At 27.4% G+C, this 144,179-nt stretch overlaps 4 protein-coding genes, 1 long non-coding RNA gene and 1 other non-coding gene across 6 annotated transcripts in view; 2 read left to right on the top strand and 4 right to left on the bottom strand.

The window, feature by feature from the left end:
• Positions 1-19,647, bottom strand: part of LOC113370082 (protein Lilipod) — a 38,122-nt gene extending 18,475 nt beyond the window's left edge. The window contains exon 1 of the mRNA XM_026610744.1: positions 19,268-19,647. Coding sequence (XP_026466529.1) covers positions 19,268-19,327 — 60 coding nt within the window. The 5' untranslated portion in view covers positions 19,328-19,647. The remainder of the gene's footprint in view (positions 1-19,267) is intronic.
• Positions 19,648-21,327: 1,680 nt separating this feature from the next.
• LOC113370737 lies at positions 21,328-21,821 on the top strand. Its single transcript, XR_003366613.1, has 3 exons — positions 21,328-21,355; positions 21,496-21,680; positions 21,751-21,821. It is a non-coding gene; the product is annotated as an uncharacterized LOC113370737 (long non-coding RNA).
• Positions 21,822-33,028: 11,207 nt separating this feature from the next.
• LOC113370058 (mismatch repair endonuclease PMS2-like) lies at positions 33,029-36,131 on the top strand. Its single transcript, XM_026610718.1, has 2 exons — positions 33,029-33,359; positions 33,603-36,131. The coding sequence occupies exons 1-2, from the start codon at positions 33,128-33,130 to the stop codon at positions 36,050-36,052; spliced, it is 2,682 nt and encodes an 893-aa protein (XP_026466503.1). The 5' UTR covers positions 33,029-33,127; the 3' UTR covers positions 36,053-36,131.
• Positions 36,132-36,533: 402 nt separating this feature from the next.
• On the bottom strand, positions 36,534-37,448 carry LOC113370686 (enhancer of yellow 2 transcription factor-like). The gene is made up of 2 exons (XM_026611380.1): positions 37,284-37,448; positions 36,534-36,871 (listed from the first exon to the last, which is right to left on the bottom strand). Exons 1-2 carry the CDS (start codon positions 37,337-37,339, stop codon positions 36,640-36,642), a joined length of 288 nt encoding a protein of 95 aa, XP_026467165.1. The 5' UTR covers positions 37,340-37,448; the 3' UTR covers positions 36,534-36,639.
• A 5,741-nt stretch (positions 37,449-43,189) lies between these two features.
• LOC113370372 (scavenger receptor class B member 1-like) lies at positions 43,190-105,973 on the bottom strand. Its single transcript, XM_026611038.1, has 10 exons — positions 105,850-105,973; positions 79,147-79,238; positions 64,544-64,701; positions 54,885-55,023; positions 53,310-53,513; positions 48,283-48,538; positions 46,320-46,460; positions 46,114-46,232; positions 45,322-45,447; positions 43,190-43,968 (listed from the first exon to the last, which is right to left on the bottom strand). The coding sequence occupies exons 1-10, from the start codon at positions 105,971-105,973 to the stop codon at positions 43,639-43,641; spliced, it is 1,689 nt and encodes a 562-aa protein (XP_026466823.1). The 3' UTR covers positions 43,190-43,638.
• Positions 59,490-59,610, bottom strand: LOC113371728. Its single transcript, XR_003366667.1, has one exon. It is a non-coding gene; the product is annotated as a U5 spliceosomal RNA (small nuclear RNA).
• Positions 105,974-144,179: the final 38,206 nt, after the last annotated feature.

The following is a 144,179-nucleotide window of genomic DNA, read 5'->3' on the forward strand; positions in this document are numbered from 1 at the left end:
GTTGCTTTTCTTATTGAGAATTGAATTGAAATGCAGTTGAACTAATTGACAGAAAATTTTGAATTATTTTGTATTTAATTTGTCATTTTGACAAAACATTTGTCAAAAATAAAGTGTGTTTGATAATACTTTAGAACCGATTATCCCATAAATTCCTAGCAGAAAAACCAAAATGCGAACAAAATTTAAAGAGAAATTATGTGTACAATTAAAGTAATACTCCCAGTCAACAAGAAATAGTAGAAATATCATTTGTATATCAATTTTTCTGGACTAATTTCTTTACCGTACTTTATACCATTATACCATTGAATCTTAATAAATAATTATCTTCTATATATATAAAAATAAGTCGTGTTTTCCATCCTGACGAAATAACTCCAGAACGCACGAACCGATTTCGACAATTTTGCATTCGTTGGAAAGGTCTCGGGCTCCGCAAGGTTTATAGCTAAGAAAATAAAAGCACCGTAATTAAAAATTCGAGTAATAAAAATAATCAACAATTATTTTAAATAATTTCAAATAGATTATCTTCTTCTTCTATATATATAAAAATAAGTCGGGTTTTCTTTCCTGATCAAATTTTTCCTTTTCAAATATAAAACAAACAAAAAATTTCTTCATCTTTCTCACGAAACCATCTGGTGGCGAAACGGAGTTCGTCGGGTTTGCTAGTCTATATATAACATTCATTAGTTTTTTAATTATTAATAATTCGTATTTGTGTTCTAATTTTGATGAGATAATAAAGCTTTCACGGTTTATAACTAAGGAACAGATTCTGTCGCATAACAGAAACATTTTATGGCAAGGTCTTGCTACGCTCCAACTCCCATACATTATGCTACTGAATCATACTGAATACCGTCGAAATGTCATGTATTTGCTGTGCATTCAGGCATTTTACACATAAACTGCAACGCCACTCGTATGTTATGGAGCTGAGTCAGAAAGACCCTGTTATCTAAGATCATTTTTTGGACATTTGTGCGACTTCTAGGTTAGTTTTCCTATCTGACAACCTAAGAAATATGCCTGACTGCACAGTAACCACATGGCTTTTGTCAATATTTTGTATGAAAAGTTCTTCATAACACGGCCTTGCCATAACATTTTTCTGTTATGCGACAGAATCGGTCTCTTAGTCTTTAGAATAGCACACAATTCAATTTAATAGAAATGCGACAGAATTGATTCCTTAGTCTTTAGAATAACATCCAATTCAATTTAATAGAAATCCTGGAACATTCGTATCCTAATCATACACGGTTTATGGCAATAAGTTGTAACAATTGGTTTTTAATTGATGATCACATTAAAATATTAGTATTACAAAATTCTAATAATAAAAATATATCAAATATAGATAGGCTAACTATTGCACGGCTTTCTAAAGAACCACACATTTAAGAAGTATTATGAAAAGCTCACAGAACTTTCAAATTCTGATAGTTGTTCAAAGAAAAATATAATGATGTAATAAATAAAGTATTTCCTTAAAATTATTAAATTAATATTGTTGGAGTATTTTGTCTGTATTTAAATCACATTGTTTAATATGGATAAAAAATAATATAATAAGAATTCGGTCGTTTTAATTCGAAACAGAAGTCAGACGGTTTTCTTCATTTTAATGTGGTTCAGAAAATCGAATAACTCGCATGATTCAAACAAAAAATTCGCATTCAATAACAAATCGACTTAATAAATAGAAAATTCATATAAATAATAGCCATTATTTAAAATTTCAATATTCGGATGATTAGTTTCATTTTAATATGAATCAGAAATCGAATGACTCGCATGATTCAAATAACATTTGCATTCAATAACAAATCACTTAAAATATGCAACAAAAAGCAAATAACGACATAGGAAAAATTCTTATAAATATCAATATAAATTAAAATTTTGAATATTATTTCAAATTTCAACTTTTAATGATAAAACTGAAGTAGTATGTGACTCGAAACTAATACAATTTAATAAGACCAATTTTATTCTCATATTGTAACATCAAATAGTAAAAACATGCGTAATAGTATTTCGGTTCTATCAATATTCATAAAAAATAAACCATACAAATAACAAATTGATTTCTTATCAAGATCGGCAAAATTTACATGCATAATATACGAATTAATGGTATAACTAAGTTGACGTGATTGGATTATTTGATAAGAAATAAAGCATAAAAACATAACAAACGTATAATAAAAATATTCATATCGTTCGTTGATAAATTAAACAAACAAGCCATCTATTGTTTTAATACGCAAGTCCATTGTTTTATTCAAAAGCCAAAATGCACGTGACGAAATAAGAAATTGCTAAACTAATTGAAATTATAAAAGATTAGGCCATACATTATGAATATAATGAATACATTTATTTAATAGATACTACTCGTCTTTTAAATGCGATTTTTCAAAAATCATTATCTAGCTATTTATCATAAAACATGGTTAGGATGACTACATGTCATTTAAATTGGGATAACATGATCAAAGAGAACACAATATAAATTACTGATTTTAAATCAATATGTAACATACTTATAAAAAATTAATAGTTTTCTAACTTTTTAAACTATCTCAAAAAATCATACCATCAATCTCAGTGTCGCACATTTGACCTCTCAAAATATGCAATCTACTTTACCATGTTAAGTTTGTCTAAATCATTATCTTGAAGAAAAAAGTATAAAATTCTTACTTTCCAAATGAAGTCAATTAAATATTAACATATTTAGAAACTTATTGACAATTGCCATATAACTTCAGCATATAGATGACCAATAATTCAGTATATACAAGGTACGTCTGTATGCAGTAGGATTTTGTTGAAAGAAGTACCAAACCTGAGTGTTTAATTTAAGCAATTACCAGTTTTTATAGAACTTTAAAAAAATAAAATTTGGTGATAAACAATAATGAATAAAAAAAACAATTTACAGAAAAAAAATTACATTTTACGACCATTTAGTACTATATACAGTACTAAAGCATATTTTCTACAGCGGTAATATTCTGTATGAATGAAAAAACAATCACGATCATTAAATCCATGTTTTTGATTCAACATAATTGCATTTGCTTTTATATACGCATTTGCTCTTTATTTTGCTGGTATCACCAAGTCTCTATCATAAGGAATTGGATGTTTTTTGAATCATTCAAATCGGATGCACTGTTTTCTCAAAAACTTAATTTCCATTTCCAGCACTCTTTGCTTCATATCTCCGAAACGGCTGAACCAACTTTTGCCAAAAACTAATCAGCACGCCTCCTTATGAGTAGGAATTGAATATTTTAAATACATATACACACTATACACACATATACACATAAAAAAATCAAGTTAAGAATGATAACATTCTAGATCCTCCCCCCACAAAGTAATGCCTAAGGCGGTTTCCGTGGGGATCAGAGGCAAGGGCAAAGCGAAGGTTAGAGTCGGTATTATACCAGGGCGGTATTGAGTCCGACATACCCAGACAAAACACCAGTCTGGGGTGCATAAAAGCATTTCCTTCGCTATACCAAAAAAAAACACATACACATCCATTTTTTGTAAGGTAAGACAAAATGTTCAGAAAACTCTCAAACGTGAAGATATGCACAAATTTTCATGTATGATTTTTAATATAACTTACACTACGGAAAGTTAAAAAATTATTATTTAATTAATAAAGCTTATTTATATTGCATTATTCTAAATCATTATACACACACTTGTATACATATATGCATATTAAACATATGCATACTATCGCACATAGAGGCATGAAATTAGTTTAAAATTGATTGATTATAGATAGACTTTAAAAATTTCTACACTATCGATTAACGATACTTGATTACATATATGATTTCAAACAAAGTCAAAAAATACCAATAATTAACCAACGCACACATAATTCAACAAAAAAATACAAATTAAACTCTTGTTTACTTTATATTTACTACGACCGTGGCCGAGTTTGAAATTTAATTTTTGCTTTGTTTTAAATACGAATATTTTCATTAAAACAACAATGAGCAAAAATCAGGCCAACACTTTGTCATTTCATAACGCTGGATGAACAATGATTACAAAGAGGAAGTATGCAAATAGTTTAACAAATAAAATATAGACGTATGAAAAGTATGTAAATATAAATAAATTGAAAGATATGATGACAATAATTTGAATGAGACTTATATTTTCATTAAAGCGTTTATAGTATTATATCAAAGATTTCAAATGAAATCTATATATCAAACGCAATATTTTCATTGTCAGTAACTTCTAAATATTTCAACTTATATAATTAATTTTCAATAATGCGCCGCAATCAAGGTATACTAATTATAAGAAATAATAAATATTAAGAAATAATTAAATCAGGTATAAACTGTTATTATGAATTTTCAAGAAAGCATCCAAACATTATTTGATTTTATTTTTATACTGATAAATTTTATGGAATTGAACGAATTTAGATATATCTTAAAACTATGAGTTGTATTTATCTTCCCGTAGAGTAAATTATAGTTATCGCAAAAAAATCGAAAATATTTTTTTTTATATAACTTTACGAGTCAAAACATTTCTGAATATTTTGTTATACATTAAAAAAAAGATGTATATATGTGTGTGTGTGTGTTTATGTATGTGCGGATACAATTTTTCGTCGATGATTTCGAGAACACTGATTCCAGAAACATTCAATTCCTATTGATAAGAAGACGTGCTAATTAGTCTTTGGCCAAGGCAGGTCCAACCGTTTCAAAGATACGAAGCAAAACACAATTCAATAATTCAAAAGACTTTTTACTTGTGTTGACAAAATAAAACACTGATTAAATTTTTAAGAAGTCAGATGTAGAGATTTCATAGACTTAACATTTTGGCATACCTAATAATTAGAAAAAATAGATGTATGTGTGTGTGTGTGTATCGGGATACAAATTTTCGTCGACGATTTCGGGAACACGGTTCAACCAATTTCAATTATTCAAAAAACATTCGATTCCTATTGATAAGGAAACGTGCTGATTAATTTTTGGCAAAGGCAGGTCTAGCCGTTTCCAAAATACGATGCATAAAGTGCCAAAAACGGTAATACAATTTTTAAGAAAACGAAGCGTTCAATTTTAATAATTCAAGAATCATTTTACTTGTATTGACTTGATGAAGAACTGATTAAATTTTTGGGAAGGCAGTTTTAGCGATTTTGGAGATCTAGCAAAAAAAGTAAAAAAAGCCATTTGGCGGCCAAAATGATCATTAGACATATGAACATCAAATTCTCAAATATTTTATAGAGATTTTAATAATACCTACAATTTTTGGTTACATTTCTATGGGTTCCGTAACTCTCTATGCAGCTAAAGCAGTGCGATCGCTTTGAAAAAAAAGTTCAAAATTTCGAAAATATTTCAAAATAAAGAAAACATTTTTTTTCAAAAAGTCTTTTTCCAAAAAAGTCAATTTTTTCCAAAAATTTAAAATTTCTCAAGAATCTAATTTTTCAAAACTTAAAAAAAATATTCTTTTTCAAGAAAATATTTTTTAGTACGCGAAGTTCCAGCAATATGCTTTAAGGCACAATGCCATACATCACTAGTTTTAATTTTGAATTCACGTTTTCGCAAAACCTCTCTGCAATTTATATGACAGTTTCTGTGATTCTGTCCTATCTTATTATTCTCAGAATATCCAGGTGCAATACTACAAAAGCCGAGTTTTAAACATAACATTTCTTCGAACATCTGCCTTACAACCGCTACCGTTACATCAATGTATCTGTAAGAAACCTAATAAAAATACCAATTGGCACATCATATGATCACTGCGTTCCAGCTAAATTTAAAAAAATAAACTCGCAGTTTATTTATCCATCTCTGTCATGGTTTCAATCAATGCCGAATGGCCACGTACTTTAATATGTCTAATGTAATTACGAGGTTGCGGCTCTATACGCGAAATAAACAAAACGGCAGTTGCGCAAATACGTAAAACGTGCGAATTTTTAATGCGAAACGCAAAATGTGTGATACAAAGAATAAGAATCTTAACACTTGACATAAGGCACCATAGCCTAATAATAAAAACTAACAGAAATGAGATATTTGCGCTATTCTGTACTAACACAGTAACTAAATGTGATTTTGAGAACAGTCTATTTAAAATACCTGATAATTACAAAAAAAAAAAATTCAACTTCCCGTAGGGTAAGTTATAGTAATCGCAAAAAAATCGATATTCAAAATTTTTATATATTTTTACGTTTCAAAGGTTTTCGAACATTTTGGCATACCTTAGAAAAAATGGATGTGCCAAAAACGGTAAGTCAGTTTTTAAGAGTACGAAGCGTCCGATTTTAATAATTCAAAAAACTTTTCACTTATATTGACAAAATGAAGAACTGATTAAGTTTTTGGGAAGGCAGGTCCAGCGGTTATGGACTCTCAATAAAAATAAGTTAAATAACGCCATTTGGCGGTCAAAAATATTTATTAGACATATGTATATCAAATTATCAGATATTTTCTAGAGAATTTAATAATGTGTACAAATTTTGTGTAAATTTTTTTGGGTTCCGGCAATTTGCCTTAAGGCACGATGTCATGCACCCCACTAGTTTTATGTCTTTTTCATGTGCAATCTGATGATGACTGAAATTAAGAATTTGTTAATTCCCGAATGTTTTCGTCAAAAAATCCGATTCGCTAAATTTATGATTACTCGATGTTTCTAATCATTCTGCAGCGATTGACACCCAATTTCGAAAAAGAATATGTAGATGTGTAAACGGCCGGGCCGTTTCTTCGTAATTAAATATTGAAAACAAACTTGGATAATTTTAACGAAATATTTTATGATGATTGAGATCATGGTCATACTAAACATACGATAAGCGATTTAATTTTGAAAATTCATCAAAGTTTCCTGAAATATGATAGCCCAAATTTGTGTCAAAAGGCGCTTTTGTAATGTGATGAATCAAAATTCCAATTTCGTCGATAAATTTAAATTTTGAGCTCTTGGATTAAACTCGTTAAGGTTTGTGAGAAGATCGGCCAAGCCATTTCTTTGGAATCAGCAAAATAGTGCTTTTGTAATTTTAATGAATAAACAGTTAAAAATTTGATCTAAATAGTTAAATCTCATATTCGGTTGATTATGCTAAATGCCTATTATATCAAGTTGAATTTGTTTTGTTGGATTGTTAAGTAGGTAGGATCAAAGGAAATGATTGTTCAATAAGTTAATTAATCAATGTTAATCGATGTAATATTATATTATATTATATTATATTATATTATATATATTTTATATATTATATTATATTATATTATATATATATATATATATATATATATATGTATGTATATTCATGCTATATAACACCTTTATTAATCAGATACATTTATGATACGATTGTAATTAGGCAATTTCTGACGTAATCTTGTGCTATTTTACCATCATTTCTTAAAACAAATATTTTTATAAAAAAATATTCAAATACACTAATGTAATGCAATGTCAATATCAAGATAATTATATTCTAAATATTAAACTGGATATTTTGACAAATTATCATTAATATTTTAAGTTTCAACTATGATTTATGGCCTTGTAAAATGTATGACGAAAATTCCTACGTAGCATTTAGTACAATTATAAGTAAGCAAGATTGGAAGTTGTGTTAAAAGTATTCAAATAATCTAATAAAATTCAATATCAACATCCTGTTAATCATATTCATACTATTGAACTGGATATACAAATATTTTTAAAAATTATCAATGCTTTATTAACTTCTCTATGGTAAGTTATTATAATCGTCCAAAAATAAAAATTGAAATTTTTTGCATATTTTCACGATTTGAAGATTTCTGAACTTTTTGGCATGCCTGATTAATTTTTGGCATAAGTCGGTCCAGCCATTTTGGAGTTACGGAGCAAAGTATGCAGAAAATAAAAATCGAGTTTTTAAGAGAACAGAGCATCCGATTCGAATGATTCAAAGAACATTCAATTCGTAATGATGGGGATAAGTGGTTTTTGTCAAAGGCAGGTCCAGCCGTTTCGCAGATACGGAGTAAAATGTGCAACAAATGGCAGTTTTTTAGAGAAATAAGCATCCGAAGAAGCATTTGAATGATTCAAATACTTTCTGCTTATATTGGCGAAGCGATTGCATTTGGGAAAAGAAATATAAATTATTGTTTTGTTTTAATATCAAAAATGATTCAGATTTTCAAAATTTTAACTCGGTACGGGAATTGCAATTTTCCTCAAAGCACGATGCCATACACCACTAGTTTTTTTTATTTTCGACGATGATTTGTGGCCTTGTAAAATGTAAGGTGGATATTCCTAGATAACTCAATGTTATTATTATAATTATCCATGTGTCTGAAATATTTTCTGTTTTTATAATCGCTTGGAACAAAATAAAAATGAAAGAAGTCTATTTCAATGTAATTAGTTCTTTTTTTGACGACTTTATAAACATAAACAAGCACTTAGAGGTTGTGGGGCCTAGACAATATAATGGTCATGGTTTAAATACTGGTCAAGGTTACCGACAAACAAAGTATGTTACATATATAAAATCATTAATGATAAAATTTAAGTAATACATATATAGAAAATAGCATTTTGACCATTGCACGAAATATTTAAAAACTGTGAAAAACATTTGAAAAATGCAAAAAATATTTAAATTGATACATTAGAAGCGAAATATGTTGAGGACCTGGTAAGTAATATAAAACGTTGTTCAGTAGTTATAATAGTTTAAAAGTTAGTGCTTTTTTAATTACATACTCATTTACTTATGCTAGTTCAAGACAAGTTAATTGCTTGCAGTATAACTCTACTATCCCGTTGATAGTAATTATTAGTCATGTTCTGTTTGTCCATGTATTTACGTAGAAAGTGGTAACGAAGAAAATAAATATAGACACATGTACTTGTGTTTTTTTAAAAAAGTAATTGCGATGCAACAATAACATGGGTTCATTATGCTTGAAATGATAATAAGCGTGTGATAAATTTAAAACATTCACTTACGAATTTACATATGCAGACGCTTGTAGAATGTGTACTAGAATTTCAATGCAATTCAACGAAGTTGCACTTCGATGTATTATTATTCTCAGGCATGATTTTTTATTATCATTTGTATGCCATCAACAACATTTCAAACATTCTTTAAAAATATATTGAGCAACATGACGATGAGAAAAAAATTAATATGAAAACCATATAAAGATTTCGCGTTTTTGAAATCCACTTGAACATTTATTGCATACAATTAAATAATAATCTCGCGCAAAGCAAATACCGATAAAAAAATGATGTAATTTAAATGGCAAATATAATTTTTATTCAATTGTATTGAGCTCTGAAGTAAGGTTTTTGGCCTTGCAATCACCAGGTTCTAAGTTAAATTCACCCTGATAAAAAGCAGTAGCTGTATCAATTTTCATTTCAAAATATATCGATATAAATTTTGAAAGAAAATAGTCTTATGGAGCATAGCTGCGTATAAATTCGAAATTTATTCAATTGAGCAAATCATAGAGAGCAAATAAATTCTAGTCTCTCATTATTAAGCATAACACTGGTACTTCATGTTAGATTATTTTAATTTAATTTTTCATTATTTAAAATATCTAAAATTGCATCGTGAGGGCCATAGTGCATGAGTTCATCTATAATTTCCCATCGTGTATCAGATCGTCGTTTTAAAGTTAAATTTAAAACATATTGTCCAAGATTAGTAAAGTATGCAAAGAAATTATATATTTTTTGAATGGTATTGAAAAAACTGAATTATATATTGTATAATTCTGAGCTTGATGTCAATATATGTATTAAAAAAGTCTAATAATCGGGAATTTAAAACTATGCTTACCGAACATATTAATACTTTAAAGCACAATATAGACTTTTTTCCCAAATATGCTACATTTTGAAGAAAATTCATACAAAAGAGGAATTTGTGATTAATCTTACTTAACCATTCATAATGATAGGATAATTAATAAAAGGAATGAACTCAACATGCTGTGCGACACAAATATCCTTTATTTAGATAGTATTTGCAAATTTCTTACAATAAAAATGGATATACTCACAACTAACTAGTTCCATATATGTTACAATCCTGGTAAAAATATATTTTTTTAATCTTTTCTTTATTATGTCTCCAACTATAGTGTACAGATCACACATATATTTCACACTTACTCTTGTAAAGTATTGTTATAATTACTCTAGTTTAATGTTTAAATTAGTGTTTAGTGTAGTGCACTACCGTATCCTTCATTCCACGGATTATTGTATTTCCATTTTTAACACTTAAGATTAGCAAATTTTTACTAAAAATTACTTTTCAATCTCAATTGTTTTAGTTTTTAAATTTGACTAAAATTAAAACTATAGCCAAAACGTATGGGTTTTAAAAAAAATTATTAAAAAAATGTTTTTTTTTATTGTTTTGCCCTATTATTAAACTTTGTTAATTTATATATATATATATATATATATATATATGTGTGTGTGTATGAGTAAATATACAAATAGCAAAGAGAACAAAACCTTGGGTTACCTTCTACTATCGAATAACATCACAAGAGCTCATACAACACATGAGCATAGTTTTAATTGCTGTACAAAATGAATAAATAATTAATTAAATAAATAGTTCTTTGCTCTGTTATATCATTATATTGAACAAATCTTATATCGGTAATAACAAAATTTCAATAGATAATATAAGTCATCTTTGGAAATAACCAATGTGCATTTCTAGTTTACTGTTTGAATAGTTACAGTTATACCACGCTCACCGCACATAATCGAATCTATAAATTTACCGTATTGTTTCAAAGCTAATTAACTAATCATTACAAACCAACGAAAACGTTACAAATAGTAATATATTAGTAAAAAACTTTAAAACTAAGTTTTGCCGTATTTTGATTCATCTTCCACGGCTTAGTTGTTAGAACATTAACCTTCCAACCAAAAGGTTCCAGTTTTGATACCCGCCTCGGATAGTCTGATGTCAAGTAGTAGTGACATTGGTTTTTACTTTAAAATATAGTTAGCAATATGTTTCCAAGTAAAAATAGCCCGTCCTCAGCAATAGTGCGCCCAATTAAAAGTCTTGAGTATTACAAAATTCTAGCAATAATTTATATAAAATAGCGATAAGCGAACCATTGGGATGCTTTCTAATAAGCATCCTAGTTAAGCAGCATTATCACAACAGTTCTAGTAGTTGTCCAAACAAATAAGTAAAACGGCTTTCCAAGGTTCCCGACGTTCTTGTTTCTATGTAATTAATTTTAGATCATTATTTCAAAAGAGTAAAAAAAAATTGCAAAATAATATTGTTCTTCAAAATTTTACTGAATCATTAGAAATTAAACATCAGTATAAAGTAGTAACATTGTATACTTATATGATTGTGAATTGGATGTAACTGGCGGCTCCATGATTTTTGAGACCAATAAAATAATAAAAAAATATTAAGTCAATTTTTAATTGTATCACCATTTAATAAGTTTACGCATTCATGTCTGATTAGTGTCTTGTCTAGAAAGTTCATTGGTCTCTGCACGCACAGGAAGATATTCTGGTTTCACTGCATGCACAAGAGCAATAAATATAGTATGGAATGAAAGACACGAAATTACACCTCGCACAGCAAGTTGAAAATTCTTCAAATACTCGGAAGAAAATGGCAAACCTCGACTTCAATAAGACAGAATACAGACAAACTTGATATACTAGATTGGTAGAATTAATAGATACAGCTACCTGATATGTAATCGATATCCCCATATAATGTTATATATGTATATATATATATATATATATATATATATATATATATATATATATATATATACTATACATATGAGATGTGCGTCAAAATTCTATCTTCATATGAAGGTTTTTATATAGGCTATTTTTACAGCAACTTAAAACTGCGGTCTATTTTAAAATACCAACGTGAAATTGAGCAATGAAAATTGTGTGCAAAAACCAAAAACTGATTCTCTCGACAAACTTCAAACTTCTGTAATCACATATATCTTACAATCTACGATTCCATAATTATAAGATGAGACTCTATATAGATTATATTTGCATCATTCGGTTTCAAATTATGGTAGATACCAATCTTCAAATATAACCTATAATAGTTTATTTGGGGAGCGTCCATTAATCACGTGATCGATTTTTAGAGGATTTTTGGACCCCTCTCTCCTCGGTAATAAGTGTGGTATTCAAAATTATCTCCCCTGTCCCATCAAACATAATGTGTATTTTTTATAAGCCCCAGAAAAAAATATAATTATTTTTATTTTTATTTTTTGAAAATGTTTGAATTTTTTTGAAAAAATTCAGATAAAAATAAATACACGTGATATCTTACCATACACCTCTCCCACATTATATTTCGTAATTTTTTGTCAAGCCTACTCTCCCCCTAAAAACCTCATGTGATTAATGGACGCCCCCTTGAATAAACAATTTTTTTTCATTTTTTTAATTTTATTTTCATTCTGCAATCTATAAAAATAATTACATTTATCAGAGAATGCTGACAAGTTGTTTACAATTGATTATCTACAAATTAGTAGAGTTAATATAAAAAAAACTAAAGACAAATACGGAGAAAAAAAATAATTATAATAATATTGGATAAACAATATTAACCTTACATCATTTATAATTTAAATTTAATATATGTATATACATCTGATTTTGATAGCTACATCTTATTATAAATTATCTGTTAAACCATTTAAATCGATAATTCGTTTTATATTGAGCAAATATGTTGAAATCGTAAAATCCATTTAAAAATAAACAAAAAACCACTTGGAAACAGCTCATAAAGTGTATGTGATGTAAATATATTAGATGTATTGCTTTTCCAAAATTAATCTAAGAAGGAGGTGTCCATTAATCTCGTGATCGATTTTTCGAGGATTTTTGGACCTCCCTCCCCCTTGGTGATACGTGTGGTAATCAAAATTGCCCCCCCCTCTGCCCCAACACACATTACGTGTATTTATAGATACGAGAAAAAATTATAAAATTTTTGATATTTTTTGAAAATGTTTGATTTTTTTTAATTCAGGTAAAAATAAACACATGTGATATCTTACCATACACCTCCCCCCACATTATATTTCGTAATTTTTTGTCAAACCCACCCTCCCCCTAAAAACCTCATGTGATTAATGGACGCTCTTCTTGAATAAACAATGTTAACCTTACATTATTTGTAATTTAAATTTAATATATGTATATAGATATATCTGCTTTGATATTGATAGAGATTGAAAGATCTTATTTTAAATCGTCATCTGGATCTGTTAAACCATTTAAATCGATAATTCGTTTTAGATTGAGCAAATATTTTTAAACCGTTAAATCCATTTAAAAATAAACAAAAAAAACACTAGAAGACAGCTCAAAAAGTGTATGTGATGTAATTATACTCGGTGTATTGCATTTCCAAATAAATCTAATAATCGTAAATAAAAGATTAGGTTTTTAATAGATATAAAAATATCGAAATAAATAATGGCTTTTTCAACGACTTCTCAACAAATGAATCTAATATTTCTCAGTAAGTAACTACAATTAGGTAGCATGATTTGTACAGTATTTGATTTTAATCATTTTGCACAATATAATATGAAAAACGATATTTTAATGATTAAATGATTTATGTGATATTGGTGTTTCACAAAAAAGATGACAACTGTGCATATGGGGATTGTGGAGTTAAATTATTTACCAACAACAAGTAAGCTCGCTGACTTTTATAACAATATAGTAAACTGTTGTAAAAGAGTTTAATCTATTCATACACGCATATTATCATAAAGTTACAAAGTTCTTTATCAGAAAACAAAGACCTTTAGTTGGTGAATAAAACACAAAAAAATGTCATTGTCCCATAAGTATAAGTGAGTTATATTTTCATTAAAGATATCACCTTTGTTAAAAAGGATTAAAAATATCAGAATAATCAATATCAATAACTTATCATCACAGACTTTTTAGATACTCAAACAATATGTGTTATCAGCTGTTCACGTCATAGGCACGCTTGAACTTTGGCCATGCTTATCAGATACGCTAAATGGCTGACATAAATATCTAAATAAATCAACAAAATGTTAAATATGTTACTATATGGTAAAAATATACATTTTTACCTTCGTTTAATTTTTAATTTCTAAACTAATTTTTTATAAATTTCCTTTCGTTGCAAATGTGTAAGTAAAATGAATAGTAAAATACCGCGTAGAGTTATATTTTGGTAAACGTGTACGGACATCGAAAACAGGCCTAAAACGTGAATTAAGCCTTAAGGGGTTAGGGGTACTTAGGGAAAAAATGACAATTTGCAGATTTTTTTTTTATTATTAAATGGCACTGGCGGTCACTAAATTTTTGCAAAAATAAAAGTCCTTCGATCAGGCCCAAGTTTATTATGTATTCTAAAAGCTGTATAAATTTCATTAAACACTACCGAGCGGTTTTAGAGTTACAGTTGTCACCAGTTCAAAAAAACATAGTTTTGAGAAAAACGCGTTTAAAGGTTCACATTGGATTTACGTACAGAAATACAAATTATTGAATTACTTAAACCGAGTCATCTATTTCTGGGCCATATAATAGTTCATCAGTCAATGTGGAAGTTTCCAAAATTTCCATTTGCTGTTGCCTGGCGTCCTGAGTGTTCTCGTTGGCGCGTTGACCTGCCACTATCAAAGGTGCAGCATCCAATTTTTCAGCATGGGAATTATACCCACAATTAAGTCCCAGTGTATCCATAATCAATAATAATGATTATTTATTAGTAGAAATAGTATTCGCTGGTTTTGTGCATATTTTTCACACTAGTTGGTTGAAACTGTCAACTTTTTTCTGATTATGGATTCAATCTTGAACTAGATATCTTGAAAGTAAACTATCATTGCTGAGATCGTCGTAAATCCGTTTAATAGCTTCTAAAACATCAGGAGGTAAGAGAGAAGAATCTTGAGCGCTGGTAAGAGTCCAATAACTCAAAAAGTAATCATCGGATCAACTTGATCAAATTTTCAGAGAATATTTTCAAGATATGTATTACACTTCACGAAAATGCAAAAAAAAAAAAACAAAAATCGATTTTTCAAAAATTTAATTTCAAACCCCTTAATATCAATAGGGGCATTTTACGTGTGTGTTTGAACAATAGTCCTCACATTGTTCGAACCGTCTCTTCTAATTGAAGACATATCATAATAAATGTTAACTTAATTTATTATGCAAATTAAAATAGCACTATTACTTTTTATGTTTTAGATTCAAATATGCTAATTGCCACATATAGATTTTTTCATTCTTTTTACCACACTATTATATGTTATAACACAAATAACGTGTACTTATAAAGGGGCGTCTATTGGCCACGTGATCGGTTTTTTAAGGATTTTTGACCCCCCTCTCCTCCTCGGTGATACGTGGTAATATTCAAAATTACCTCCCTCCCCTACCAAACATCACGTGCATTTTTAGTTACGAGAAAAAATTGTGAAATTTTTTATTTTTCTTGAAAATGATTAGATTTAAAAAAAAAATCCGGTAAAAAATTAATACACGTGATATCTCCCACGTAATACTTTTTCAAACCCGCCCTCCCCCTAAAAACCTCACGTGATTCATGCAATCTGAATTATTATTTAAGGCATTTATTTAGTAAAAGTTTTATTAGTTCTTATAGACTATCTGCTATTTGTAGGTAATCCAACGCTTGTAGTTTTCTAATTGTGATTAAATTTCACAAACTTTAAAGTTTGTATATTTGAACTTCAGTATTAACCTACAATTAACCTACTCAGCCCGCCAGAGGTATTTACACTTCGAAATATATTTATTATCTACATTTTCAAGTGAAAATGAATATCACTGATGCTTGAGGTTGCAGGCAACGCAGAACTTGAACTATGAAACGTGGTTTGCAAGGCCGAGGTATATATATGTACAAAATAGAATAAATTTAATTTATTTATGAACGAAAAAACCAATGTTATATACATATATGATGTATTATTCAATCTCATCATAAAATCATAACCATAAGGGGGCGTCCATTAATCACGTGAGCAAGTTTTTAAGGATTTTTAGACCCCCCCTCCCTCTTGGTGATATTTGGTGATATTCAAAATTACCCCCCCTCCCCCACCAAACATCACGTGTATTTTTAGTTACGTGAAAAAACTGTAAAATTTTTGATTTTTTTTGAAAATGTTTGAACTTTTTTATAAAAAATAGTTTACAAAAATACACGTGATATCTTGCTATACCCCTCCCTCCCCCACGTGATATTTCGTGATTTTTTGACAACCCCCCCCTCCCCCTAAAAACCTCACGTGATTAATGGACGCCCCCTAACATCATGTTTACAATTTATTTTAAGCGGGTTGTCGCGGTTCAGTGAAATAATTTTTGGCCATGCGACCATAGGGTTTTGGGTTCAATACTTACTTCAGCCTGATATCAAGCTGTTCTGATATACGTTTTCACTTCAAAGTATAATCTAAATATGTTTCCAAGTGAAAATAGTAGACATTGCTACAAAAAAATAAAATCATATCATAAGTATTAAATAAATTCTAATGAGCAAAATGATCAACCATTGGGTTGTATTCTAAAAAGCGACGATGTTAACAAGTATATTTATCATAGCAGCTCATAAACGTGTTAAGTTTTGCAGCTAAAAAAATAAGAGAGAAAGGAAATCTTTAAAGTTATAATCGAATAACTCTTCTCGTGTATAATAGCAATTAAATATAACGGTGGCTTATCGATGGAATTATAGAAATTGAAAAAAAATATGGATCAAGCATGCGTGAATTGTTTGTTTGTTTGAAACGATTTATTTATTCAACAATGTGATACATAAGAGTGAGTGAGGAAAAGCTTTGTTTAAGAATAAGATAAGCCAAATGGATTCAGTAATTGATATGTATTTTATCTTTCAACACGAAGCATCCAATACAATCACAAGATGTATAAATTCAAACGACAGTATTATTTGACTGAATATTTCATTATCATTGACTTTCTTTTGAATATTTTACTTAATTTGCGAATCTAAACCAGTTATTGTTTGCACGACAATTAATGCCATAATTTAATTATAATACTTTTAATACATCTATGCCATCAGCTCATATATATTTGTCGTGGCAACTTGACTTCCACTGAATGTATCAGCATCAGAAATTAAGCTGCTTATAATAATACACTCAAAGCCTTAAAAATGCTGAACGCCGCCTATTGCAGTACTCTCTAATTGCATTAATTAGTATTAATGTGATTAAATTAGTGAATTTTTCTTAACCAAGAGTTCAAAAGTTGAAAAACGTTTGACGTCCCACTTTCTTGAAAGTGTTAAGTGGGTTATGACGCATCAATAACATTCTTGTTCTAATGATTGTCAGGAGTTGATTACATAGAACCGGACGTTTACAGATATTATACAAAACAAACTTATACGAATATTTATAAAGAAATAAAATTAAAGACATTTTTAAAATATGTTTGAATGACAAAAAGATGTAGGGGAGACTGGGTACGGTTGTGCCTATACTGGTTTGGAGATAGGGTTCGAAGGGAGAAATATGAAGTATGTTTGTTTGAACAAGTTTCCATTATTGCATTGAGTCAGCGCCCTACATTAACATGATCTGTAGACCGAATTGCTTTTAAAGAGTGAGTTTTTCCGTTAAAATTATTTAAATAATAACTGTAAATTTTGTTTATAGATAGATTACTCTGTTATTTTGCTATAACTTGAACATTAATATAGTAAATTACCAGCAATTAGTTTTTGTTTTATGTGACATGTATATATTGTGGTCCTTTTTGGGTCAAATAATAAATTAATAATAAGTTAATATTTATTAACTAATAAATAGGGCTTGCCCGTAGGTAAGCGGTTAAGAGCGACGGGACTTGTTTTCAGAGGTCCCGGGTTCGATACCCACTTCGAGCAGCCTGTTGTCAGGCAGCAGGGACAACGATTTTCACTTGGAAATATAGATAGCAATATGTTTCCAAGTAAAAATAGCCCTTGCCCGGCATTGCTGCACCAATAAAAAAGTCAGCCCTATTAGATTAATTCTAATAACAAAATCATCAAATATGGATAGATCAGCCAATGGGTTACCATCTAATAAACTAATAAATAAAATACGGAAGAGTAAAAAAAAGAAAATTCAATACAAGAAAACAGGAGATTTCTTGTTTACAAATTATGTTTTGTTATATATCATTATATTATATTTCTAAGCTTTGTTTAAATAATTACATTGTGTTGTATTGCATATTTCTGACAATAAAAGACGTTGTAAAGCATTTTGACGCTCATATCTATTTTTTTATGCCTGTCACAACCGTCCTGGGGGTGTCTTTTGTCTTGTTTGATTTTATGACTAATTCATCGTATTTAAGGACTGAATTCCAGTATTTCCTCGTAGACAAATGTTCAAGTTACCATTTAATTGACTTTTTACTGCGTTATTTCTATTTTAAAGTCTATTTTAAAATTCGATGCATGTTTCAATTCAAAGTTTGGATGTAAACAATTTGTAAATTGTAACAAATTATTTGAACAGTTTAAACAGCATCTGTTTTGAAGCTAACAAACGTAAACAAATCGAAAGAAATAATATAAACAAATTATAATATCAAACCAAAATAAATAAAAAATGTTCACCTAAAACTGATAATATATTTGTTTTATTACTATTAAAGAACATTACTAGAAAAGGATAGTGAATGTGACGTGAAAATTTATTTAAGAGCGAGATAAAAACTATATTAAAAACATTTCATCAATTATTTTCGTTTGTATGTAATAAAATACAAAATATACAATAAATTAATAAACAATTAATTTAGGTATTAAGCGTGTAAACATTCATTAAACGATTATGTAAACAAAAATAAGAAACAAATAGCTGTCATTCGTAAACGTCAAATTATATTTTTAATTTAGAAATTTTGCCATAATATTGTTATTATAATTATAACGATGAGATTTAATTTGGTTTTACACAATTGAATATATTGAAGAATAATAAATCGTTTATAGGTAGAAAATAAATCGTTTATAGGTAGAAAATTATAACAAAAAAATACGAATATGTGTAGTCAAATAAAATCTATTACTTACAATCTGCTCTCTGACATTGTTGTGAAAAATTTGTTCTCTTATATCGGCATCATCTTCCATTTTTGTGTATTCCCCAAATTACTTCTCTTCTGTATGCATATAACATGAACACCAGGGCCAGTTTTAAAATAAAAATGCATTTTTAGTTTCTTCAATAAAACATTTTAACACACACACAATATAAATCTCACTTATTCATATCACAGACATTAATTTTCATTTTGTTTGTACAATTGGCAATAGACATAACTCCATGACGGAGCACAAGCGACTGATTAAATTGATCTGTTTTGCACAAGCAGCATGGGGAAGACGTAAATTATACTTGTATTGTGTACGTTCTATGCATCGATTGCGGTTAGTGTTGGTTTGTGTCTACACAAGCCAAGCGAACGCAACGAACGTCAGATGCTACCACATAGTAGTTGTATATTCGCAAGACCGGGATGAGAGACTCATCAATACGCATTGCCAACATAACATTAATATGGTAACTGGCCATAGAGAGCTTTACAAAGATGGAAGAACAAACGGAAGCAGTTTTGGAAAATTTATACTGTGTAAAGTTCATATTGTTTATATAATTGTATTGAAACCAAGACAATATAAAAATATAATTTATTCATAAATAATAATAATAACAATTATCTCATAAAAAAGCTTTACAACTTTAATTTTCATGACGGGCAAGCTCTCCTCTAGCGGATTTTAAGTGAAACTTGACGACCAACAAATATGGCGGATGACACATTTATGAGTTGAATTTGCTGTCAACCATGGCCGGTAATCTCCGAACAAATGAAGATTACCGTGTTTTGAAATGGATTGGTATTTGAATAGTTCGAAGGATGGCGCTACGATTTCCAATTTCATTGATTCAACAAGCAGCTGGCTTGTTGATCTACATTGATTTGATCGGCCATCTTCTATAAGTTGTCAAGTTGTCATCGCGTATTGTAGTTGAGATTTTCCGTGATTGTTTATATATAATTATGTTTTGACTACTTATTGGGTGCATTCGACTTGGACGCTTACGCGCTGTGAGCGCGCTTTCATCGTTCGACTTGGCGCTGTAAGTGTCACATAAGTACGCTCGTAGCACCATCGTAGGATGCTCGTAGCACATATTTTGCGCTCACATACGCTCACGCCACAGAGGTAGGGCAGCGTGAGCGTGAGCGTCAGTTGTTTTTACTATCTGTCATTTCATTTGTTTATTAATTGTCAAATTCTTTATAATTCCGCAAAAATGGCAAGCTGTAGATCACAATTATTTTTTAATATTAATATTGATATTAATTAATTTTAAATTTAATTAATTTTAAATAATTTTAAATTTCAATTTTAATATTACTATTAATTAAGCATAAGCTGATCAAATTTCATTTATTTATTAATTGTTAAATTCTATATAATCCCGCAAAAATGCCAAGTTGTATATCACATTTATTTTTTAATATTAATATTAATATTAAATAATTTTAAATTTTAATTTTAATATTACTATTAATTAAGCATAAGCTAACCAAATTTCATTTATTCATTAATTGTTACATTTTTTATAATCCCGCAAAAATGCCAAGTTGTATATCATATTTATTTTTTAATATTAATATTAATATTAATATTAATTAATTTTAAATTTAATTAATTTTAAATAATTTAAAATTTCAATTTTAATATTAATATGAATTAAGCATAAGCAAACCAAATTTCATTTATTAATTGTTAATTGTTAAATTGTTTATAATCCCGCTGAATGATCCAGAAAGTAATAAAATTTACACAATTACCGTTACCGCCAGTTGCCGCCATTTTGATGCTTATTGACGCTCACAGTTTCCAAAACGAACGGAATTTAGTTATCGATTCTGAGCGCTTATCGGCCAAGTCGAACGCTAAAAATTCGTGCTTATAAGCGTGAGCGCTCACAGCGCGTAAGCGTCCAAGTCGAACGCACCCATTGGGTGAATATGAATACTTTTTTCATTTATTATTAAGTTAAAATGATAAAGTGTTGTGTGCCAAATTGTTATAACCCCAAATATAATAAAAAAAATGCATGTCTTTCCGGCATCTAATTATCAGGTATGTATATAATGATGTATTATGCATATAATGAATATGTATCATCACAATACTATTAAAATGTTATATATATATATATATATATATATATTTGTGTGTAAAAATTTGTGTGTAAAAAGATGCTTTCAATTTGGATGCAGAGGGCGAATAATCTTTTAATGGATGACCTAACTCTTCGGTTTGTGGCACAAATCAACGATAATTTGAAATCGAAACCAAATAGAAGTGTCTCCTTTACGGCAATAACAAAATAGTTTTCAAGTCACTGGAGAATGCTCTGATACAGAACCAGAAGAACAATCTGCAACTCTAAGGACAAGGACAAGTAATTATAACTCTAAATACTTCAATAACATTTGCAAAAAAATATTAATAAATGAATCTTATGTTCTTAGGAGATGGAAGCCTAAACACCTTGAAAAAGATTTTTGCAGCACCTCTAAGATTGTGAAGTGCAGGTTAAAAGTCACCAATTCTGACACCAGTTTTCCGAAAAGGTATTTTTTCATACTAATTGCAGCAAAAATATTTAATATGATAATTACAATATCTTCAATTGATATGATACAACAATATATTCAATAGAAGTCCTTGATGGTAGCTGCAAATTGCCGCAGAATGCAATGATAAGGCGTAGGAGTGCCTTAACACCCAGAAGATGTATGATACATCAAATTTTGTTTCGGGATTAAAATGCAATGCAATAATTTAAAGGATAAATTCCAACAGAGTATACAATGTTCTGAGAAGTTTTCAAATATTCCGGAAACTTAAAATGTAAGGGCAAGAATTTTGATAATGTCTCAATTAAGAGAGCATACTCAAAGACCAGACAGTTTATAAAGCGCAAGGGTTTAGTTATAGTTTTAACTAAACCTCCTTGCAATAAAAACTGGATTAAAACGATAGATAGATTTGAGCTACAATTGGTATAAATTAATAGTAGTTCAGGGTTTTGGTTACTTACGTTTAAAAAAACCCTTATACAGAAACTATTCAATGATTTCGTCAAATATAACTTTATTAATGATTGATTAGATAGCAAAATAACTATTAAATGGAGAGATAACAAACAAGAATGTCTCGTAAATAAATTTTAATCCTAGGAATTTAGTTTTATCTCAATTTGGATATCAATATATATATATTTTGTTTTTAGGATTATTTTGTTTGGAAAGTATTCATTCTTTTTTAAGAATGTGCTGTTCTTTTTATCCTTTTAAATTATTGCATTACTTGTCATTCTTCTAAATTTGTCATTCCATCATCAATACTCCTGTGCTTTTTACTTCTTAGTTTTTAAGTTTTTAATATATTATTATTAGTCATTAAGTAATTAATATGAATAAGTTATTTCTAGAATATTAATAGAATAAGTACTTTAAAAATATGTCTGTAATATACTTTAATTAATAGTAGTCAGTTATTTCTGTTTAGTTTATAATTCTTCAAAAATATGTCTGTGATATATTTGAAAATATATTTTGTATTTCGTATGTTTTGTTCTTATTTCAAATAATAATTTTTTTCAGATTTTTGGGCTGTATTGATTTTATGTACAAATGTAGAAGATGTGTAGAAGTAATACCAGGGGTTAATTTACATACTGTATGTACATGTGCTGCCATGTAGTGATCTATTCGTAAATTAAAATGAGTGTAACGTCAAATGGCCCGAGATAGCGATCTATTTATGCTTATTTATCTATGGATGACACATTTATAAGTTGAATTTGCTTTCAACTAATATTTTTTTGATGCAAAACGTGCATTTTTAGGTTAGACATTTGCTGTAATTCATATTTCCCATATTTCTTACATATTCTCATCATTCATCTTTTATGATTTTAAGGCAGTGTGTATCGTGTGTATAGTCTTTGGATATGTGATATGAATATAAACGATAAAATGCAAAGTATATAAGTATATATATATTTCAAATCTACATTTTTTTATATAAAAATTTATCTATTACATATCTAAAGACTTTGTTTTTTTTACAGTTCAATCACATATCCAAAGACTATACACATTTTCTTCTACCGTATATATTCAAATAGGTAAATTTCACAATTTGAATTTCTATTTGAATTTCGCGCTTTAAATTGAACAAGTGGCACATGTTGCTAACTTTAATTGCTTCGATTGTCAAAGAATTTTTCGTGAATTAACATGTCCTCGCGTTAATTAAGACTTTTCAATTAAATCTTTGATTAGTTTTAATTAATTTATGCATCAAAACGTGTAATTAATTTAGTAGATCAATTTGATATAATAAATTTATCGTGAAACGTTAATTAAAAGGCAAAAAATGGGTATGTTTGGAAGTGCCTAGATGTATCTTGAATAGTTGATAAGTATCTCTTTCAGGGTCTCCATTTTAAATCAGTTTTATAATTAAACAATGTATTTACAGTGCCAATGTATCCTTTAATTATATACTTGAGTAGTACTTTGTATAGTATACTACCTTGAATAGTTTGATAAGTATCTCTTTCAGGATCTCCATTTTGAATCAATTTTATAATTAAACAATGTATTTACAGTGCCAATGTATCCTTTAATTATATACATGCAATTATCAATAGTATAATTTATATATGTGCTTTTGTAGGTTACATTTGAGTACTTCCAACACATATCTGTTATTATCGAATTCTAAATTCACGAAAGTCTCTAATATAAGTCGTGTGTCGTGTATTGTGTAAAGACTTTACTCGGACAATTGCAACAGGTCAAATATACTTATAAAAGAGTAAAGTAATGTAGTGTTCTAAAGTAGTGATTTTGTGTCGACTACTTGAGATGCTCCAGAGGTGGTTTGAGTAATGACTTATTGTTTTGGGAGCTGCTGCAGAGGATATCTAACAATGTAAGTGTAAAGCATGTTTTATACATAGAGAGTCAAAGAATATTTTTCTGGATTTATATACAGATATTTATCGTACTATATCTGTTGCACCTATAGTGTTTTAAAAATTCAATATTTAACTTATATATGTATATTGATTGTTTCTTTTCCGAACAGTAACACTAATAATAAAAAACAATTTGTTTTTTGAAGATGTTTAATAACAACGTTTCGGAACTAGATACGTTCCATCATCAGATTTATTCTGTCAAAGACTATGTTTTTTTAACTATTAAACATTAATTAATGTTAATTTAACTATTAATTAATTAATGTTAATTTAACTTCTAACATTAATTAATGATGGTTATTACATATTATTCAGAAAAATTATGAAGAAATGGATTATGTACTAGTCTGAAGAGTAAAGAAAAGTATCTAAAAAAGGTTTAGCGGTACCGTTTACCTGTAATAATTTATATATCCATATCAGTAATTTTTTATCAAAAGCACTCGTTTTTTGGAGAATATTTGTAAATTTTGAATTTAAAGCAGTCAAATGATTTTGAAAATCTTTACTTCAACACAATATTGGTTGTCATCTTTAGTGAAACTATAATTTCAATAAAAACAAGTAAAAAGATATTACTTATAATTTGTTTGCTGAAAGGAGTTTACAATTATTGACCGAGTTTGTGTTACATGTTACCTTTTATGTTTGTAACAATAATATTTCTTATTAATTATGTATTTAATGCTTGTTTTTCATATTAAATGAAATTAATAAATGAAAATTATTTTAAAGGTGCCTTGAGAACTTGTCACTTTGTTATTCAATATCATTTATAAAGCAGTCTGTATATATTTTAGTGGAATATTTTCTGGCTCGTGCATTATTAATATAATTATATACATATATCTGCTGAAAATATTGTTTATATCATAATATTTGAGTCAATATCATTTTTTACATAATATACTTATATAATCTATTTTTTGTTTTTTCAACAACAACTATTATGCGTATAAAAGATTTTAAATTAATTTGGCAGACATATGTGTAAAAGACTTAAGTTCTTATTTAATTTGTTATGGGGAAAACATGTTGATTCAGTCTTTTTTTATTTATTGATACAAGTGCCTTTTATACATGTTTTAAATCAATATTAAACAATAAAGTTTGTACTTCTCGTATGTATCAAAGATATTGAAAGTTACATTATTATTATTCCATAAATAGTCAATCTGAATTTTTTTTGTTCTATAATAACACTATGAGCTTACTTTGTGTTGAATTCAGAATTTTTATATAGTAAATTTCTGTTACTAAATTATTAGTTAACCAATACAGCTTTTTGTATGCATCGATTACTTATTTGTTGAAGGGGTCCTAGCACTTCACCTTAGGTAACACCTAAATTGATGGTATTTTGTTACAAATTACAAATTTACTTTGTTGCTTTTCTATTACACCTCTTGTTTATTATTCCACGGAAACAATTTTTAAATTACATTTTCAGTATCAAGAATCATGTGTTTTCCCTGTAGCGATATTGACAGCATGTACATTCTTATTTATGGATAACACAATTGCTGGTTTTGATCAAAATATTTCCAATACTCAATATGACTTACCAAATTGTTAAATAATGCAGGTTTTAAAAGTTTTTCATTATAATTTTATTTTAAATTTATTCAATTATATTGCTGCATAGCTAAATGATAGATTTTTATTCTTTTATTGATAAAAACAATTTTGATCAAGACATGCAATCAAAGTTTCGAAGAGTTGACTTGAATGATTAGACAAAACATAATTTTGTTAACAAGTTTATTATTCGATTCAAATTGTAAAAATTATTTAACTCAATTTCTAAAGGATAGCAATCAGCTTTAAACAGTTTTGAAGTTTTTAATGACCCAGTTTTTAAACATTTTTGTTTATTTCATTTTACAAGTTTTATTGAATTTCTTTTATGGCTTTTTCCAATAATTTGTTTATTATTCAAGTCAACCACACTTGTTTTGGTCTCGATTAATTGCAAAGGTTTCACATGTTTTATCAAGTCTTATAAATAATTTTGATTCGATTAATATCATTTCATTTCATCGATTAATTAAATAATTCTCTCAAAGAATTTTTTTTTTTCAAGTCCAAATTTTCTGATTATAATTCTTTCGAATAATTTTTTTTTTTTTTTTTCTAAGTCCTTTCAGATTTTTTTTTTTCTAAGTCCAAATTTTCTGATTATAATTCTTTCGAATATTTTTTTTTTTTCGAAGTCCTTTCAGATATTTTTTTTTCTAAGTCCAAATTTTCTGAAACCTTTTCAATTAAGACAGACGAGTTATTTATGCATGCTGTATTATCCCAAAGCCAACATTCGAATGAATGAGGCTCACATTGAATATTTCACAACGAGAAAATTTTATTGGGGCAAAGTTAAAAATTTTAACTAAGTCCCAGTAATTTTTTCTCGTTGTGAAAATTTCAACGTGGACTTCATTTCATTCGAGTGTTGGTTTTGGGAATTGGTGTGAGGGAACACTAAAAAACATAAAAAAGTTTCAACGCTGAACAGAAAAGAGAAAAATTGATCTGGGACTTAGGGGGTTTTTTTTTAGGTCCTCCACCTCCCCTTCTCCCTCCTCCTCCTTCTTTTTCCCTTGTTTTCGCTTTTTTTCACATTTTTTTTCCTTTTTTGGTGGTGTTTTTTTCGCATGTTGTCGTTTTTGGGTAGATTTTCGGGTTCGGCATGGATCTTCCGCAACTTGTCCTTCTGCGTGTGACCTGTCGCATCATGAACCTCAGGTTGACCACCACTTCGTGTGTTCGTTTCAGGACCCACCGCGCCTGCCAACAGCCAGTCACCAGCACTGCTCCATTTTTTCTGCTTCAGAGTTCGTCCTCGTTGCCTTCAGTTGGACTCGATCCGTCTTACCTTGTGCCTCCAGAGTGATTTCACCGAGTATGCGGTCTCTTAAACCACTCGGCTATCTGAGTTATTGATGATAAAAGTTATTTTTATTCCTATATTGTATTAATATTGAATTTTAATAAAGAATATGTATCATACACATCTCTCTTATTCATCATCTGCCTCTACCCCTCTCTTTCCCCAGTTATTTCCTCCCTCTATTTTCGTCATCTCTCTCTTTACGTATTTCTCTTACAGTCAAGTGCGAAACTTGAGTTTTTTGTTTTTCAGAAATATACTAAGTGTCAAGGTCGAAATGCGACACCTGAATTTAATATTTTGAACTAATATTTGATATTTATGAAAAACTATACATTTAATTTTTGATGCCTCTTCGGGATTTGAACCGAGAAACAATGAGCAACCGTAGTGGTAACTTAACGATCTCGGCCAATTAGTTATAGAGAACTCTACGCTATTTGTAAAAATATAAATTCTTATTTTGATAATGAAAGATATAAGTTTCCTAAAAACATGTAACTTCGTGTGAGCAAGTGGCCGAGGTCGTAAGGATACGGTTTAGGCCTTAATAGCGATTCGAGGTTCGTCAGATCGAACCCTTAATTTATCTGAAAAAAATATGAATTCAATAATTTTTCTTACGGTGTAAATGAATAAGATATATAGATAAATAATTAAATTTATTGAATGTCAGTATTACAAAAATCGATATATATATATATATATATATATATATATGCATATATATACAGTATATATATATATATAAATATAAATGTATGTGTGTGTGTGTATATATATATATATATATATATATATAAATATATATAAAAGATAAGAAATAGTAGGAGAATAATTTTCAATAAATTCATATTTACGCCTGGTTAGCAGTAACCCAAACCTACTTTGGTGTAATTTATAAATTTTACAACTTTTACTAATTTTCCCATACAAAATCGGTTTTTCAGGGGCAGCCAAAATTGGCCAAAATCGTGACATTCAAATGCAATTTTAAGGCCCTTAATGAATGAAATTAATAATTTTAATGAATGCATTGTGTAGAATAAAGTACAAGCTTTATACCAAAGCAAAAAAATTACAAATTTATCATCGTCTTCATAGTTAAAATTAGCTTCAAAGTTGGCAATTTTTCAAACTTCAAGTTGGTCGTAGGGGTGGGAGGATTTTTTTTCCCAAAAACTGATTTTATATTCGGAATCAGCGCCTCGAAAACCATCAGAATCGGTCAAAACATTTCAAAAATTGCGAAAAAAATGTTTATTTCATTAGTAAAATTTTGATTTTGCAACCAAAATTTTTCATTTTTTGCAGGGTGTATGTGGATTTGTCCAAAAACGGATAGCATTTTTGAAATCAGTGTTTTAAAAACTTTTGGAATCAGTCAAAATATTTCAAAAATTGCGAAAACAAATCCATTTTTTTGATAAAATTCCGATGTTGCAACTAAAGATTTCGTTGTTTTGCAATGTAAAGTTGTTTTGAAAGGTCATCAAACAGGATAATTTCGTCCTTTTCATCAAAAAGACTTTGTCCAATTAGTTTTTAATTACATTTTCCCTTTATTGTAACGAAGACCCAGGTTGTAAAGTTCCTATTGAGGCTTTCTTAGAAGTCATAAGCACCTGTAATAAAAATAAAAATTTATTCCAAGACCATACATCTAAAATAGTATTTAATGTTTCTTAATACTAGTCTAGTGACTAGATATGTGTAAGTACTGCCTAATAATAGATCATTTATATTAATCTAATAACTTGAGTCTATAAATAGTAGTGTAAAAAACGTGAATAGCAGTCTATGGTTTTAATATGGTTTATGATTTATAAATCTAAATTTTATCTATTTTTCACTAATATGAATAAGTAATAATTTCCAAGTAATTTGACAAAATGTAAAAAAATGTTCTAACTCCACATATTGATACTTATCCGCATTCAAAATTTTGATATCCAAGTGTATAGAACAATGTAAAGTAAATTCTAACTAGTGGTGTATGGCATCGTGCCTTAATCTAAATTGCTGGAACGTACCGTAACGAAATGTTCGAGGGATATTAAATGTTTTCAAATAGATTATTATAAATACTGTAACATTGTATAATATTTATAAGAATTGTATAAACTGAATCACAAAGTCCGTTTTTTTCCAAAAGCAATTGTTTTGTCAGCACAAGCAGAAAGTTTTTTAAATCATTCAATTCGGATGCTTATCCCAAAAACTGCAATTTTTTGTATATTTAGCCCTGTATCTTCGAAATGGCTAGGCCTGCTTTTGCCAAAAACTAATAGCCATTTCTCCCAATCATTACTAATTGAATGTTCTGCACTCTTTGCTCTTTATCTCCGTATCGGCTGGACCTGCCTTTGCCAAAAACAGCATATCTCTCTATCAATTGGATTCGAATGTTTTTTGAACCGTTCAAATCGGTTGATCCATTTGCCAGAAAACGAGAACGAAAAAAAACACACACACATCCATTTTTTCTGAGGTGTGCCAAAATGTACAAAAATCTTCAAAACGTCGGAAAATGCAAAAATTTTCATTTTCGATTTTCGACCCATTACTATAACTACCCTACGGGAAGTTAATAAATTTTATTTAGTTTATACTAAAATAAACAAATAAAAGTGTCCGAAACTAAATTTCCAAGATATTTGACAAAATGTAAAAAATGTCCCAAACACTCATATTGCTAATTACTAAAAATTAATCAAAATATGCAAAAGAACTTCAAATTTAGTTAAATGCGTTTAAAAAAACATAAATAAAACATTCCATAGTAGACTATAGTATATGGTTTTAATAATTTTAATATAAAATTTATAAATCATATAGATAATAACTGTACTGTTAGCTCGCTAAGAATGACATTTTAAAGTATCAAATGTTAAAAAACATTATAGGTAATTTAATTTTGTGCAAACTTCCTAAATATTTCAGTAACATTAGACAAACAAATAATTTTTATTTGATCAATTAAATTTAATTAATGGCCCTTATGATTCAAATGAGCAAAAGAGCATATATATTTTTTGCCCCATTTATGATAAATATTGAGAATAACAACTTATATTAAATATTCTTAACATAAAAATTATTATACCAATATTTGTTTTCAGAAAAAATATTCAAAAACTTATTTCCTTGTTACCTCTTTTGAAATATTTCTGATTTTGAATAGTTTTAAAAAAGTAAGAAAAATTGTACTAAATCTGAGCTATTCCACTTAATTATTAAACATTTATTTAATTAATTAACAATTTTAAAACACATTTGAAAATAAACCTGTCACAACAGACATTTTTAACCTGAAAACAGCCGTCGTCAATTTTGACGTTTGATGTTTGACGTTTTATGTTTGACGTTTGACATTTCTAACCTCAAACAATATAATTCAATTTTGACGTTTAAAGCAACAAATGTATGTATTAAAAATTGTTTTGGACTTATTTCAAAATCACAACTTATTTTTATACAAATATTTGTTTAGAATTATGCCTAACACTTTGCCTTAAAATAAAAATAATTATTTTGTACTTACCTAAATCACAAAAAACACACTTTTACTTTAAATCTATTTAAATTTATGATATGGATAATTATTATTACAATTCATTACAATTATACAAGAAACTTGTTCAACCAAGTCTCAGACAACACAGACTGTTGGTTTATTTTAAAAATAGTTACAACCGAAATTAAACATAGAGCATAGAACATATATTTATATAGACTGGTAACATAGCTTTTAGTATAAACATACAGCAGTTAAGTTTAGTTTAGTTTAGTTTTCTTTTTATTTCTATAATCTTGATTGTTTTTATCAATTACATAAAGTTTTATTACGTATTTATTTATTATTAATTAATTTTATAAAGATTAATAGAATTATAATAAGAATTTTAATTTATGGAGGAATAATTGCATAGATAAAACAAGGGTAACTTATATTCTTTTCATAAAAAACTGCTGTAAACGTTCTGGTGGGAAGGTATCATGTTATAACTTGCTTATTCAATGCTGTAAATTTATTTTTTGCAAACTGTTCAGTTGAAATCTTTCATTTTGACTTATGGCACCGGAGAAACCTTTGGCTAAAACATGACAGTCGATGAAAATTATTCTCAAGTCAAGCAAGGTGCCCATTCATTTAGTACATTGCCAAATAACCGAAGTAAATTTGAAATCAAACTTTAGTCAGATTTGGTTGCAATCACGGCTTGAGCCATATATAAAGATGTGACTGAAAAACGAGTGTCAAGAAAAGAATTTCTTTTGCAACTGGCAGAAGACTTAAGTGGTATCTACGAAAATAAAGCCAAGAGTACTTCGACTTTATCTAATATAAAAAATATTGAAAACAGTGTAAATTGCCAGGTACAAGTATCATGCATCAGAAACGGAAGCAATGGCATTTGTAGCAAATGCAAAAAAATGTATTTCAAAAATTAAATATGTTTGAAAAAAGTGATTGGAAAATGGTTTATTTGTTATAAAAATTTATCACTTTAAAAAGCCTGCATTTTCAGTGATTGAGTCAAATTGACTGAATCAGGCAAAATAGATATACAATCAACCTCCGTTATTCTAGTGTAAACTATTAACTTTATTTGTTTATATAATGATATAATGAATGGGTATATATATATATATATATATATTCTAGATATAATTTGAATATTTACTTAATTATTTAAATCAATTCAACAGCCAATCGAACGTCGAGTTATCAAAAATAATAAATATAGACAATTATTCAGGCTTCATTTTGCTAAAATAATACCAAAAAAAAATTAGTTATATAATAATGAATAATGCATATCAATCAATATATTATTATTATTTATCAATAATAAATAATGTATATAAATCAGTTATATAAATATATTCAAATTTAACATATATTTTCAAAAGTGCACAAATCGCATTTGTAGTAAATATTACATTTGAAACTAATTATTCAGTATCAAATTGAAATATGATCAAAGAAAATTAACTGATGAGCTTGAGGCGACATTTCAATGAGCTCTACGTCTCAGTCCAATAGCCGGCAAATTTTTTTGTGTTTTTTGACTTGCTTTGCGTAACCTAAAACTTGGTGCAACCCTCTTGGCAGATCTATTTCGTTTAGCAATATTTCTATACATTGTTGGTACAGTAACCTGCTTGCTACTTTCTATTATCTGCGACTGGATTCTTTTTGATAATTTATTGTTAACCGACTCTACAGGCTGTTGAGGCTGTTCGTGAGTTTTGTTCAGCAATGCGTCATAGCTTCTTCCAGGGAATGGACTTATGTCAATATTTTGAAAACTTAATGTCGAGTTTATGCATGTAATAGTTTGCATTTGAAGTATTGTAATAATAAAAAAATAATATATTCCATGCATTTTTCAAATATATTTCGTTTGTTTCGATGCAAAAATCAAACGTTATTCTTCTTCATTTGCAACTACAACTACAATTAGAAATATTATTGCAATTTTATTTATATATATTTTGCCGATAATAGAGCATCAATGGAGATTTTAATTAATAAGATTAGTAAGTAAATTGCAATTAGTAATTAATAAGATTACTAATTAATAAGATTAGTAAGTAAATTTGGTACCTCTGGATTGGAAATGAGGTTTGACAATCAAAAGCTTGACAACTGTCAGTTTTTGTCTGTTAGTAAATTGTTTGGTACCTCTGGATTAGAAATATGGTTTGACAATCAAAAGCTTGTCAGCTGTCAGTTTTTGACATTTCAAATGGCGCCAAATAAAAATGAACCGATACAAATAAATAAATTCACTTAAATAATGAGAGAGTTTCTCTTAACAAAATATTAATGTACATCGTTAATATGATATGGCATCATATGATAACTTTATTTTGTGACAAAAATAATGTAAACCTTTAGAGCATAGTAGTTTTATCTCTATATGTCTGTTTATCGTTTTTTGAATAATTTTTGAAAATGATGGCAGAAAACAATGTCGAAGAAGAAGTATTACCGACAACAGAAAAGTCAAAATCTATTCAAGCTATAAATAAACAAATTGTTCATCAAATATGTTCCGGTCAAGTTGTATTAAATCTAGGAACAGCTGTTAAAGAACTAGTTGAAAATGCCTTGGATGCTGGGGCAACCTGTGTGGAAATAAAGTTAAAAGAACATGGCAAAGAATCTATAGAAGTTTGTGACAATGGTACATTTCGATTGCTTTATATGTGACAATTCTCCTATTTATATTATGAAACAATTATGCTACATGATCAGTGCAATAAATATTTCTAAATCATTTAATTTATCTACATATTATATACCAGTTCGAATTTATAATCTTATTTTTCAATATGCTACTCTTAAATATATCTAGAATAAAAAATATATACTTTAAATATCATCTTATTGCAAATTAATTACTTTTTAAATTCTTTTTTATTTGTAGGAACTGGTGTGGAAGAAGAAAATTTTCAAGCATTAACTTTAAAACATCATACATCAAAGCTCCGAGATTATAGTGATTTAATAGGTGTTAGTACATTTGGTTTCAGAGGAGAAGCTTTAAGTTCGCTATGTGCTCTTTCTAAAGTAACTATTACAACACGCCACAAAAATGATGAATTAGGTACCAAAATTGAATTTGACCACAATGGTTTGATCATAAAGAAAACACCCTGCTCTAGGCAAGTTGGAACAACGGTTCTATTAGTCAACATATTTTATACATTACCTGTTCGCCAGAAAGAGTTTCATAAAAATATTAAAAGAGAGTTTAATAAAATGACCCAACTTTTGTATGCTTATTGTTTAATCTCCACTCATGCAAAAATTATGTGCACAAATCAGAACAAAGGTTATGGTAGAACAATTATTGTATCAACACAAGCAAATAGTACACTCAGGGATAATATAGTAAATATTTTTGGGTCTCAGCAGAATCAAAATTTATTAGAAATTAAACCATTGAATACTTATATAGCAGAATCAGCTGATGTTATGGATATAGAAAATGGAAAATGCCAAAAATCTCCCTTTCAAATTGAAGGTGTAATCTCTAGTTGTGCCCATGGTGCTGGCAGATCAGCACCAGATCGGCAGTTTTATTATATTAATTCAAGGCCATGTGAGCCTACAAAAATAATGAAAGTTGTAAATGAAGTTTATAAGCAATTTAATGGAAATCAGAATCCATTTGTGTTTTTAAATATTAAAATGGAGAACCAAGATGTTGATGTGAATGTTACACCAGACAAACGTCAGATATTTTTAAATCATGAAAAAGTACTCACCACGCTTCTGAAACAAGCTTTAATGAAACTGTTTGAAAATATTCCTGGCACTATGAAATTGCAAAATAAATCATTGGATGCAAGCAATTTCAATCAATCAACTTTCACCAAAAATGCTTTGCATAACTTAGGAAAGCCTAATGAAACAGGTAAATGTGAAAACTCAAGTTTAAAAAGAAAAATGAGTTTTTTAGAACGATTTGCTAATGATACAAAACAAATTAAATTATCTTCAGAAAATGACAATAGTACTATAATTAATACCGCAATTACTGATATTAAAACTCCCAATTTAAGTTCAGATTCTGAGGATGAAGCTAAGGGTTCTCCCACACCAAATTTTAAGCCCATGGATAAAATAGCAGAAGAAACAACTGATTATGAAGATAAGAGCAATATACAAGATTTTAAAGTATCACTGAAAAATAATCCTATTTTCATGCCTAAGAATATTAATGTTTTTCATGAGAAGGATGAAATTGATGAAGGGTCATATAACGAAAAAAAATTTAATGTTACATCAAAAATTAATCCAATTGATGTGTCAAAGGAAACCAATGAAAGCAAGGAGAAATCCTTGATTGAAAAAGTAAAAAATGAACCCAAATTGAATCTTGTTTTTAATCCCAAAATTATAAATGAGTTTTCAGAGGATGATTTAAATAAAGCACAAGATTTTAAAGATAGTGATGCTGAATACTCTCTAGATCAAGATGAGAGTTCATGTGAGTTAAATATTGAAGAAAAAAGTAACACGTCTGATGAATCAATACAGTGTAAGAACAAAACTAAAGTCTCACAAGTTAAGAAAGACAATGATCTTGCATATAACAAGAACAGGCCAAAAGTTGAAATGAAATGCTCATTAGAAGATATTAAGCAAAGAATGCAGATGCAGGAAAAATCTAAAGAAGTACAAGAATCAAAACTAAATCGAATCAAATTTAGGTCAGAGATCACACCATCTTCTAATGAATCTGCTGAGAAAGAACTTGAGCGTGAAATATCAAAAGAAATGTTTTCAAAAATGACAATTATTGGCCAATTCAATTTGGGTTTCATCATAGTCCAATTAGAAGATGATTTATTTATAATAGATCAGCATGCATCTGATGAAAAGTACAACTTTGAAAACCTTGAGAAAACTACAACATTGGTAAACCAAAAATTAGTTGTTCCCCAAACATTAGAGTTGACTGCAATGAATGAAAGTATTTTATTAGACAACTTAGAGGTCTTTGAAAGAAATGGTTTTAAATTTGAAATAGATAAAGATGCTGTAACAACTAAAAGGGTAAAATTATCTGCAATACCAATGAGTAAGAATTTTGAGTTTGGCAAAGAAGACATTGATGAATTGTTATTTATGCTACAAGATAGTTCCGGCGATAATTCTACATGTAGACCAAGTCGTGTTAGAAGTATGTTAGCTTCTAGAGCATGTCGAAAATCTGTTATGGTTGGGTCCCCAATGACAAGAGCTGATATGAGAAAACTTGTTGATAATATGGGAACAATGGAACAACCTTGGAATTGTCCCCACGGTAGACCCACAATGCGCCATTTAGTTAATTTGTTTTTATTAAAGAAGGGTTCAGAACAATAAATATTTTTATAAAATGTTTTATACAAAGTATGCTTTAAAATTGTTAATAAAATATTGTTTTATGAATTGTTTGAATACAATTTGTAGTAACTATCAATCAAATGTTTTGGAGTCAGATAAAACTTTGGAATTGCATTATCAATAGAAACAGTGAAAAAGTACATAATTGTTCAAGAGATTTCAAATTAATAACTTAATGTAATGTATATGTATAATGTAAGATAAGATTAAACTATATATATATATATATATATATATATATATATATATAGGTATAAGTATATAGATTGCAGAACATGTTAATTATATATTAAATAGAAGTGTTTACAATCAATCGATTTTGTTTCAAATTATAGCCACTAATGAAATAAATCTCATGAAATAATAGCACCAATTAAAAAGGAATCAATATTATTGATTAGGTAAATTATAATATTGACACAGTATTCATAGCAATATTTGTATTCAAATTATACCCGAACATCCACAACAAAAATACTTACAAATTACTTTGAAATATAGATTTAGCATATAGTATCATAATTCATAAAAGACTTCACAAATATTCTACAAATAGACATAAGTTTTTACTCCATATCCAGTTTTTCATTTTTTAGCAATTGCTTTTTAATTTTATGCAAAAGTTCCTTTTTCACAGTATCGGGAACCATTGATCTGGCTTTTGGTGTTACTTCATTTACTAACATATCTACAGTGATATTTGTATCTGCTTTTTCTTTAACGATTTGGCGACAAAGTAATTTCACTTGATCTCGCCAACCACATTCTATAAGTCGCAACTGCAAAAGTTCCTTAAATCTGTAAGTGATATAAAATAAAACCCATTAATTTCGTTCGTTGAATTTAAAATAAATAACCGGGTAAATGGAGATGATATTATTCAATTGAAATTACTTTGTCTTAATAGTGAGAACGTCATGTAAACATAATATAGCACAAATTGAATAGATATTTATTTGTTGTATAAAGTCACTAAATTTATAGTATTCTACAAAAAAAAAAGATGCAAATTTCGTTTTAACTGCTCAAAAGATAATATTTATAAAAAGGTAAAACCAATCAAATTAGCAATGAATAGTATTTTAATAAATAGAAATAAAAATACAATTAATATACTAATTGATAGAATCCGAATTGATTCTATGCGAAAATTTCCTCGCAAAATCATGTTACAGATGTAATTATTATTTCTATTTCTATTTCTATTTACCTTTCTTTGTCACCTGTTAAAATTAAATGTTGATTTGCAATTGTTCCTATACTCATATTTGTTGTATTTTTTATTAATAATTTTAAAACTACTTTGTTTATGAGTTTATTTTTATCAATCACTAGTCACTTGACGTTTAAAAGCATTTGAGGTTATAATATTATAAATAGCAGATGTTTCAAGCAACTTCAAGTGGAAGGTTCAATTGTGAAAAAATCATTTCGAAGTGAAGTTGGCGGCGCTCAACGACGATGCTAAAATGGAACAAGGCCGGCCAACTGTGAAAAAATTATAAACTTAAATAAAAACGGATGCGGTGTATGCGTATGGATCGTGCCTTAAGGCAAATTGCTGGAACTTCCCGTGACAAAAACTAAATTAATATAATAATTAATTAAAAAAAACTTCGCAAAACTTAAAAAAAAAATGAAAAATTTTGACTTTTTTGAAAAATTAGATTTTTTAGATTTTTTGTATTTTGACTTTTCTTGAAAATTTTGAACATTTTTTTAAGCAATTGCGCTGCATAGCTTATTTATTTAGACTTGGATTTGCCAAAAACTAATCAGCACGTCTCCTTATCAGTAGTGATCGAATGATTTTGAATTATTCAAATCGGTTGATTCGCGTTCGTAAAATCGTCTACGAAAACTTGTATCATGTAAATGTTCAAAAACCTCTGAAACGTAAAGATATATCAAATTTTCATTTTCAATTTTTTTGCGATTACTATAATATAACTTACCCTACGGGAAGTTAATTATAAACAAATTGTTTCTAATAGTTTATTTGCTTGGTACGGTCTTTTTATTTGTTATTATTATTTGAATCAGCACAATTCTGAGTATTCCATAAAAGGTTCTGATAAAATTGCAGCTTTATATAAGTAAACACCCAAATGTTTTCTTTTCTCTTTGTGGTGTTGACATTTTTATATGCTTTTAATTGTAATGTTGCTCCAATACTTGCAATTCAAAATATACTTAGGTTTATATTTTCTAGTAAAAATGGATATTACCACTGCTTGATACTAGGTTGTACTTAAACTCGAAACCTTGTTGATTGGAAGGCCGAAGCTTTCACCCATTTATCATTCCATTGCTTCGGTCTCGTAAGATCTGAACCATGGATATATATTGATTGATTCAAATTTGACAAAATTCAACACATTTTACCAAATTTTGAATTCAACACATTAAATATTATATTACGTATTATGTATAGGTATTATCTATACTTTTCACAGTGATTAAATAGTACCTAATATTTTTTTCGAGAAACCTTAATACGTATAAGATTACACAAATATTCAAAAACTGTTTCAGTTTTAATAATATATCACTTATTTAAATAGTTATCAAGGTTTAGAAGTTGTAAGCACATGTTTTATATAAATAATTTATTTATAATATAAATTCAACTTTCAACTGTAATTTGAAACGTTGGTTAATCACTAACATTGTATATTATATCATTAATATAATAATTTGGTTCTTTTCTACTATTTTTTTTTAATAATTCAAAAGCAATTGCAAACCGCTTTCTAAGAAGTTTACCGGATTTAGTAATAATCCGGTAAAAACGGCAATAGATATAGATTCAGGAATAAACTATTACGCATTTCCATATTAATATTTGCAAGTATAATAATGAGCATTAAACCGTTGTATGAGTTTAACATTATGCAACATAAATATTTATAAAAAAATATTAAATTTCCACAGTATTTTCAATGCCCTTTTAACTAAGTACCGAAATCAATTTAAATCTGATAATGAAACAAATCTATATGAATACATATGTTTTTTTATTTAAAAATAATTTTAAATAATACGTATATTAATTACATTTTTTCTATAAGTAATATAGCCATATCCAAAGATTAAATAGATTATAAATATTCTTCAAAACTGGGTTTCTCATCTAATTTTTTGATATATAATCATATTTAAACATCACTAACCTTAAGAAACATTTTCTAATTCAAAATAATAATATTTAATTTAATTTGATATGTATCAATTTTACTCACTAATATTAAGAATAGATATTACAACAATTTTATATTTACATTAGAGATTCCCAAAGATATTATATATGAATATCATGAACAGGATCAAATATTTTGAATAGTAGATATTTCAATATCTGAATTTAAAACATTTACAAGTATTGTCAAAAATAGAAGGCTCTAAATTGCAATATATTGCAAAATATAAGAATTGTCGAAAAACCTAAATAAATCCTGAACAAAAGGCAAGATTAGCATGCAATTGGTATTTGCTAACAATTCCATTTAACGAATTTTAATTCAGAGCTATGATTTTATAAAAAACAATTAGGGTAAAAAAGTATTATAAAATAATCCTGTGACAGATTAATATATATATATATATATATATATATATATATATATAATATCGATATAAATAGACACACATATAAAACACAACCATATAGTAAACTTATGAATATAAAATAATATAATTTTTAATTTTTATGCTACTTAGTTTAATTTATTTTACAAACGTGTTTCAGCGTGAATAGGGAACTAAAATGTAAATTAAAACTTTTTCCAATTTATTTTAAATTTATTTTGAAGAATATTTGTCAGTATTTTATGGTAACGCTTCAACTCAATGCTTTTAACTATGGCTGTAACCCTTTAGTCCATTTATATACAAATAAATACTACTGATTGTAGTAAAATATTGCACTAACTATTAGATGAGAAATATTGCACGCCATTAAAAGCAAAAATAGTAATCTTTGGTAATTCGGCAAGAGTATTTTATCTCTTCAATAAATTCACATAATTTAAAACTTTTGATTACAAAACAACATTTGCATAAAATTAAATCTAGCGAAATAAATTTATATGCCAGGGCTATAAGTATTAAAACTTTTATGCAATTCAACAACCGAAATGCCCAAACCGATTTCAGCTTTTAATTATTTATTGTCACAATTTAATTATTATAGTAAAATTACAAAATTTTGTATATTTCAACATTATTGTTATATCACATATGATGATTATTAAGTATGCTAAAATATTTATTCAAAAAATGTAAAAAAATTATATAAAAATACAATATGCTATCCTATGTTTTAAAAAAATTTGAGTATATATCCAACACACTCTTAAATTAAAATAAATTGCTCAAATCTATATTATATTTACACATTGTAACTTTAGGCACATTAATTACTTGTTAAGGCAATTTGGAATAACACGAATCTTCTTAGGTCTAAAGAAAATTCAACATTCACATTTAGTTAGTTAATTTAAACAATTTTATTCAAACTATTGTGAATATTATATGTTTAACCTTATTTAGACCTATTCGTGCAACATCTCGGTAAATATTTTTTTTTATTTCAATATTTGTTAGTTGCTTATACATTTACTTCTATCCAATTACTATTTCGGTCGAATTAGGTAACTAGCCTCGGACAGACCTTGATGGGTCTGAATTAACTTCTAAAACTAAATTTAAAATTTATTTAAAAATATCGAGATTAAAATTTGGCAAGACGTGTGAATTATCCTAGCCCAATCTAATATAATGAATTATTATTATTATTAAATATATGTCACATTTCAATATTGTCTTACTAGCATTATTAATCCTAATGTTTTGAGAAACCAGCTCACGTACAACCAAACTAAATTTTACTTATTATCTAGTATGTCTAAATATAATATATATGATAATATGATTTTGGTTCTTTTATGATTTTAACTAATTTTCAATGCAGGAATTCTAATTGATCATTTAATGAGGTAATTTTATATTAGAAATTCTTTACCTGAAAGCCTTTATTAAATAAAAAAATCATCATATAACTTTCTTTAAACGTTAGCAACAAATTAAAATTTTATGGAATGGCAATTAATTCGAATTATATATTAAATGCGGGTTATAAATATAATTATCATTGCTGATGATAGAAAAATTAAATCTACAAATATTATGTGACCATTAAAAAAAGTGTGAAAAAATAAATATGCGTTATCTAATATTTTAAAATATAAATTCACATATTGTATGTATAGAATAAATTGCACATATTTTCGTCTGTTATTCAAGTTGAATTATTGATAGTAAAATTTAGCATTGCAACTTTTTGTTGTTTCTTGAATTATTGGTAAAAAATATTTTCTTTATGAAATATATAGCTAAAAATTCACTTAATAGACTACCAAATATTATCCCATAGTATCGTGTATCCAAGTTTACCGAAAAGTAACTCCTAAAATATTACTTCTTTCTAATTTTATGAGAGTATTTGTATTTATTTAAGTCAAAAAAATCAAATTGTAGTTATTAGATTTATAATTTTACGATTACAATAATAATATAAGTAAAAATATTAATTGTTTACGAAGATAAAAAAAAACAATAATAGATAGGCTTTAAAAAATAATAAAAAAAAATTGTTCTGCATTAAAAATCATTAACTTCTTCTATTGCAACTGTCGATTTGTATTGTATAAATTAATATAAAATATTTATTTGTTTTTATGTTATACTACTATCTTCCAAATAAGTTTACTATTATTAATAAGGTGACCATACGTCCCGGATTGGCCGGGACAGTCCCGCATTTCACCTTATGTCCCGGGTTTTTTTAAAGCAATATTTGTCCAGGATTTTGATTTTTTGTCCCGGATGTCCCGGTTTTACGAAAATTAACAGTTAAATTAACAAAAATTAGGGAAACAAACTAACAGGTACTATTTTTTTCAAATTAATTATGAAGAAAATTGAATAGATCATATAGATCGAAAATTATAAGATATAATATCATAGATAAAGAAGTATTGCATATAATAGTCAAAGTATAATGCTCTTACTAGAAGTCCGCAATTATGATAAAAAATAAATCATCTAAAAAAACTGTTTTTTATTGTATCCTTGGATAGCATTTGTTATATAAACGGCTAACACCGACCCCCCCGCCCCGCCCGAGGTCACAAATTTGACTTAAAAAAATATGGTCACCTTATTAATAACCAAGAAACAAATAAGAGCAAATAAGTGCTTGACGTAATACAAAATCACTTTTTGGTAAATAATTTCTAGAAACCAAATATTGCATAAAGTAATGTGAAGTACATATGGTAAAGCGTTTAAATTACAATGTTATTCATAATAATAATGATTTTAAATTAATAATTTATGTTATCTGCAATTACTAAAACGAATATTGTTTGTCTTGTGTAATAATTTAGATGCCAATTTTTAAATCTAATTGATTCAAATAGCTAACAAGCGCATGTCAATGCGCATTGATAAGTCATAGTCAGTTCTACTTTTAATTTTGTTAATTTTATGTTTCCTCGATGTTTCAAGTTATTCTGAATCGTTTGACACCAACATTATATGTGCATATTGACTATTTCATATCTTGAAATCATTCCTAATAATAAGGTGACTATAATTTTTTAAGTTAAAACCGGGACGGTAATTTTTGGTTATGCTAATCCAGGACGAGTAGGGCGGGTGAATGCTAAAAAATTGCTAAAAAATAATACGATTTTAATATAGCAAATACTATTTAAGAATGCAATAAAAATCTGTCTTTTTAAATAGTATTTTTTTTAAATTAGTATTACTGGCTAAGAACTTTATTATTCGGTTATATGTTATAATTTATCTTCTTTTTTTGGATCTATATGTTTTTTCAGCTTTCAAACTTATTATAAAATTTTGTTAAATGTTCTTCATAACTATTTAAAAATAATTAGCAATTATTCCAGGCAGTCAAGAAGTTCATTTTCATAATTTTTGTTGATTTTCGTAAAATTGAAAATAGAAGTTCGTGAGAGGCTATTTTAACCTGTCTTTTTATATAAGCATACTAGTTGTAAATAACATTTTCAAATATTTGATGGGTAGTTGCAATTTTATTATCAAGTAAGAAAAATATTCATTTTAGACCTATACTTTTCGAAAATCTGGGACAATCCGCGACAAAAGATCTAAATCCAGGACAAATATTGCTTTTAGAAAAACCCGGGACACAAGGTGGAAATCCGGGACTGTCCCGGCCAAACCGGGACGTATGGTCACCTTACTAATAATCATATTGCTTCATTCTCTCTGCATTTTATGTCTAGATACGATTTGCTGCATTGAAAAAAAAGTTAAAATCCGGATACGTATTGTCAAGTAAATTACACTAAACCTGATTAGTTTGTTTGAATTACTCAAATTTTACTACGCAATTTGATAATCTATTAATATTATACTAAATTCATTTTTAAACCTATCTGTATACGAATAATTCTGTAAAGTCAATCTTTTACCCTATAATACAATCATTCCATCATTCCATCATTCAACCTTCAATTATCATCGTCACCATTTATTCCTCCATTGGAACTGAGCAATGTGTAGCTGTCGCCTCTGTTTAGAGATGAAGCGATCTTATGTTGACTATTCTCTATGAATTTAGAACCTCGTCTTAAACTTCTTCTTCCCATCTCTACGATTTCTAATGGGTCTACGGCGATTGTTTCGACGACAACTCCTCGATAGGTGACCACAAAAACGTAGATCAGACAGAAGCAACCGGTGATGATTAAGGAGTAGTTCAGTAAGGGACCTGCCACGTCTGCCACATCTGTAGCTAGTAGAATCCAACGCCGAATGCCGGGAGTTAGTTCGCCTACACCCTGGGAAGAAAAAAAAATATATTTAAAAAAAACATTTACTTTTGCTATCATTGCTTTTATTACCCCTAGGGTAAGTTATAGTAATCGGCCAAAAATCGAAAATGAAATTTTTTTGCATTTCTTCACGTTTCAGAAGTTTCTGAGCATTTTGGCATACCTCAGAAAAATGAATGTGTGTATGTGTGTGTGTGTATGTGTGGAGACAATTTTTGGATTATCAGATTTGACTGGTTCAAAAAGCATTCGATTCCTATTGATGAGGAGACGTGTTGATTAGTTTTTGAAGAAGACAGGTCCAACGGCTTCAGAGATATAGAGCAAAAAGTGCTAAAAATGTCAGTTTTTAAGATAACGGATCAACCAATTTGGATGATCAAAAAAACATTCGATTCGTAATGATGGGGAGAGGTGGTGATTAGTTTTAATAATTGAATGTGCAAAAAATGGCAGCTTTTGAGAAAAATAAGCATCTGATTTGAATGATTCGAAGAACTTTATGCTTGTATTGTCGCAACAATTGTTTTTGAAAAAAGAAAAAAAAAAGTTAAATTTTTTTTTCGATATTTGATAAGCCGATCAGCCGGAATCGTGGAGGAAGTGGGAGCTCTTTTTTTCGAGGCGGGGGTGTTCAGAGCGCTGTAACTCTAGTTTGACTGAATATTTTTAGCTGAAATTTTATATTTATACTGTCCAAATATGTGTTAATAAATGATAAAAAACTTGAAGCTCTAAATATTTACTGGTCGTAGAAAAAAAATCCTAAAATATCCCTAAAAAACAGGCCGTCACATAGGTAGACCCCCTTAAGGTATGTATGTATGTAACCAATTGAGAAAACTCGATGAGGTTTTGTAATGATTATTTTCGTGCTACGATCGGCCGAATCGTTTCTTATGATTAGCAAAATTTTTCAACTAGTTTACACCAAAAATCCTGAACCGACTTGAAAAGTTCATAGATTATTAAAAGTCACCCGTGCCTTTTATTTGTAATAAATAGTTGAAACTTTCTTCACAGTTTTAATGAAACTTTGCAAAGTGATAGAATTCACGTTCTTAATAAACTTTCCAAATATTACAGGCCTCGAAAAAGTGATTCAATTATGAAAATTCTTAAAGTTTTTAATGGAAAGTTCAGGCAACTTACCTTATGAAAAAGACACTAATTTTAATATCTGATGATAAAACCTACTTTAATTGGGAATGTTTGGCAACTTTGCGTGAGCGCGAGTAATATAATGCAGAATGCTTAGTGTTAGAGGAGGGAACAGATATAAGGCAAATATGATTTGTTAAGATATTTATAAACTATCATATAAAAAAATTCATCAGTTTATATTACTATTAAGCTTACCTCTTCTAACCACATGACTGGGAACATAATACTTCGAAATTTATGAACCGATGCTACATTTTTAGCTTGTTCGACTCGCAAATTTAGTTGCACCCGAACTTTTCCTTCGACTGGCACTCCAAGTTTCTGCATAGTTCAAATACAAACATTAATTATTATATTATTTAAATAAATTTTAATTATTATATTATTTAAATAAATTTCATATATAGATACAATATCTAGTTTTAGAATGGTTCCAAAAGCCTGTAGTGGTTTTATGCATGGGAATGATTCAGATTTACAATTTCAATAAAGTATTAAATAAATCTTTATTGAATTAGTGAGTTGAACAATTCCATTTACACAATTATTAAAAATTCAAAATTTTACACAATTTTTAATGGAAACACAAAATATTTATGGTTGAATAAAAAAATTGGTTTTTGGTGTAACGTTTTCATAAGACATACACAAACATATATCTGCCATCCTGTGAATAAGTGATTAATTCGAATTTCGGCAAAAATGTTTTAAATCGCGGTATTAACTATTTCTCTGAAAATAATCATTAAATTAAAAAACTTTTGGTTAAGAACTGAAGTTAATGAAACATTTTATATAAAATTTAAACCATTAATTTCAAATAAGCGATATTACAATGAGAAATAAAGCTTTGAAATCAAGCTTTGCAAAATAGTGAAAATTGACAACCACTTATTCACCGGGATGGCATATACATATATATATATATATATATATATATACACATATATATTTAAAAACTAAATTATATTTATATTTTGAACATACCGGTTGAATTTTGAAAAAAGTTTCATGTTTTTCTTGCACGGGCTTTAAACCCTCAACGTCATTGAGAAAAGTTTCATCAGCCTGATAGAAATGAGGGAACGATATATAGACAGGTGCATCTAAAGTGTAGAACAAAAACATATTAAATAATATATCTAAAATATTTTAATATTTAATGAAATGAGATAACTATGAAATAAACTTACCATACTGGCAAGGACTAATGTTCTGCAAACCCTTAGGCGGACAATAGTGCTTTGAATCGCAAAAACATTGATTATCTGGAGCACTTGTTTCATTTCCACCAAAGACATTATCTGGAGGCGTGTAGAGATCAGCAGTCAAACCTAAAATTTTGGGTTTGTTAATTAATTAATTACAAGAATATCCTACTCCATGCCTCATTATATTTTAAAAACGGAGAACGCCTCAAATTAAATGGTTTTGACTGTTGGTTGATATATTAAATACAATTTTAAAAAGCAATTTTTCTAAATTCTCAAAAAGATCTTTTTTGAGAAAAAGTAAGAGTGAGAGTGAAATAATGTAAGTGCTACACTCATGAACCTTTAACAATATTGGATATTTTAATATTCATCGCAAAAAATAAATTTTAAATGAAATTGAATTAAAGAATAGTTTAGTTTTATAATATTATTGAAATTTTCTCAAAATCATATGAATAGGGTAGAGCGGGGCTAGTCGAGCATAGGGGCAAGTTGAGCAATCGAAATATCTCGAAAACTATTCACCGTTCGTTTAGGCATCATATGGCGGAAATATAGAGGTTTTGGAGAAATAAACATCCCGCGATCGTTAGTGGCCGCTGGACAAATGAGTGAGGCTCACGGGCGTTTTGTTTATTTTGAGACCAAAAAGTAAAAACGTAATTCATCACGAGTTTTCATCTGGTTTAGTCAAATATTATTTATTTTTAATCAGGTAAATGTTATTCTTCAATATAATTATAGTACTTTTAATATGCACAGAGATTCTGGCTATATTTTTCACGGTTTTTTTTATAAACTCACTTTTATTTTGAAATTCCGAGTTGGGGTTAGTTGGGCATAGTTGCTAAACTTGTTCTATATAAGACAATTATCATTAACTTCCAGAAATTGATTATTATTTTTAAGATTTAGGCTAAGTCTATGAGTAATAATATAAAGAAATAATGATTTTAAACAAAAATACTAAATATAATGGTAAAATAATTCCTACGATACGATATTGTTCTGTTGATTCTACTTTTCGTTAATTATTCAAAGCAAATTACTATAAGTTTTGTTTTTTCTGTCAATAAAGACTATAAATATAGAACTGGTTATTAAAAACTTACTTTATTTCATCACTAATCGACATTGAACCTATGATTTTATTATACTTTCTTAGTGCTCAACTTGCCTCACCTATGGGGTACATTGAGCATACTTGACTTTTTGCATTTAAACAGCTGTAGCTTTTAAATTTTACTTCACCAAAAAATAGTATTAACACTTTTGTTAAGCGATAAATAACAAATCCTCGTATAGCAATTTATTGAGACTTTTCATTGAGGTGCTACATCCGTTTAAGTAAAAATTTGCTCAACTAGCCCCGCCCTTACCTACTACTGCATTTATTAAGGATTTACTTGCAATTGATTTTATCAACAACTCAATGCATAATGATTAATAGTTAGTAATTACATTCGAAAAATATAAAATAGGTTAGAAAAATATAGAATTCATTTAAACATTTATTTTAAAAAATATAAAAATAGCTATAAAATTCATATTACTACTTAGGGGCGCCCATTAATCACGTGGGGTTTTTAGGGGGAGGGACATTTTGACAAAAAATCACGTGGGGGTTAAAGGGGTATAGTAATATATTACGTGTATTTATTCTTTACCTAATTTTTTTTAAATCTATACATATTTAAAAAAAAAAACAATATTTCTTCGTAACTAAAAATGCACGTGATGTTTGATGGGCAAGGAGGGGTAATTTTGAATATCACCACGTGAATATCACATCAAGAAGGAAGAGGGGTCCAAAAATCCTCATCGACTTTTTATTTTTGTATGCTATTAGTTGATAAGAGAGTTGATAAAATCTCATAAACTAATTAAAATGATATAATGACGAAAGACTAATAGTTATAATAATGAATAATATCCTACTCACCATCTTTTACCACTGGTCCTCTGTATTGCAGAGGTAATATACGACAAAGATCTTTGTCATAAACATGAACAATATCGGCCCCAGTATAAACTCTTGGAGGAAAAAATGATCCCTCAGAAGCCCTGACATCACTACAAGGAGATGAGTCCCAGTAAGGCAGGTGGTCCAAACCATTTAAACGGTTTAACAAGCCAAATTCTTTCATATCGGAATGGCCTGTGTGAATTGTCGAAACTTCGTTTAGGGTACCATTACGCTGGAAAGAAGAAAATTCCAATTTAATATTAATAATAGTCACAAACAGAAACTAGTGGGGTGTATGTCATCGTGACTTAAGGCAAATTGCTGGATCTTCCCGTACCAAAAATTATTGTTTTTTTAAAGTGATTAACATTGTTGAAAAAAATTTACTTCGAACAAATTAGATTTTTGAGAAATTATAAATTTGACAAAAAATTACTTTTTTTTGAAAAAAATTTTTTTTTGAAAGAAAAAATGTTTTTTTTATTTTGACATATTTTGGAAATTTTGCACTTTTTTTTCAAAGCAATCTTGCTGCTTTAACTGCACAGAGACAAATAGTCAAAGCGCGTAAGCGCTGCGTCGCCGTCTAACGGATAAATATTGGTATGCAACCCATAGGAATGTAAACAAAATTTATACTTATTATTAAAATCTCTGTATAATATCTGATAATTTGATGTGAATATGTCTAATGATCATTTTTGACCATTTTTTTACTAGATCTCCGAAACCGCTAGACATACCGTCATGAAAATTTGATCAGTTTTTTTATTTACTAATACAAGTAAAATGTGTTTTGAATTAGTAAAATCGGACGCTCCGTTCTCTTAAAAACCGAGTTATCATTTTTGGCACTGTTTACCCCGTATCTTCGAAATGGCTAGACCTGCCTTCGCCATAAACTAATCAGCACGCCTCCTTATCAATACGAATCGAATGTTTTTTGAATTATTCAAATCGCTTCATCCGTGTTCCCGCACACACATACATACACACGCACACACACACATACATCCATTTTTTCTAAGGTATGCCAAAATGTTCAGGAGGTTTTGAAACGTAAAGATATATAAAAAATTTCATTTTCGATTTTTTTGCGATGTCCTACGGGATGTTAATTATGACTTTTTTATGACTTATATTATTATTTTCGATACAGGATTATTGCAATTGCATTTAATATTATTTATTTAAATTTATGCAAAATCTTCGTTATTATAAGTGTTGGTGAAATTTAAATTAGGTTCTAGCGTTTAATTAAATAGAAATTAAAAGTTAACTTATGTAAATAAAACAAAATTTTAAGTGAACTGAATTTTTTTCGAATATCATTAAAACAACTAAATGAAAATAATAAATCCAGTTATGATTTTAAATTCATTTTGATTCTAATAAAATTATTAAACTACCGCAATTAAATGCCGGTGTATTTTATTTTAATCACTAGTCTCAAGCTCAAAACTTTGTTTCAAAAAAAGCAGTATTGATTATTATAGATAAGTATAGCATGTTTCCTAGAGAAAATAGCCCTTCCAAAAATTATTGCAATGAATAAAAATTTATCAGCCTTCCAATATACAATTCATTAAAATAGATAGGACAACCATAGGGTTGTATTCTGAAAAAGCGACGATGAAGAGAGGCGTCATCACATTATAGAATTCTTGCAGTCGAAAAAAATTAATAAAAAATGTAAATTTAAATTAAAAAGTTATTTGCCTTATTTATGTAATTTACATTACATTTAGTAAGTAAAACTGATATTTCAGAATATAAATCTCTTGAGAGCACCGATTTATTATTTGCTGAATTTGCTAATGATGTTCTGATTTTTGCTTTCATGAAGACATTTTTCATATCAATTATTATCATATTTAGATTTTGCTGACATAACTATGGCGAACCTGCCTTAAAATAGACCAATATTATGACAAGTATATGTCATAAAATGGTACTGAAAAATGCCAAAATGCTATGTGGTTGCTTTGCAGTCAAGCGTTTTAGATAAGAAACCTAACCTAGAAACGCACAAAAGAATATTATCATAACTCCATCTTTATGATGTGCTATAATATATTAATAAAGTTGCGTTTTATGCATAAAACACCTGATTGCACAGCAAATACTTAGCATTTTGACAGTTTTTAGTACCATTTTATATGAAAAACGCTACGCAACATAGCCTTGCCATTGGCCTATTTCATAATCCGCCCACATAATCTTTACTTTACATATAAGAATTTATCGAAACCGGAACAGTTATATAATAATACACTTATTGTTAATAGCTAAATAATACATTGAAATATAATTATGACGTTTCTTGGACTATGTACTTAAGACAGAATTTATAAAAAATGTTTTTTTTTCTCTTTTACTAGGAATATATATTATTTGTCGTTATAATTCCAGCATAAATAAATCGCGTAAACGATGATGTTGATAAAAAGTTTGCTCTTATATCGCGATGACATTGTAATTATTTAGCGATTCGTAATTACGTGGCTAATTGTTTTATTATCATCTATTTTATGACCGATCAATGATGTTAATGTCACGTAATTGTTGTTTGTCAACGCAGTTCTGTCAATAAATATATTCTTTGAGAAGCGCCTTATATCAATAAATTAATTATTAAACGCAATGGATTTAGATATATATATATATATATATATATATATATATATATATATATATCAATAGTGGTTATATTTATTTATTCGTTAAGTTATATGCATAATAACTAGGTAAACATTATAATTAAATTTTATTTGTTTTATTGAAATTTAATGTTTGAATTAATTAAATTTTTTAAGATATTTCAATATTTTATCAAACAGGTATTTAATTATTTATTGCAATAATCAATGTATATAAAATTAATTATTGAAATAATATTTCCTTCGTTTTTGTTGTTTGTCCTCATTAACTCATTAACTTGTCCTCATTAACTTCCAAAAAAAAGGTTTGTTTCCGCCAGAAAATCAGATTTACTAATTTAATGTTTTCGCAACGCATCGACAAGTCATTCTGAATCGTTTGATAACAAAATCAGTAACAGTACGTTTATGCATGTACGTGAGCCAAAAATTGAAATTTTGTCAATGTTTTGTCAAACACGGTTGCACCGATTGCGAAAATTTTAATGCAATTTGATGATACTCGATAAGGATTCAAGCAACTGAGCCGTTTCTTTATAATTAGTAATTTTTTTTTCTTTATAAATGATTAGCAATCAGAATATATAAATAATGAAGCAGTAGATAAGTGCAAAAAATTTATCAAACATTTTCTCCAAAAATCGTCAACTGATTTTGAAAATTTAAAAACTATCCAAATATCAGTATCGAATTATGCTGATTAACTTTTGGTAAATTTGCCCACATTTCCGTATTTAATTGTTCGATCATTTGCTTGCCGATAGATAGAGTTAGTCATGATCTAAAGGAAATCCCGAAACTAGAAAAATCGTTCAATCATCGATTCATTAAAGTTCGTAATACTTAAAAATAAACAAAATATTAACGTAGATACTTATAGAAAAGGCATCACACTCCGTGTATGTTCGCAAGTTGTTCCTGCATAGCCAAGTTGCTAAATATCGATTCTTATTAATTAAGTCGATTATTTTCACACACCAGGAAGTTCATGCAACTTGCCTTCAGCAAATTGACATCTAATTTATTAATTTATGTACCAATTGAGCCACACAACTTATATAATTATTTAAAACACTGACAAAACATTCACGATAATGTGATAAAAAACTGTTAGAATTAACTAAAATAAATTTAAAATTATTTCATCATTATTAAGTAGTAAATGAAAAATTATGCCTATTTCAAAATAACATTTTAAGAACAATCAAATTATTAACTATCCGCATCGTGAAAAAACATTACATGAAACTATTTGTAAGTATCGATCAGTTTATACAACTCGCCTTAAGGCTTAAGTGAGAATAAGTATTAGAATTAGGTATTTAGATAAAATTAAACTTTTTTTGAATAGATTTATAAAAATTTCACATTCTTTAAAAACTAGTTTCAATTGATATCTTTAAAACATACTTTCATAATATACTTCATTTAATATTTAACACAATTTATTTCATCCATTTCGGGTACATATAATGTATTTAATTTATGTGAGGTCATCGACTGTAATCAGTAGCTACTTACAAAACGAAACACATACAGATGCTTCGGCATAGATTCTGATTAAAATCTCTTACACAGTTAGGCACAAACTTCTAAACTTAGATATGTGTTTATTATAAAGCATCCGCTTATTAAAAACGCAATTCCCAACCAATATTCTTTAAACTGTTTTTGAATTATTGATTTGAGATTGTACACTAACAAACTTGGAGAAAAAAAAAATCACACATTTCCACTAATTACAAATTAACCGACTTGATAGTTCCTAACGAGATACATCGTATGGCTTTTAATTTTTTGAAACCGGTTCAGCCGTTTTTAAGAAAACGTCGACGAAAAGTCAAAAATCGGCTGACACATACGCGCATACACATACTGTTTTCAAATTTGGTCCCATACATGAAACGTCGAGAAAACAGAGCAAATAGAATTTAATCCCAAAAACATAAAATTTCTCCTTCGAGAAGTAAAAAATTTAATGTTTATTATAAGTTGTAAAAAATTGATATGTTTTTAAGTAGATAAATTTTAAAATATTATCATTGATCAGTTATTCACTCTATTGTAATTTGAAACAAAGGCTTTATTTACTATCGGTCAAGATTTGGCCAGGGTTTTTTCAATTTAACCGGGGACCCTTTGGGGTAGGGGGTATAAATGAATAAATATAAATACCTGTAACTAAGAGACTAGCATAAGTAACGAGAGAAGAAGATTGTATAGTGATGTTCAATATATATATCATAGACTAAATAGTGGTTTTATTCACATAGTTTTATTCGCTTAATATCTAATTAATCACAATGATCCTCACCAACTATTTTCTATGTATTATTTACTTACCCCAATGAGGAGGCCCATCTTGCTCATGGGCCTTTTGTGTTTCGGATAAAATCGATGGGCCAACGTGACCAACGTGTCGTCATATCCGAAAACCAACTCGTCTGCCGTCACGCTGACAAACGGTTCCGATTTCGCAAGAAGTAACGCGAGCGATATCGCTTTCTGCAGGAAATAACCGAGGTAGTTGCTCTGCGTGGTTAACGTCTGATGGAAAATAAACATATAATAAACATCATCATAATTATTAAAACGACATATATATTTGTTGATTTGATAAAAATATCATAAAAAACAAAAATTTCGGTCACTAAAGCAGTTTTCTAACACAACTGCAGAGTCGGTTCAATACTAAAGGCTTTGGTTTCATGTCACTAATCAGTCATATGAAACTGTAAGAGAAACAAGAAAAAACTTAGCATTCTTTTTTTATTACTGAGTAATATATTTTTTGGCAAAATTATTTAGTTAATTAGGAATTTATTCATCATATAAAATGAATTTATTATTAACAGGACCGGTTCTACCTTGAATGCGATGCACGCAAAAAATGCGGGTGCACGCCTTAGGGGGCGCCAACACGAGATTCGGATATGAAATTTATAATATAGTTATTTTAATATCATTTAAGAAATATATGATTTCTTTGACTCACATACTAATCTTTGAACAATGCTTTTAAAATACGTCATAAATTTAACTTTAAAACAACAGTCTACTCTGATACATGATGTGAAGTAAAATGCGTACAATTGGACTCTTACGATATCAATTTTGAGAAGTTTCCGATAAAATTTTGGATATTTTAAATAATGAAAAATTAAATTGAAATAATCCAACATGAAGTACAAGTGTTAAATAATGAAAGGCTAGAAAAAAATGGCATGTGGGCGCTGAGGACTCCAGGACCGGCCCTGGTTATAAATATGTATTATATATATATATATATATATATATATATATATATATATGGTCTAAATTTGTTTTTTAACATCATATTGTGGTGCCATATAACTTGAAGGTTAGTTAACCCTGGCAGTAGAGCATCATCTATGACACCCAGTGTTTTCTATTCTATCAAAATTCCTATTTGTCATTGTGTTTATAGTTTCTTAAAAGTGTGAATTTCAATTCTTAAATACATTTTTTTAATAATAATTACAGAAAGTTATATTTTGTGTAACAAATACTTGGGCGGCTTGCTGGCTGAAAGAGCTAATCCCAGTAATATAAATATATAATTATAATTATAAATGAATACAATATTAAATTTTAAAATGAATAAATAATTATTTTTAACAAAAAATAATGAATATTGAAATTGCTACCATAACATGAACAAAAATTGACAAAAAATATTTTATAAAAACATAACAAATTTATTATTATTACTCGTGAATTGCATTAAAAAAAATCTTCAGAGAAATTACATTACTATGAATTATGATACATTTTTGAAACCAAAAATTAAATATCTAACTCTTTAATGTCAATCCAAGAAAAAATATATAACTAAAACTAGATTTTTACAATAATTTTTTAAATGAAATGTTAATTGTTAATTAATATGTTTCTTACCAGCAGAGGAATATTTGGCACTAGGACCCTCGTGTTGGGGTCTATCGACAGTTCTGGCACGAATTTCAAAATTTTATTATGTTGATAAGTTACAGTATAGTTGTCATGGAATTTAATGTTAACTTTCTCCATATCCTCCCTGAAAATAATAATAAAGCAATTAATTACATATTCATCACTTATTTAGAAATTATGTTCTTTTTTAACAGTTTAGACAGGAGTTTCAAAAATAATGAATATAAAACTTCAATAATTATTATCTTTGAACCTAATAAGATAATAAATCAAAAACTTTGATTACATTTTAGTAAATATGATTTTACAATTTTATTCTACAATAATTGATAGAAAAATAGGTGAAGTTATATTAAAATGGCAGAACGAAAGCGTCTTCGAGAAGTAAAGCCGTTTAAAATCGTTTAGGTAAACAATTCGGAAATTAATAATATTTAAATTTTCACAGTATTTTGTAATTATCCAAAATAAATTAATCTAAGTGCATATTTCAATTGTTTTATATTTCAAGCTATTATCTAATAGAAACATTTTACCAACATTTAATATTCCACTTCTAGGATTACTATAGTTGGAAGCCAATAAATCAATTCGGTTGTTTAATTGATTATATTATACAAAGCCTTGGGATGAATGATTATTATTGAAATAATTATTTAATCATGTAAATTTCTATTTCTTTGGCTTTAAGGATAGCTAGGTTGTTTATTCAATGTTAGCACATTATTGATAATGATTAATATCATAGTCACATATTGCACATCCTATTTACTTCACTTGCAGCGTTTATGCAAATTTATCGAATATTTATAGAAAATTATTGTTTAAATTAGATGTTGTTACCTTTATGTTTAATTAATAGATAAATCAAATTCATACTTGAAAGACAGGTGAACACTTGATCAAAGAATTTGTAATATGCTTGGAAAAGTACTACATATTGTTGTTTTTATTGAAATGATATCGTTTCTGGGAAATAAAATGTAAATTAAATTTGTACTGTAATGAATATGTACTCCGAAATACAAGGCTATAGTATAGATCTTTATGGTCGGTTTTGTGTAAGGTCATCAAATCAGTAACAAATTACATTGAAACGAAAGTTTTGTCATTCTCTTTATAATCGAAATAGATTTTTATATTCAAGATTTTTCAGGCAGAAATAGATAGAAATTTTTAGAAATTGTACTCATAGATAAAATAACAAAAGAAGTGCATTTTTAGGACCGGGCAATACCAAGTTCCTGACTTTTAACAGTAAGGAACTTATTAAAAGTCTCAGTAGATAGTATAGTAGTATCATTACAATAGCTGATGATATTACTCAACTACATAGCTTTTTAGAAGTAAATCTATCCATATTTGATATATTTTATTATTAGAATGTTCGATATAATACATATACCATTGTATATAAAATCATTTGTAACAGCATATATAATTCATGGGGTAAAAAATATGTACTTAATTATATTATATCATACCCTACATAATGTAATAAAATATATTTGAATTGAATTTAATCATCTAATTTACAAAAAAGTGTAATACCTGAGGCTACAAAACTCTTCTAACATCCTTAACATGCTATTTTATATAGTGAAACACCCTTAAAGTGCTAATATAGTGAAAAATATGCGTTTAAAACTCGATGTAACATTATATAGGGAAATACATGTTTTTAAATTAAATGAAATTTTATGTATAATGATGATATATATTTCATATTATCATAATGCCGAAGAAAGATTATTTTCACTTGTAAACTTATTTTAGATCTATATTTTCAAGTAAAATCCCTTACTACTACTACTTGATATCCGGTAGTCAGAAGTGGGTATTGAACCAAGAACTCTCGTTGCATGATCAGAGCTCTTAACACCAAACCACGGAGAGGCAAGCAAGTAATCAAAGTAAACAAAGAAATTTGGAATACTTATATATATACCTATATAAATATAATGCTTAACTAAAATTAGAAGATAATGAATGTTGTACAGATCTTATAATTAATTTATTTTGAAAAATTGAATGAAACAAAAATAGATAGACATTTTTAGTAATTGAATTTGAATAAATTGAAGAGAGTGACTAATTAACTATTTAATCAACTTATAAGTAGAAAGTTAAATAATATCTACTACTATATTAGCATAATTTATATATTTAAAATATTCCAGCTCAATTATAATTAAGATGAAATTAAACTCGAAATACGAATATTGATTAGAATGTAAAGTGCCGAAACGCGATTTCTAGATGCATCCGGATTAAACATCTGAATAGAATTTTGAAAGTAATTGGAAGAATTAGATATATAAATGATCTGATATCGTTAACATTTTAATTCAAAAACATATATTTCAATAAATATGTATACATAACATTTTGTCAACTTTTCGTTTGAACATTTTACCCGTAGGTATTGCGATTCAATTCAAATCAAAAATATATATTTAATATATAAAATGTATAATACATAATGGAGAATTCATACATAAATCTACCCTTGGGTATTATTCTTCATTACATATTTTATTATACATCAGTACATTTATAGTGACACATTTAATGTAATGTAATTAATAAATGAACTAGTGCGGCGCATGGCATCGTGCCTTAAGACAAATTGCTGGAACTTCCTGTACCAAAAATTATAATTTTTTTAAAAAACGATTAACATTTTTGAAAAAAAATTACTTCGAAAAAATTAGATTTTTGAGAAACTATAAATTCGACAAAAAATTACTTTTTTTTAAAAAAAATGTTTTCTTTATTTTGACATATTTTGGAAATTTTGAACTTTTTTTCGTACTGCTTTGACTGCATAGAGACGAAACGTCGTAACGCGTAAGCGCCGCGTCGCCCTAAAACGGATAAACATTGGTACGGAACCCATAGGAATGTAAACAAAATTTATACTTATTGTTAAAATCTTTATAAAATATCTGATAATTTGATGTGCATATGTCTAATGATCATTTTTGACCGCCAAATGGCATTGTTTAAAATTTTTTATTAGATCTCCGAAACCGCTAAACCTGCCTTCATCTGCTTAATACAATACAATTCTTCATCTTGTTAATACAAGTAAAATGTTTTTTGAATTATTAAAATCGGACGCTCCGTTCTCTTAAAAACTGAGGTTACCATTTTTGGCACTTTTTGCCCCGTATCTTCGGAACGGCTAGACCCGCCTTTGCCAACTAATCAGCACGTCTCCTTATCAATACGAATCGAATGTTTTTTGAATTATTTAAATCGGTGTTCCCGAAATCGTCGACGAAAATTTGTATACATCCATTTTTTCTAATTGTAAAGGTATGCCAAAATGTTCAGAAACCTCTAAAATGTAAAGATATATAAAAAATTTCATTTTCGATTTTTTTGCGATTACTAAAACTTGCCCTACGGGAAATTAATAATAGTCTAAGAGCCAGTGAACTATTTGACTAACCTGTTTTCTCAAAGCTAGAAATTTTTTTAATGATATTTTATTATCGGTACATTAAGAAAGTGCCGGTCTGGCAAGCATTTAGCGATTGCGTCATCATCCCTCGAGTTTTTGAAAATGTAAAAAAACTCATTTTTTTAACTTGCTTTCACAAGGCTCAAATTTTGAGGGAGTATTCTTGTAACTGTTCAGAAAGCATATGTAGAAAGCCAGACCATTCTGACGATTGCAAGGGTCTGCCAGACGAGTACATAATAGTCACGACGCGCAAGGGTGTGGGCGCATTGCCATACATGATCGACTAATACCCTTGTATTTGAATAATTTATACGCCATTTTGAAGGTCATTTTGAAAACATCCGATATACTAAACTTCAACTTTGTATCTCACCTTATGGCCGAGATATCATTGAAAATATGCCAAAGTGGCCCCTTTTTCAAATTCAATTTTTGGCGTAACCATAAAAGATATCGAAAAAAAATTACGTGATTCTACTCATATTGGCTTAGGCCGCTTAATGTATAGTAATATATGCTAAATAATCCTTTATTATTAGCTAAAAAGGATAAAATAATTTTTCAATTAATGTTTTCGGATAGTGCGTTTTGTTCAATTACTTTCTTATTAGCGTTATTCGAAAGCCTATTGTTTTTTCTTTTAGTACTGCAAAAATTGTTCAAATCAAATTTGTGGAACACATTGAAAAATTGAAGAAACCAGAGTTTGTATACCCGCGCGTAACGCATCGCGCACTGCTATCCGATCGAACGAGTTCTATGCACAGTACACCGCGCGTAACGCTAATAGTAGCCCGTATAGAATTCGTTCTATCGGATAGCAGTGCGCAATGCGCGGGTATACAAACTCTGGTTTCTTCAATTTTTCAATCGTTAAATCGTTAAATGCTTGCCAGACCGGCACTTTCTTAATGTACCGATAATAAAATATCATTAAAAAAAATTCTAGCTTTGAGAAAACAGGTTAGTCAAATAGTTCACTGGCTCTTAGACTATAATAATTACACGAAACACAAGGGAAAGAGAAAGATTGACAAGCCACGCTTCAATTGGTGGATGCCGCTAAGAATTGGACACGACCAATAAATTATTTCTAATTTTATTATACAGATTATTGGCCCAGCAAATAAATGCCGGGCTCACAAAAAATTCAGTTTAGACTCATTTGAGTGCTCCCCTCCACGGAAATCTTTAGTAAAAGGCGAAAGATTTATTCGCTCTGAAGGGAAACCAGAGTTAACGAAACCGACAACACTGCCGTTTTATATCCTAGAGCTCGCCGAAGGTTTCTGAACGTTTTGGCATACCTCAGAAAAAATGGATGTGTGTGTGTGTGTGTGTGTGTGTGTGTGTGTGTGTATGTATGTATGGATACAAATTTTCGCCCACGTTTTCGGGCGTACGGATTAACCGATTTGAATAATTTAAAAAACATTCGATTCCTATTGATAAGAAGAAGAGCTGATTAGTTTTTGGCAAAGGCAGGTCCAGCAGTTACGGAGATAAGGAGCAAAGAGTGCAGAAAATAGAAATCGAGTTTTTGAGAGAACGGAGCATCCGATTTGAATGATCTAAAAAACATTCAATTAGTAATGATTGGGAGAAGGGGTTATTAGTTTTTCGCAAAGGCAGGTCCAGCCATTTCGGAGATACAGAGCTAAATGTACAAAAAATGGCAGTTTTTGAGAGAATTAAGCGTCCGATTCAATTGATTCAAAGAACTTTCTGCTTGTCTTAACAAAATAATTGATTTTGGAAAAAAAAATGTTGTACCAATTTTTTTTTTTTTTTTTTTTTTAAATTTTTTAAATTTTTTGTATATCGAAAATAATTCAGATTTTATTTTTAATTCTGACTATAGTTCTAATATACTTTAAACAAATAATTTCAACTCTGCAATTCAGTTTATATAATTCTTATAAATATTAGACAATGTTACAATATTTATAATAATCTATTTGAAAACATTCAATATTCCTCGAACATTTCGTTACGGTACGGGAAGTTCCAGCAATTTGCCTTAAGGCACGATGCCACCCACCCCACTAGTTTATTATTTTAAATTATAAAATTATGAAATTTTAAATTATACTAATTATGAAAAATGTAAAAATATGTTAAAAATTTAATTGACCCAGATTCGAGTCTTTTGAATCACCTTTAGTGCAACAAATGCAAAATATTTCAATAGAAATCTAAAATTTGCAATATATTGTAGGGTACAAATTTTGTGATTTTCCTCATTATTATAGTACAATTATTTTGGTAAATTTATCATTATAGCTTGTTGTAATGAGATTTGTAAATTTTTATGTCCACTTTATTCATAAATTATTTCAATAATATATTTTATAAACTAGAAATTTAAATAATTAAACGCATGAATAAGTTTTTATTTTAGTTTAGTAAACCTAAGAGCACTAAAGAGTAAAATCTACCTGAAGATTTTACCTATTTTAATGAAACGTGGTCATGCATCTGCGTGGTGTCCTAAAAGGCAAAAGATTTATTTGGTCTGAAAGGAAATCAGAGTTCTGTGTCCTAATTTTTACTATAATTTTTAGTAGGTGGGTAATATTTTATAGAAAATGTATAATATATTGAATAATATAAATGGACAAAAAAAATCCATAATTCTTTTTAAATAACTACAAACTGAACGTTTAAATCAGTCTATAGGTATATAGAGACATCCCTTTTTCTAAGGAATCATAATAATCAAGGGATCTTAAAACGCAAAAGACACATTTTGCCTTTTATCATCCGCCATATCATAATAACATATCCTATCACATACATTAGTTTTTAAATTCAATTATCAAATTGAAATTTGTTGATCATTGTGCTATATGAGGGATGCATTCATAGCGTCACAGATCTCGATCTCGACTGCATATATTAACATTTGCATATGTAAGTTCATAGAATAAGTTCGTGAAAAAACATGACGCAAATCTGTTCTATCTTATCTAGACAATAACCAGCATTATAATTTCCATACATCTTCATCTTTTTCAAACCTTTTTTTATTGATTGACTGCACTCGATAATATGAAACTATTATCCACACGTGCATAGCTTTTTTTGAAATTTCTAATTGCGTATTAAACGTCGCATCTTCGACATAAACATGTGAAGAATTTCATATTTTGTATTGTATGACACGTGGAAAATTTGATTTGTTGTAAATAAGGTATTTTTAAAATAGTGCTAATTACTATTTGCAGCTTAAGATTTTATGATTTAATTGTTTTATACACACAGTGCGTGTGGGACGACTATTGGAATTCCATCAGTTTATTATTCACACCATGTTATAAAAATAGTTTATACGTATAATTATAAATAATTGAAATATTATGTATTTATCACTTACTCATAATTTCCGACAATAAAATTAAGAAAAGTAAGTAAAACGATATCTCATCTCATTTAGAGCAATTACCAGATTGTTTTTGAATTTATAGCTATATCATTAGAAGATACTTTTCTTCCGAACGCACATATTTTGTGAATTTCAGGTATCCTTATCTTTTATCCTTTTCATTTATACTTTATTATTTTTTGACCATCAAAAATTCGCCATTTGAAAAAAACTTTGAAAATATTTATCGAATTATAAGATATCATAATTAATCGATTCATAGCTAAACGCTACCTCTTCTTATAAATTATTGATTTGAAATTATTTGAAAATTAATTTTAACTTAAAAAATTATTGGCTTGAATATAGAACTTCTAATGAAAAATTGCATTTAAATAACTAAAAGGATGATAATTATTTTTATAAATTTATACACATATGGACGTCAGTATAACTATTTTTTTTATCTTGATAATTGATAAATACGGTTTTATTCAATAACTGGCTTCTATTTAATTAATATAATATTTAATTTCAGTATTTTAATAATACTGTCTTTTATTAAGCCTTCATTATTGGAGCACATAATTATTTTGTATAATATTTATTTATATCATTATCTATTTTGATAATATTAATGTAGCATTTCAACATAATCATTTAAATTTATTGGTATTATAATGAAGTGATATTCCAAATTAACTAAAAAATGCTTGCCTAATAAATATTTTCACGGTCATTCTTAAGTATCAGTTTGCATTTGACAATAATATAGTTACGTGTAGCTTCATAAATAAACAATGTACCAATTAATGATGTCTTTTTATTGCCATAATTTAAGCAAATGTAACCTCCAAAAACCCATCATATACATTGTTATTTTCGGTCTCAATAGATCTTTTATGTTGCATGTCAAATTAAAATAAAATTTAATTTATTTGTTCAGACGATTGAAAATATCAGATGCACATTTACTTTTTTTTATTCGATAATTCAAAATACTGTTATTAAATGTACAATAAAAATATTTATGAGTTTGCTAAAAATCTGTCGTTTTATTGGGTAGAATGATTCGCACTATTTGAAGGATAACATAATCGTAATAATGTTTTAAATTTTTTATGCCAGCCAGATTTATTGCTTTAATTAAATTAAATATCATTATTTTATAATGAAGACGAGTATTTTTATTTCAAGTTTGGACTAAGGTTTCGAAAGACAAATAGTGAATTCACACAATCCTGTGTTATGTTCAATGATTTTTGTTTTCATTAGATAATTAAGAGTTTTAAATATATACACTTATTTTGTATGTTTTTTTTTCTACGTTATAGTTAATTAAATACTTAAAATTGAATAGCATAATTGAAGATGTTTTTATCCCTTTTTTGTCTGATGCAAAATATAAGTCAATACATATAAAACATATAAAAATATGTAGAATAACAAATTTACCAATTTTTCAAGTGAAGTTTAACATTTTAATCTGATCATTCATTTTTAATTTTAATAATAACCTTGATTAAATATAAATAATAAATATACGGAAATACAAATCCACGATCTAAATTATTATTTTGCGTAACTTTAACGTTAATTTTTTTCCGAATTTCGATTACTTACTCCTGTAGTCCAATAGATTTGAAGTTTGGAGTTTTAAATACCAGGAATCTAATAGTTACATTATTGTTATAATTGCCCCTGTTCTACCAAATTAATTCATAATATCTAAATGAAAGACAAATCACAGTTGTCATAACAGTTAAACAATACTGATTTTGAGATAGAGTCCAAAAAAAAAGATGAAGTATGTTTGTTCGAACAAGTTTCCATTTTTGCATTGAGTAAGCGCCGGACATGAGCATAATCTATTGACCGTATTGCTTCTATAGAGTCGCTTATATAGATTTCGATTTATTTTAATAATAATTTATAGTAAATACTTTACTTATATACAGATAGATCACTTTGTTTGTTATTTTGTTGTAAAATGAACCATTAGTAGTTAATTACCAGCAAATAGTGTTTACGTAGATAATGATTTGTTTTCAAAAGTGTGCATCGGGTACGGTTGTGACAAATTTGTTGGGTACGATTGGAACGTGTATTTCTTGTCCTTTTCGGGAATAAAGAAAAAACGAATAATAAAAAAAGACAGAATGCAAAACTCAAACTAACACTAAAAACTTGATTGATGATAGAAAAATGGTACAACCGTACCCAGTCTATGGAAAAAGCAAATAGATACTATTGAAATCACCTCATTTATAGTCAAAATAAATTCATTGAAAACTGCATACTGTATATAAAGTCAAAATCAGTTGGTACTATTAATCTTTACTAGAGTAACACAGAAATTGACTTCAACTAGAGAGAAACATGCATACATTCAATTACCGCAAACTCTATCACCGGTCTAATGGTTACTTCTGAACTGCCTTCAAATCAGCGCACATACGTCCTTGAGCGAAAACTTTCTAATGTTCGATTAACTCTTGTCTAAACACCACTTTGGTTACTTAATTTAACGGAATGCTCAATAAATTATTATTAATTGTAATAGATGATCGTTTTGATTACTCAGGTGATGCACTCATTCGTCCGTGGAATATTATATCGAGTTTTCCAAGTTTAATAACTCATGTGACATTACCTGGGTACCAGAATCGGAAATACCAAAATATATAGTTTGAATTAAACGATACTTAAAATTGGTGAACCATGAAGTAATTTATTGGATAACCAGTATATTATATTAATAACATAAATAGGCCCAATTAACAAAAATCAGTAGACTGTTATTCTTACCTGTATACAAAAGGTCCAACTTCTGCTAGCTTTGGTTTTTCTCCATTGAGGAATCCGTCTGGATTCGTAATATTGAAGATGTAAACTTTAGTTAAACGGACTACACCTGGCTTTTGCCAGTAATGGTAACTTAACGAACCATTCCACAGCCTTAAATTCTGAAAAGAATAAAAAAAATAAAATACACATTAATTTTTATATAAAAAATTACAAAAACAATAATTGGCATAGACAAAACATTTTTATATATAGTACCCAGTTTTATGTATAGTACCCATTTTTTCAAGAACTTCAAAGTCAAACATATGTAGCTAAAAGTTTCGGTAATAAATGATGAAAAACAAGCAAATTATTATCATTTAAATAAATTCTAAAAATGTTATTCAGTTTATGAATACAAAAATTAGGAATAAATTCTCTTTGATTAAATTTTTACAGAAACATAAGAAAAAGTCTGTATTTGTAATCTATATTGTTCTAGTAATTGAAATTTATGAAAATCAAAAAAAAGCAAAAAAATTCATATGGCATATTTTAATTGGTCTTGCAAATATCAGTCATTTTTTTAAAGAATGAATTTTCTGTTGATTATATGTGAAGATATATGTATATATTGATACTTACAATTGAAGATCGAAATAAGTGTAAAAATAATAGAATAATCATGAAACTAAATCAGGGTTTTTTAAACTATGGGTCGCGACCGCAAATGAGGTCGCATGGAAAAAATCTGGGATGTAAAAGATTTTAATGTAAAATATTTATATCATTTTATAACATGTCTATATTTTTGTATGTTCTCAACAAATTCTCAAATTATATATTTTCATATGTATATTGTTACCAAATAAACAAATCATTTAAAAATAATATTTTTTTTATATGTGTGGGGTCATCAAAAAAACTCGCAATCATAAGTGGGGTCGCCTAAAAATTCGCAATGGTAAATGGGGTCAAAAAGGACAAAAGTTTAAGAAGCCTAAATAGTTTTATTTTATTATTTTTAACAATTTTTAATAAGATTTTTAGGCAAATTTATGTGATATATATACTAGCAAGCAGCTATGATATTATCAATAAGTATTGTTTATTTTTAATTTCACACAACACATGAAACTATTTGTAAATATTTTAAATATATATATCTATTTAGGAAATTTATCTATAAGAATTTATATGTATCTATCTAGTAACTGCATTAGTACTTTATTAATTACTATTACTACTATACATAAACGATATTTTTATACTATATATACCAAGTACATCTAAAAAATAAGTGATTGTTGATATTTAACAATTATGTATTTCATTCATTGCAAAAAATGTACTCTATATAACATAAGCTATATTTTCCTTGCCGCTTCAACAGTTTGTGCTTTTTCTTATCTGTTTTTATAAACTTACGTTTACATATTTATTTTTAAATTATTACCATTCATAATCAACCTTGCTATTCTCATTAACATTAATATAAAATGTAAGAAATAATTCCTTCGTTTGAGTAACTAAATAAATGCAAACACAAAAATCATAAATAAGGTTTTCGCTATCATAAATTAAAATTTATTTTGAAAACCATATTTTATTGCAAAGTTTGCAAAAAAAACATTGAAATTTCTCCGCCCGGTTTTTATTGTTCTGTAATCGTTGCGATAGAAATTTTTGGGCGCGCTAACTTTGATTTAATTGTTTGATAAAAACTGTTTTATTGCAAATGCCAACTTTCTAAGTGTACAAAGGTAATGGATTTAGTAAATTTATAATATGAAACTAAAAAAAAGTCTTGATGTATCCGCGATGTTATAAGTTTTAATTGAACAGCGGCACGAATATAATAATCATCGATATTATTTCATATTTTGGTTACGAATTTGGTTGGGATGGTTATGAAATTCACTATCGCTTTTATTTACAAATAATATTAATTATAAATTTGAAAGATTTCAATTTAATAGGATTTTAAGCATTGATTTTTTACTTAATGTAGGATTCTGGAGCAATTATATAGTGCAAAAAATTAAGAACTAAAATAAGTTCATAACATATGAGCACCAAATTATCGCATTTTTTACAGAAGTTTTAATAGCAATTTTTTACAGGGGTAAAAAAGAATTTTTTACAGGGGTAATTTTTGCTAGCATATAGAGTTATCAAAATCATATAAAGTTAGATTTTTTTATTGTAAAATTTTGCTATTAAGTTAATTTGCTAAGATAGAGCGGGGCTCAAAAGTCCACCACCAATATCTCAAAAGCAAGGGAAGTCAAGAATTATTTATTGACAATATTTGAAAGTAGAGGGAAAAAGATGTATAGCCTGCCATCACCTTGATTCTTACGACGTCGCTGTCGGGAGATAAACAGCTATGTTTGAAAATATACAACAAAAGTATTTTATTTTGTTCTTAGGTTTTTTGGTTGTGAGTACTGTTGTTTAGTTTACGAGACTTGAATATAACTGTTAGATATACGTTATTCAATTGTTTCATGAGATGTATTGTTTTTTTAAGTTAAATTTCACACTTTATTTATAAAACTTCTATAAAAGCTCACATCTGGGATACAAAGGGATCAACTGCATCTTAAGTAAAATATAGTGAATTTAGTAAATTAAGTTATCAAAAGCAATTTCACAAAAGTCAAGTTAAATAAATAGTTATTCCAATTTCAATATTTCTGAATAAATACCAGATCAAGGTTATTTACAGTGTTATCTCTGAACAAAATGTGCTCATGAAATTTATATTTTGCATTGGTTGAATAACGTAGCTATTATTTCGTAAAATATTTTAAAAACTTAAAAGTAAGACATGTGATCTGTTTGTCCCCTGACCATCCCAGTTTGCTCCGCCTATGGGGTAAAAGGGACCAGGTTACTAATTTTTGAAAAACACATTTCTACAATGTTGATGTAGTTGGGCGTTTTACTGAGCATAGTCAGATAGTTGTTTGTTTGATACATGTTATTTGTTATAATTTAATTGGTTTGGTTTTCACAATATAATAACTCATAATCAAATTGAACCCTTGTGCCCTACCCTGCCCTATAACTATATAATAATATAATTTTTATACATTATTTTTATTGAATTTATATCATTCTGTTGTTACTATATTTATTCATAGTTTTGTATGAATATAGTTAATTGATGACTTATATCAAGTGTCGAAACGTATTGCCAGTATTTTATTCAAGTGCCTCTAGTATTTTTTATTAATTTCAATTCAATGTATTGGCCATTTAATTACACAATTATACTTCATTAGCAATTTCTTTGAATCGATTAGATAAAAAATGTTAATTACTAAGATGATTAGAAGATTCTTCCGCAATTTCATTGATAAAAAAACTCAAATTACAAATTCAAATAAAAAGTCACATATCTTGTGTAATTTATGTGCATCTTCTTATTTCTATAATTAACTATGAGTTCGGGTTTAACCAAAAATGCAAAATTTTTAGTTAGTTTCATAAATCATTTGAGACATGTCTATAAATTCTTAAATTGAAGTTGCCAGTCTTAAAAAGACACTAAGACATTATGCTATAGAAATTAAGACAATGAATACAAAATAGTGATTTACATAAAATATTAATTAAAAGCTACTATTTAGCAACGATAATTGTTTTATAAAGTTTCTAACTTATTTCAACTTTTTTGGCACTACCAACTAAAAATCGTGATGTTCTGGCTTTACTATGTCTTTGTTTATAGTTATAACAATATTTGCTAATAAATATAACTTTAAGTTTGAAGATATTTATTAAATACTTATATACATATGTTGGTAATTCATATCGCTGAGAAGTGTAAATTTCATATTTATAGATATAAATTTTATAGCCTTAGGTATAATTTGCTATAATCGAACAAGAGTAAAAAAAAGCAATCTGCTGATACGAGAAGAGAGAACTTCTGTCATAAATGTACCTAGTATGATTTATGATCGACCTTCTCGATACATTCACATGTTGCAAAATATCAAAGATGTGTTGAAATTTTGTAAAAAAGTAGTTTAAAGTTACTATTTGTATCGATAGAAAAACCTATGTACTACTTTATTTTAGTTGCTACATGCGAATTGTGTCATTATGAAGCGTAATATGAGTATTGTGTCATTAATAATAGAAATCGAAAATATTGTTTTGAACTAATTACGATGGTCTAATAATGTTTTTGGTAATTTGTAGTTTTTGTGAAATATAAATAATATGAACATTTTTCAGTAAAAAATTGTATTGTATATTCCGTATACATACATATTTGTTACTATTGGAATGGAATAATTGTTATAAAAAATATTCATGAAAGCAATACTATTGTAAGATAGTAAAAATATTGACTGAAATAAAATAGTAATAAATACTAAATACATACATAGAGATTATTAATACTTATGTATGTGCATTCTTTAAAAAAATAGATACAAAAATATGAGAACAAAACAATTTAATTAATTCTAGTATTGTAATCCTTAGTATAAAGTGTAAGTAACACTTACTATAGTATGTATAGTATTCTGAGTAAAATATTATAATAAGTACCCTTAAACAATAAAAAAAATTCTTATACCTAATATTTGATATAATATTAGATATTTTCTATTATAGTAAATGATCTAACTAAAGATTTTTATTTTTTACTCGATTTTTTCATTATGAAACTATTAACTATTTCACTATTTTACAATCCTGATTAAATGCGCCAACTTTTTAAAAAATATGCCATTTTAGTACATTTTCTAAAGAAGAGCTTTTCAAAGCAGGCCAATTTAAATTTAATTAAAAAAAAATTAAGTAGTGTAAAGCGGGGCATAAAGTTCCGCGGGTAAAAAGGTTCAGCGCCAATATCTCAAAAACTAGTAAAGTTGGAAATTTTTAACAACAATATTTGAAAGTAGAGGGAAAAAGATGTATGATCAGCCATCACCTAGATTTTTACTATGTCGTTATCAGGAGTTTAAATATTCATAACAAAAGTTTTTTCTCTAGTTGTTGGTTTTTTTGAAAGAGTAAATTGGGGTAACAAAAGCATTTTTACACTAGATAAGTTAAATAAATGCTTATTCTAACTATGTTGATGCTTATTCCTTTGGAAATACTAGATCAAGGTTGTATACAGTGTGATCTTTGCAAAAAATGTACCCATGAAATTTGTATTACACATAGGTTAAATAATGTAGCGATTAAAAATAAGGCAATGCATTTGTTTAACCGATGGCCGTGCCTTTTTGCCCAGCCTATGGGAAAGAAAGAACCAGGTGACAAATTTTTGAAAAACAGCAAAAGAAAGATATATCTACAATGATGAATTAGCTGGGAGTTTTACTGATCATAGTCAGATAGTTGTTTGTTTGATATGTGTAAATTATTGTGATATAATCGGTTTGGTTTTCACAATATAATTGCTCAACGTCAAATTGGGCCTTTGTACCCTGCTCTACCATACATAGTTTAACAAAAGCTCTTAATTTTTGAAACCTTCGAGCAGACGTGTCATTAGTTTTGACTGTGGTCCCAGAAATGTTATTTACGGTTACGAATCCAGAGTTCAAATGAACAAAATTAATAACAATTAACCACAAACACTGAAGAATAATTCTAGCTTTAACCAAATGCTTTTGGTTAAAATTTTATATACTGGTTTTATTTTATACTTATAATTTTTAAGCAACATAAAATAATTCATTTTCTTAACTTTTTTCATGATAGTTATGATCGATACATTCACCCCGTTTCGGATTGTCGATGAGTTCTGAGACACCATGTATAAATATCGTATGCGAAAAAGAGCATTTCCTTCGATATTATTTTTACAACTTGTTATAAAATGCACATAATTACTAATAACAAAATATTGCTATTTATGTATATGTAATTTATTTGAATTGTCTTATTATTTCAATCTAACAAAAGATATATTGCAGTGATTAAACTTATTTGCAATATCTATATTTATTTTAATAAAATTCATTAGACTAATCATAATTTTTTTATTAAATTTGCTTACTAATCAATCATATATCAATCAAAATATGAAATGATCGACTTTGAAACTTCTAGTAATTAGCCCCATGACATGCAAATGTGTTCCGCACGAGTTGATTTATCAATGACTGCACTGATGATAACTTGAAATATTATTATTTCGCAGCATTATGATTATTTTCATATCTTATAAGTAATACGTCTGCCATTTAAATGAATGTGGCATTTAACGAACATCCCATTTAGAGGAAGGCTTTCAGCAATTGGAGATTCGTTATTTGTAGTCGGTACAAATCGCTTTCCGATAATCACATTTTGTAATTGTTTTATCAATTTATATGCTAAAAATCTATAATTACTGTATAAAATCTATAATCTGTTCTGTAGAGTCTTGAAATTTATAATTACCATTCTGCAGAGTCTTAAAATTTATAATTACCATTCTAAGTTCAAAAACCTACAGTTATGTTTCGATACTTCGGACAAAATAGATGAAAAACTAGTGGTGCATGGAATCATGCCTTAAGGCAAATCGCTGGAATTTCCCGTAACAAAAATTAATTTAAAAAAAACTTTAAAATTGTTTGAGATCCTTGAAATAATTAGATTTTTGAGAATTTTGACACTTGTAAAAAATTAGCTTCTTTGAAAAAATTGTTTTTTTTCTATTTTGAAAATTCTGAATTTTTTTAAAGCAATCTGTAGTAGAGATAAAACATCGAAGCGCGTCGAAGTCTAACGGATAAACATAGGTACGGAACCCATAGAAATACAAAAAAAGTACTTATTAATATCTGATTCTTTGATGTGCATCCATTTTTCATTGAATTTCCGAAACCACTGGACCCGCTATTTCAAAAATGTAATCAGTTCTTCATTTTGTCATACACACATACACACACATACATTCATTTTTTTAAGTTTAAGTTTTGAAATACAAATGGAAATGGAAATTTGTAGTTTATGATTAATTTTATGCGCATAATATTATACAGATTATAAATTAAAAAAGCGCTATTTTCCTCCAAACACAACAAATTGAATTTATCATCTTAAGAATTTATTACTTTTATTACTGTTAAAACTTATCAACTACAAAAATAAATGAAATGTGAGTGAGCTTTTGACACAATAAAACTCATCATTTTCATTTCAAATATCATAATTGATCAACGCGATAATGTTAAATAAATCATATGTAGCATTTTTGTTTGACAGATTTTTTCATGCAAATTATTATAATTATGATTTATGACCTTCATCATATGGGGACTACTCGCTTCTGGCTATATTTCCAAAAGTTAAAATATTTAGCACTTGGCATTGAATTACATAATCGATAGCATTTGCGAAACTTTTGCAATTAGCTGGACCATTATTATTTTTTAACAGTAACAAATAAACTTCATTGTAAATTGCTTTTTAATGCAGTTTCATTAAGATTAAACTTGGCAAACATTAATTATCGAGTAGAAAGATTTATGTATGTGGAAACACTTGAGATGCTCTTTTCATTTTATTCAAGCAATATTGTAATATAAGTAATAGTTGGACCACCTTCTTTAAAATTGCGTTATATGCAATTTGAAACTAACTGACCGTACCAAAAATTGCAAGACATTCAACAAGACAATTCATTAGCAAATAAAAAACTTTATTGGTAAAATATGTTTTATAATTTATCTATTCTATTCATTAAAATTTATTTTAGATAATAAGATAAGATAAAGAAGAAGATTGCTCTTGGATATTTATTAACGTGTATAAATTTAATGTATAAATTTAAGTTAGATTCAAATGTTTTTTTTATATAACCCCTTTAAAAGCTTACACATGGGATGGACTAAAAAGAACCGACTAATCCTTAAAGAAGTAAAAAGTAAGAAATAGCAAATAATAATATAAATAAAGTTAATTAAAGAAATTTTACAAGATATAAATTAAATAAAAAGTTATTCCAAATCTGCTGATTAGTATTATACCATAATAATGGTATAACCAATGTGATTTACAGTGTTCTCTGTAAAAAAATGCACATATAAAATTTATATTTTTCATTGGTTCAATAATGTAGCTATCATTTTGTAAAATACTTTTAAAATTATAATAAGTATTATATGTGTTAACACACTGAATCTGTTTGCCTTAAGGTCGTTCAGATTTAGCCTGCCTAAAGGATCATATTACAAATTTTAAAAAATAACAAAAAACGCACATTTCTACAATAATTGTTTTACTCAACTTAATCAAATAATTGTTTGTTTCCCGCCCTACCCTAATGTCATTGAGAATAAAAATTTTTTTTTTCAAATCTATTACGAATACTTTCCTACACTTTCTAACAGAAATAACCAAAGCAACTCCCAATTCTTGTTAATATATATTAAGTTAATTAATAATATATATTGTGTTTCCAAGTAAAATTATAAAATGATATATGATCGGTATTGGAACAATTCTAATAACAAAAATCTATTAAAAATAAAGAAGTCAACCGTTGGGTTGCTCTCTGAAAAGCAAAACATCTCACAGAAAAACTTTTCTTCAAACTATGAGAATAGAAAAGGTATCAACTATAGTTCATGCTCAAATTTAGAGTTTCTACAAAGGTCGAATAAAACGTATTAGAATTTAAAACAAAAACTGCTTTTAGATTAATCCTTCTTAAAGGCTCACATATGTTTTTCAATATAGTAATTGAATTTAGTTGAGGTTGAGGTATCAGATGATTATAGTCAAACAATCTATGATGAATGTCTAATAACTGCTATATAAACAAATAAATCTAAATTCAAATACATATAATATAATATTTCTTTTCATTGAGATGTTAAAAAATTTCATTTCATATTTTCCTATAATACATTTCATGTTTAATTACTTGTATTACAATTTCAGTTGATGAACTGATTTAATATTATTGTAATTGAGTCAATTTATGGCAGAGAATTTAACATTGAACTGATTGCGATCGAATTATTAATGCATGTTTCGGTTTTGGTGTTGCAAATTCCTGATCTAGGTTATGAACAAATAAAACAATGCATGTAGTTATTGTTAACACTATAAAAGATTTTCGTAAGTTGGATTAGAGTCGGGCTTTACGCTTTCTGAATCCAAAAGAATTATTAGGATTTCTCACTTTCGATGTGATTGCAAATTAGAAGTTTGGCAATTTGATCATCGTTAGAATTACCTACCATCAATAGACAAAGCTTGATTTATATTTAAGGAGAGAATGATATATAATATTTTTATGAAAAACATGATTTTACAATAACTATGATTCACGCTACAATAGATAGTTTGCAATTATGAATCTAATTTTATTTATAGATAGATAGATAATTACCAATGAATTTCCTTATAAAAGTAGTAAGGATTATAACTAATTCACCGGTTCATACAAATCAAAACGTATAATAAAATAAAAGCGAATAAATTTAATACCCAGCATACATATTAAAATTTAATATATGGGTCATTCTTTTACAAACCGGACACTTTTTAACCTTGACATTTTAGAATTGTCTGAAAATTTGTTTACAGATACTATTCATAAAATCATTTGACACGTATTTCAGGATTTTGCTGAAAAAAAATTTTTGACGTAAATATTTACGATTGAAATATGGATTTTTTGCTCAATTTCTATGAACATCATCTGCGGTAAATTAATTATCTCCGGATGTGCTGATCCGATCAGTATTATTTTTTTTTATTACATCATATTGAAGTGAACTTTGTAATGATTGAAAAATTTTTTTTTGTTTTTGCAATTTTCTTAACAATAACAACCCTTAAATATTTACAAAGGTTTTACTCGGCCTTTACCCGAATTGAATCGATTCAAAAAAAAAACATATATTTTCTTATTTTCTCTGCAACAAAATTCTTTTTACAATTTGTTGGAGGTTTTGTTACATCGAAAGATATTAAATATTTTCAAGCGCGAGCCGCGCTTTTCACGTCGTGGACCTCAAAGACTTGTACTCATTTGTCACTTTCGAATGACAATCTTATTGTTTTTCGGTTGAAAAATATTTTATAATTTCGCTTCTGGCGAAAAATGAACATATAGTCGAAAAAAAACATTAGGGGAGAGCGGAGCTTAAAAGTTCGTGGGTAAAAAGATCCACTGCCAAAATTCTCAAAAACAAGTAAAGTTAGAATTTTTTTAACAACAATATTTGAATGTAGATGGATTGTTCAGTTAGATTTTTCTAATAATAAAAAAATGTTTTTCAGCCACTTTTTTTAAATTCGATCGACTTATTTTTAATTTTAATAGAATTTTACGTAATAATAGCTAAATTTTATAGCCAATGTAACATAAAAATTTCATTCGTATATTTTTATAAAGAAAATACCAGATATACCTTTGATCTGATGCTTTGTCAGAAATATTTATCAGCAGAGTTAATTAACTATTAATTTATATATAATTATATATATCAATATATCTATTGTAAAGTAGCTTCTTTCTAACTCAATTTAATTTTTTATTTACTATTTCCTTATTATTTACACCTAGGCCAGTATGAAGGTGTGGTTGACTCTGTTTACCCCACCCACATGTAAGCTTTAATAGAGATTATATCAGAAAGGGTTGAAGTCAACTTAAATATTCCTCTACATTCAAATATTGTTGTTAAAAAATTTCTAACTTTACTTGTTTTTGAGATATTGGCAGTGGATCTTTTTACCCACGAACTTTTAAGCTCGGCTCTCCCCTAATGTTTTTTTTCGACTATATGTTCATTTTTCGCCAGAAGCGAAATTATAAAATATTTTTCAACCGAAAAACAATAAGATTGTCATTCGAAAGTGACAAATGAGTACAAGTCTTTGAGGTCCACGACGTGAAAAGCGCGGCTCGCGCTTGAAAATATTTAATATCTTTCGATGTAACAAAACCTCCAACAAATTGTAAAAAGAATTTTGTTGCAGAGAAAAAAAGAAAATATATGTTTTTTTTTTGGATCGATTTAATTCGGGTAAAGGCCGAGTAAAACCTTTGTAAATATTTAAGGGTTGTTATTGTTAAGAAAATTGCAAAAACAAAAAAAAATTTTTCAATCATTACAAAGTTCACTTCAATATGAGTGTAATAAAAAAAAACAATACTGATCGGATCAGCACATCTGGAGATAATTAATTTACCGCAGATGATGTTCATAGAAATTGAGCAAAAAATCCATATTTCAATCGTAAATATTTACGTCAAAAATTTTTTTTCAGCAAAATCCTGAAATACGTGTCAAATGATTTTATGAATAGTATCTGTAAACAAATTTTCAGACAATTCTAAATTGTCAAGGTTAAAAAGTGTCCGGTTTGTAAAAGAATGACCCATATATGGCATGTATTAGAAGCATCCGATATTTATCAAATAATTTAGTACATTTTATGTATAAAATTCTTCATTAATTCTTATAATACGTCCAAATTGCATATACATTACTTTTTTTAAACTTATGCATGTCGTATTTTACTTTACTTTACTAAATAATTTAAATACAAAAGAATATTTATACTTATTGAAAAAATGATTTAGAAATTTGTTTCATGTGTCAAAAATTTATTTGTTTGGCATTGGATATGAAATATTTAACAAGTTCATGATCTTAGATTGAACCTTGCCATATGAACAAGATTTTATAAATTAATCCACCTAATATTTTAATTAAAGTAATATTGTTTTCTAAATTATTAGTAAGAAAAATGTAATTTATAAACTGTAGTTGCTAAAAAGCAAGTAATATAGGGTACGCGATTATAAAAATTATAGACTACTATATATTATATAAATTATTGAGGCAATTATATTGGTTGAAAATAACAAAGGTGATATTGTTCTTTTACCGAAAATACAATATTTATTCTTCCTGAATTTCTTATACTGATGAAAAACTGCAAATTTTTATATTTGACTTTAAAGAGATTATAAAAAAAAGAATTATGGTACGAACGCGATAAGTGGTTTTGGATTTAGCATATATTTAACATTTCATTTTACCAAAAAATATTTCTAACGTTTTATATTACATACATGTATCTATTGTATCAAATTCTGATAAATGATATCTTATATTTCATTATATTATTAATATATTTTTTTATTTGCATGAATGATTTATCAAAATTGGAATTGGAATTACACTAAATACATCAATTTTTATTAACAGTATGCAATTATTATTTTATATCATTGTTCATTATTTGAGTCATTATTTAGTCATTTATTATATATTAAGAATTTGTACAAAAACAAGTAAAAAAAATTACACGTGCATATCATCTGCCGATCATCAATATAAAAGATTTTTTTTATATTGCAAAAAATAATAAACTTGCCAAATAATTGTGGTATTGAATAATTTTCCATGAATAGATTTATTATTTTGCAGAAAATGCGACGTCTGGCTATTGTGACGTATGATATTTACAATGTCTAACTTTTTTTTTACTTCTATGAATAATATGTAGTACATTAATTCCGCGTAGTGCTTGAGGTATGTATAAGATGAACTATAAAACGCTTTTCATTAAACTATTACGAGTAAGGAAATTTGCAGGTACAGGTACGACATCAGAAGCAAAATTCAGCTATACCTCAACAAAAATTCAGTTATACGTTATAAATTTTATATAACGTACATATATTAGAATCTAAAGCAAAATTTAAGCCTGTAAGCCTTATATTGCTTACGCAATGATTAATCAGAATTTTGACTACAATTCGGAAAGACGTACATACTAGCATTATTCTTTGAATATTCTTCAGTTTTTTGCATTTTGAATCTAGTCTTTTATCTATTTAAGTAATACATGATCACTTGGAAATTTTCAATAACTATTGGAACAGAACGTTCTTTTTATTAATAAGTAATCATTCTATTACAGTACAAAAGCGGAAGAAAGATATATGCCGAGTTTGCGATTCTTAACCTTTTGTTACTCCATTCCGGGCATTATTATAAATAATTATAATGTACGTTATCATTGTACAAAGCCAAGGCCGCGATGAATATTTGCAAGGTTACAAATATCGCGGATGAAATCAATTTTATTTGATGATTTGAGTCAAATTTATTTGACAAGTAATAAATGATAAAAACCAAATAAGGAAATTATGTTGCTACAGGTGTGATGTAAAGAATGCACCTTTGTCCCTCAGAGTTCAAGAACTTTGCATATGATCGGTTATGTTATTGTTGTTAACAATTTCAGAACAACAGACAATTTCGGTTGTCAACCGACAATTATAAAGCAATCATTTTAAATAATAATTCAATCGTAGTAAGTGATTATTATTTTAATTAGTTAATATTTCATTTACATTTAAATATAAAGCTAAAAGTGAAATATAACATAACCGAAGCTTGGTGCTATACAACAAAATTTATTTGCGTTTTGCACAACATTATTATCAAAGCATATATTATATTAAAATGAGTATTATTGTAAAGTATAAGATATAATAAAAATATTAATTTTAACAACATTTTAAAATAATAACCTAACTCCAAAGATTTTATCTTCACAAATTACGAGTTTAATATACTAGAAATATTTATTGAAATATAAATACAGTAGAACTCCAATTATCCGAATTAATGGGAACCGGGACCGATTCGGATAATCAAATATTCGGAGTTTTTTTTTAAATTGCCATTGGAGAGAAAAAAAGTTACATTTTGATATTGCACTATTTTTTTTTATTGAATTAAATGAAAGAAACATGATATTTTCACATGTTTTAAATATAAATAAAATGTACTTATGTACAAGTTTAGAAATGAAAATCATTTTTTTTAAACATCTCCGTCAAATCAAAACAAACAATGTGCCTACACTGGCTTTGCTGGTGGAAGAATAATAGCGCACTTAGACTTTTTTTGGACAATTTTTTTTCTGAAAGTGATTCGGATAATCGGCGATTCGGATGATTGGAGTTCGGATAATTGGAGTTCTACTGTACGTAATTTTATTGATTAAATAAAATTGTAAGTTTCCTTACGAAACCTAATTTCATATTTTGGACACACATTTAAACTATATAGTTTTCGAGAATGTATATTTCAAGCAAGAAATGCTTTAGCTACATAGACAATACATTTATTAATAAAATTAGATAATTTTAATGCAAATGCCAAATATAGCCAAGTAGTTTAATTGAAAGTTCATTAATATTTTATTAATAGTATGTAGTTTTTTTAGTAAATTTATATTACTTTGTCCAAGACTAGACAGAGACTTTTATTCAGATTATTATTTATCAAAATTATCAAATCAGAAAAAATCAATGTAAATTTTGAAATTTGATTGCAAATAAATAAAGATCTTTTAATTTGGTAGTTAAAGATTTGCATGAATATAAAAATGTTGTTTCGAGGTTTGTGTGAAATTTTCCCGGTATATATGCATATTAAATAATTAAATTATTATTTTATAGACAGTTTCCATGGAAACATATTTCCATAGAAATTCTTTACATTTTATTAAACTGTTCATTTAATATTGAATAGGTTTATGACCATAACAAAATTTTATTAAACATGCAAAATTTGATTTTGTTTGCTAAATATATTTAATATTATTATAGTTACCTTTAAAATTATATAGTCTATCCAAGGAATACTTGATAACAGAATTCCCATTGCTAATGTCAAAATTCCTAACATTATCACCATAAGGCGCCCTGAAAAAAAAATTAAATCAATATTAATATTTTACAAAATAAAGTGTCATACCCGTTTGAATCCTATATTCAAAAGATTGTTTTTCATATAAATATCAGTTATTAATTAATAGGACAGAATATAAATCATTAGCTCATCAATATTCATTAGATTTAATACGAATGCGTTATGAATACAAAAATTACAACCGTAAAATGTTAATATAATTAACATTTCACGTTGTTGGACAGGAACCATTGAAATTCACACATTAATATTGAATAGTTATCTATATAGTGCCGAATTGTCACAAAAATTGATGAATTTAAGGAAGTAATATTTGCATACAAAATCAATTTACGCAAGGTTACATTTTAGATTTTTTAGATTTATAATTTTACCCCAGTTTTATAAGCGTTAATTAATTTGAAAAAAAAACATAAATAATAGAAACAGAAAAACATAAAAAAAAAATGTTAATAAAAAATCATATGGTTTTTTGATTATATTAACTAAAGGAAAGTTAGACCATCAATGTTTATATAAATAATAATATTTATGATGATTGATTATGGAGCTATTTTCATGTATGAATTATATTGCTTTTAATCTTTAGATTTTGCATTTTTTAAAACTATTTATTACAGTAATCAAAAATGCTTCTTATGCCATAGCATTTCAGTATTTGCATATTAACAAAAAGCTGCATTGACATTAAACTGCAAATGTGGATTTAATAAGTTATTACAATGTTTCTATATACAGGGTGCACCAAAAGTGCTTTTACTTTTCATCAGCAATGTCTTCGAAAAATTTTCTGCAATTTACAGCAGTATCAAAATAATTAAAGGTGGACACACATATTGATGATGTAAATTTAAAAACATAAAAATAATTATAAATAGATAAGCGAATTAGTTTTATTTAAATAATTATTATTATAAACTAAAAAGAAACATCGTAACAAGTATGGTCTATTACGAAGCATCTTTACGTATGGATTATTTCAAAATTTTCAAATTACATAAATATCTGTATTTTTCATTTTGACTTTTTATCCGTCTCTGTAGGTTTAGTCACAAGCTAAAAAATAGCAATCTAGAAGTTAGACATAAAATTGTTGATTATTCTAGTAAACTTGAATAACACAAAAAATGTCAAAAAAATGATTGATCTATATATTGCTTTAATATCAATATTTGTTAACAAAAAGTGTAATAGTATAAGACATAAAAGTAAGAATATTTAAATTAATTTCATAGGACGTGAAATTGTATTTTTACTAAGCCTGATGACACTCATGCCAATTTTATTTTGTTATTTTTCAAAATGCTAATCAAATAAAAAAATAATATTTTTGTATAGATCATTTGTGATAAAAAATGTAGAATATGCAATCACAGCAAATATAGAGACATCGTACCTAATTAAAATATTGTTCGAAGAAAATCATATTAAACCCAATAAATCTGCGCAAATTCAAGTTTACTAGAAACATCATCCTCACTGTAACAAGCATAAAAAATGAATAAATAAATAAATAAATAATGTTCATGCGATCTGGTAACATATCTAAAGGACGCAAAAAATATTAATAAATTGAAATTATGCATATTTACATAACAGATGTGTAAATTTATACAAAAGCTTATCGTAGAATCCAGATCAATTTATCATCACTCTGCTTAATTATAATTATACGTTCTAAATTTTTTTATCCATTTGCGTCAGGAGTTGATTCATGTAGAACAAGTGAAGATAAAATACAAAAACCAGTTGCGATATGAATAAATTAATGAAAATAAATCACACATTATTAAAAAATATCACAACTGGTAAAAAATTGCGTTAGGAATCCAGAAAATCTAGTTCCATATGACAAGAAGAGAATTTGATCTTTGGTGGGTTTTACTTCCTTACTTAATAGTAGTAAGGTTATGGTTCTAAAAGCAAATGTATAAGATTATATTTAAAAATTAATATTTATGTGTATTAATAACCTTGTATCATACATAATTTGTAATTCCATGAAATAATCACAAATTGTTAAATATTTGGTTATTTTTTGGCTATAAATAGATTGTTATAAATTAAACAATATATTTCAGTAAAACAAAATAATCTAGAATACATATATTGTCAAGAAGTATATAATAATATAATAATATATATATAATAATAATTAAATTAAACAACATAAAAAACTCAGTTTCATATTCTGTTTCTAAAATTATAGTCTATATTTCAAGAATTATAATAAATTATAATTAAAGTTTTAAGTAAAATAAATAGATAAAAATAAAATAGCTGAAAAAATTCAATAATTTATTTAAAAATCAAATTAAATTGACTAGAGTACTATTTTTCTATGCTTTGAACTATATAAATTAGCAAAATCATATTGAACTACATTTTCAAAATATAGGTATGATATCTATCTCTATTTAACTTATGCAATACGTTTATTTTCCAATAGTTAAGAACAAATTTTCATTGAGTTTGTTTCATTTTATGGCCGTAATTATTTTTAAAAGAAGTAATACGCATTTTTTTCAATGAAGTTATCAGTTTATAACTTGTCCAGAAAATAGCAGAGTTCACGATCAGATTTTATGATCTTGATTTTTATATCCGTATTTTATACCAAATTAAATAAATTAATAAATTAATGTCGTTTCAGATTAAATAATTTTTTCGTGACGTAGGTCTTGCTTTTGAAAAACGTCACCAGAACTGGTTCTGACGCAGTTTGACCCTACTCAAAATTTTACACATCTATTTTTAGTGACCCAAAAAGCGTTTTTTTGAAGACTTGTAATGGTAACCATGGTCGTAGATAGACTTTTAACGAAGGGGTCAGGATCATACAATTTTTATTGTTATAATGTCTAACCATACTAAAGTTAATATATAAAGTCGGTAAGTGTCTTAGGAATTTTATGCCCAGTTTAAAAAGTTTATACAAAGTCTGTCATTATTTTGTAGGAATTCTCCACAACCTTTGTTATTAATTATAATTTATATTTTATTATGAACTTGAACTTAATTTAATCTTTATTGTAATAATAAATCGTAAATTGAAAATAGTAAAAATATATAATATATAACGCAAAAGTGATACAGTTGCTACATTTTTGAAATGTTATGTGAAAATTTATAGATTATCAAATATTTATTCTGTAATTACAAGTGGGATCTTTATGCAATTAATAATTCTGAGAATACTTCTGATTTTTAACATGTAACAAAATGAACTCTGTGCTTCAAATGAGTTGAAAAATGATATCAAAAAATATGTTATAATATAAAAAGTATATACAAAATTTACTTATTTTAAACTCGATTAAAATCACGTAGGGTAGATCAGGGCTTAAAGATTGGCGGGTAAAAAGGTCCACCACCAATACCTCAGAAGACCCAACTAAACCTTTTACCCTGGCCAAGGTGTAAAAAATAAAAATTAAAAAAAAAATAAATTAGGTTAAAAAAGCCATTTTACAAGAGATAAATCAAATAAATAGTTATTCCAACTTTGCTGATTAATATTTCTGACGAACTACCAGATCAAGTTTTCTTACAGTGTTTCTCATTATCAGTGTCTCTGTAAAAATGCACCCATAAAATTTATATTTTGCATTGATTGAATAATGGAGCTATTATTTTGATAATCTATTTAAAATTAAAAGTTAAACATTGGCCGTCCCATTTTAAGCCGCCTATGGGTTAAAAAGGACCAGGTTACAAATTTTTGAAAAACAGCATAAATACACATCACTAAAAGGGTGAATTAGCAGGGAGTTTTACTAAACATAGTCAGATAATTGTTTGTTTGATATATACATAATTGGTTTGGTGTTCACAATATAATTGTTCAAAGTCAAATTGGACCTTTGTGCCTAGCCCTTTTGTAGTTGAATATAATATTTTTATTCTTTAATGATTCTAAGAAATTATGCAATATAAAATATATAAAAATTTGGCTTGAAATCAATTATAAAAACGAGTTCCATAATTCAATCTAAAATCATTTATAATTGTTTAAATCCTTATTTAATTCTGTTAACAAATTTCAATTAAGATATTAAAATTTAGATTTTCTGTGAAATGAGGTGAAACAACAGCTACGCCTATGATGGTGACTACAGTTTTTCAACCTCTTACGTATTTATAACACCTGATTTGGCTTGAACACAACTCGAAGGTAATTAAGAAAGTCTGCAGATTAAATATACATATTTTTTTATTTTTATGACTTGACGACGCAAACAACGTGTGAAATTAGGCAAATAGTTTCCCGGGGGTCCAAGTGACGTCAATATGATCTTGCGGTTTCTTATTGATTGTGATTGTGAGGTCTGAAAATCATTTACGCTAAAATACATAAACAACCGCTTTTAAATTGAAACAATATTTTTGCAGTTTGTTTTGATGATAAATCTTTGTTAGGGATTTTCCAAAATATTTGACATCGATTAATATATGGTTGAGAAAAATAATATATTTGTTTCATTATGTTTTCGATAAAAACATCATTGTCTGTTGATTCATTGATTAATATAAAATCAATGAATAGTAGATGTTCGCGTAGCAGATCATTATCTTGAAGAAAGTTTGCATTGATTAGATTTATTCCAAATAAATTAAAACCTACACACTAATTTTTTTGAACATATTTTTATAAACCTATATTGCATACACAACATATACCTTATAATACATATGTATTATAAGGTCTGTGATGCACACTTATACAAATCTGTGAGTAAAATAAATTTTGATCTTAACTTGGTTTGATGAATACTTGACTTGTAAAAACATAAATTAATATATTATTCAAAAATTATAATTAAAATGAGAATAAAATCATTAAAAATCTTATTATTGTTAAATTTTTTTAATACAATAGTAGTTATTAATAGGAAAAAGTTCACGGTTTATCAAGGACTATGGACCACCATAACTTTCAGGTCACATTCCCAATTTTTCGACATTTTACCCAATAATTATGGTTTTTCAGGAGATGATCTATGAATCTTGATTCTATAATGTTATCAAGACAACCAATATTAATATTTATGACCTTTACTAGGCCTGAATTTTTAACCTGAAATAACATTCTCATACACAGAAATGCAAACATTACAAGCTACTTAAAAGTCATATAATTCATTATTACTCATTTTAAAAAAAAAAAAAAGATTTTTTTTTATTCGTATACATAGGCTCTCGTTTTATGTAAAACAAAAATTCGGTCTACAGAAGCATAACTTTAAAATTTTTGCAGGTATCTAATTAGCATGATATTCAATGCAACTAATTTAATTTATAAAATGAAACATTTTCATTCATAATTTATTAAAATTCAAATATTTGTTACAAGTATGCTAAAACATGAAAGTTTTTATATTGATTTATATCATTTTTAAGCACATCAGTTACTTCTATAAATATGCATAAATCCTTACCTTGTTCCATAAATAATTATTTAAGGATGCTTTTCATTGTAAGTAAGTATAGCAAAATAACATATCGTACGTGCGAGCAATTATGAATTACAAAATATGAAAGTTATAAAGCAAACATTTGCTTTCATGCCGATTACATCAATCAAAATTTCCAATAAATCATTATCTTGACAATCATATCGTCATTGTGAGAAAAAATAGCAAACTGGAACACATGTTTCTGATATTATTACATAATAATCATTTTACAATTGAGTTACCAGTTCAATGTTAATTGAATTTGGGTCAGTATGATATTAAATTTAAATAGTAATAAAATAATGCTATTAAAATTTAAAAAAAATAACAAAACGCAGATAAAAAGTAGATTGTAGAAAGTATTCAAAAAATTATATTGTATTGGTTTTGAAAATTTGATCTCGAGTATTTGCCAGTATTGGCATCAAATAAATTACATTGGGTGTACCACACGGAATCTGTCTCGGACCACTATTACTATATTGGGATATATTCCAGCAATATGTACGACTGTGAAATTCAAACTTTTAAATAATTGAAACCAATATCGAAATTAAGAACTTTATAAAATATAGGTAATAATGTGCTTCCAAAAACGGCCTTATATAAAATTATGAATCTATTGGTACTAAAAAACTAAGTTTTTTAAAAAAATAATAATGCCAAAGTTTCTGAACTTGTACGTTCATTGGAATCACTGAAAAATATAGAAATACTATTAAGTATGTTAGTTTTACAAAATACCGTATTTTTATTATCTGTTAAATTGAACTATGCCTTATTTTCCATAGCATATCGTCACCTAGAATTGTTATAAATTTTTCCACCATGACGGTTTTGTAAAATGGTTTTTACAATAAATACAATTTCATAGATCGTAGGTATTTAATTCTTACACAAATAATTTTACAATATGATAATTTCTCCATGTAATGTTGAAATTATAGCAAATTACAATTTCTAGAATCGTTATTACGATCGTTTAGCAACAAGGTAGACTGAAGATTATGTAAGGTGAAACAGAACTAGAAAGAAAAATGTTGGTATAAGAGTAAAATAATTTTAACTACATATAATAATTTTATTATACCGGTATTTTAGCGACCGACAAACATAAAATGTTCTAACGGGACGCATTTAATGCATATTATGCAAGTTGAGTTTTAGTTTTATGTGCTAAATAAATTAGATCATTATAGAGAAAGGTAGAGAAGTTATTTAAAAAAGATGCGGGTATACATTGTAATGTTGTTCTATGAACTAAATATTATTTTATTCAAGTCAAATAAAATATTTGCGACAGGTAAAAGAAATACATATTTCAAATATCTATAGTAGGCTAATAATCATGAAAATATAATGTAATAAATAATACAGTAAGACGTTTAGGATAAAACTATTCGAATCAATGATGTTAAATATAATTATATTGCATTATAATCAAACTGTTAAGGTTAAATTTGGACCTCTTTAAACAAACTATTTCGTGGAATATATTTGATTCATATATAATTTATAGGTTTGTTTTGTTAATGAAAGTAATTCGGCAATCAGCTGCTGGAAAGTTTTTTTTAACTATAATTATCAAAACTTGTTTGAAATAGAAATTGTTTTTAACATTATAAATATTGATAGAATCAATTTTCAATTTAGAAAGCTCAATGAGCCATTAACAGATGCTATATTGAAATTGGAACATTTTTCGGTAGCCACGATAAAATAACTAAACTCATAATAATTAAATTACTAAACTCATAGTTTGTTATGTATACTCGTAAATTATGTATATGTATGTTTATATAGTAAATTTAATTTCTGATTAGATTTTATTGCATTTTGCAAGCCTTAGACTGTTGAAAAGGTTTTGAATGGAGTGCAGATTGCTGCATTCATCAACATGGTTACGTATAATGCATGTGTGCTATGAAATAGACTCTATTTATCTTTGACATATCCGGGTTCAAGAGAAAATATTTAAACTTCACAAGTATGGAATTAAACTTCTCAAATGTACATTCTAAATTGAAATAAATTTATTTATACATGATGAAGCTCTTATTTTATTTAAACAACAGACAATGAAAATTAATTAATTTTGCGTGCAAGCATACGAGTACAATCAATTTTTAGGTAAGTGTTGTTGAACACTTTTAACATTTTACATTTTAGAATTTGTCTATTTACCTTGAATTAATATTTTTCCTTATTTTACTTTATAATGAAGCTATCTTTTTCATAGAAATATTTACCCACTCTTTAGAATTATTTTGTTAATAGTAATATATCTAATAATTTAAATTTTTAAAGAATTAAAATACTATTAAATGCAAATGAAAGTACATTGAACATGTAAATGATGTGTTAATTAGATGATACAAATGTATTAGGGTACAGTGGGACTTAAAACTCCGCGGGTAAAAAGGTCCACCACCAATATTTGATATATTAACAAGTAAAGTTAAGCATTGTTTAATAACAATATTTAGAAGTCGAGGGAAAAAGATCATCACCTTCATTCTCACTACTTTGCTATCGGGAGCTAAACGGCAATTATTCGAAATTCATAATAAAATTATTTTCTTTTGTTGTTAGTTTTTTTGGTTGTGAGCACTATTATTTTATTTGCGAGCCATTGATATAATGTTTATATAATTACGTTATTTAATTCTTTATAAGATCGATTGTTAATTTTAAGTTTCAAATGTTTTTTTTATCTCTATAAAAGCTCACACGTGGGTGGGGTAAAAAAGAACAACTCAACCTATATATAATAAAAATAAAAAGTAGTAAATTAAGTTGTAAAAAAGCACTTTTACAAGATATAATTTGAATAAACAGTTATTACAACTCTGCTGATGATTATTTCTGACAAAATACCAGATCAAGGTTATATACAGTGCTATCCCCATAAAAAATGTACTCATTAAATTTATGTTTTGTTTTGGCTGAATAATGTAGCGATTATTACGTAAAATCTCTTTAAAATTAAAAATGAAACATTTGATCTTAATAAAACATTGGATCAGAAATTAAGATGTTTATGATAATTCGAATAATTGGTTAATTGTTTTGCAACTCTTACTAATTTAAAGGGAATAATATTGTAATGTTATTTCATACTACATATTAATTGTTAATACAAAGAAAAGTGAATCAATATTTTTTTCAAAAGTTATATTAGAAAATGTAAAGTAATGTATAAAAATATCTGAAAATTTAAATTATTCCTATCGTGAAGTTCTACGATCTCAGATACGCAGATACTTATACTTTGAGATGCTGTAGACTTTCTCTGCGGGATAACAGCTGATCAGGAATAAAAACAGTGATTGCCAAAGCGAAACTTCACAAAACTATTAAATACATAGATACCTTAAATAGTGCCTGCTAATTGGATTTTCCAAGTACTTGCTATATAGCTAAGTGTTAAATAATTTATTGCTTATTATGTACTGTTTTTTTGATATGTTATGTCATGGTGAATACCTTGGTTAGTACGATTTATATCTACGTTAAAAAGTGGATATGACGTGTTGACAGTGAACAAACAATGAGATCACTAAAGTGTCAATGTGAAAATGATTTTCTTTGACAAATCAATACAAGTGATTCTCGTAAATGATTTGAACAAGGATATGGCGATGAGAATCAGATATTGCTTGTCAACATGTTCATAATATGTTTTTATATATTATTCTACGAAATAAAAATATTTAGTATTGACCATAACTTGATTACCTAGAATTATCAAGGAACTTTGATGGATATAAAATATACTGTCATAATTACAAAATTTTATAAAAAATATATTTATTTACTTCATAAACAAACTCATAAAATACATGAATTGTTGACGCAACAAATAATCAATAATGTAATTGAACCTTTTCAAGAGTAGGGCGGTGCACAAAGGTCCAATTATCTTTTAGCAACTATATTGTAAAAACTAAACCAATTGTATTACAACAAATAACACATATCAAACAAACAACTAGCTGACTATGTTCAGTAAAAATCCTAGCAAAATCATTATTGTACAATGTGTATGTTTGCTGTTTTTCAAAACTTCATAACTTTTTGACCCCATAGACGGAGTAAATTGGAATTGGGATGGGAATTGGGATTTGACAAAATTAATTGGGATTTTAAGGTATTTATTTTATTTTAGGAACAAAATACTAGCTATATTATTCAACCAATGCAAAATCAAAATTTCATGGGCGCATTTTTCACAGAGATTAACTCTGTAAATAACCTTGATCTGGCATTTCGTCAGAAAGATGTATCAGCAGAGTTGGAATAACTATTTATTTCATGTATCTCTTGTAAAACTGATTTTTTAAAACTTAATTTACTATTATATTTGCTATCTTGTTTTTTTAATGTCAGTGCTAATGTTCAGTTGGTCCTTTTTTCTCCACCCAGATGTAAGTTTTCATAGAGGTTAAACTTAAAAATAACAATACAGCTTATGAAACAATTAAAAATTATATTAGGATCTTATAAAGTAATCAACGGTGCTTACAATCAAAAAAATAACAACGAAAGACAATATTTTTTATGGATTTTCAAACTTTGAAGTTTTGCTCGCATTTATACATCGTATTCCTTCTACTTTCAAATATTGTTGTTAAAAATTTTCACATTGAACATAATAGAAAGAAGAAATTGAGAAAAAATGTCATATGGGCCGCCAGTAAAATATATGATGAATTGCCAAACGATATTAAGATGACCAATGATGACGATAAATTTAAAAGAAAAATAAAGAAATATTATAAGGAAGTTGAAGACAAAAATGACTGAAGAGTTATATAAATATATTTTAATTATCATAGCTATTATATCAATGAAATTAATAGTCAAATGAAATGTATATATAAAATATGAAAATTGTTTTCATAATCTCTCATACCAGGCACCTCTGTCTGTCTGAGATAGGAAAATAATGTGTAAATAACTTAAAAAAAAATCTTGATTTTACTGGTTTTTGAAATTTCAGTGGTGGACCTTTCTCCCCGTGGACCTTAAAGTCCCGCTCTGCCCTATAGAATAGGATTCTATATATCATTTATAGAAGTTTTCTGTCTAAAAAATTATTAATTAAACAAAAGAATAGGTTTGATGCGGTGTACTGATTAGACTATAATGAACTGTACATATGTCGACTATTTATTTATCTAGTCTCAAAAAATGGTTTTTAGAATAGAATATCAAAATCAATATCGAAAAATTTCAGCACATAATTGTTTCTCTAAAACATCACAACAGTCCACCTATCATCATGAACAATTCAATAATTCCACTATGCAATTCTGTCAAATATTTAGGCATGCACATTGATTCGAAAGTGACATGGAGAACGCGCATTGAATATTAAAAGAAACAAATCCAACTGAAAATAAAAGATTTTTACTGGCTTTTTCGGAAGAAATCTGAAATCTCTCTCGATAACAAGGTACTTCTGTACAAAACTATCATAGTGCCCATTTGGACTTATGGAATCAAACTATGGGGTTGCTCTTGCAAATCTAACAAAAACATCATTCAAAGGTGCCAGAACAAAATTCTGCGTATCCTTACTAATACGCCTTGGTATATTTCGAACTTTTGTCTACATAAGGATTTGAAAATCTCAACAGTCAACGAAATGATCAAGATTAGTATTTTTTTGCTCATATCAATTTTGTAAATAAGACATTAAAGTCCTGATTAACAAAAATAAATTGTAACAACAAAAAAAAATATGTCGACTATAATAAACTAAACATTTAAAGATTACAAAATTTTGCGTCAAATATAATTTTTTTCTAGTATTTTTCTAATATTTTTTAAATACTTTTAAAAATTTAAAACTATCCCAAATCTTTAAAAATCACAATTGTTAAATAAAATCACAAATTGCTTTAAAAATCAATTTTAAAATCAGCGCCCTGCAAGTAAAGTCACGATGCAATTGCTCCGATGTAGTGTGAAGAAAGTAATTCCTATCAGTGATAATCAACTAATCAGTCGGTCAGGCGGGCAATGAGTCAGTGGTCTGTATCGTCGTCTCGCGTTCTTTATCGTTATTATCTGCAGTTATGCACGGCTGCTGAACGATTACATGTAAGTCGTATAAATCGATTCACGAAAAGCAGGTCACTGGGACTTTCGTACGCGGAAACGCTCCAACCTCACTTGCACTATCGCTGCCAGTCTCGCTCGCGACGGCGTTGTTACATCGTCCGTGCACCTGACAGAAGAGGTCACTCATAGTACAATTAGTGGACGATGTGCAATTGCTAATTGATGGATTAGTTATGAGTCTTGGGATAAGATTGCAAGTGGCACGATTCAAATGGTTTCAATGTTTAGACCGGATAGATTTACTATGCATTTAAATAAAATTGGGCTCGCCCGTAGGTAAGCAGTTAAGAGCGACGGGACTTGTTTAAGAGACCCTGGGTTCGATACCCACTTCGAGCAGCCTGTTGTCAGACAGCAGTGACAACAATTTTCACTTGAAAATATAGATAGCAATATGTTTCCAAGTGAAAATAGCCCTTGCTCGGCATTGCTGCACCAATAAAATGTCAGCCTTATTACATTAATTCTAATAACAAAAAATCATCAAATATGGATGGATTAAACATTGTTTTATTTTTATTTATTTATTTATTTTATTGGGTTACCATCTAAAAAATACGAAGTAAGGAGAAACTTCAACCCAACAGCTCATAGGACGTAAGGTTCTGATTGCTGTTCAAAAGTAATATAAAAAAAAAATTAAATAAAACTGTTGCTTCGCGGGGCGTCATAACTCTCGATTGCATTGACCTTATGCATGTATTAAGATACTCTAATGCGTGTATGAATGATACTCATTTTAAAGTAGGAGTTATCAAAATTTATCTAAATATCAGGAATAAAAAAAATTGTATACCAAAGAATAATTGATAAGTTAATGCAATTTCTTTAGCACTCCTCTACTTTTAAGGTGACCATAATTTTTAAAGACAAAACTGGGAAGGCAATTTTTAGTTATGCTAATCCGGGACGAGGGGTGGTAGGTAATAACGTTATTTGATAAAGGGTAGGTAAGGTAACGTTATTTGAAGATACTATAAAAAGTTTTTTTTATATGAATCAATTTTTTTAAATCAGATTTGTGAACCATTAGTAAGAATTTTATTATTTGATTATTTTTTTATATATGATTTTCATGTTTTTTTTGCTTTTGAGTCTTGTATAAAATTTTACATAATTTTTTTTATAATTAATTTGTAAAAAATAGCATTTGTTCATTTTTTCATAACTTTCGTTAACTTACGTATTAATATATAAAACATTCGAGACAATTCGGGACAATCCTGGACAAAAGATCTAAATTCGAGACAAATTCTTCTAGACAAACTCGGGACACAAGGCGAAATCCTGGACTGTCCCGGCCAAATCGGGACGTATGGTCACTTACTACTTTAATACTTTAATTACATAAGACTTGAAAATGAAACCTAAACAACCCAAATATTACAACAGGATACGAAGTAAATATTTTTATTGAATGAGCCAATTGATATTATGTATAGTTAATGTCATATGAGCTTTAAAAATCCTAAGCTTAATCTTTTATCATCTACTAACTCGTACAGTTTTTCTCGTTAGATTTTAGTTTTATATAATGCAAACAGTCAATAAAAATTAAATAGTGTTTTTGATATATTCAGAGCTAAGCTACTTAATGGACTTTAATATAAATTCTGTACAATTCTAGTAAGAATTGGTGCATTTCTGTTTAACTGTGTCTGTTCAATGGATGAAAATGAAATCGGTTGACTACAGTCCAAATTTATTGTACTATAGGGTAGGGCAGGGCATAAAGGTCTAATTTGCTTTTCAGTAACTATACTAAATACAGTCTAAATCAAATAAACTATGTCACAAAACATGTCGCATTTAAAACAAACAACTGTAGGACAATGCTGAGTAAAATTCTCAGTTAATTTCTATTTGAAGAAATAAGTTTTTTTTACTATTTTTTTAAAATTTGTCATCTGGTCCTTTTTAAAAATAACCTTGATCTGGTATTTCGTCAGAAATATTCATCAGCAGAATTGTAATACCTATTAATTTAATTTATCACGTGTAGAATTGCTTATTTTAACTTAAATTATTTTTTAATTTATTAATATTTTATTGTTTACACCTTTGCCAGTATATAAATTCTATCGGTCTTTTTTAACAAGTTTACAAGCTTGTATACATGTTGAATTAAAAAACCGTTGTATCTTACTTAAAAATAACAATTATCTTATAAAATAAATAAGTAACGTTTACTTAAAAACTAGATTAAGGTATTATATTAGATACTCAATTTCTCAAGATTAGAGCTCAAAACCAAAAAAACTACCAAATAAAAAAAATTTTGTTATGAGTATTACTCCTACTTTTAAATATTGTTGTTGAAAAATTCTTAATTTCACTTCTTTTTGACATAATGGCGGCGGACCGTTTTACCCGCGGTCCTTTAGGCCCCGCTTTACTCTATTGTAATAAACTTAGTGTGACAATCATTAGTAAAGTTGTGATTTCAGAAACGTGTTTACAAATTAGTAGTTAAATATAAGATCTGGCTGCCTTATAACATAAAACGTTATTTTAAAGGTTTTTTCAAAATAAATTCTACGTATTGAACCAGTAGCATATATACTGATTAGCTATCCCGGTGAAAAGAAAAAAACTGCCTCATTTTTTTAAAATGAAAATGTAAGGTCTCGTATATAAATTCATTTATCAAAATAATCAGACTAAATAAGTCTCTCACGTTATTGCTCGTTTTCATCAACATATTAACATTTTGATTTTTCAAATATTTCTTTATAAGTGCCATATAATAAAGATAATGTAAAACTGTGGCAAACTGTCGTTTATATAATTAAATAAAATATTAAGAAAAATAAAATACGATCATCCTATGGATGAATACTAACGATATATAATTCAACCTTTGACTAAAGGTTGGGCCTGTGCAACATTTTACAAATCACTGAACAACCTTCTTCAGCGGCCAGCAGTCGAAGAACGCCGATTGCAACGCAAGTGTTGCAACAAAAGCGCTCCGGGCGGTCGGACACAAGATTCAAGATCAATTGGAAACGAGTAACCGTTTCACCCTCAGAAAAGAAAAGAAATTACAAGTAAAAATTTTCCGCAAGACGATGGAAGGTCGATTTTAACTTTGGGACAATGTCCTCAATCGATCACTTAAATAAAAATATATATAGCGATAAATCGACCTCGCGAATTATTGGAGATCGATATACGCGCGCCTGCACGACCGTGACACGCTTTTTGGTCTCAGCGGACCCCAAAATTGTCCATTAGCGCAAATCCATATATCACACCGATCTGACAAATAAATTATTATGAGCAAAGCATTTGTTTATGCAAATTTGGATGAAATAATCGAATTAAAATGAAAAATAACACGCGTGGCTTCGGTAGATAATTCAAAATAAAACAAAAAATAATCAGGTTTTTGAAAAAGGATAGAACAGGGCTTAAAAGCTGTCGAGTAAAAAGGTTCACCACCATTATCTCAAAAACAACTGAAGTATAAAATTTTTCAATAATACTATTATAAAGCAGAAGGCAAAAGATGTGTAACCAGCCATCGCCGTAATTCCTAACATGTCGTTATTAGGAGAAAAACGGCCAATATATATACAACAAAAGTATTTTATTTGTTGACAATTTTTGGTTTTGAGCTTTCTTATTTAGTTTAAGTATACGATATTATATATTTTATAATATGTACTGCTGTTTTCAAGTTAGATTTAATAGTTTTTTATATAACCTCTACAAAAACTAAATCAGCTCTATAAACAAACTTTTCTAAGCGCCACGATCGAATAGTCTCTTAGCCATTTCTAATTATTCTCGCAAACAATATTTTATGAAACTTGTGTGGAAAACTTTTCTCAGTGATCATTTTTTTATTTTAAAATTTGCGGTCAGGCAATTAAATTATAATTGCATGGTTTCTCCACTAAACACTTTTCAAAATGTTATTAATTACCCAAAAAAATGTATTAAGAGGCTTTGATTAAAACAAATACTGCCGCACACACCATTATATATATATATATATATATATATATATATATATATATATTTGTTTGTGAAATTATGCGCAAGTATTGATATCTGCTTTTGACCACATAAATTGAGCAACATAATGATTCAACGACCTACACCAAATTCTTTGTTTTGGAAAGTCCATCGTCTGTAACGAATAAATCTATAGACGATTTGCAGTGAGTTATTATATGTTTTGTAAATGTTTATAAAAAATGACCCTCAACCTGAGATGTGAAAAGAACTACGAAGAATTCATTGGTCAAGAATCAATATATTACTCACATTAATTCTATTGTAAGCAATGCCGCAGTTTAGCGAAAAGTGTTTGTATTTAAAAATAATTTCAATCTCAGACACACAGTAGCACATATTTCAAAGATTAGCATAAACGTGTAAAAAGATAATACGGTTTTACCTGTGCTAGCGATAAATCATGAATGAATGAATAGCTCGTTTATATCAACAATGAGTAAAAACTTTGTGTATGTATAAATATAAATAAAATTTCATGCCAAATTGATCAGCACATGAAACGCGCGCTTATTATGTCTTTTTTGCACGCTGGTTAGACTCATGAATAATTTCAGATTCACTTTTTTATAGCACGCGCGTAATAGCGCCAATAGCTTCTAACAAAATTGTTTTCATAGTGAATTAAATATATTAGCACATTTAAAATAAGTCTCCAATAGATGATTATTTGTAAATAATATTCAACAAAACATTTTTTTATGATTTGAATTTAATTTAATAGATGATTAGTTGAAAGTGATACTCGATATAAATAATTCACCTAATACTTTTTCATTACGTAAAATTGATCTAAAATATTTTGTGAATTATAAATTATACGGGTTTATTGAATAGTTTTAAAATAACTCAATCATGTTGGGCAGGGCATGAAGATCCAACTTGACTGGGCAATTAAATTGTGAAAACCAAATCAATCATATCACAACAAATAACACATATAAAACAAATAACTATCTGACTATGTTCAGTAAAACTCCCAACTAATTCATCAATTTAAAAATGTTTGTATGTTTTCGCTGTTTTTCAAAAATTTGCCTCCTGGTCATTTTCATCCCCATAGGCGGAGTAAAATGGAACAGTCAGAAGCAAGCAGATCCAAAGTCTTAGTTTGAATTTATCAGTGATTTTATAAAATAATAGCTACATTATACAACCAATACCAATTATAAATTACATAGGTTAATTTTTTACAGGGACAACACAGTATATAATTTTGATCTGCCATTTTGTCAGAAATAATCATCAGCAGAGTAGAAATAACTATTTATGTAACTTATGTTTTGTAAAATAGCTATTTTTAACTTAATTTACTTTATTAATTAATATTTATTGAAAAAGAAAAGAATCAGTTGGTCCGGTTTACCCTACGACATGTAAGCTTTTTTAAAGGTTATATAAAAACTGTTGAAAAATAATAAATACATCTCATAAAACAATCAAATAACGTATACTTAAATATTATATCACAGTCTCATAAACTAAATAATAGTGCTCACGACTTAAAAAAACTAACAAAAAAACATCGGATAGCCATACATCGAGATCTCAAAAACAAGTTAAGCTATTTATTTAATTTATCTCTTGTAAAATTGCTTTATTAACTCAATTTTTATTCACTTTTGCTGGGGTAAAGATTCAGTTGGTTTTTCTTACCCCACCTACATAAAAGCTTTTATAAAGTTTATATTTAATAACTGTTGAATCTAACTTAAAAATGACAATACATCTTATAAACCATTCAAATAAAGTATACTTAAATATTATATGAAGGTGTCGTAAACTAAACAACAGTGCTCACGACTGAAAAAAACTAACGAAAAAAAACCTCCGATAAGGCACATTAGGTAGAGATCTCTAAAACAAGTTAAGCTCTTTATTTAATTTATCTCTTGTAAAATTGCTTTTTTATCTCAATTTACTTTTTTGTTTACTATTTCTTATTGTTAACACCTTTGTCAGGGTAAAGTTTAGTTTTTTACCAGGATAAAATTTAGTTGGTCTTTCTTACCCCACCCAGATGGAAACTTTCATAGAGGTTATATAAAAAATGGTTGAATATAACTTAAAATTATCACATTGGTAAACAACAGTAGTCATAACCAGAATTTTTCAAACATTGCTGTTCATCTCCTAATAGCAAAGTGTCTACTTTCAAATATTATTAAAAAATTGAAATTTTACTTGTTTTTGAAATTCCTACCTAATATAAAATAATTTATAGCCCTACCTATTATATAATAATTTATATTTATATATATATATATATATATATATATATATATATATATATTGTATAAGCTACACTACTGTAATGTAATATTACACTAATGTAAAATAATTTCTAAACAAATCGAAAATACATGATGACTTAAAAATGTGACTAAAAATATTATTAGATATTTAGTAAAAACAAAGATTTTTTCAATATTCTGTAACATGCCTTAATAGGTATTGCAACAAATGCCTTAAATTATACAAATTATGTACCTTCTATCTTATCTTCAAACTATAGAGTTTTTTCAATACAAAAATCCATAATTTCATCATTAATATCGAATTCGTTTATTAATAATTTTTGCGAATAACGCAACGCAACGATTGCTTCGAATCGTAAGTTGATCTGTCAATTTACTCACGAAATTCTCATTAAGAGGAAAGTTGTTTTAAAACAGTCCGCGCTCATGATCATATGTTCCCATGTAGACAGAAATAACAAACTGGTTTCTTGAATTACCTACAGCTTTTTACTTTTTTTTTATTCTTTTTTGTTTCGGTTTTTGCAATTAATTTTCAATTGCATACATCGTGTATTATTTGGTCATGATGTGCAATTTGAGTTTTTTATTGATAATGATTATAGTTTTTCTAGTTTATAGTGCTTGTGATTTGGGTCGATGTTTTCGATTACTTTTAGTGTTGTAAATGAAATCTTGAAGATAATGTTTTTAGAATCATATTTGGTAATGCATCGATCATTAGAGACTCTCCATAGAATGTAAAATTTGTAAATTAAGCCCCTATACTTATTTTTTAATATAAGGATTTCAAACTAACATTGTTCAAGCTTGTTTATATTTTTTAATATGCTTTTGTATCCCAACAAATACTTTTTATATAGACATAAGTGATGAGAGAAATTTTAGAGGTTTTACAACATTAGTAGGTAACTTGAAGAAGACAATTTATTATGAATAAAATTTTTAGCGCAGTAAATAATATTGCTGTACAAGCATTATCTGAAATATATAATCTTATATGTTTTTCAAACGATTCAAGTAACAAGTTATTAGTCAACAAATAACAAGAATGTTAAATTTTTTTACACATAAATGAGTTAATGTACTTTATGTCTTGAACCTAATATTAAATTAATCAAGTTGCTTGTCTTAAACTTCAAATTATTCATCATATTCATAATAAGCTAATTTCGAAAGTCATTTTCCTCATTTTTCCTCTTCTATTTAATGTGATATGCTTATATAAAGCAAAGTATTTTCTTAACTAGAGTATCAATTTAAAGTAAAACTATTAATTATGCATGTTATTATCATTAAAACTTCTCTCAATTTGACTACATAATGTCCATATAGCATGCGAATACACACATGCATGTAATGTCATTAAAATTACATAATTTAACTAATGTAATACTAAAGAGTAATATCGGTTTGAGCAAGTGCAAGAGAATTTATAAAGCACTGTTGGCAAAGATAAAAATTAGTATACGAAAAATAATCTTGTGTTTGAATTTAGTGCATTAATAATTTTACATACACTCCATGACAAGTTAATTTCATAACAAAAATATTTGAAAGTAGAATGAAAAAGATATATAAACCAGCCATCATCTTTTTTTTATAAAACCTTCATAAAAGCTTGAGCATAGGTGGGGCGAAAAGGACTAACTAAATCTTTATTCCTGCAAAATTGTGAACAATTAAAAATAGTAAATGAGAAAAAAAAATAACTTAAATAAAACAATGTCACAAGAGATAATTTAAATAAATAGTTTTTCCAACCCTGCTGATGTTGATTTTTTAGATAAAATACCAGATCAAGGTTATTTTACAGTGTTATTTCTGTGAAAAATGTATCCACAAAATTTATATTTTGCATTGGTTTAATAATTTTGTAAAATTAAATATGAGGCATATGACCTGTTGACATTTTTTTTTTAAAAATAGCAATAAAACCCATTTCTACTACGATGAATTAGCTGGGAGTTTTACTAAACATAGTCCGACAGTTGTTTCTTTGATAAGTGATATTTGCTGTGATATAATTAGTTTAGTTTTTACAATATAATTGCTCCAAGTCAAATTGGACCTTTGTATCCCGTTCTATCTTACGTATAAAAGTTTTTTATTTTTATTAAATAATTTTTATATGATTTTTTTAAAAATTCTACTTAAAATTTTTTAAGAACAAAGTAACTTTTTATATTGAACGCAAAGCTAATAATGAGTTAAATTCAATTAATTTAATAACTGCGTGCAATAATATGAATTTGTTTATATTATAGTCTAATATGGAAATTATGCAATTGCATTTATTGTTGATAGCTATCTTCAAAGGGAAAGTGCATCCAATATGACACACTTATTTGTTATGCATTATATATGAAATATGCACACGGATGTATGTGTGTATTATAAAACTTGTTCGTTTTATGTCACATGTTCGGTGAGATAAATAAATATCAGTTATCGAGTTGCACGCGTCCGCAGTTTTCACTATCGGCCGCCCAGGCATCGATTATATTACATATACCGCGGTCTGAGGAGAAAAGCGAAAAGAAAATCCTTAGCTCCATAGAAAAACGAAGAAAATTTAAATTGATATCATTCTTGCTTTTATTTTCATTGTTATAATCAAGTAGAAATTTAAAATTATTAAAGAATAAATAAAATTAAAATTAAAATTATAAAAATAAATATTAAATACTTATACAGACTTATATTAAATAGGCGTATGATCAGTGCTGGATTTACAGTAGGGGCAATCGGGGCTACTGCCCAGGGCGGCAAATTTTAGGGGGCGGCAAAATTTGGATAGTTAAAAAAAATTCTATACAATATAATCAACTTTTTTTAACATTTTTTATTTCAAGAAATATAATTAACAAATCATAATACGATTGCAATGAAAAATTTGGGTTGAAATAACCAATAACTAACATTTATTATTTTGCCTTGCATCCCTCTCAGAACGTAAATTTTCAAATTGGTTTATAAGTTATCAAATTTGGCAGTTTGGCTAATATAAAGATCCGTAAACAAGCTGAAAGTTTAAGAAAAATATGTTCTTTAGTTCTCGAGTTCTCTTAAAATGACGAATTTGTCTACTTCCAAGCTTATAGCGTCGAAAAAAAATTAAACTAGTGACTCATGGCATTGTGCCTTAAGACAAATTCCTGAAACATCTCGTACTAAACATTACATTTTATAAAGAACTTCAAAATTTTTTGAAGAATGAAAAAAAAAGACTTTTAAAACACATTTTTTGTATTTTGAAATTTTTTGAAAATTATGAACTTTTTGCAAAGCAATCGCGCTGCGTAGTTGTTTCAGAGAAGAAATATTGAAATTCAATTACCATTTTTCGTAATTGCCTGTGCCAAAAGCTAATCAGCACGTCTCCCCATCAATACAAATCTATTATATTTTAATTATTCAAGTCGATTTCGAGAACACGGATCAACCGATTTAAATGATTGATAAGGAGACGTGCTGATTAGTTATTGGCTAAGGCAGGTTCAACTGTTTTGAAGATACGGGCCAAAATGCCAAAAATGATAATTCAGTTTTTGAAAAAAAGCGTCCAATATCATTCAAAAATATTTACAGAATAAATAACTGCTTAAATTTGTGGGGGGCAGGTTTAGCGGTTTCGATAAAAAATTTGAAAAAGAAATATTTGGCGGACAAAAGTGATCATAATACATATGCACATTAAATTATCAGATATTTTAAAGATATTATAATAATAAGTATAAATTTTGTTTACATTTATATGCGTTCTGTAAAATTGTTTATCCGTTAGACGGCGACGTGGCGCTTACGCGCTTCTATTTTTTGTCCCTACGCAGGTGAAGCAGCGCGATTGCTTTAAAAAAAAGTTCGAAAATTCGTAAAATTTCAGAGATGGGGCGGCATTTTTGTCAGTGCCCCGGGGCGCCAAATTTCTAAATCCGGCCCTGCGTATGATTCAGTCAAGAATATATTAAATTTCATTTCTATAATAGTAAGTATGAAACTATCACTAGTCCGTCAAAGCGAGGCCTAAAAGTTGTGGGTAAAAAGGTACCATTATTTAAAAAAAAAGTAATTTTAGTTGAGGATAACAGAACATAATGTTTTACGTGTATTCATTACTTTATGAGAAAATGTCATTTTTAAAATTGGATTAAACAGCTTTTTTTATACAACTTCTAGAATAGATTATATTATGGTTGGAATAAAAAAGACCACCTAAAATTTAAAATTAAAATATTAATGCTAAATAAGTTATAAAAGCAATTTTATAAGATATATCTACATTAAATCAAAAATTATTTTTACTCGAATGATAAATTCTTTTCATACGCAGGTTGTATGCTTGTATGCAATGTGATCTTTGTAAAATGTAACTCATGTATGTAATGTAATGTAAAATGTACTCATAAAATATATAATTCAAACAGAAGTTGTATTTGTAATAGTTGTATTTCAAGATATAATGAGTCTGATTATGACGAATTGAACGGAATTACTTACCAAAGCAACATTTATGATAGTCGTACTAAAATATTTTTAAAAAATACATATTTAGATTATAATTTTTAATTTTGTTGTTCAACCCAATACTTAAAATGCATCATATTGACTAAATAACGTAGCTATCATTCCAAACTACTTCAAAATTAGAAATAGAATAAAGAAGCTTTTTGCTTCCTGGCTAACCCTTGTACCAGATGACAAATTTTAGAAAATTAGCAAATAAAAGAATAAAGTAATAAACCTTTTTACTGGCTGGCTAATCTTTTTTACCTAGCCCATAAACCAAATGACAAATTTTAGAAATATAGCAAATAAACATATTTTTACAATCATGTAGTAGAGTCATTCGCTGAACATTGTTGAATTATTCATGTTATTCCTGCTCTTTGTTATGGTGTAGTTGGTTTGGTTTTCAAAGTATAATTTTCAAAATTCAAAATTAACCTTTTCAAAATGGATTTATTTCGAAACGTGTACTTCGTAATTATAATATTTTCAAAATTAAGTGCATTATAAGTAACAATTAGGAAAAATATTTCGGAACTAAATTTTCTTTTCTGAAGTTCTCTTGGAATTGACTGATTCATGTAATTGTTAAAAGTCAAAATGTATCTTTTAAAATGGATTATTATCGAAATGTGCACTTCGTAAATATGATATTTCTGAAAATCAGTGGATTATAAGTAACAATTTCTAAATAAATTATTTTGTATAGATAAATTCTTCAGGACTTAATTTTCATTTCACTCTTTGAGCTCAGTGATTCATGTAAGCTCTCCAGTCAGAAGGTTTCGCAATGTGAGACATAAAAGCAACAAAGTTCAATGAAACTGAAGTAAGTTTACAGAAAATCATTCTTTTGTGACCGATACGTTTTTTTTTTTTGACTTGTCATGTGTTTATATTTGTCTTCTATCACAAAGTTAAGTAACGCGCAATTCAGGTTAAAAGATGTTGTAATGTCACAGAAAGTACGCGGTCTAATAAATTTGTAATTTCGTCGTAATATTGACCAAAATAAAATCAATCCGAATTACAATACATTTTTTGATAGTGATTGCTGTAAAATTACTTTTTGTATTTAAAATTACATATTTAACATAATATAATTAATTTTACACATTAAGCATATTATCAGTAGACATATATTTTTGATACTTTAAATTCCTAATGCATACATTAAAATCAAATTAATTCTTATATAAGTACACATCTAATTTATTATTATTTTTTATTCATGAATGTCAAGTACAAGTTCTGAATTTTATTTTAAATTATATCAACTTAATTTTTTTAATTTAATTTGTAAACCATGATTGTTGCCTTGGAGCATCAATCCGGTTTGATGGCGAACCAGATACTTAACGCTTTACTGGGTCTCTCTTAATTATCTACTACATATATTTGCAATTTCAATTAGTTTATTTATCATAAAAAATTAAAAGTGATAATTTTATAACAATTTAAAAAAAAACAAGGCAACCGATAAAAGAAAAGAATTAAAAAAATTGAATACTAATTTAAATTAATTTTATAAATTAAATTTAAATCAGCTAAACTGGTTATAACTTGTAATTCTTTAGAACTTGCTAAAATAAAATTTGACCAAAAATCAAATTTGAATAACTATGTGCTGTTAACTGAATCTGATTTAAGAAATTTCAAACTATATTTCTGTTTTTATCAGCTTTAAAAATATTACTTAATTTATGGTGAGAGTCAAATCGATCCTTTACAATTAATAGTAGGTAAATAAAAAATGTTAATATTTTAACACTTATAAGTATTTAAATCTTTATTGATCACATCAATCACAGTGAGTTTTTGCACTAAATATTACAATGTTTTGAAATAGTAAATTTATTTTACCAAAAAAATATATAGAAGTAGCAGTATAGATATAATAGTCTTTAGTAACCATAGCAACATTATTGTTACTATGTATAATATTACTATATACTACTCGGATTTAAGGGAAAACTAGAAAAACGTAAAACATGTAAATAGAGTAAAAACTAAAAATAAAACGTTACAAAAATAATGGATGAAAAAGTGAATGGACCTCAAGCTTTAGGTAGCAAATTTACTTTAAGTACTGTATTGTGCGATTAAATTGACAGATAAATATATTTGTCCAAGACTGATTAATAATAACTGACAGACAAGTTATTAAAACGTATTCAATTTTTAATCGTCCTCCACAACCTATATTCAGTATTGATTGATATATAAACAATTATTAAAACAGTATTTAAGTTAATCGCAATGACCCCAAAGAAGTGTTATAATTGTTGTCTGATTGAATAATTATCGATAATAACAAAATGATGATTACTTGTTAATGATAGGCTACTCTTAAATGCGGTGGTCGACCATAACCGCAATAATTCATTCGTTTTAAAATTATTTACAATAAAAAATATATATTTATAAGTCAGTTAATAGCGGTTTGTCTTCACATGCAATTTGTATAAAAGTTCTAGTAACCTCACGTAATTCATACTATATTTTTACGAAAGGAATTCTCGCACTGTTTGAGTGTAACATATATTAATAAAGCCAACGTTTTTTTATTTTCGAAAATAATGTAAGTAAATATGAAAAAGTTACAATAATCTCATAATTATTATAAACAAATTTATAAACGCAATTTACGTCTACTTTCAATCAGTATATATAAAAGCACAAAAGTTTCATTGCGTGAAATAGTTTCTTCGTAGTACATACAATTTTTAACTTTACGAAGGAGAAGTTTGTTTTCGTCGTTTATTTATAATTCAAAAAAGAGTGTTAAACTTTTCGTCCACGTTTAAGCTCATACTACCGAATCGATTTTAAAAAATCAAAAACTGTTCGAATCATATCAATTGGGAATGAAACTGATTAGTTTTAGGCGAAAATCTACCGAGCCGTTTTCTTGTAATTAAGTGTTAGAAAAAAAATTATACCGAATTTTATGGAACTTTTTTTGGCGATATATATCATGGTCTTATAGAACTAACTAAAATATTACGGCCTTACGACAAGCAGTTTTATTTTAAAAAATCATCATAGTTTGAGAAAATGAGTAGTTTTTGTGACGTTTGTTAAAATTAAAATTAGACGATTTACTTGGTATAACGATAGAGTACTTGGCCTGAATGAACGTACTAAACCAATAAAGTCCTACGGAAACTGATTCAATTATAAACATTGTTTAATTTATAAAAATAACGTGTTCGTCTCTTTTCAATTATGTGCAATAAATCAACTCGGAATACTTTTAATCACTCATAAATTAATTTAGTTTTTATTGATTAAGTCAATTATTTACACATATCGGGAAGTTCATGTAACTTGCCTCAAGGCAATACCAACTAGTTTTTAAATAATTTGATATATCAATTTTTTTTACACAGTACATTCAGCTATAATTAAAATTTTATTATAATAACTTTCGGAAACTTTATTTCAGAAAATGTTAAGTTAATGAATCGCTTTATATTTTATATTATGATTTACTTAATTGGTGAGCAGATGGAAAAAAACGTATGTATAAAATATATCTTCATAAATGACCTGACTATATTTAATAGTAATGTCCAAATTGTAATTGAAAAGATCCGATGAATAATAAAATGATATTTTTGTATTTATATATGTGATTGATTTATGTTTTTTACATACTTTATCAAAATATGTAAAGCAGCTTTAATAAAAGTTTGAAATTATTTTTATTAATTACACCGGTCCAACAAATAAAAAAAATTGCATGGGTCATTTAAAGCGAAAAATGCCAAATATGACTTAAATAATAAGATTTTACAGACAAATATTTTCTTTTTGTAGCCATGTGGCAATGCTTTAATTATGCTGTTTAAAAGCTTTTCCAAAATAAAATGATGTATTCTCGAGGTAGTATAATGAAACTTGTAGGTATAAAATTCATGTAACTCGATGATGGCGCTTTAATACAAGAGCTTAATTTTTAAATACAAAGAACAAAATATTAACGCATTTCTTTTAAGATTATAGTTATTGCACAAATTTATTTTTAAATTATTCAAATTTAATGCAGCCTGTTTGGTCACATGAATAAAACTGTAGCAAAGTTAGACCCATCGACGTTGTTTATGAGAGTGGTTTATGAGACAACAAAACATTAGGTAGGTATATAATATTTCACAAAAAGTAATAAAATACAGCAAGTAAATAAAATGATATAAAATTTATGATATATTTGTTTTTCAACTAACCTCGTTTAATTTTGCCTTTATCCGAAATCATCATTCCTAAAGGTGTAGTTTGTTTTGAATTTGGCATAGAAAACATTCGGTCCCGTGCAGTGGCGCCGATCCGCCACAAATTTTTGTGACCCATGGCGACCCTGAAAAATTAAAAAAAATTATATAAAAAAATTTATAAAATCAATTATGAATATAAAATATAGTTCAGAATATAATTCCATGAAGTTGCTATGAAAATTATAAATGAGGTAATGTTAACTAAATGTATTTAATAATAAATAAAAATATGTACTGGTCCATAACTTCAGCAAATTCAAGTTGTTTTTTTTTTCAAAACATAATTAAATTATCAACTGGTTTCTAACAGAGACATGTTTTTGAAATAGTATATTATATTAATTTATTTATTATATATTGTAATAGAAATAATGAATATAATTAATATAATTATCTTGTAGTAAAAATAAATATCACTGCAGCATCGGGTTGTCCTGGGTTTGAATATATTATCTAGTGATCACAACTAAGAAAGTATATCTATCACACTTCGACTTTATTTATTGAAGTAGTAAATAGTCTATTTATTTAATTTGGGATCTTAGATTTGATAACCTTGACATGGAAATTTGTGCAGAGTCATCTTCTCTACAAATTACAATTGATCGCAAATTACGTCTATTATGTGTAATGAAAATGTCTATTAACTCGATGCATATAATTTATTACCAATTGACAAGAAAATTATAAAACTGAAAGACGGCCGATGCAAGTTTCAATAAAAATTATAATATCAGATCAGACCAGTTTGATATAAAAATAAAATTACGACCTGACATATCTGTAATTGTAAACATAATTGTGTGACGAGATGTAGTGAAGAAGTTACTTTGTTGCACTTGATTGTTGATTTATGAAGTTTACTTGAAAAGTAGAGTAATCAAATCACTTATATTTAATATTTTTGTGTTGAGCCAATTTTTAAAATTGTCTTTCTAATTATTAAGCGCTTTATGTCTTAATTAAAACAAAATCGAATGATATCTTTCGAAAATGATATAAATGTCAATAAACTGTTTATTTATCGGGTTTTGAAAGTTGCGAATATTCTTACGCAAAAAACCATGGTGGTAAGTTGTACTAGACAAATTAATACTTTCTACTGATATTTTTAATTGATCATCTGCATATTTATCATCAGATTCAACTTTCTAAATAAAATTTTGAATGGATTATCTACTAATTATATGTAAATTATTTAAACTAGAGGTAGTTAACACAGCATAAATAGTTTATTTATATTTCAGAATAATAATATTAAATTTACAAATTATTAACGCATTAAGAATTTTTTTTTTATATACTTATATACTGAATGTTAGCTCTCTAACTTTCAATAATTTGCTTTATTAACATAAAATGTAAAAACATAAAGTTTTCAAATTCAAATATTTACTATCGAAACAAATAAATTTGATCTCATTTTCCATATTCTATATACTTTTTCAATGTTTGCAAATCCTAGGTGTTTAAATCTACATAAAAATTAAACAAAATACAAAATGATAATGTAATTAATCTAACTGAGCAATATTTTTCCCATCTGATATCGACAATTGCACGTGATATTTTTAGAAATAAAAGTTTTTTTGATTAGAATCGGTCTTAGTGTAAAAAACAGTTGCATTAATTAAAAAGAAGCAGTTAAAATGATAAAAATAAGTCAAATATAAGGCTGTGAAGCATTGAAAAATCTGCAATTCAAATTACGCAATTTTAAATTTTAATGAATATTTATACAAAGTAAAATATATTTTATATATTAATGAACAACAGTCTAAATGAACAGATAAATATTTAAAGTAGCTCTGAATTACAATTTTCAGAATGAGTTGTTATAATAGTTGTAAAAACTAAGTAACTGGTTTATATGAATAATTAATAAAAACTTTTAATTTGTCTCACCTAGAGATAGTTATCTCACTTACAATTATTTAAAATCATAAAATCTATGTAAGTAGATTTATACTTATTTATTAGGATTATCTTATAATTCTATTTCAAACAAAAGTAGTCGAAAATTGCACAATGTACTTTGAATTTAAAATATAATTACTTGTAAATATTTGGGATACAAAACTGATTGTTTTTAGTGCTCGACCAAAAGTATCAACATTTTGCTGCATTTTCTTTCGTTAATTATTATTTGAACTTTTTATGCAATCTAAATTTCAAATTTCTGCCTACAATTTTCTTTTGGCTCTCTCTGATATAATTTAAATTTAAAATTTCTGCACAACTCTTTTCTAGCACACATCGTCAAACACATATATTAATATTTATTACAGTTTTTTCTGTCTATAAATATAAGAATACGATTTTTTTTGAATTTGGGCGCTAATATTATTTTTAGTACATTTTAAAGCTCTAATGGTAGTCAGTATACATATAGATGGGCAAAAGTGACTGAAGTTTTCTACTATAATATCTGTTTTATTCCCCTGATTTTCTCTTGTTTTAAATAAACAAAGAAATTTGTAAATCTATGTTAATGAAAACTGAATGCGATAAATCCGGCACAACAAATTATTAGTGTGTCAAGATAAATGAGATATTAAACATATAATTCTTATCTCAAATATGAAAGAGTAGACTATTGTTTATTCATTAAATAAATACAAAACTAGATATTTGCCAATAGCAAATACAATTTCTGTCCGTACAGACATTTTTGGCACGACATTGACATTGTTAGAGAATTTCGACTTGCAATCATTAACAATGTATTTCTTTGAACTTTTCGTATCTTTAACCGTACACTACACATGAAATTTCGGTTGGGTAAATTATTTATACAAACATGATTTTAAATACAATATGACTCGATAATGCGTTACGACAAGTAGGAATTATTTGCTATTCTAGGTACTATACCTTGAATGGTAAATATTTATCTTAAGAATCAAATATTTGAAAACAACAGTTTTTTACATCCGCATTGTTGCAATTAGGTTGTCATAGTGGAAATATACAGATAGTGTAGTAATACTTTTTCCAAGTAAATTCTATAAAGTTAGACAGGTTATTAGAATTAATGAGCAAATGCAGTGTTTATAACCACAATGATATATGTTACATTAATAAAGATATCCCAAACTAAGCAATTTTGTAATACGCGAATGAGAAATAATTATATTTGTGAATTTCCCAGCTCATTCGCGTAATATGTAGTAAAAAACATTTGTTAATTGATAAATATCTTTTGATATCTTAAACTGCTTCAACTTACTTGAAACTATTTTGAATCACGGTTCATATTATTACGGTTAGAGTTATTTATGTGATCTAAGAGGCGTTGGGTTTATATTATTGCAAACATATAATATACTCTGCATGAAATATGAATCACGGTTCATATAAATTAGTCATCCCTATATATACTAAATTTGTAGAAATTTTAATAATAATGTTGAGCATTATTTAATAACAAAAAATAATATATTCGTCGAATATTCCATGTGTATTGACGAATAATTAACTTGATGACGGCGTATAAGTTGTTTTGAATTAAAATCGAATAATCTGATTTGACATAATAATTCAAGTATCATAAAAGCAGCTGTGAAATTTAATAACTTGAGATAAAGAATCAAAAAAATCTAAAAACATTATTTTCTGCAATGAAAACTATTTCTTGAATTTAAGCCAGTGTGAAATATCTATACACTTTTATAGTTCTGTAACAAGAATAAACAATCAAAAAATAGTCACAACTTAATTTTATATAATTAATCATATCGAATATGTTAAACTCAGAGAAAATGACAGAATATATTGCATTATCACATATAAATTTTGGGTGCATTGCTTAACTGAGCATCCATATCTCTCGGAAAAGCCAGTAATCTAAATGGTTGTATATATGTATATTGAAATATATAATGTTCTAATTTTATAATAATAAATTAAAAACATTTGTATTGAAATAATTTATGAAATTTATATAAGGCTATTTATTTTTTTTAATATTTAAATGCTTCAAACGTAGATTATTATGCTTGGTCTTACCATTTTAGCAAAATTATGCATTTTTACACTTTTATCAGTAGTAGTCTATCAGTTGGAAATCTATCTCAAGATTTCCAAAAAAATTATTATATTTCATTTCATGAAAAATTCCATTTCAATAAGGTTTTAGTTTTTCAAGGAACGGAGGCATATTTCAACCATTATATCAAACCATTAAAGGTTAAATAATCCCGTAAGTAATATTTTCGCATTTAAAACTAATTGAAAATTTTTAATTGTCAGATTTAATACCTCAAAATTCAAAATGATTGCCGAGGACATTACTGTACAATGCAATACCTAAGATTTGTATATCAATAATTAAGTACTCCTGACCTACATCGATAGTGTTTTTATCAATATAAATCTATTACTCTCATTTAACATAAATCCTTACTTACACACATAAATTATATAATTGTCAATGATCTATTCTACAGATAGTTTATCAACAAGAAAATTACTACACCAAAGGTATCATAAAATAAGTTTATTTATATGTAATTACTAGGATAATTATTATGAATATAGATAGATATGATATATGACAAGAGACAAATTTTATGTTATGCTTGACAAATGCATAGAATGCAGTCGAACAAGTTTTCCCTACATGCGGAATTCACATAATACAACTATAAAGTCATACAATATGCAAGAGTTCGGAATTATTCGATTTTCATAAAAGATTAAAATAAGAGGTAATAATTCTGTCATCCCAGTGAATCAATGATTAAGTCAATTTTCACTATTTTGCAAGGATTGGTTTCAAAGTTTGGTTATTCATGCAATATCGCGAGTTTAAAATTAATCGTTTAAATTTTATATAAAGTAATTCATTAATTTTTGTTTTTCACTGATAAAATTTTAATTCATTTACTGGGATGACAATTTGGAATAATAATCAATTCCGTCAAAATTGCATTAGGTTTATCTACTTTTCACCCTCAGTGTTCCAATTCAGAAAAAAATTATATACTTGCAATATGTAACTTGGGACCTAACTAATATCTTAAATGAAACTTTTCAGATGTTTAAAACTACTTTAATAGAACTTTTCAGAATGTTACGTTAGTAGAAAAATAATATTCTGGATAGATTAATTATTTGATATATCAAATATCATGAAAATAAAATATATATTTAATACTATTTTTTTGACTTATTATTTAAGAATATACGTAATCAAGTTTTACCCGGACTATTAATATAACTGTAAATATTTTTGTAATACATTTAATTAACACAATGTAATACATATAATTAACTTAGGTAAGTACTGAATGTATTTTGTAATACATAAACTATAATGATATTTATTTCACCATAGATAAGAAAATTTCACATCATCACAAAAATATGTTTTTAATGTTTATTTAATCAGACATGATATTTCTAAATTGTATTTATTTACATGTTCAGAAATAAACTAGTTGGTATTGGTATTGGATCGATTCAGAATTGCGGGCTAAAACGTGGCCGAAAATTTTTTCACTTTTCTGCTATTTATAAAGAAACGGCTTGGACGATCGTCGCACAAAACTCAGAAACGCTAGTCCTCATCGAGATACATCGAATGGCTTTTAAACTTTTGAAATTTGTTGAACTGTTTTTGAGAAAACGTCGATTTACGGCAAAAAATCTGTTCACATACAGGTACACAACACACATACTTTTTCCAAATTTGGTCTCATTCGATTCAGAATGGCTTGAAACGTCGAGAAAACATAAAATTAGCTAATCGGATTTTTTTATGAAAACATAAACTTCTCCTTCGGGAAGTTAACTTATATGTATTTGATTATGTATTGAATAAGTAGAAATGATATTGATATATTTTGTCATAAGAAGTAGAGATCAATTATCAAGAATTAAGTTAAAATTTTACAACAATTTATACTGTTTTTATTCCAAACCCTATAATTTAACAAACAAAATTTTTTTAAAAGAAGACTTTAAATGTTTGAGATCGATTATGAAAACCATTGATAGGAAAGAAATATCTTGAATAATTTTTGCAAAACCTTTCATAGACCAATTATGTTCAAAGGGTACAATTTGTGTTACAGGATCAAAATATGATATTTTCCATTCAAATAGACTCATTTGATTTTATTAGGTTTCAAATGTTTAACGTTAAAGATTTTATTACCGTTAACCATAAGTTATTCGATCACTGAAGTTATTAATATTGTATTGACCGAGAATATTGAAACAAAGAACATGGTAAAAGATAAAAAAATATCGTAAATGAATATTGAGAATATCAATAATATATACACATCCAGAACGAACACATACACACACATACATATATATATATATACAAATGTGTATATAAGTGTGTAAATAATTTGTATGTGTATGTCGCATGCTTTCGCGAATGAGTAAAAATGTGCATGTAAATAAATATCTGCATGTAAGCAGACAAATTGAACGTATTACCGGCGTCCTTGCAAGCCTACAAAGATTTCAAAAGATTTTAGCAATCTCTCAGAAGGCTTTTACTGCGAGCACACATTGCGGTTGGTTGCTTAAGACGACGCAAATTGCAGATCAGGGATAACGAAACTCTATAAATATAAATATATACGGATTCAATTTAATGCACACCCGTTTGATTGCCACGAAATGCGCGAAACGACGAATCACTTACGGCTAAGGCGAGCCACTAGCCACTATGGACAACGGGGATCATAATCGACAGGTTCAACTGGCACTGGTTCAATGAATTTATTACTTTTAACAAGATACAATACTTGCGAAGTGAAAGAACACAGGGATAAATGATTTGTAATGAATTATATTTGTTCTTAAATTTAATTTTGATTCTTCAATTCAGTATATTCAATCATTAAAATTATACAACAATCAGAGCATTTGACCAAAGATATAAACTAGTGGGGTGCATGGCATCGTGCCTTAATGCAAATTGCTGAAACTTCCCGTACTGTAATTAAAAATCTTGGTACAAAACCCAAACAAAATTACATAAAAAGTGTGCACTCTATAAAATATCTGATAATTTGATGAACATATGTCCAATAAACATTTTTCGCCAAATGACATTTTTTAACTTATTTTTATTGAGAGTCCATAACCCCTGGACATGCCTTCCCAAAAATCTAATCAGTTCTTCATCTTGTCAATACAAGTAAATTGTTTTTTAAATGATTAAAATCGGACTCTCCATTCTCTTAAAAACGGAATTACCGTTTTTGGCACTTTTTGTTCCGAAACAGCTAGACCTTCGCCAAAAACTAATCAGCACGTCCCCTTATCAATACGAATCGAATGTTTTTTGAATTATACAAATCGGTTGATCGGTGTTCCCGAAATCGTCGACAAAAATTTGTATCCGCACACACACACCCATTTTTTCCAAGTTATGCCAAAATATTCAAAAACCTTTGAAACGCAAAGATATATAAAATCTTTCATTTTCGATTTTTTTGCGATGACTATAACTTACACTACGGGAAGTTAATAAAAATTAGAAATGATGTATATAAAATTTAATATATATATACAGTTTTTGCTTGTACCTACTTCTATATGATGTGGTTCTATCAAATAAAAATCAATTAGATTTCAATCCCTTGATATGCATTGTGTTTAAAATTTTGTGAAGATGAAGGAATGTTAAGAAAATAATAAATGCTTTTGCGAGGAAATTTGCTTTAACAATGAATCTATCAAAGTATGCTAGCTTTATTACAAATTTATAACCTTTATAAGTAATTTTATAGTAGTTCAAACTAATAGAAATATGTAGGGCTAGGCGGGGCACAGACCCAAATTGGAGACCTTGAGCAATTAGATTTTGAAAACCAAACCAATATTACAACAAATTATGTCACAACAAATAACACAAATCAAACAAACAACTATCTAAATATGTTTAGCAAGCCTCCTAGCTAAATGAAAATTGTACAAATATATTAAATCACCTGGTTTCAAAAATTTATCACCTGAATTTTTTACCCACCTCATTGGCGAGTAAAAATTGGACGGCTCGAAAACTATTAGATCAAATGTCATATTTTTAATTTTAAAGCAATTTTACAAAGTAATAGCTACATTATTCATCCAAGGCAAAATATAATTTTTATGGGTACATTTATTACAGAAATAACACGGTATATAACCCTAATCTGGCATTTTGTCAGAAATATTCATCAGCAGGTTGGAATAGCTATTTATTTAATTTAACTTTTGTTAAATTGCTTTTTTTAACTTAATTTACTTTTTTATTTACTAGTGTTTATGGGTTACACCTTTACTAAAGTACATTTTCAGTACCTTACTGCATCCATGGTAAGAAGGACCGTGGCATCCATAAGCTTTTATAAGCTTTAAGGCATCCATAAGCTTTTATAAGGGTTTTATAAAAAAAAGTATAATCTTACTTGAAAATATTAGTACATTTTAGAATAGAATTAAATAACATCTACTTAAAAATTATATTAAAATCTCGAAAGAAAATACTTTCGTTTTGGATTTTCAAACATTGCCGTTATCTCCCGATTACGTCGTAAGAATCGAGGTGGTTGCTAGTTCAAATGCATTTTTTGTCCTTCTACATTCAAATATTGTTTTTTTTAAAAAAAACTTACCTTTACTTGCCTTTGAGATATCGTTATTAGACCTTTTTACCCACATACCTTTAAGTCCTGCTTCACCCTATATCTTTTAAATAACATAATTTATCATCAAAATAGAAAAATGTGAAAATGTATAAAAAATCTTAATTAGTAACCAAGAATGCTTCGTAGTGCCCATTGATTATTCTACATATCTTAATGACTTGCAAAGTAAGATTATTTAACATTTTATAGATCAGCTTCCTGAATAATAAATAACACCTTGCGAATACTCTTTCTTGAACCTTAGTGCTATTTTAATATCCAATATAATTAATTATGACGCAAATCACTGGACGAATTCGCCAAATTATAAAACAATAAAAAATATGCCAAAAAACTGTAATAATGCAGCCATATGATTAATGAACCCGCTTTTAAAGAAAAAAAAATAAACCGGTATAATTAGATTTAAGGGGAACCACATATTTTTTATATTTTTGCTATATTAACATAATTATCTTTTTTCAAATACGTAAATTCACGGTTAATTAAGTCTTTCTCTTACGCAAACGGATTGTTGTTAGTTCTGGATATTGTATGAGACCGATTATTATTCATTTGGTTTTTTCGTTTCGTGTTTGTTTAGATTATGATTTTATCTAACGCGGAATAAGCTCCAAGTTCTTAGTTTTTACACCATTTGTGACGTAGGAATTTGTCTCAAGGACGATCGGCAGAAGCTTCTTGATATGCAATGACAACTTTTTAGGCTTTTTTATAATTTGTTATCAATTAATGAAAATAGACATAAAATTACCACAAAAGGTGTTCGTAAAGTGGCGATTTGCAAGCACGAGTTTCGAAATACCTGATATCAAGTAGAAGTATAGTCTATTTTTAAGTAAAAAGTCAATATCCGCTATTTCCGGCAATATTATAAAAAACAACCACTGGTATGCCTTTTTTATAAAATAAAACAAATGGATAAGCAACCATGAGTTGCAAAAAAATACCATCTCAATATATTATAAAACTGATAAATTTTCAAAAACGACGAAAAAATCATCACAAATGTAGTGTATTCATGCGAATGATGAACATATTTATGTAGTTCTACCTAATTATTTTTTGCGAACTATTCGATATTGATTACAAATTAAATTCATTACGATGTTCATAACCCAAACGTGTACAAATGAATCTGATTAAAACTAATTAATTTATCACAAAATTTTGTCACTAAACTTTTTAGATTAATGGAATCAAAGCTTCACAATATTAAATATAAATATAAATATAAATATAAATAAAATTCACAAAATTGAATAAAAGTTATTAATATAAACTAATATAAAACATTATAAATTTAAAAACAAAGTGTTTTGCATAAATGATATTAAGTTGTTGGGTCTATAAAATGACTTAATAACTAAAAATAACAAGTAAAACATATTTGAAGATGGATAAATAACATGGAGCAAACATTACTTAGTTTTTTTTTCAGTACATTAATTAATTTATAAAGATTTGGGTGTTTTTAAGATTTGGTGTTCCATGTGCTTCAATTCAATTTGCTTGATTTGATTACCTTAATGAAGAACACGTGAACTTCAATGCAACAATTCAGTGGAATCTTACAAACAACTTACATAAATCATTACAAGTGCTATTAATTTTATTTATTACAGTTAAGACTTAACGCGTTTTTTCCAGAATAAACAATTTTTTCACTAAAACTTTGAAAATACACTCAGGAAAACTACAAAAGCTAAGAAGTGATTAAAATTAAAAAAAACTTCATGTACATTTGTCTAGTCATAAGACAAAAAATCAGGTTCAACTAGCATAAAATTGCAATGCAAGATTTTTTATATGACATTTGTAATTTACATGTTAATTAACAAGATTATGTTCAACACAGTAAATAAGCAATTTATAAATCAAACAGTAACAGGCATTCTTGAGTTATATCAGTTTGTTCTAGTATTTACTTAATGCCATCATGTATAAAGTTAGTAGTAATGTTTCTAAAAATTTATAGAAAGGTAACGGGCGTCCAAATAATAATATAAATATAATAAAAAACATATTTTATTCTGCATTTTCATTGAGATTTTTTACTTAAATTCTTTATTATACGATTATACCTTATTAGACGATATAAAAAATAGCTGCAAAGTTTAAAGCAAGGATGAAAATCACACTTGATTATCTACGTGAAAAAATTTTGGAAATTGAAAACAAATTTTTAATAATATTGTTAAATACTTTTAAAATATGATTCAAATATACTTTTCAGTTTATTCCAATAATATATAATTTTGAGCTTTTTAACTTCCCGTAGGGTAAGTTATTGTAATGGGCCGATAATCGGAATTGAAATTTTTTACATTTCTCGACGTTTTGAAGGTTTCTGAACATTTTGGCATACCTCAAAAAAAAATGGATGGTGTGTGTGTGTGTGTATGTATGTATGGATACAAATTTCCAGTCACGTTTTCGGGCGCACGGATCAACCGATTTGAATGGTTCAAAAACATTCGATTCCTATTCATAGGGAAAAGAGCTGATTAGTTTTTGGCAAAGGCAGGTCCAGCCGTTTCGGAGATACGGAGCAAAGAATGCAGAAAATAGAAATTGACTTTTTGAGAGAACAGAGTATCTAAAAAACATTCAATTAGTAATGATTGGGAGAAGTGTTTATTAGTTTTTGGCAAAGGCAGACCCAGCCATTTCGAAGATACGGAGCTAAATATGTAAAAGATGGCAGTTTTTGAGAGAACTAAGCGTCCGATTTAAATGATTCAAAGAACTTTCTGCTTGTCTTAACAAAATAATTGATTTTGGAAAAAAAAAATCCTTTTTTTTTATTTTTTTTTTTATTTTTTGAATATCGAAAATAATTCAGATTTTATTTTTAATTCTGACTATAGTTCTAATATACTTTACAAATAATTTCAACTTTGCAATTCAGTTTATATAATTCTTATAAATATTAGACAATGTTACAATATTTATAATAATCTATTTGAAAACATTCAGTATTCCTCGAACATTTTGTTACGGTACGGGAAGTTCCAGCAGTTTGCCTTAAGGCAAGATGCCATAATTGCCTCAAGACAGAATTCCACTTACAGCTAGTTTTTCTTGATATGGGCAGAACTTCTATATGCAGATTTTCTTTGCTAATTTCATTTTCCATGATATTTTCCGGTACCACCGTTTTAACAATAAGCATTTATCTTTAATAAGCCCTAAGTTATAAAATTGTAAATATGATAGAAAACTCAATATGTTGATGCAACTCAAAAGTAAGAAGACATTGATACATGTTTCAAAATATATGTCTATTATCTTATTCATCCAACTGAATCGTTCATCTACACGCCCACAATATGCTTACATGTGGTATATCAGCCAGTACACCGGCAAATAATAAATTTTATAGTGCGGTAATCATTTCCACAATGAGCATTTTTCTCCAAGAAATTTTAAAATGGAATCGGTTTCAACATGTTCAAAATATCAAATTCAAAGCAAGTAGGTATATCAAATTTTATTGTTGTTGAAGGAAATAATTGAACTTATGTCCTAACTGGAAGTTGTTGATACACTCAATTACTGTTCTATTACTTTGGTTGTTGAATTAAATCAAATTGAATATTTCTGCAATTTTTGTCGCGTGCAACTGTAACTACAAATGTACATCATATTGATTGTATATAATTGTATTACTTGAAATAATACTAAACTAGTTGTGAGAAGCATGTTGCCTTAAGGCAAGTTGCATGAGCTCCCTGATACGTGTAAATGATCAATTAGAATTAGATAAAATGTTTAATTGTTTAATTCGAAAATAAAGATTTCAATTTCATTTGCGATTTTCGTGTGATATCTTTGAAACATAGTTACTGTAATTGTATAAATTAAATTAATTTTATAGTTTAACACATTTCATTATATCAATTTGTTTATATCATATTTGTTCATTCACATTGTTTGACGTTGAAAATATTCTGCCATTTTACTTAAAATTTGATTTTAGGTTGAATTAGGCGCCTAGACATTACTAAAATATAATTTATTCTTTATTATGAATAAGAAAAATGTAATGTCTACATCATTATTGCCGAAAAGCAGCTGAGATGTGACAGAAATTAAAATAATATAAAATACAGTCAGCATAAACTATAATCAGTAGCTACATATGATACACCACAGAACGTACAGATGCCTCCACATAGATTCTGATTAGAATACCTCAAACAAGCGGCAGAATTCAAAATTTTGATTAATTTTTATAATTCGAACGCTTACTGTAGGCCTATAATATTTTAGTATGTTATTTTAGTCTATGAAATTGATTGTTACACAAAGTTTCATCGGAATCGTCAAATTTTTCGACATTTAATTACGGAAAAACCAATCTTGAGCGAAAACAAATCAACCAATTCCCAACCAGTATCTTTCGAACAAATTTTCGATTTATTAAAATCGAGTCAAGATTGTGTCCTAAAGCGTGGACGAAAAATTTTACACTTTTCTGCCGATTATAAAGAAACGGCTTGGCTGATAGTCGTGCAATCTGGGACTGACCAACAATAATAATTTCGAGATACATAGAATAAATGTTGAATTTTTGAACTGTTACAGCAGCTTTGTTTATAACTATTACCTATTATATAATAATAGATAACAGTTGTAAACAGAAGCTCCAAAAATAACCTCATATCTCATATGTAGCAGCTTGATACCAATCAGTGGTGATATTAGATGTTTACTTGGGATTATAGATTTCACATATGATATAAAGTGGAAATAGATTTTTGGTGCATTGCTGAAGATCACTATTAGAACAAAATCTTATATTAATCTCATCAGTTAGAGAATGAGCTACCAATGGACCCAAGAGTCCATCAATGGTTAAAGGATTTATGTGATAACTGCTCAAAGATTACATATAAAAGTTCTGATTCTTACTCAACAAACAGGAATATTAAATAAAATGTCAAATTAAACTAAATAAGCGGTTAGTTAGATTGTCAGTTAGAAAATCTAGTCAAGTTAAAACATCATACTTTGCTTTGAGATGACCCGTCTGTATGCGCAGTAAAATTGCAATATAGTCATAAAGTGTGGACATAACATATGATTTTCAGCTTCTGAAATCAGCTAATAAAATAATAATAGCCAATTAAATAATATTTTATAGCGAGAATTATGAAAGAAAACATGTCCTCGAATGCAAATGTCACAAAATTTGGCTCATAGGTAAAACAATTTACTACAAAAATATTATAACCATTTCAAAAGATGCATGTTTGAATAACTTAAACGCATTTTTATAAACTGCATAAATTTGTATATTTACCTTTATATAAACACACTATGAGCAATTATATGAAGCGAGCAGCTCTAAAAACTTTCTGTGTAAGTATTCAGTGCATTAAATAGCCGATGTCGAAAAGTACAAGTGAAATACAATGAATGCGATATTTAATGTGCGATGGACTGACAATAATTCTGTAAGAATAAGAGTGCACGGCATTGTGCACTGTAAATATTCATAATCAAATTGATTTATATAACCAAACGCAATTTTACACGCATCAACGACCTCAAAAACGGGCAGCATTTATATATAACAAAATAAGGTAGAAAATAGATTTATATTCGCAGAAAAAAATTAAATGACAAAAAAATTGCCAATGCGCAAATTAGCTCCAATTTAGATTAAGTGTGTCATGATTTTTTATACATAAAAAAAAGTTTACAAAAAATATCGATGTCTAATAAAATCATCGTTGAATTTCATAGTATTGAATTTAAATTAATTCCGCCTAATTAGCAAAACCAAATCATATCAAAACAGTAATAAAAGTATTGTAAGCACAACCGTAAACTTGAACAAAAAAATTATTTATGGAAAAGCTCTCCATAAAATGGCCAATTGACTATTATTTTCATTTCATATCTAAATTGAGCTATTATTTTTAAAATGATTGGTAGTTGATAAATTTTAAGATTATGACAAATTTAAAATAGGAAATAATAACGAGAACTGATGTCTTTATTCTTCTGATCTTCCCCAGTTCTACTCTTGCTTTTCTTCTTACTTATTCTTATTATATTCAAATTGAACTCAACAATTCAAAAGCTTTTTTAATTTAAAATAAACTTTTTTTTGAATGTTACTTCAAATCAATTATTCAACTTCTATTTAATTTCAACTCAACATTTGAATTTTTATGTCATTGCCAAGAATCGAATTAATTTTTTATCAATTTTAAATTTATTTTGTAAATTCAGTCTCATCAACTGATGATATAACTATAAAACAAAGCAATGCTCAATTGCGCAAGTTTTCATTATGAAGTATTCAAAGACATTTTTAGAGTATTATTCAAAAAAGGTATAATCGATTGTTAGACTGAAGGACTGGCATAACGTGAACTGAGCTTAAGAAACAGAACATAAGTAAAAGCTTTTCTGGCTCTTGTCTGATTCCAATCGCAAAAGTATCTGGATTTCAATTTTTATCTGTATGGTTGTAATTGATATTATTGCATAAAACATATTCGATCCATTTATTGTTTTTGTGTATAAAATTTATATGTTCATTTTAATAATATATAATTTTCTCTATATCACATATAGACTATAACTATAAACAGCGAGTTGATTAAATGAAAGGCATAGAAATTACTTAAGATAAACGATATTGTTTTCTTGCTATAGACTTGAATTTAATTGATTTAAATTCTTGGCAAAATTATTGTTTTTATTATGTTTTTAATTATGATTTGTTTGAATTCAAAAGTTTGATAATTTATTAGTAAAAAATTGTCTTAAAATTAGAACAATAAATTAGCTAAATAAATTTTAAATTGGTAAAACCTTTGTGATTTGAGTATTAAATTACTAAAATCTATATTAGGTAATTAATTTTAAAGATTGCATTAAAAATTTAGAAAAAAGAAAAATAACTTAACACATTAAATAGAGTATTTTTAAATGTGAAACATAATAGTTGAGTATAGTCTAGCTATAGTCGGTCACCGACTTGTCCGACACCGACTGTCGGTGTATTGAATTTTTAACTTAAATTTAATTTTATTTTAAATTTGAATATAGATATTTCATCAATATGTGTTTGTGATAAATAAAACTTTTCGTGTGCAATCAATAGTAAAGTTTGTTATAAGCAATATAAGAGTTTATGGTAGAAGGGTGAAAATTTAAAACGGTATATGACTTCAATTTAAGCAATACAAAATAAAATAGAATAAAGATAATAAAAAAAAATTAAAAAAAGTTTTATGAGTGGACAACCCTTATTTCGTTTGAAGCTTTTTATACACTCAAAATTCAATGAAAAACATTTATAGACTAAAAGAGAGATGGTAAAATATTCGATTACTAAAATGACTAGACATAATAAAATAAGGTGAAAAATTCGTAAAATGATAAAAAATAAAATAAAAGAAATTGGTACAAAAAGTAAAATAAAAACATCTTAAGGCTAGCCAACCCCTACCACTTAGGGCTATGAAAAATCAATGCTGTCTGATTCTCAGACATACTGAACGTGATTGAAAACTTTATAACAATCGTTCAAATTTTTTCAGAACAGTATTTCGACGAACATCGTGACACGTGTATATATATATATATATATATATATATATATATATATATATATATATACACACACATATATATATATATATATATATATATATATATATATATATATATATATATATATATATATATATGCATTTCTATGTACAATGTACCGATACCGACTGTTATATAAATTTTATAGCACATTCGAGGCGAGTACTCCGGAGCGACAGAACCGACGACTGTTCGGTAATTCATTAATTTATTGCCCGGCTGGAGTTGCATAATATTATTTTATATCGCAGGCATATAACTAACTATTAGCTCTTATGCAGGTCGGTCTTTCTTTCCACGCGCGTTCGTCCTAAGAAAATTTCTATTTTATTGCTTTCGCGCGATTGTTGTGTCACACAATACATTAAAAGCTTATTGTTAGATTCGAAGCCTATTTCAATAATCTTAATTGAATTATATGCGTTTTTTAATGGTTGGTTGATATTATTGATTAGGAAAACAAATGATGAACAACTTAAACTTTAATTGATTTATAAGATGTATTGTTATTTTTAAGTTAGATTTAACAGATTTTTTTTATATAATCTCTATAAAAGCTAACATATTGGTGTGGTAAAAAGAACCAACTAAAACTTTACCCTGGAAAAGGTGTGAACAATGAAAAAATGGTAAATAAAAAATTAATAATTATTACAAAACTCTGATGAATATTTCTGACAAAATACCAGATCAATGTTATTTACAGCGTTATCTCTGTAAAAAATGCACCTTTAAAATTTATATTTTGCATTGGTTGTTAAATGTAGCTATTATTTTGTAAAATCTCTTAAAAATGGAAATAAGACTTGTGACCTGTTTCCCACTTGCGAGTCCCAAATGACAAAATTGTGTAATAAATGACAAAAACCAATAATTAAATTGTTGTAGATTTTGTATTCAAAATTTATCTAGTCTTTCGATGCTTCTTAATGAAGAAGTTTCATTGTCATACAAACTCAAGTCACATATTGATTTAGATGCTATTTTTAAGTTTAAATAGTTTTTCGAAATATTTATGTGCAAATCTACTGATCTACCATATCATGTTAAAATAATTGGGTATGTAAGTTTTTTTTTCACATGATTCAGCAATAACACCAAATTTTGGAGCTGGAATAGATTTTTTGTGCTAGATACCTACTTTTAATCTGTAAGTTCAAGAATTTTTTTATAGGATTTGCGTCATAGAGGTTATTCTTCATTTATGACAACCAACAAAATTTGGGTAATAATAGAATTATCAATATAATATTTAAATTTATACACAATTACTGATAATCCTAAAAAATACCAATAAATCTAATATATTCAACCTTGCTTTCAGCTATTGCAGTGAACAAAACGTTAGTTTTATTTATTGGAATTCGAAAGATGTTCTAATAACAAGTAAATTAAAGCTTTATATATGATCTATCTAATGAATAGAACCGATACAAATGCTTAATACGAATAAAAAATATGTAAAATTATGCGTAAATTTCGTAACATACCGGCATTGAAGTTTCTAAATTGGAATTTGCTTGGCTATGATACGAGTAGTTCATATTTATACAAAAATGGCAAATTATATCATATAATAGATAGCCTAGCATTGAGACACATTTATAAATTTATTATCTGTTATAGAAATAATGTAATTAATTTTGCTCGTTGTTCTATTATTCTACTCCGCTAAATGATTACGTACCTACATAAAATTTAATGGAACAATATTTAACGGACGATTAAAATTTCAGAAGGCGTAACAAGATGCATTTTAATGTATGTTATGTTGTACTTTCTATTAAGATCACCTGAGCGAAACTTTATCATAATTGTTTTATTGTCCATTTTTGGATTATCGTATGTATGTTTCATGGTTTACCAAAACAGCAATTTCTAGAAATATAAGACTAAATTTTGGGACTTGAGACTAAACTAATAAATCAGTATCTTACATATATAATTGATTAAATGAAGTAAGGAAATCAATTAATATAAGATGCAATTTGTAACAGTGGAGCTAAAAGTCTTGTTGTAACAGTTTTTTTAAAATAAATGTATCTTGAGATCCACTGGTTATATTATGTCTGAAATTGCTGTAACTTTACCTCTACTGAAACAAGTGAAAATAACTCGACAAATTTTGTTCATTATTTCATAATTAATCAATTTCTAGAAAAAGTGCGGTGCTACAATTCAACTATACGGGCAAGTACAATCTGATAATTTATTTTTGACTCATTTTTAAGAAAATTGTGTTCATACATCACTGCAAACTATAATTAATTCAAATAAAATATATAATGTCTTCTGTAATATACATTTTTAATAAATTAACGAAAATTTTAATTATTATTATAATGCAAATAAAAGATATAGTGCCTCCTGTAACGTATTTTTCATGTGCCCTCATCTTAAAAATTATGCATTCCATTTAATCTTCTCTTATTGGATCTGTGTATAATTGTTGTATATTACAACTAGCCCCATGGTTTTGTTTCAACTAACGCGATGTGTAATTTTTTTTTACAAGATTACTATTAAATCAAATAAAATATAGAATGTTCTCTGTAAATATAATAAAAGAAATATATAATGTGTCCTGCAAAACAACTTGCATGTGCTCATCTTACCAACTATACATTTCATTCACTCTTATTCACTTGTATCTGTAAATAATTCATGTATGTTACAACTAGCCACAAGGTTTTGTTTCAGCCAACCCCAGGTTGATTTTTTTACATTAATCAAGATTACTATTTATACAAGTTAGAAATCATGTAAATTGTTACACGTTATCAAAGATTGATAAATTTGAAACGATATAAATAAATACTAACGTGAATTTTATATTAAGTACAATTTTATATTACATGACGGACCTGCACAGTTTTGTATATTGCGTGGGCCTAAGGGACAGTAGCTATTAAAATATTATGCAAACAGTTTACTAAAAGAATAACTTAAAATAATAGATGATGTTAAAATAATACTGGTATTCAATTTGAAGGTGCTATAAATATTTACGAATGGGGCAGTATTTGCGCATCAAAAAATTGTTTTGCCTAAAACAAATTTGTATCCTGTATGAACACAATATATATATAATATATATATATATATATATTATACAGCTAAATATTTGTATGTTTTCTTGATGAAGTGTGCCAAGGCTTCCGTTGTGTTAAGCTGTATACGACTTTCTTACGATTCAACGCTTGATATTAACTTATGTTGCGCGTTATGTTAATGAACTTATGTTAATTGTGATATTTCACGTGCAATTTGGAAATTCACCAACATTTTTTAAATTTAATTGTATCAAATAATACGCTTCTTCAATAAACACTACTTCTTCATTATGTGGGATAACTAATAGAGATATCGATGAGTGTATATGTATTTAGCTTTGATGAAAGAAATTGACAGGAATAAAAGTTCACGTTTAGCATATTTAAAAATATTTTTAATTAATTGTTGGATATTTTTCTGAAAGTTAAATAACTAGACGATTTTAAAACTCTAAGGTTTAATGTTCACAGCAGCGTAAAGCTCAGGTGCATAAACTTGAAACTCAGGGTCGCAACTGGCGCGACATTTGCTCACTATTACACTATTATATATATATATATATATATATATATATATATATATATATATATATCTATATATATAAATATATAAATTTAAAAAATAGTTCTTAAACTTATTGGTATCTGGATAATTGGATAATTCATTAAACACTTATAACCAAACTAAAAACTGAAACCTATGCAATAATGGCAACAGGCAACACATTAAAGGGGGTCGATTTGTATGATATGATTTTTGGATACTAGGTATCAAAATAAGATATTTTCCGAAAAAACCATATCTCTAAAAATGAATTATGATGTACCGTGCATTGACCTAAAAATAAGGGCTAACATTTGAAAAACTCTATTTGACCGACCAGATGTATGACCGACCCCCACTATTCTCTAGTAAGCCGATCCATCCATGCCCGTCGTTCACACCCTGAGACACCCCCCCCCCGAAAGGTTTTTAAAAATTCAACCCTTATCTTTAGGTCAATGCACGGGACATCAGAATTCATTCTAGAGATATAGTTTATTCAGCAAAGTATCTTGTTTTGATTCTTAGACTCCGAAAATCATATGTGCCTAAGTGACCTTTAAAACGACCCGCCCTACAACACATATTTTAATGGTTTTTGAAAATTTTTAATATTGAGTAAATAGTAATATGACATAACAATATTGGAAAATATAAATAGTTGAATAATGGATAATTTATGAATGAAATACTTGTAAATGTTTTTATGTAATATCAAGCCGTATTAGGTTTTAAACTAAATGTGTACTAATGTTTAGTATAATTTTTATTAATAACATTAATTCCTTGAATGCATATACATTTTGAAAAAGAAATTGAATTTCAATATTAAAAATGCTGCATTAGTTTATTAAATAAATTAGTTCCAAATAAAGTTTGTATGTTTTACTTATTGAAAATAAAAAATAGTTAAGATAATTTTCAGATAAAAAGTATTTGAAAATTCCTTACATCAGCTACAATTCTAGAACATTTTAGATCACATATTTATATTCTTCATGTTTTCTTCATCTAATATTTCTGAATTTGAGAAAATGCAATGTCTCAGCGAAACAATTCCAAAAGGTCCTAATAGTTCAATTCAAATTAACTTCGGTTTATTTTTCAAGTTTATCATTGTTGCTTCAAACTTATTCATAAAACTGCAAAAAAAACAAGCTAAGAAAAACCGCATTGCATAATATAGAAGATCTTTAATTATCTTATTATGAACGTCACTATTAAGCATAATGGGCCAATAGCATAATTTGTATTGCAAATGACGTTTTGCAATGATTTGTAAAATTGAATAAAAAAAACATATTTTATTTGTCGAGCAAATCGATCGAGTTTTTTCATGTTTTCTTGCACTTTGAGAAAAGTTCATGTGCACCGCAAGCAAATTACGATAAGTATATTGAGCAACTGCAAGATGACTGCATGAGATAAACCGAACTACAAACCCGTCATGCAGCATTAAAATTTAAGTTTTTAATCGGCAAGACTTTACAAATTATAATTACTCTGGTTTTATATGGTGCATATCTGTTATTCACTCAGATTCATTGATAACCTCTTTTATATTGCTTGTTATATAAATTTAATTATAATTTAACTACTTGACAAACTCGTATTTCAATTAAATAAATTTACAATTAAGTTTGCATTGGCTAAATTAAAACGGCCATTACTTGTTATGAATAAACAAATACATGGTCTGTTCAAAAAGTACCCGGAATTACTAATAATTAAATTTCGCGGGTCTGGAGTGTCTGATTGTCAAAATTTTTTTTTTATTGTGTGGTATCCTTGCCCCTAAGTAGATGATGAAATTTTCAGCTATTTCACTGTTTACTTTGTCTGTGGTAGTCGCTAAGGTTCGACGTGTTTTTCTGAGCTCGGCGATTTTTACAATGGACGATTGAAAAGTCAAAGAATTTGTATTAAATTTTGCGTAAAAAATGAAATAAAGTGTTGCAAAGTGCAAAATTTACCAGATATGGCTCCGTGTGACTTTTTCCTATTCCCAAAGTTGAAGAGACCCATGAAAGGACGGCGGTTTTCCTCTCGATGAAGAAAATCGCCGAGAGTGCTCAAGGACATATCAAAAAGTGAATATCAAGGGTGCTTCGAAAATTGGAAAAAACGCTGGCATAAGTGTATTATATCTGGGGGGACTACTTTGAAGGGGACCACATTAATGTAGACGAATAAATAAATATTTTTTTAAAAAACGAAATTACGAAAACTTTTTGAACAGACTTCGTATATGGATATTCTTTTTTGTAATTCAAGTTTAGATTCAAAACAATATTTGCTTTGATTGCAAGCACAATTTATTTTAAAATCCTATTGATCGAGTCAGTCACTAGAAATATTGTTTAAATTTTTGATAAGACATCAGTACGTTTTGAGTCCCAGTTTATGTTGGTAATACAAACTAAGTTGAAAAAACACACAAAGCATCACAAAAATCAATAAATAAAGGTTTGATTGGCTGCCATATTTGTTAAAATTAAAAAGTTAGTCATATATTTAAAAAATATAAAATAATTATGAATCACATAATCAACAACCTTAAGATGTGAGTAATAAACAGATCATATAATGACACTCTCGCGACCTAGTGGTCAGAGTTGTGGTCTTGTGGACGACGTGAATCAGAAGTCAGACACTCGGACGACAGTAGTAAAATTAGTTTTCACTTGAATATATAGATATTATATATGTTTCTAAGTGTAATAAGCCTCCGCGCAGCATACAATTATTAATGAGTAAATATTACAGAATCAAAAAAATCAATATTGGATAATACCGAAATTGTAACAAAATCACATAAAGATAAGTTGAAGACATGGGTTGCCAACTATTAAGTCACAAGAACAGCTCATAAGGCTCGTCAATTTCTGATTGCCGTTAAATATAAAAAAGATATTATGCAATTTATAAATACGTAATTAAATTTTAAATTTAATTACCTTAATTACAAATATAAAAACAATAACGGAAAATACTTATGCGGCGACCAAAAACCGCAAGCGATTTATACAATTAACCAAGAAGCGATTAATTATTCATTTAAAATTCACTTAAATGCAGTACAAATAAGCGATACGAAACTAATAATTAATTTTTAATGACTTTATATCGTTTATAAATAAATAATTATATGCATAGAAATGATTATTTGTTTACGAATGGCGCGCCCAGAATGATCCAGTTCACATAATTTCTAAATAGACACTCAGTCAAAGTTCGAATTGATACCTTTATCGCAATATTCTAAATGAAAAATATATAATATATAAAGAAGTTTTAAATGCGCCATAACAAATGGATAATAACGTATTTGACGTATAAAGTAAAATATATGTGTTACTAAACTGATTATCATTTGGGAATCTACTTCATTATCTTTGTTGCTTTCGGTTTTCTCTTAATCATAACTTGTAATTTATGAAAATATAATCAAAACAAATAACACGTAAACCTATAATATTTTAAGAATTTTAGTTTTTACTAATTAAGCACAACCCATGTGTTTGGTGAAAACAATTGAAATAATAATTTTTTTACATATAGAATTGGGCATAAATCCGTAACAGTTCAATCATAGTGTGAGCAATATGAAATTTTCGAATGAGTACAATAATAAATTAAGATACTCTAATTTATTTGCTAAGGAAAATGCGCAAATCCAAGGTAAAACTTACAGATATATTTATATAATCAGCAATTTCACAATGAATTTCTCGAAAACAACCTCCGACCTTACCGCATTAGAATCGATTAAGGTCAAGTTGGAAACTGATTATATATATATATATATATATATATATATATATATATATATATATATATATATAAAGTGATAGATTTAATTGCCAAGTTGACAAGTTAATTACTTTGCTAATATTACAATACGATTATATGGTACATATAATACGACAATACATTGCTTTATTACTTTTGCTGTAATACTAATAAACGTCTCACAGTCATTGGCATTAATTTCATTGATAAAAATTAGATAAAATTTGAAATACTTGGGAAAAAATTGTTTCAAGTAACAGATTTATTTTTATTTATATAATAATTAAATTGAATGTTCTTTTAAAGAACTGATTTGATATTTGTCAGAGACATTGTATTTACATTGCAATTATTTCGTTAATTTCAAAAAGAAGATCATTCTACAAACATCTGTACCAATTTTTTTTTCGATATATATATGTAATTCCAAGATAGGCCAATTTTAAACATCATTTCTTTTATATGACACAGAACAGAATTACGTATGACAATAAATATTATGTCGACAGCTTAATATATTGTTCTTCATGATTCATTTTCATAGAGATATTTTGTCAAGATATGTATCTCATTATCAGCTATTATATAGGGTAAACAGGGCACAAAGGTCCAATTTGATTCTGAGCACTTATATTGTGAAAACCCAACCAATTATACTACAATAAATAGCATAAAACAAACAAACTAAATAAAAATTTGTTGTTTAACAAAAACAACTAACAACTAAATAAAAACTTGTGTTTGAATTTTTAAACATTGCAGTTCATCTCCTGATAGCGACGTCATAAGAATCAAGATAAAGGCTAGTTATACATCTTTTCCCCTTTACTTTCAAATATTGTTAAAATTCTTAACTTCACTTGCTTTTGAGATATCGGTGGTGGACCTTTAAGACCTGCTTTACCCTATATATACCCTATATATATGACGAATAAAATACGCTATCTATTTACTGTTATAATTTTAAGTAAAATTACACAAATAACTCAAGAGCATAATTAAGTAGGAAATTCAACTAAACGTAGTCTTCTACATATGGTGATAACTATCAGAAACTGCCGACAACGATCAGAAAGTGAAAATATCGTAATCCTAACAAAGCAAGATTGTCAGATGTAGAAATTTATTGTTAAATTGTGTGTGCGAGTTGCGAGAAACAATCTTAAACTGGTTTCTTTCAAACTTTATAAATTTGATATGTTGAGCATAAATGTTACATCAAGATTTGATTATAATTTGAGCGAAGTTATTCGCTTTAGAAAGTGCTGATTTATCAAAAACATCAAGCTTAGGAATTAGCCTTGATAAAGTACTAATAACTAAGTGATTATTCTATTATTTTAATTTTTTTTAATTTGCGGACTTCTAGATCAACTTGCTCTTCACGATCATGCCCTTTACGGATTGTAAATTTGCAGAAATGTCGTTCTGTAAGGCAAAATGTTTTTCAATGAATACGTATGTTATATATACAAAAGCAGTTTTACTAATTTGCAATACAAAATGCCCTAAAAACTCCTATTTGAATATATATATATATATAATATATATATACATATATAGTTATATATCCAGACCTTAATTCATTGCCAAAGATAACTCTTGCTCTGAAATGCAAAATTACTCTCATACTCCAAAATACTAACGCAATTCAAGTTATAGTAGTTGTTCACCTCAAAATTAATTTAAACAGAACTAATACGAAAGCTGATATTTTCGCAATTCTGTATTAATTGTATGCAAACCGTTAATTATTAAACCAAATGCAGATACATTAAATATTTTCCTATCATAATCAAACAAGTCAAGCAATCTCAAATTTTCCCTTGTTCATCAGAATTTATATTGTCAAATTAACATATATCGCATGTTAATTTCAATAATTATTAAATAATAATTCACATATTTTTGTCAAAGTAATTTAAATATTTTATATTTTAATATCTCCGTTAAAGTCGGTTAATTCAAACAAATTTTTTCAGCGTCTGGTCGTAAAGTAACTTTATGATTATGTAAATGATTTGCCAAGTCAATCCTAGATATGATGATTGCGATAAATTGCCAAAATTATAAAAACTTGATATAATAAAAAATCTAACTAATATTAACTAGTAATAAAAACATAAAGTCTATACTTTTAACACTCATTTTGACATTAAGAGATTGTTGAGAAACTAACGCTTAACCAGATTTATTTTAATCTATCCTCATCATTGTACGACCAGTTTCTGACCTGTTGCTTTTGAATTCACATATTATTAACCTATTTCTGAATACGAATTAAGAGTCATTTACAAAGAATTTTTGATATAACGCGGAATACCTGCGGGTATTGACTTTGAATGGCATAACATTGGATAATATGTTACGAGATTAATATAATATGAACAGGAGAGAAAAAATAGAAAATATAAATTGCCCTTGATGAATGATGTCTAGTATGTCTAGTATGTCTAGTATTCATTAAAATTTCCAGTTAATTCTCAACTAAAGAAATATATTTTTCACTATTTTTCTAAAATTTGTCATCTGGCACATGTTACCCCATGGGCAGGATAAAAGAAAACAGCTTCAGGGCAAACAGACCCAATGCATTGTTTATATAATATCTAGTCACTGCAAAATACAATTTTTATGGCCACATATTTTACAAAATCATACTGTATAAACTTTGATATAGAATTTCGTCTATTTTAAAATAGAATACTTATTTACTAGTTCGTGAAATAATAGTGGTGGACCTTTTACCCGCGGATCATCAAGCCCCCCTATGCCCTGTTTCATATTTCAATTTGTTCACGATTTGCTAATTATTGCGTTCATTACCAATAAATGAAGATTCTTAAAATAACGATAGTACACGAATAAAACTTTCGAATTTTTAGATGTGTGATATGATTTACGAAATTAAAAAACAAAATGTAAAAATAAAATAATAAAATTTCTTCTCTGAAATTTTTCTTGAAAATGTTGAATATTTAATTGAACTTTGCTTATATAAAACGGGAATCTCCAGGAATTTTTTTTAAAATACTATCCAATAAACTAGTATTTTTATTAAACTGTAAAAATAATTCTTATTTTAGAATTAAGAAAAATTATAACTAGTGGTGCATGGCATCGTGCCTTAAGACAAATTGCTTGAACTCCCGTACCGAAAGCTAAATTAAAAAAAAAACTGAAAAAAATAGATTTTTGAGAAATTTTGAAATTTTTGAAAAAAATGACTTTTTTGAAAATTTGGATTTTTTTATATTGTGATTTTTTTGTATATATTTTTTTTTTAATTTTAAACTGTATAGCTGATTTTGAGTTGAAATATCAAAGCGCGTAAGCGCCAGGTAGTCGTCTAACGTGTAAACATTGATACGGAACCCATATAAATGTACACAAAATTTCTACTGATTATTATAATCTTTATAAAATATCTGATAATATGTCTAGTGTTTATTTTTGACCGCCAAAAGACATAATTTTTTACTTTTCTTATTGAATCTCTGGAGACGCTGACCTGTCTTTACAAAAATTTTACTCGTTACTCATTTCGTCAATACAAGTAAAATGTTTTTTGAATTTTTTAAATCGAACGCTCCGTTATCTCAAGAACTAAAATACCATTTTTGGAACTTTTTGCCTTGGCCTGATTTGGCCTGGACCTGACTTTGCCAAAAACTAATCATCACGTATCCTGATCAGTAGGAATCAAATGTTTTTTGAATTATTCAAATCGGTTGATCCGTGTTCGCAAAATCGTCGGCAAAAGGTTGTATCCGCACACACACATGCATACATCCATTTTTTAAGGTATGGCAAAATGTTCAGAAACCTCTAAAACTTAAAGATATATAGAAATTTTTATTTTAGATTTTATGCGATTACTATAACTTACCCTACAGGAAGTTAAAAAAAAATTAGAAATGAAAAATTTAATTTTAAAATTATGCTCTGCTTCATTATTAGCAATTATATAGACTATATAGACATGTGCCCTTTATGCTAATTTATATATTTATATGCTATTGATCTGTCAATATTTCTTTACATTTTAAAACGAAACAATATTTCTGAAGCTAAAAATATGTTGTTCATAGATGCACTATAAAACAGTTTTAAATCAAGTCATTACACACGTAATACATGAAGGTATTATCGAATTACATATTTTATTTAATAAAACCACAAACCGCGGTTCTGTAAATGACAGTTTAGAGAAAACAAGATTAACAGCTTTCATAGGTGCGTGTTCTTACATCGAACGATTTGTGAAGAATTTCAGGCGTTCTTACAACAAAACTGATTATATTTATGCAAATAGATACTTAAAAAAAACTTTCATTTGAAATATTGATCAGCAATCGAATGCGGATGTATCACAGTGATGCTCGCGCAAAATGTTTGTTATACAATATATACATATTTTATTCAGTCTACTAAATTGGAATTGAATTTTATGCACTTGTGATCAAGAATTTATTCGATTTCAAACAACTGATTTGTGAACCTTATTAAATTTTATAATGATTAATACACTGATATCGACTCAAATATTTTAATTTTCTATGAGTTATTCACAAGTCCAACATGAATCACAAAATATGAATCAACACAAAGCTCTCGTAAATTCAAGAGTTTGGAAAAAACGCTTGAAATATATATAGAAGAACTAGGGGTATATTGTAACCGGGGTAAGTTGTAATAGGTGGTTTTCAATATAATCATGTACAATATTAATATTTTTTTTTAGTTCAGATCAAACCATCCTAACGAGGCCGACGCAGTTAACAGAAGTGTGCAGGTACTATGAAAAAAAATCGGTTTTTATTCTTATTATCGATTAATTTTTATGATTGCTTAATTGCTTGAATAGTTATTTTGTTCATTGGATAAAAATCACATTTCGGGTTAGTTAAAACAAAACCTCTTGGGGCTAGTTGTAACATTATTGTCTCGTATGTAGTGAAGTCTATACAGATTCAAGTGAAAATTATAGTACACGTTGATTTATAATCAAAAATTCTATTACAAGATACACTATATATTTTATTTGTATTGTATATAGTTTCCACTGATTTATAAAAAAATACTCAGAAAAAATTAAACTGTTACAGATGTTACAAATAGCCCCAAATACGAGGTAAGTTGTAACACTGCACTATTTTTTAGCAAATTATTATTAATAGTTATGGACTTTGATTCGGTAGAGGAATAGTTGTAATATCTAGCCACCTTTGTTTGTAGAAATATAATCTGTATCTTATGATATATTAATTAAAAAAAAACTGTCACAGCAAGTTTTTAGCTCTCTATACATATACACACAGATATATATATATATATATATATATATATTCGGGTGGTCCTTAATATGGATGTTTTCGAATTTTCTTGCTCCCAGGGGCTCAAATGCTTCCAAATTGATAAAAAAAAATCTCTGAAAGTTTTAGCTCTAACATAGTCCGCTCTCCAAAAAAGTTTTTTTGTTCTTTTTCCTTAGTAAATACTTTATTTTATAAAAAATAACAAGTTTTTGATTCAAATTTTTGAACAAAAAAATTAGCAAATTCTATTTATTCTCAAAATTTTGATTCACTTGTCGCTAAGTTATAAAACAAATGGAATTTTACCCATGTTATTTCCATAGGAACTTTGGTGGGATATATAATAGTGTAATATTTTAATCTAATATATTAATCTAATATTTGTTCTCTTTATCTGCGACAGATAAAATATAGTACGTATTCATATAAATAAGTGTATATATAAATCTTATAGAAATATAGACATAAATTTCTACATGTTATTACTCATAGAGATCTCGCAATGGTTTTGCGTACTACATAATTACGGTAATAAGCAATAATAACATCTTATTCCTTCTTTACTGAGTTATTTTATACAACATTTCATATAATATATTTGATAAGTTATGAACGATATATATGAACTCATATATATGAGTTGAAAATTTGTTTTATATTGATATATAATTGGAAAACGTAATTCATTGTTGATTAATATTAAAATATCTCAAGTAAAACAATTGTAAATAATTATCTTTTCAAATTCAAATATAGAGTTTTTCATAAAATTTATAGGACATTAGTTATAAGGTCTATGATAAAACCTCATAAAACTTTTTTTATATTTGATAAATTTGATTTCACGATATGATTTTTTATAATCAAGTATATGATCTTGCTCTTTATGATGATACAGAACCTTCAATATATATATATTTTACAATGAACCAATGAGATCGTGGATATTTAAGGCTCGAGTTCAAATTGCAGGAAGAATATCGAGTCAAAATGTGTGCCTAGCATATTTATAATTGTAATCGAAGAGCAAGTGACAAATATTTATTTCATAATATATATATATATATATATATATATATATATACAATTTATATTATTGTATGTAATTACTAAGATCCAAAAAAAGAATTCCAAAACGTCTGAACTTTAGAACTGCTATTTGAACTAAAATAATTAAAATGTAAATTAAAGTGCAAAGTGGTTATGACACACTAACATAGTTTCAGTCTAAATAAAACAAATTAAAAATGAAGGATGTGCATATATACAAAAATATATTTATATATATGTTCAAATCTATTTCTATATAGATATACCTACTCAATATATAAACAGATATTATGAAAAATGCTTTGACAGTCATAAATCATATACAAATAATAATTTTGGATAATTTGTTGATTTTGTAGATAACAATCCAAACATTTGTCTTATCTCTATGTTACGAATTTCATTATTTCAATTTCTGTAATACTGATGGGATTTTTATTGGTGTCAAAACCGATGTCACTACCGATTGACATCAGGCTGCCCGAGGCAAGTTTCAAATATGAAACCTGTAAGTTGATATACCATAGCTCTAACCAATACTTGAAGAGTTAGATCAAATTCATTAGAGATGAAATAAAGCCATTAAATATATTTTTAATATCAGTTTCCAAAGTGTTTAGTACGACTAACTGTTAGACTAATAATAGCTAATATACATATTCATAACACTATGTATGCTTCCTTTATAATCCAAATATATTTTTAGATTTAATGAGATTGGAATGAAAAGATTATTAAACATTTCGGAATGCAATAAAATTTTTAGTGTTACTAATTCTTTATATGTTTACTTAGTTACATCTCAAATACCGGACTTTGAAGGCAACTCAATTAACACTTTTGTTAACGAAAAAACTTGTTATGTTGTAGATAGTGTGCAGCGATATTCAAAATATATTAAATATACAATATGGTTCTTTTCTAATTAGGAGTGAAAATCTAAGTAAAATGCTGAAATTTCATAACAACTATACTAAGAACACATTGGAATATAATATTCTGTAAATTTGTGTGTTCAAAATATAATTGAATTAGGGTTTATAAGTGAAATATGTACGTGTAACGTACATAAGTGAATTTTGGGTCAAACAATGAATACTATGGCATCAGGCAGCAGCAATTTCAATGTAGAGTATCCAGTAGTATACAAATAATCAAACGATATAAATAAATTCATAAAAGAAAATACTAGATATTTTTACCTTGTTTCCACATCTAGTATGCAAGTAATGTATGAACTACGTAAGTTCGATAAGAAAAATCAATTAGCTTTCGCCTATCATAAATATTAATTGGTCATTTGATTTTTGGACTTTGGACTTTGAAAAACATTTGAATTCAAAAATCGCTAAACGATTTTATTAGATTCTTTTTAGTTTATATACTAATTTACTCAAATATGCTTTATATTAAAATCAGTCTTTTCACTTCGATTATCCAGTTTAGATCACAACTCCTCCTAAAGGCGTTCATTACCAATCGACAGATTGAACGCCGCCGACTTGCATTGCAAAGTCAAGTATTTCTGCAACCTCTTTAGCAAATAGAAAAAAACTTTTTATGATATATATCAACGTGTAGAAATTCACGGTTTCGCCACGAACATTCGATCTATTGGCTTACAAGTCCGCCTAAGGTTGCTCTATGGAAATCTACAAGAACCACAGGTGAACCATATGAAAAATGGAATGAAAAACTGGTTCGGAATGACAGCGACAGTGCACCGTTTCAATAATACCTTTGATAGTCGCAAAAGAGAAAACTAGATTTGAACAGATTAGGATCGAATTATTTTTGGGAAAAATGTTAAAGTTTGGCAATTACTAATAATAAGAAAATTAATAAATAAAGATACAAGTATTTGCACATTTTAAGTGGTATTAGGTTACCACTAAAATAATAAATAATTTTTTACAGATGATGTAATACTCAATGGATAGTACATACTGTCCTAAGGCAGTCTCCTGAGTTAAACTCCAATTCGATTTAGGGAAGAATTGTAGAATTGTCATTGCACAGCGCAGACCTCGAAGTAGGCTATTTTCAATTGAAAACATATTTTTGATCTATATTTTCAAGTGAAACTTGATATCGCTACTGTATGATATCAGGTTATCCAAAGGATTCAATTCACGACCCTGACCACGCAAGGCAGTGTGCTTAACCGTTACATAATAGAACACCCTAATGATGTAAATGATTTGGGGTAAATGATGACTTAGCCCGACAAAAACAAATTATTAGTTTTGTCAAAATATAACTTTTTAAACTTGAAAATATAGAAAATATCTACATTGCTCAAAGTCAATAAAAACTATTTTTTTCTTCTATGTTAGTATATCAAATAACTAAATCATTTATTTAGTATTTTCACTTATTTTATTACAGAAATTTTGGATAGCATTCTTTTATTTTTTGAACTAATTTTATTACATTAAGATGGATTACGATGTTTCGAGATTGTGATTTATCACATGATCAGTGTACAATCAACAAAACATATTAAACATATTAAATGAATATTTTAAGAATATGTTTATTATAAAAAAATATTGTAACAAACATGAAGTAGGAAAGCGGCGTGTCAAGCTTTGTGCAAAAGTTTGATTTATAATTGCTCTTTTACCATTTGTGAAGAAATCCTATATTATTATAATCATTATAAACTGATGGCGATCAAGATTTTTGAAGTGGTTTTGAAACGTATATTTTACATCAATTGAAAAATATATTTTATAGAAATAAATTATTGAACAATTAAAAAAATCGTTCACATTATTTGGATTTTAGGTGCTCTATGCCCCAAAGTCTTTTAAACTCAAATTTTTTGGTTAATGTTTTTATATCAGTAGATTTATATGCTAACATTCTTCATTGAAATTGCTGCTGTTTGATATCAACTACACTTATATACAAGTCAAACACCAAGCATCTTATATATATATATATATATATATATATATATATACGAATCAAACATCAGTACATATAATTTAATTATATTTTAATCAAACGAGTACATGCGCACGTATGATTACACTACAAAAATTTTGAATAGTTATGTAATTTTTAGTATTTTAATTTAGATCGCATTCAATAAATTTCATATCACTAAACTTAAGTCAATTTTCTTGTATCGATAATAATCTATACCAATTAACTTGTCCTAAGTATCGATCTACTGGTATTTTACAGAAGCATTTACGTCTCTTATTGGAATTTTCTCGTAACAAACAACTAGAGCATTACGTATAGAAAAACTAACCGCATATACATTAAATGACTAGAAAATTTTGCCGTGAAGTAAACAAAGTTGATTGTGAAAGAAAAAACTAAATTCTTCCTGATAATATCATTATGAATGAATTATCACAAGAGTACTGTTTACAGGAAATCAATGTTATTGACAGCTTCATATAATTAATATATAAAAATTTTATAACGCATTTAAATTACACCTAATGTTGTTTAGAGGAGATTGGTGTTAATCGTGTTTTAAACATATCAACTCTAAAATATGATATAGGGGAAAGTCCCGTAACGCCGGACGGCACCAAGCACCGCACACTCTATTTAACACGTAATATTTAAGCAAGTATAAATCTTTTCATTTCAAAATACAAGTAAAGGAGGCACTGCGAGCACACAAGTACAGGATCACGCACCAAGGCTCGCCTATAACGCACACGGCCACGGCGAGAGCAACCCTTTTCTGTTTTAGGCGCAAAATTACCGCGTCATCTAAATATCAATGGAAGTAATTCTAGCATATTTATCCATTTACATTTGAGTGGTATGCAAAGATAAAAGTTATACTTGATTGTTATCCGTGAAATGGTAAAATATTATTAGATCTTTTAACCAATTTTAGTAGGTGCCACCAAATGAACGAAAATGTCTGTACCTTAGCACCGGACACTAAGTGGTCCCTTAGTGCCGGACAGTAAATATATTGATAATATACGTAATTTATTCTAATTATTTAATTTTGTTCTGTGTGAGTACTAATGGTCACTACATACTCCCAATTTTCGTATTTACTAGTCGAAGAATAAAAAGCTTATGATGAATGCACCAGATGGGAGCATCGGTGTGGCCCAGCCAAAAGGGGGGATGAATAGTGACTTTTTTTTGCAATATCTAAGAATATTCGTCAAAGACACATATGCAGACATTCCAGAGTGTGGAGATGGCTACATATGTGATCAATGCAAGTTATTTTGAAATATCCGGTACTATGTGCCACTTTGTAAAATCATATTTTTTGTACCAAAGTTTGATTGATAGTATTAATATTTTTTAGCAAATATTGCGGTTTTGTCAATTTAGTTTGATTTTTAGATTTGTTATCTAAGATAAGTCAAATTTAATGAACATTTCGTAAAATATTTTTTGATTTATTTATAAATAACCTTAGGTGTCCGCCACTAGAGGACTTTTCCCTAAATCATATAACCTTTCGTCTTAAGTATTTTAAAATATGGCTTAAAGTAAGCAATATCATAAAGCGAGTTGAATGTTGGGCAATTGCATATATTGCAGAAAATATTATCTTATTACTTGTTATTTGAAAAATGTCTTTTTTTATTCTTCATTCATGAGTAGATTTATTCGAAATTGCAATTCAATTTAGAGTAAAATAATGAAATAATAATTTGATAGATTTTGCTGTGAGTCAATTGCATTGTTCGTCAAATATTTTTTTCGAGATAAACTATTCGAAAAAACGAGTATTTATTTCGATTATGAATCCATTCAATTTTGATGAAATAAATTTCTTCAACCAAACGATTTTCACTAAATAAATTAGTTTAATACAACTATATTTTCAGTACACTAATCTATTTATAATATTTAGAAGTATATTATATATTAGAAATATAAAAGAATAAATTTCCTCTTTACACATTGATGAAAATAAAAATCAGCAAAATTTATCAAAATATCAAATATATACATATATATTTGCATATGTACGTATATATTCATATGTATATACATAAGCATTTATTAAGTAATAATGTTCCGCAATATCTTGTTAACATCTTTGTTTGAGAAAAGATTTTAAAACAAATTAAAACTCAATCATTTTCCTCTGGATTCCCTTATATATTTAACGTTCAATTGATTAATTTTACTGTCATGTATAATAAACAAATATAAATAGAACCATATGTTATTATCATATTTAACATTATATTATTCCTTGCTATTTTTATTATTTATAATATGAACAAAACAGGTACTAACTGATGATTATTTTTAGAAATTTAAATTAATTACGCAATAAGCCACGCGTTCAGATAAAAGCTCTTTCATGTCGCATAATTTTACCTTGTATTTGCAAAAAGTAATTTTATTCAAGGTTTGTGCGAGTAAAATGAGATTTACAAAGAATTTTATTCATATTAACAAAACCGGAGTTCGTAAAAATCAGTTATAAATAGTCAGCAAAGTGATTATGGAAATAATTTATTAACTGTAATAATTCTCTGTAAATATTTGTTCTTGTAACTTTTTGATCGTTGAGGTGAATTGTATTGCATCTTGTTTGCCATATTGTGAAAGAAAATTAATAATATTTTAGTATTCAGTTTAATAGATGATATTACAAAATATGAACTACTAATTTACGAAGCAAGAGATTTTTGATCACATAAGTACTTTAATCACATACACTTTTTCTTACTGAAAATTTAATAATTTTCGCTCATATTATATTTTAGTCCTACTTTTTAGTATTTAACCATTTATCAAAAATATATTTTATATTGCCATTTATAATGCGAGTTTCCTAATGAAGCATTTATATTACAAAGAATAGAATATAAAAGTGCAATCCATGTTACATGTTTAATAAAATATGATTATTGCATTTTAGATTACTTAATATAATAATAATTTGTCGAATTTGGCCATTCATTTATATTCCTCAGTAATCATTGTAAAAATATCATGAATATTTATAAATATATATATGAATTCTTCAATCATTAAAATCTAGTAAAATGCAATCGTTAATGCATCTGTTTGTTAAATAATTTACTTTAGCATTATTTTATCTAGTAAAATGCATATATTAAAACATCTTTTTGTTAAATAATTTACTTTTGAATAATAGTCTTGAATATAATTTACTTTCTAGAGTTAAAACGAACAACTAAAAATGTTGTATTGCATTATAAAAGTAAGATTTGGATCAACTTAATTTGTTACATATAAATAGTTCGAACTGACAGGCTCATTTCATCGTGTATTGAAAAAAAAAATATTACTCTGCAATACATATTAAAAAATATCTCACATATATTTATAAGTTCATCAATTTGCAATAATTTTTTTTCTATTCTTTTATTCTTTCCTAACAGAGCAAAATGCATTTCTTCATAACGTATGTTCGCATGTTTTAAACGCGTTTTTATCTGATCATTTATAATGTAATAGATTTCGTTACAAGAAATAGACATTTCATATTGCAACACGTCATTCAAGTAATAAGCATTTATGTTTTTGATACATTTGTGTAATATCAGACATATCACATGAAAAATTATATAGTAAAGACATCCATTCGGCACCTATCTAATTCAATTATTATCGTGCATGAATAATAGATAATGGGTACAAAAAGATCTAGAACATGAATGTATATGAAATGAGTTAAGGAGGTATTTTGTCCAGAAGTTAAAAGAAAATCGTATTCGTTTTTTTCATATTTTTAAAATTTAACTATTCGAAAATATATGTACAAAAGGATTTTGCAAAATTTAAATCATTTTTAAAGATATAGCTGTTTGAGCATGAAATTTCCCATCTTTTTCCTTCCTCGGCAAAACTTTAAAGGCGTTTTTCTTGCAACTGTCTTTATCGGTACGATACCCACGATTTCTCAACTATTACTGGATCGATTTAAAGTCTTCTTCATAGACTTATCATCTGTATGAACAAAGCTCATCTTTAAATTCCGATTTTTACTACTTAAAAAAAATCGAGAATGTCAAAAAAAGTTGTAAAAAAATATTTCTCTTTCAGAAACTTTTTAACTTTTCCATTGTTAATTAAACGTTTACGACTTTAGATTTCTAGATTAATAATGTATAAATATTTTTTTCTTCAGCTTTTTTGGAGGCCTAAAATAATGAGCATGATCAGGTGCCACTTTTTTGAAACCGCAAATTCATTACTTTCTTGAAATAAAACGTTGTAACTATTATATATTATTATAAATTAACTATTATAATTATTATTATAATATATTATAATATTAATTAATAACCTGTTAAAAATATAATAAACATATTGTTAGACTTTTTACGGCCTTTCAAAAATAACAAAAATTTATACCAGAATACCCTCTTAGAAAGAATCTAAAATAGTCAGTTTTGAAAAAAAGTTAGACGTAGTAATAAATATTATGTAAAGAAATTATAGAAAAAATATTGCAAATGCTATTAATATTATAAAAATGGAAGTATTTTATTTAAATACTTATATTAATGAACTTTTTTTCACATCTGCTAATTATAAGTCTTGTAAATAGGTAACAATAAATTATTCCAAACAAGAATATAGTTTATTACGTCAGCAATAATAATTTAAACAAAAATAAGTCTACCTAACTATGTATTCTATGTAATACTCTTTCAAAATATTTTTTTTACAATAAACCACAATTTTGCTTTTATATCATCACGATATTGTTTGGATAATATGATTACACAAAAAATTTTCATTTTGACATTAAAGAAAATTAAAAAATGTTTAAGAACTGTTTTTTTATTTATTATTATATTTCTCGACCATGATATAAGCTGAAAAATAATTATGATGATCATTTAAATAAATTATTGTGTAATTTAAATTAATTATTGGATTAGGTAATTGCTCAAGTTTTTATGAAATAAATAGAAATAATTAAAACTTTATTACGATTTGTGGCTTGAGATTTCACGTGCTCAATTAACGTCTTTTTCTTAAATGCCTTCAACACTACAAAGTTATAAACTTTGATCTTTAAGATCAAACTCTGTAAAAAATCAGTCGAAACTAAATAAATATAAATGTCTGGTATGATCTCTTATCTTCAGATCATATGATATGTGACAATAAAAATGGCAAAAAAGCAATATAAGGCTATCGGAGTTCATTTGGATCAAGGTTTCACATGCAGTTACGTGATAGATGCAATATGCTCCAATTCCGCATTTTGCCAAAAAATTGCATTTAGAACTACCAGAAGCTGTTAGTACTC

Source organism: Ctenocephalides felis, unplaced genomic scaffold, assembly GCF_003426905.1.
Source record: "Ctenocephalides felis isolate EL2017-DRISC unplaced genomic scaffold, ASM342690v1 CF-g0.4_SCAFFOLD_01492, whole genome shotgun sequence".
In the NCBI taxonomy this organism is placed as follows: Eukaryota; Metazoa; Arthropoda; class Insecta; order Siphonaptera; family Pulicidae; genus Ctenocephalides; species Ctenocephalides felis.

Coding starts and splice junctions, on each gene's coding strand:
- LOC113370058 (XM_026610718.1), top strand. CDS start 33,128: ATGATGGCAGAAAACAATGTCGAAGAAGAAGTATTACCGACAACAGAA. Junction 33,360..33,602: donor TATAGAAGTTTGTGACAATG/GTACATTTCGAT, acceptor TTTTATTTGTAG/GAACTGGTGTGGAAGAAGAA.
- LOC113370686 (XM_026611380.1), bottom strand. CDS start 37,339: ATGAGTATAGGAACAATTGCAAATCAACATTTAATTTTAACAGGTGAC. Junction 36,872..37,283: donor TTAACAGGTGACAAAGAAAG/GTAAATAGAAAT, acceptor TATCACTTACAG/ATTTAAGGAACTTTTGCAGT.
- LOC113370372 (XM_026611038.1), bottom strand. CDS start 105,973: ATGGGTCACAAAAATTTGTGGCGGATCGGCGCCACTGCACGGGACCGA. Junction 48,539..53,309: donor AGATGGGCCTCCTCATTGGG/GTAAGTAAATAA, acceptor TCTTCTTTCCAG/CGTAATGGTACCCTAAACGA. Junction 46,461..48,282: donor AGGACCAGTGGTAAAAGATG/GTGAGTAGGATA, acceptor CCAAAATTTTAG/GTTTGACTGCTGATCTCTAC.